The 144,179-nt window shown below is 43.1% G+C and overlaps 1 protein-coding gene across 2 annotated transcripts; it reads left to right on the forward strand.

Annotated features, from left to right (window-relative positions):
• Positions 1–10,035: 10,035 nt before the first annotated feature.
• nrp2a (neuropilin 2a) lies at positions 10,036–70,838 on the forward strand. 2 transcript variants are annotated; one of them, XM_085447227.1, is made up of 18 exons: positions 10,036–11,013; positions 20,080–20,257; positions 30,235–30,416; positions 36,802–37,032; positions 38,422–38,577; positions 39,118–39,287; positions 40,243–40,398; positions 46,714–46,858; positions 48,652–48,827; positions 49,187–49,366; positions 49,461–49,605; positions 55,687–55,767; positions 55,997–56,101; positions 59,232–59,497; positions 60,958–61,054; positions 62,670–62,702; positions 67,656–67,706; positions 68,365–70,838. In XM_085447227.1, the coding sequence occupies exons 1-18, from the start codon at positions 10,938–10,940 to the stop codon at positions 68,667–68,669; spliced, it is 2,733 nt and encodes a 910-aa protein (XP_085303353.1). In that variant the 5' UTR covers positions 10,036–10,937; the 3' UTR covers positions 68,670–70,838. The 2 variants fall into 2 exon arrangements, with proteins under 2 accessions (XP_085303353.1, XP_085303354.1); XM_085447228.1 differs by lacking the exons at positions 67,656–67,706; positions 68,365–70,838 and adding an exon at positions 64,637–65,489.
• The last annotated feature ends 73,341 nt before the right edge of the window (positions 70,839–144,179 follow it).

Raw genomic sequence — 144,179 nt, forward strand, 5'->3', positions numbered from 1 at the left:
TGGCTTAAATTGGACTCAAAGTACAAAGTCTGTGTAGTGTCTCATGGCACTTCTGTGAGAAAAGGTACTTGTCTGGTGAATCCACAGCAAGTGAGTGGGTATCATGTGTTCTGCCTGCATGGCTCTATTCAGGCACACTAAGCCTAAACCAAGGATTTCTAGTAGTGAGGACACACCTTAAGCAGACTATTTTCTGCTATGTTACAGTGATTGAGCTGAAAAAGGCGAGACAGAAATTTGTCAGTTTTGAACCTAATATGTGGCTCGTATTACTTCTGTTCATCAATCATCATCATCCATCACTTTTTATTTACATGATCAATGCAAACATCTGAAAGCTACTTTGCAAAATCAGGAATAACATACTGGCAAAATAACTTTAAAGGGGCGTAGTCTGCTGTTTTCTAACTGCATGTTTCCATTCTTTTACATTGCAATACTTCCATTTGAAGTAAATTATTACTTTTCTAATACTGGGTTTTTATTCTGCCCCTCACTTCCTCCTCTGTCTTTTCTCCTATCCCTGTAAGGCCAACCTGATTCTTAAGCCAACTTTCTCTCTGATTGCCTCTCACAAATCGAAGGTTTGACTAGCAAGTGGGTGGAGCTTCTGTGTCCACAGCCACAGCTGTGCGAAAGTTACCACATCAAGGCTATCTCCTCTCGTTGACATCATACAAGTCCAAAACCGAGTGTTTGTAGAGCAGTCTGAAGCCTTATAGCTTTTGGTTCACAGCGATCAGTTCAACATATGCTAACCTCATTATTTGAAACATCGGTTCTGTTTAATATCAGGATTCACTAGCATTATATGTGCTGTAGAATAAATAAAAGCATTTTAACAGATCTGTGTGGACTGAAATAGCATTATATCTATTATGACAACAGTTTATAACCAGTTTATAATCCATTGCGATCCATTAAATGAAGCTCTGGTTTCTCAGGCTCCTGCATTGGCTCGACCAGCGTGGTAATTTTCCCAAAGTGCTTGAACTTCCTGATTTTCTGTGGTTGCATTAATAACCGATTCGATCCTCCTTAATAATTTCTATAGTTATTCTTCATTCATAGTTTATCCTTCTGTGTGGTTTAACACAAGCATAAACCAATCATCACACTTTATAATTCCACTCTTAACTGTCAACTGGTGACTCATACGTGTCATGATTAGTCTTTTTTTTTTCACACCGTGTCCATTACCTAATAACATTTCAGATTTTATTTTCTTTATTTGTAACTGGTGTTGATCCAACCACATTCTTTTTTTTTGTTTTGTTAATAATGACTGATAATGTTCCACTTTGTGCTTTCACTGCATTGGCAGTGTGTTTTCAGCATTGTTATGCTGAGAGTTGAAACCAAACCATGACACGGCCTCCACCTTGTTTCACAGGTGGCTTACTAAACGCAAAGACATGGAAAAGGTCAGGTACAAGAACTGGACTGAAAATGAGTGAAAAAGCAGGAAAGGTCCACAGAAAAACTTTCAGAACACTTTAAAAATTTACAAAAAAATCTGTCTGCTTGGCAACAAACTATAAAGAAATGAGGGATGGCTCGGGACTGTGCACAGTACTATAACTTGGGCCATAAAGTGCATGCTTCCATCTTTTCATAATGGACAGCCAACCAAAAGCAATATTACAAAAGGAAAGACATTTGTAGCAAATTTTACTACACAGCAGTGAAGATCCAAAAGTTTCCAAAATGACCAGATGAGCAAAGACATTTTAAGGGTTGGATGTGCACATACGGAGGCACATTATAGACATTTAGTGAAACAGTACAGCTATAAAAAGATTGTCTGAGGGTTGATTGTTTACATGAGTATAAACTGAGAAGGACACCAACTGTGTGTTGTCTGTGAAACCGTCAACCAGTGTTGGTTGATGCTTCCTATTTACATTATAGCCACTTTAAAGGGACAAAAGAGTAAAAATGCCAGTTTTCACATGGCATGTCTTCTCTCTTTAGCCACTATTTCCCACAGCATCTAATCTCAAGGAGACAAAGCTAGAGTCCATATTGCATTTGCTGGTGAATATCAAGGTCAGTTTGTTTCCAAAGGATGCACAATGAAGCAAATGTCATTTAAAGGTTTGTGTGAGTGTGTGTCTGTGTGTGGGGCGAGGCAGGACATTCACTTACATGACTAACACAGATGTTACCTTTGTGGTCAGAAGGCTGTAAGTCAATTAGGTTTTGCTAATGGGGGCCAAGTGCTTAGCTGTGTCCAACACACACACTCACACAAACACACGCACGCACGATATTGATAAGATTACCATGGTAATGTGAATACATCAGGGTTAAACCACATTAAGGGAGACGCCTTTCTCGATGATCCTCTTTTTGTTTAGCTGCTAGCCATCTCAGCCTGAGTGCCCTCCTCTGCCTCTTCCTATGTTTGTTAATAGAACCTTTCTTCTTTCATGTCCCCCTCTTTCCTTCTGTCTTCGTGCTGTTTCTCCCACAGCAGATGCACGGTAAATCCTCCTTTGTGGCTCTTTACATCGCTAACTTCCTCTTCCCATCTGTCTCCCCAAGTAGTTTCCTCTCACTCTTTGTCTTTCTCCATTCAGCTGAGATCCTCGCATGATGGGGTTTTTTCTACAGAAATAAATACAAAATCCTTTATCTTTCAGATTTTCTTTTGTATTTACGCTCTTTATAACATTTGTTTTTATCGACGAAGCAAAGGAGAAAGTCATGAATAAAATGAGGTTGATTGATGAATAAACAGCTTGTTATTGGCATAAAAAGGTGGCATTATTTCAACAACTGATTAAAAAAATAAGGGTCATTGTCATGAAGAGAATCCATTCATTCATTCATTCTTTTTTTTGCCATTTATCCAGGTTCGGGTGATGCTGGCAGTACACTAAGCAGACAAACCTAGACTTCCCTCTCTCCGGCCGCCTCTTCCAGCCCTCCGAGGCGACATTCCCAAGCCAGCCGAGAGATATAACCCCTTCAGTGTTCCTGGGTCTGCCCTGGAGCTTCCTCCTGGTAGGACATGCCCAAAACACCTCTCCCAGGAAGCGTCCAGGAGGCACCCTAGTCAGCCAAACCACTCTTAACGGTTCCTTTCGATGTGGAGGAGAGGCAGCTCTACTCTGAGAATAAAAGCAATACAAATCATACTAATGCTGTATATGTAGCCAAACATGATATTTCCTTTATGCCAAAATACTTCATTGTTATCTAAAATCTGGTAAATAACTGAACCACACTCTTAAATTGTTTGATGAGTTTCTTCAAAGTGGACATCAGAGACATCAAACACTGCATTTTATTGTATCCCTACATACACTGTTCTCCTAATATACATCTTCAGTAATAATCAGTTTGGCTCTGACCACTCAGTAACCTTTGGGGATTAAAAAACAGAAGTGCCAAAAGCTGCAGTTCTTCTAATGGCCACTTGAGGCAGGCTCCAAAAGCGAGTCAGGTGCCATAGACTCCCATGTTAAAAAATCCAACCTTAGAGCAGAAAATAAACTTGTTTATAGCCCGGTACAAAAAATACAAAAACAGTTTCCTCCTCTACAAAAAATGTACAATGTATATATTTAATTAAAACTCCCTTATTTTAATTTTGCTAAGCTTTAAAATTAGGGCATCCGGACACAGGCAGTGTCAGCAGTGGAGAGCTGCATGTTATTTTGCAATCTATTTACATCTAGCAGCACGTTCATGGACAGAGCCCGGTAAATGCCCTGCATATGACTTATTTAGCCAGTTACAAATACAGTACAGATTACAGGTTTTAATAATGTTTACATACAGCGCCACCATCTAGGTGATAAGTTGGGGTTGGTAGAGCTGCTCCGACTTTCTAAATTGGAAGTCCGACTTGAGGGGGCTTTGGTATTGGAACTCCAGACTACAAACTTCAAACCATCAGGCATCATCTCCACTATTCCAGTCAGTGAACTGAATCTCATAAACTGTTTGTGTTGTTGCTACCTTTTAGAGCATTTTAATGCAACTATCTCACTTTTAATGTGACCTATTGTGGGCTACAGAGCATCCAAAAAGTTTCTCCCTTAGTTTTGTCGAGTGAAATTCTAATGCTTTATTCATTTTTGAATAGCACTAATTAGCAAATATGTGCATCTGCATGCTTCACTTTTGCTACTAAATTAGCTCCGTACCCTCTCAATTAAACACGCTCACTTCTGGCTCCAAAAAACCAAAATAACAAAACAGCACGATGACCCAAAATGCTGAAACCAGAAACCAACAGTTGTTCTAATGATTTCTATACATCCAACTTTTACATAAAGTCTGCACATCCAGCTGAATGCTACAATAAGCATGAGGAAAATTAGAAAGTACCCCTGCAGGCTAATGCTTATTTAGTTTGTGCTCTAACCCTGCGTTAAATGTGTTAACACTGAGGAAAATATGGATTAATGCCAATTTTAATCCTTTGAGGAAAACGAGCCATGCAGGGAAAGCAGCGCGTTGACTTTATCCACGGTATTAATGCACGCTATATAATCGATTGCCCGTGGATGATGTAATAACATAGTGTGTCTTCAGTCACAGTTAGAGCATGCATACATAATGACACAATCCTTCTCGTTCTGTTGTGCGTTGTGGTGGTACATAAAACTGCAGTTCCTTGCCGTGCAACACTTTTATCTCCCTCCCATGGAAAAAGAAACATCACGCTCTCTCTCATTAGGATGCACTTGTCCTCCAGTGTTTTCTCTCCCCAGTTTGTCGAGTGCTGTTCTTTCTCTCAGAGGCCAAGTGATAAAGGCCCCACAGAGTAAACAAGGCATGGAGAATGGCCTCTTGTCTTTTTTATTATTATGCACTAATGCAGCGCTCATTCCTGCTGTGATGAAGCAGCGTTGGAGCCCACCTTGCGAGGGGCGGGGAAGCTGTCATACACCGTCTCATACAGACTCGAGCTGTACGCAGGAAAGACAAACACTTAAACATGCCAATTTACATGCACACGGGAGTCCCCAATGTTTAATATCAGCCATCAGAGAACACGCCCAAAAGGATTAGCCACAACATCTGCAGTAGCATTTTTTAAGTAGCTGGATTCCAGTTGTAATTTAAAAAAAAAATCACCCCACATGTCAGGTATTGTCTTGCAGCCTGGAAAATATGTGTAGTAACCCCCCTCTTTATGTGTGTCTCTTTTTTTTTTTGGTCTCCAGACTAAAAAAGAGGGGTGGGGGGCTTTTTGGAGGGAACGGGGTGGCGAAGGTCACTTTGATGTGACTATAAAGACACACAGCAGGCCAGTGGAAAGAGATGAAAGGGACGGAGCAGAAGTAAAATAGATCCTGGTGGAAAAGCAAAGGAGTAGGAGATGCATTTCTCTCTCCCTATCTCTGTGTCTGTTTTTTTTCTTTCTCTGCAAAATACAAAGGATAATGATGCTGTTTCATAAACAAGAGGTGACCAGGGAATAGTGCAGGCATCTTGCAATTAAAGCGAGCAAACAACAGTTTTTTGAACCAAGCTGACAGCAGCTATGAGGCAGGTGCTTCTGAGCAGTGGAGCCATCTTGCACACGAAGGAAGCGAAGCTCATATCTGAATAAAAAAAAAAAACCCAAAAAAACATGCAACTTATTAAGCAGGTTGATACATTACCATTCATCAAAATAGGGCATTTGGCAACTGCTGATCAGCCACTGATTTATTTAGTGAGTGATTAATAAATTCTGCTTTATTTAAACAGACTGCGCTCAGAGATGCTTTTTGGATATGCCATAATTAAGCAATTGCTGTCATATGTGCAGGTTTTCTGCGTGGTGATCTTAATATCTTAATCATTTTAATGTATGCATAATCTAACGTCGAGTTTGTTTATATTTACAGCGTGTTCCTAAAGATTGCTTGGAGCTTGGATTCCTCACCCTCCTGGCTTCATGCAGTTGCCTGCCCCCATTAGGCTCAGATGTGTACTGCAAATGAATCATCCTGTACAGAGACGAGGTTTGGCTGGATATCAGCCCAGACTGCAGTCAGTGTTTTATTATTATTATTTCTCCTTTCTGAATGGGTGACAGACTGAGCTCAGAAATCACAAAATGCCAGATTAAGTTTATTACAGCTTAAATCAACGCCGGACAGAAACACCACCCAACCGAAGATCGTTAAAGCTGGTGCCTCTGGGGTTGTTTCCTTAAACTGAAAACGTTGCATTCCAGTGTAAAGTTATTTAGCCGTTCCCTCTGTCCGTCTGTCTGTCTGCAGAAGCTGTTTGTGACTGCAGCTGAAAGTGTTTTGATGATTGAGCTGTTTCTGGTATTGAAGGTAGCACAGAAGCTCACATACACAGAGAGAGAGAGTGAGGGAGGAGGAGTGGTAAGACAGCAGACAGACACCAGATGTTTCCATGAAAAAATTCAACCAGTCAGCAAGCACAGCAGAGGCAATATCTGCAGTACAGTAGCTCGAAGCATGTGTGTTATTACCTTAGCCGGGGCATGCCCGTACCTTGGGTGGCCCGACAGTGAGTCTAGTGCCTCCTGGTGAAACACGGGGACACCCAGAAATCAGGTCGGGAATATGTTTCATGGGTTAGATTAGGATGTCTGTGTGTGTGTGCAAAGATGAACTTTTTAGATAAAAATCAGCGACATTTTTAATGATCCCGGGGGAAATTGGGTCACTGTAGCAGCAAAGAATATCATGAAGATAAAAATCCAGAATATGTAGATGATCAAAGAGAACCGATTCTGTTTCTCTCCCTGTTTTCTGTCACCCATGCAGTGCTATAATGGTAGATGCTCATATCAGACAAAGTTTCCAATAAATAGGCCAGCACGTGTGCAAATAATCTCAGACTTCTTACTGCTCCAAACACTCTGTTTCAGACAGGTTTTTTTCTGCTCTGCATCTGCGTGATGTCATTTGCCCCGCCCATGTGCTGGTGAAACCTTCTGTTTGCGAGTGGCAGCAAAACAGAAGAAAGCTGGCTTAAAGGGCCGAGACGGCAGATGAGTCGAGGAACTGCACCAAGACAAGCGTGGGATAAAATGATCTTGACGAGTCTAAAAATATGCATCTGTTAATGGGTTGCATCCCCTTTGAAGCTGCAGCAGCCATCGGTTTACTCCAGAATCCTGTGTGTGGCTTTGTTTACATGTGTGCCTGTGAGTGCTCTTATCATTTAAACCTCTTTGCGGTCCCCCAAAGAAATGCCGGACATCTCTGAAGCATCATCCCCGTGACGACCAAAAGGAGGTCGCGAAAGTCCCTGTCGACCCTCTGCTCTTGATGTGCCTGTAACCCCGCCCACACACACGCGGACGCTCACACTAAAGATGCTGATAGGGTCAAGTCGGGGCTATCTCTGGCTTATCTCCCACCGTCAGATCTAAAGCTGTCTGTCAGTGATGAAGAGAAGAAAGCTGAAGGCCTCAACCGGGATCACTCAGCCTCTCAAAGACTGCCCGACTTTCGCAAAGCTTCCTCCTTGAATCCACAGCCAGCTGACTACGGCGAAAAACACTGATGGGAGCGAGAGAGTGTAGGAGAGGTGTTGCAAGAGAAAGAGAAGAGGTAGAGAGGTGTGTGTTTGTGTGTGATGGAGATGTGTGTGTGTGAGTGTATTTGGGGGGGGGGGGGGGGGGTTAGAAAAAAATGAGGGAGAGTTATCAGTCATGCCGTCAGTCTCCGGGGCGGGTTGTGATAAGAGAGGCAGCGGTTGGTATCTCTCTTTCTCTCTCACTCCCACATACACACATTATGTGAGAGAGAAAGGCCCTGTTGTGTTCCCCTCTACCGCCCATGAGTGAACACAGCGCAGGTGTGCTGGGGTGAGGGCTCAGACTGTATGGCAGCCATTTGTCGACTGCATTTTGGGGCAGAGAGACGAGAGAGGGAATACAGATGGTGAGACCTTGGGAGGGGGTTCTGTAGAAAAACGGGGTTCCCATATTGCAGCGGCAGGTTAAGTGTTTTGTTGCAAGGCCTCTTTCACTGAGAGACGTGACCTGTGGCTTTTTTTAAACAGGCTTCCAGCGCGTATCGCTTTAGTCATTTTCAGCATTTCCTAAACGGTGTCTTCTTATAAATGTCTTCTTCGCTCTTCTCCACTGCATCTCCTTTTCTATATAAACAGAAGATTTAGCCATGACGTAATGTTTCACCTACACAGGAACTCACAAGTCATCAAGACCGTAGTTTGATTGACAGGTGTGCTTGCAAGTGCTGTGCAGCATTAGCTTGTTGCCAGGAGTACCAATGCATATGCAACCAAGAATCTGAGACTTCACAGTATCTCGTGTATTCCCTTGCGGGTTAAATCCAAACACGTTGCATCCACAACATTCCCACTGTACTTCTCCCACAGTTCAGCTTCCATTAGCCATGTGCTGACCCGATATTTTGGGGGGGGGGGGGCAAGGGCAATGGTGGGAGGAGAGATGTTGACAAATGTTGGAGGGGGAGTATCAAATGACCCCTGGGGACGGAAGGGAGGGGCGGAGCAGAAAGTGACCCAGTGTTGCTTGAAGGTTTGGAAGCGCCTGTCTTCTCTCTCTTCCTTGTTATCTCTCTGAAAGGGTGATAGCGGAGGTTAAGCAAAGATCACTTCTGCTCTTTAAAGACTTCAGTCAGTGCTTTTGCCTCAGATAACGCAAACAACACGCATATAATCAAGTCCTCGATACACTGAAGGCGTTCGGCAGTAGAGGTGGGCGGATCAATCCATTTGGTATCAGATCGATATTAGCACGGCTGGATTGATACTTCTTTTTCTAAGTTCTGTATATAGCCCACTGAATTGTGCTGTGTAATTTTTTTTTAATTTTGGGGAAATTAAAAAATATGTGTCAGGCATGCACTATGAAAAATGAAGGTATCGGTATCAGTAATACTGGCTTTGTATTTTCTTGCCATCGATACCAAAATGTGCAATAACAAAAGTTCATGTGGGCACAGACCCCCCCCCTCCCCCCCCCCCAACTCGAAGCTCAGATTAGCCAATCACAGTGACATCTGACAGCCATTGTATCCTCAGGGCCAGAGGTGGGTTTTAAAATGACTGACAGGCAGTAAGAAAACCGCAAGTCGATGGCGTCTTCTAAACCTGGGGGTGTGTAGCGGCGGGGGATTGACAGTTGACTGAGGTGACACACAGACAGTGACACACAGACTTGTCATACAACCTTCTGTCAAGGGCATGGGGGGGGGGGGGGGGGGGAGTCTTCTCTTGACATTGTAGTAAATGTCAAGAGAAGACACAACTATTCTCCACACAACTTTCAGGTTGTGTGGAGAATAAAAAAAGAAGACGATGCTTAACGTTATAAAAGTGCACACTCAGAGGTAAAAGCTCCTACAGAGAAGCAGTACAGTATCTTACATTGCCTCAGAGAGTTTGCTGTGACCTTTAGGAATGCACATTTCCAAAGAAAGATGCCAGCAAGGCTACATACTGTACCTCATTACACAGCCAGGCCTCAACCAGTCCATTACATTACACGGTAATACAAGCCATAGGCAGGGCACATGGGCTGGACGCTGGAGAGGCCTTTCTCAGCAGATTATTTTGGGCTCGGTACTGTGTCATTACACGGCCTCCCGCTCTGTATTTAGCCCTGTTGATTGCAGGGCTGAAATTGGGCAGGGCTGAGGTGGGTTCTCCCTCCACTCAGTCGAGGGCTTTGACATATATTATCGGTCGTTCTTGTGCGTGTGTGTATTTTGTGGCAAAAGTCGGCTGTGCAGCCACCCGCCTCACTAATCAGACACTCCCTTCTTTCTCACTCTCTGTGATATATTTTTGATCTTCATCTGCACCCCCGCCTATTTTTTAAACAGCCCCAGGAGAAGCTGTGATCCCCTGGTTTACCATGAGAATGTTTTGTTTTGTTTTGTTTTTTAATCTCGGTCTCATCTGTGGAAGAGTTAATATCTGTGGTGTCTTTTGAAATAGGATGCATCTGTTTATGTGTGTGTGAGTGAGCGAGTGAGGGAGAGCGTGCCCCCCCCCCCCCACACACACACACACACACACATCCTATAACCGGCGATCGACGGGAGGGGGCGGAGCCGAGGCGCCGTGACTGTAACGCGATAGCTGCTCAGCTCAAAAGCGCGATCACTCACACACACAGTGCACACACCTCACAGGCTGGACCCACGCTGCTGTCGGGGCAGAGCGCAGGCTTCACGGAGCCGTTACCAGAGAGAGGAGCGAAGACAGCAGAGAGGAGAGGTGCTGCAGGAGGAGGCACGGCATGTTCGTTGTTTCTGAGGATCCAGAGCGCGCTGCTTTTCATTTATTTCATTACTTTTGTGCCTCGCTGGGAAGCAGCTTCGGACTGGGGTTTACGTGGCTTTGAGAGCTGTTACCGTTGGACTTTTTTTTTTCTTCGGGTTTCTTATAACGCTCCTACCGGAGAACCAGCCAAACCCTCGTGTGCGTAAAATCCGCGAGCGGGAGGACGCAGAGTTATAGGGAGATACCGGGACAGGGAGAGTCCCCCTCATCGGTCAGACGTTGGCGCACCCCGGAGCCTGCTGTCCTGTCCGGACTCTGCGAGGCGCAGATATCCCCTGAAGCCTCCCAGCTGCGGAGCGCACGCAGCACTGATCAAGGAGTTTGTTGATTCACTGTGGGTTTTTTCTTCTTCTTCTTCTTTTGGATGCGGTTTGGTGGCATCGCTCCGCTAAATGGACAGAGTCAAAAGGACAGCGCTTACAAAATATTCAGATTTTTCTCAGTGACAAGTAGTTGGCACACACTTTTCTCCACCAATGGTTTAATAAACACCGTGGGCTTTTTACTACAGCGGTTTAGTTTTCACTGCTGGTCCCAAACGGCTGTGGATTTTTCTTTTTTTTTTTTTTGGAGGAACGGAAGCATTTCAATCCTGCGAGGTGGAAACATTAGATACTTGAAACTATCTACAAGTTTTTTTTGGTTTTTGGTTTTGTGTGTGATTCAACATGGATTTTGTGTTCTCGTTGGTTGGATTCTTAATGGCAGTGTGCCATGTGTCGTTAAGAGTCAGAGGACAAAACGGTGAGTTTTTTTGGTTACTTCTTGATTTTGACGCACTCGTGATCTGAGTCAGCCAAAACAGCCTAATTGACACTAAACGTTGCTCTAAATCACGGGAACGTGTTTTTACTATAAGCACCACATTTAAGTATCATCTTCTCTTGGTCATTGTAATTGCTTTTATCCTTCAAATTCATTTCCAGGTCTCCAAGTCATATGTTTCAAATTATTTCAACACACAAACGCTCCCATGATAAAGCTGTTGATGTTTTATTCCTGCTAAATATGGCAAATACAGCAGCCTGCGGAGGAAAGGCTCTTTATTTGTTTTGTTTTTAAATGTTTAGATCTTATGCACTTGTTTCATCAAAATCATACTAAACATTAAAAACTGAAAGACATGGATGCGTTCATTAAATATTTAGAAAAACGGAAAGTGGAAATTGTTACGCTTAGAATAGTTTGCCGTGAAGCGTGAATGTTAAATTTAAACACGATGTTTATCCAACCCGTTCTCATCAGTTGTTTTCCTTTGATTAATCATCTCTGGATATAAACTAACCCCACGCCTGATTAAAATGCTTTTGCGCACATCGTGATGAAAACGGCTAAAGCTGGGTGAAGAGCCTGCGTCTCACAGAGCCCGTGCGTAAAAGCGTACGAGCTTCAGTTGTGTTGACTAATAGGATCACTATCTTCATCAGCCACCACGAGTCTCTCCTTCAGTATCTCCTCGTGCTCCTCCGGGTTGTCTGGGCAGGGTGAAGCCAAGGCTGAGAGCTCCAGGCGGCGTAGTGGCACACCGCCACCTCTGCGCTCTTAGCCGTCTAAAAGAAAAGAAAAAACCGCAACTAGGAAGATAAGGAGCAGCATAATAGGAGCCAGTTGGTATGGATTTAGAGCCTTGTTTTAAGATACTTAAGTAGTTTACTGTTCAAACAGAAACGGCACTGTGGTATAGCTTAACCACATGAGTCCTTTGTATTCTTCAAAAAAAAAAAAAAAAAAGGGGGGGGGGGGGATAAATTTCAGGTTTCACCATGTGGCATAAAAATCAGGGTGATCGCGATGCGTTCGATCGCCGGCAAATAAATGAGTGGATTACAAATTCACGCGTGCCGTTTCTTTACGCGGACAGAAATTGTGACAGATTTGAAGCTGCTGCCGGTGGTTGTTGTTGGTGGTGAGCAAGGCTTGTCTTACCATACAGAGAAGTGACGCCACTGGTGGGATGACACATGGCCTCACGCTCGGCTCACTCGTTCCTGTCTCGGATTGTTGACGCATTTACGGTGGCACACTTTTTCATATTTATGTGCGCTTTTCTTCGCCGCTGTGGTGATCAGGTGGCATTTCGCAACCCAAAACTGCTTTATGTCTTTCTTTCGCGTGTCTGTGATTCTCAGTGCTGGCTTTTTACTTCTTAATCATCATGCGCTGTAGTAAGATGTACATTTTATGCGATCTGCATAAGTAGTCTACTGGGAGTAGGCGGGCTGGGGAGCTGTCCGTGAGCTCATCATGACTGCTCAGCCTTTACAATACCACCCGCTGGCGTGCCTCAAAACAAAGCCAAGCTCTCTCTTCACTTCATTTGCACCCATCTTCTTTTTTTTTTTTTTTTAAAGCTACTTGTTTTAAATAGGACAGCTATCTCAGACATCCCTCTGAATGTGTGTGTGTTTTTCACTGGCTGCGCATGTACCCGTTGATCAGAGACAGATGTGGGCCTCTTGGCAGTCATCAGGCAGGCAAGAAGCTGGATCCCCCCCTATTCTCTCTCTCCCCTGCCAAGACACTGCACCACATCTCCCTGCCTCTGTACTCCCCTCAAGAGCCACATTACACACAGATGCCAGAGGAAAGAGAGACTGACAGATAACAGAACAGAGACAGAACAGGGAGAAAGCGAGAGCAGCATAAACAGAGAGACAGGGGGAGTGGGAGAAAGACGGTGACTCCAGAGTTTAAGAAAGCACAGAAGAGTGACCGAGCCATAGCACGAAGGCAACAAAGAGGAGGAACGCTCAGAAACCAGATCAGCTGAGTGGATTCTGCATCAAGCGGCATGGTGGAGGAAAAGGACGACATCAAAGTGTGCAGGGGTCAAGAGTCAGATCGCATCCAGGGTTCATGAAGGGACAGCGTCACGTAAAGTGGGATAAAGCCCCAGCCACAGGGGTGAAAATACTATCGCAGAGATCCTCTTGTGAATGTTAAGCACACAGAGTCACGTTAAAGTGTTTCATTTTCTAAAGAGTTGCTGTTTTGTGATGACAGAGTCCATCTGTGCTTCGGCAACTTGATACATTTGCAGCAGCAAAAGGTTTCCCCTAAAATGTAATGTTATGGAACGAGCAGATGCACGCCTGAGGCATCCCAGCCAGGAAACTCTTTTAAGTGTAGAAATCCTACGAGGTGCCAGGGTAAATGATCCACTAAAGATGTTCAGCGCTTGGACAGGTCATGCTGTGGACTTCTGTTTTTTTTTTGTTTTTGTTTTTTGTTTTTGTTTTTTGCTGGTGGCACCTTCACCCTCATTACAAAGCACCATTTTTTGTGTGTGGTTCTTCCTCATGCAGTTTTCTGCTGCAATATTTCTGCACGAAGAAGAGTCACTTCCATTCCACTTGTCCTATAATCACAATAGTTTGACTCGCTGACATGTGCATTAATTACTCCTTACCACAAGCATTAATATTCAAGCCATTAAGCAGCTCATTTGCATGTTTATTGAGCGGGCGGCTGTGCATCCTCTCCATTCATGGTATTGACTTCTTTAGAAGTTGGATTTCTATTATTTAATAATATCAGCTCCAGGGTGAAAAGAACTTAGTAAATTTTATGTTTATGTTATTCATGTTTTTTTCTTTTCTCCCCCTTCACCCCTTTGCCTCTTGTCTTCTCCTCTCGTCTAGGATCCTTTGCATTTCTCTGTACTTTAATCTGAAAAAAGCAAGGTCACCTCTCTTAGCATTCATAGCCAAAGACAAACCCAGCGGCCCGTTCAATACCAGTCAGGTATGAGAGTCACAGGCTCGCACAAAGCCCTTGAACAGCTCACCACACTCAGGGTGAAATTAAATACAAGACCCCCATAAATAAAACAGAGCTGGGTCTTTTCAGTCTGTCGCATTAGCTGCACATGGGGGGGATCTTAGCGGGCGCTCGGGGACTGGGTTTTTAGGTAGGGAGCCATAGGGGGTCAGCTTTGTCAAGAGGCAGGGTGTTTTAGAATCTACTGCAATTCAAACCGCGGGTTCTGAAAAGAAGGAAGCAGTTCAGGAGTGTAAATTTAAAGAGAAGAAACTGCCTTTTTTGTAAGAAGTGTAATTCACCCAAAAAGAGGTTACTTTTTTTTTTTCTTCCTTTTTTTTAAGCAGTCAGTTCCACTGCAAGGTAACACTCTGCAAGGTGGGGGGTAGAGGGTGCTAACAAATCACCAAGACTCCTGCAGCAAAGCTCAATTCTTCACAGCTTTCCCTTGCTGATGTAGGCTCGCTCCACCTTAGACGGGGAAAATCTTTTGTGAAAAGTGCTTCGGTGGTGCAGGTTTGACACTGGCGCGCAGAGCCGAGGGGGTGCACCGGTGGGGGGAGAAGGAGACGTGATACAGTAGCCAGGTAGCGTTTAGGATTAGGCCCACACCATTACCCCCCCCCCCCCCCCTCCACCCACCTCCTGCTGAAGGCACCAGTGACCATCTGTTTACTCGATTGATCCATTGATCCATTGATCGGAATGGCCAGCGCTGTGCATTTAGCTGATTAACGTGGGGCACTTATCCTGTTAGGGAGGGAGGAGTAGAGAAGGAGAAAGAAAAGGGAGGCAAAGAGGATTTGGGGATATTATCTGCTTTTGATGTGGCTTTTGTTAGTTCTTAAAAGAAATAATCCCCCTTTAAACACAGTTAACAGTGTTTAACAAAAAAGCCATTGTCAGCAACTGTTGCGTTTCTTGGAGCCGACTGTTATTTGCTTTTGGTCAGGTTTCACAAGCTCAAATCCACCTAAGCATCAATGCATGCTAGTGACCACTGAAATCAGGCTCAGCTTTCAGCGGAACGCCGTCGTTTAGCTACAGCGTATTTGATTTTAGATGTAAATTTGACGCAGCGTTGTGTAAGTGAGGGGAGAGATTTCTATGCTTGTTTTATGTTCACAAGCACAGACACAGCCCCCCCTGACAGGAACAAGAAAATGTTATGGGCGTCCAATCAGAATGCAGGGAATGAATAAAGGCGTTAAACTGTAATCCTCAGGTTTATTTCTACAGACTCCTCAATCTGAAAGGAAACGACGACAAGAACAGAGCACAAAAAAAGTGAAATGAGTCTCAAATGTCTTTCTGAAATAAAGTTATTGGTTAATTAAACTAATATGAACGTGGAATAAGAAATAAAGAACCAGCTGGATGATAGAAGTGCAACAGTTCTTGTCTCATTATTTTTATATTTCTGGTCTATTAACAATCTTGCTGTTTCCTTGCATGCATACACCTGTACACTTTACCTGCATCACATCCATGGCCAATTTGGACTCACCGATTAGCCTAACATGTGTCTTTTGACTGAGGGGGGGAAGTCGGAGTACCTGGCGAGAGAAAGCATGAGTCTCTCTCTCTTAACGCTTTTATTTTGAATACGGCAACAAGAAACATTTGAAACCAGCATATTGACTAAACTCAACCATCTATGACTGGGTGGGCCACGCTCCCTGCTGCTGAGGCGCACACTGGTTTGACCTAAAAGGTCTTAAAGCAGGTCCCCACCTCTTCATCTCCCTCCCTCCTTTGGCCCAGCCTAGTGTCGAATGGGTGAGATTAAAAGCAGTCAGAGAGACAACCCCATGCTCTTCTCTGAATGTCTGAATGCATGAGTGCTGCCCACTCACTCCCCTCGTATTCCCTCACTCTGGGTGATAGCACTTTTTAATTAAGGTGGGGAAGCGGGGAGGGAGCAGGCGCAAGGGACGGGACGAGAGACACTAGGAATGATGGAGGGATTTATCAGCGCCTCTCCTCGCACTCGCGGCTTATCCCAGAGCGTGACGCCGTGCCTCCCCGATAAGGCAGCTAATAGAAATAAGAGCGGCGGGACGTGCAGCCGAACTCACACATGCTGCAGAAACCTGAGCTAAGACATGCAGACGTATGCACATTTTCTCAGATAATGAAGATAAAGGCAATCGCATTGGGTGCGAAGACGTCTCAGGAGCGACTAAAAAAGAAATGCGCGCTCACACTCACACAAAAGTCATTAATTTCATTGATACAGTCTGCGCTGTGCTTTATGTCTTTTGGATTTCAGTTCCATCCACTCAAAACGCAGCTCTGCAAACATACTCTTAAGACTCACACATGCATAAAAGTGGCATTGTTCATTGTAATAGGGCCTTGGTCCATGCATGGTAGGGACATATGCAGCACTTTGTGTGTGAGTGTTTGTGTGCAGACAGATGGGCTGCTCTAGTAGAAGAGACAGTGTAATTCGTGGAGCTCGCTGGCAGCTCCTGAGTGCTTCCCCTCTGTTACTCATCCAGCACCACAAGTTCTGTTCACACCCAAACATTCTGCTTTAAAGTGAAACACACACACATTTGTACCATATAAGCATCCTCATAATGGCGAGCTATTCAAAAAATTAGAAGAGAATACACACACATCTGTCACTTTCCTTCTTCTATTTAATTTTTTTCTCATCAGCCGCAAACAAACACCCACCAAACTGCACACACGCATGTTTGCCAGTGCATGTGTGTGTGTGTGTGTGTGAGAGACAGAGGTTTCCCCCTGGGGGTCGGGATCTGCAGGACAGCACCGGATAGCAGGCATGTCTTAATGAGGCTCGTCAGGCTCTTTTGCGCTGCACACACGCACCCGCTCCTTTCTCCATCTTTTCTCTCTCCTCCTCGGCTGCCTGTATTTTTTTCCCCTTCCTCATCACCTTTTGTCGCCTCCTCCCTCTCCCCGCGCCTGTCACTCCTCTCCCTCGCTCTTCCCACCTATGTGCTCACCACCGCCCATCATGAATCAACCCAGCCTGCCGCCTTCACCCCCCCTCCGATCAATCTTTCCCCTTCTTTCTCAATCCGTGTTTTATCCATCGCCTCGCCATCAATCCTTCACCCTTCCTCACAACCCTCTGCTCTTCTTCATCCTCTTTCTTCACCCTCATCCTCTCTGTCACATCTCCCATTTTCCTTTCCTACTGTAATCCTTTCACCCCCCCTTCTCTTCCCACTCATTCTGTCATTTCTCCTGCATCCCTCCTCTTCATCCTCCTTTGGAGGCCACTGAATGGGCAGCTCAGAGGAAAAAAAGTGTTGAGGCTGCAGGATTCTCCCCAAACAACTTAATCTGCCGAGGCTCTGCGCGCTGATAGCCTCTTGCACACCGTCCCCTCCATAGGCTTCCCAACAATGACTGTCTGTCTGCACAGCCGCGGCAGATAAAGAGATGTCTGTGCATGTGTGTGTCTATGTGTGTGTGTGTGTGTGTCTCGGTCTTTCTGTCTGTCTTTGTCATTCTTTCCTATCCCTGCTATCTTTTTGAAAAATTTCAGTTAGTGATTTTTTTCCTCCCTCCTGTGATTGACAGGCCCTCTGCGTGTTTTTGGAAGTGAGTTTGTGTGTGTGTGTGGGTGGTCCTTTGAACATTGTGCAGTGGCTCTCTGTGTTTCCGTGTATTTATACGTGCACCTAAACGCGTGGGCGTGCGTTAAAGCATGTATTCCTGTGTGCACTTATGGCTAAAATTGCGTGTGTGTATATTTGTGCAGTAGTTTGTATCTGTGCGTACGCAATGTGGGCGGCTGGAGTCATGCGCTCCCATGAAATCACCGGCAGCTCTGTGTGTGTGCGTGTGCCTGATGTGAGCGTGGGCGTTGCTCCTCTCCAGTAACAAAGTAAGGAAGCCATCGCAGCTCTATCAAATGTCAGAGAATCTAAGTGTGCCTTTTAAGCACAATAGGCGGTGGAAATGTCAACACTTGAAGGGTCTATTACACTTCAAGCCTTTGGTGCTGTTTTTTTCCCCCTTATCTTTCCTTCTGTTTCCTTTATTGGTGCTTTCACAGAAATGTGAAAGAAACAGGCAAAAATATCAACCCATTTATGTCAATAATGGATTCATTCCAGTAGCTGAGTGGTTAAGGCCAACGTTTAGTGACACATTGTTAATGCCATATGATTCATGTTCCTGTCTCAGCTCCTTTCCTTCCTCATATGTATTCCTATGAACGTCCGCTACTGTAGTGAAACAGGATTTGTCTGTTGTTGCGTTCAAAATCGTGTTGGTTATTAAAGATCTCACTGGAGGATCAGCAAACATAAGCTGAACAAGGGATTGCCAAACAGGGATACAGTTAGCCCAGAGTGTACTTCAGGTCCTTCTAGAAGAATTATCTAAATTAACTTTCACCAGGACAAAAAGAACTGAATGGAAAGAATCAGTCAAATCTTAAAGAAACGCTTAACAAGTCATGACTTTTCCCTAAAATACATTTTTAAAGAGTCTATCCTAGTCTATTTTTTTTCTATCCCTTGGAAGATATACTTCTGCGGTTCTTCCATAGATTTCAATTTAGGATTCTTTGTCTCTTTTCACTATCTGAACGTCTCTCTTTGATTATGTCTTTGGTGCTTCTCTCCATAACCAGCAGGCACATGAAAAGATTAGCTCAACTAATAAGAAAATCCAAAAAGAGTAAGAATTGAACCGACCCGAGCAGTAACTTCTTAAAGTAATGGGTAACCGGTAAAAATCAACACAGAAAATAGATAAGTAAATATGAAAGATTATCGTTAGAAGTAAAAGCAAACATGAAATTAAATAAAAGTAAAATGTATGTACAAAGTGTTACAATAGGAAGTTAAAACAATGGATAAAAACGTTAGCTAAAAGTATGGTGAAAAGCTAAAGTTGTTAGCTAGCACTATGCTATCCAAACAGAATTTTAAAAGATTTAACAGGTAAAATTGATCAGTAATCATAAAATAAAACATTAGAACCATTGTGGATGAAAGCAGTTTGGATTAATCTTAGAGCTGTGGTGGTACATCAAATGAAAAAGGTTGGGACCATCTGAGCTAAGCTAGCTCCTGCTGTTGTCGTGGTGCCCCTGTTTTTTTTTTTTTTTCTCTAAAATTGATAATATCTCAAATCTGTTGCAGAGTAAGATTAATAAAGAACCAATATGCACAAGGCTGCCGGGCTTTGTGCGTGGATGTGTGCAGAATACTCATATATGTTTCTTTTGTATGTGCATGTGAGTTTATGTGTTTAGCATGTTTGTGGGAGATAACGGAGAGAGCGAGAGCCGCCGTGGCTCACGGGGCGAAATCAGAGAATGGGGTCTTTTGTTAGCGCGTTAGCTTTTCATTACAGAGTAGGGGTGAACCCCAGAACCTAGCTAGACAGGCCGTCTGCGTGTCACTTCCTGTCTAAGCCTGCAGAGCTACGCTATTGGCAAGCTATTGTTCCTGGGAGAGCGTGATAGGATCAGGGAATGTGTCCTAATGTTTGCAGATTGGCTTGCAGGAGCAACAATTACACTTGGAGAACGCTCCCTATGGGGGAGTAGGGAGATAAGAGCCTGGGTGTGGAAGAGGGTGAAAAAGGCTCGGTGTGTTTCTCTGTGTGTGTGTGTGCGCGCTTTCACCAAATGCAACAGTAATGATCTTTTATTGTTTTAATAGCTTACCCATGTGGCGCTGCTTGCATTGAGAATCCACAATGGAGAAGTTTTTCCAATTTCCTCCTAACTGACAGCCTAAATTGCTTTCTTTTGTTTTACTGTTCATTTGTTGCTCATCACATCTTCATATAGAGAAGCAAGGTAAATGAAGGAGTGCCCACTGAGATGCTGCACTAGGGGAGCGCATCATTTCCTCAATCTTTTTTATTATTTATTTATTATTTTTCAGTGCTTTAAATGAGTCTGCCCCTGCAAATGACGCTGTGAAGAAATGCATCAAATTATGTTTAAAATAAAAACATGCATAAAACATTTTTAACCGCTCCTCTTCGCCTGCTTTATAGTCAGTACCTCCCAGCACCTTCTAACTCACCTTTCTGTCTCTTACACAGCGCCGGAGTGCGGAGGTTTGCTAGATGCCAGCGAGGCCGGTTATATCACCTCCCCTGGCTATCCTCTGGAGTACCCCCCACACCAGAACTGCCACTGGATCATCACGGCGCCAGAGCCCTCGCAGCGCATCGTCCTCAACTTCAACCCCCACTTTGAGATCGAGAGGCTCGACTGCAAGTAAGACGGGAAGGCCGGGGAGGGGGGAAGGAGCTGGATTCGGGTCATATTGGTGCAGTCCATAAAACCCACTCTTTTCTGTCAGGGGAAAATTGGCTTCACCAGTAAGATGGTGTGCTATTATTGTGGCTGAATGATGATTCATGTTGACACGTTCATTAGTATGCTGCGAAAGCATCCGTATCTCAAACAAGTAATTTCCAGTTGAGGCGCACAGATTTTTACATACTGTTATAATTCAGTGCCGGGTGGTTTGGCCCAATTCCAGGCTGCTGAAACGTAATCCACATTTTGACCACAACAGGTCAATCGCAAAGGAAATTTTAATTGCAGATTGCAGGCTTCCTGTGAATAGCAGACCATTAGGTAGACTGTGGTTTTCTTTTTATATTTTCTGACATAATTATTTATTCAGAAAATGGAAAGCACATAAGCTCCATGTAGAAGCACATAACCATTAAACTCATTTTGTCCTGGATGCTAGTCGCCTTCTCCCAGGCAGTTATGGGGGTTAAATTCCTTGCTCAAGGGCACATCAGCTGCAATATCAACCCTCTGTGTTTTAGAGGACAGGAAATGCTGCTCATTTCCACATCCCAAGGTTTTCTGCTTCTTTCACACACTCTTGAATACAGACGAGGAAAAACAGGTCGCAATAAAACAATAAAACCCAAATGGAAAGAATGATTCAGATAGTTTAATAATAAGTTCCTGTGTTATTTCCGCTGGTTAAGCTTTAAAAAACAAGCGTTGTCAGCCAGGATGTATTGGTGTTTTATCCTGCTAAGAACCATATAAGGTGAGGTTTTTAACCTTCTGAAGAACAGCAGACTACTCGGGAAGATTTTTGACAGATGTAAAAATTTGAAATTTACTTTTGAAGGCATCAGCCAGCATTACCCAGACTATAAAGCTCTAATCCCCCCTCCATCTGATAATCAAATGCCAAGCAATATTTGGAAGTCGGCGTCTGCTTTTGGGCAGTAAAGACAGAATGATAAGATAGGATGTAAGAAAATGAATCATGATGTATTTTGAAGTCAGAGATTGGAGGGTGGGCCGAGAGAGAATAAACAGGGGAGGCTTTAAGAAGTAATAGAAGGGAATGAGACCCAGCTGTTTATCTCGATATGAGCGAGTTGGTCAGTTTCCTTTCTCAGAGACATAAATAATCCAAATCATATGGTCTTCTATTGTCTATGACCTCAGAGGAAGACAGTAGCGGGAGGGTGGAAAAAGCTCCCAGTCTCTACTGTTTAATTCAGTTTTATATACAACCAATTTTGGTCAAACGATGAGTCCATTTGGTCAGTTTATCAGTGCACTTTCTCTCTCTTCTCCACTCGGTAAATTGAAGAATTAATAATGGGGTTTTTTTGCATTTATTTTATTTATTTTTTGCATTGTTCGTCTACAAAGTGCTTTGTCTGGCTGGGAGAAGGGAAGAAAAACCAAACCAAAATAAAAAAAACCGTTGCTTTCATGAGCGCATGAATGGCCGCTTTGGTTGGAAAATGTTTTGTAATATTTGACGGGTTCTTTTCGCACGGTAGCGCCGCAACGGCATTGAACTTGAAATGTTATTTTGATGTCGCCGCCTTTGAAACTCCAGGTTTCCGTCGTGTTTTGCACTAAAGCGCCTCTCCGCTTTGACACCAGCATCGCTGTGTCGGCAATGCGGCGTGCCCGCACTTCCTGCTGGACTGGTAGAGAGGGAGGGAGGGATGCCTCAGCTGTTGATAAGCAGTGTGTCAGGCAGTTTCTCACAGCCCAAGGCATGCAGGGCAGGAGGAGGCTGAGGGAGGAGGAAGAGAAACTGAAATACCCCCTTCTTCTACTTCTTCTTTTTTTTCCCTTCGGTACAGACAATCTTATTAGGATGGGGTTTTTTTTAACTTTTTTTTTTAACACACGCCTGAAGGGGACAAGGCCTCGGCGTGCCCTCTAACACACACTCCCACTCAGTCTCCCTTCATCCTGTATGTATGAGTGTGTGAGTGTGAGTGGGCGTTTATGAGTGAGTAACTGTGCAAGCACGTTTTGCAAGTTTGCACGGTTAGCATCCCTCTCTATCCATCACACCTCTGGTGACCCCCACCCCCCAGTTTGGAAAGAAATAGGGAATATTGCCAACATGTTTTTATGCATCACCTTGAACACCAGTGTGCCCTTCTGTGTTTTGTAGAGAACCCTTTAAGGCACAGAAAACAGCAAAATAGGGCTTGATAATCCTCCTCTCTCCATCCCGTGTTATGCTTTTCTTTTTTTTTTCTTTTTTACACGGATTGATCCAGGCCCTGTAGCGCTGTTACGGGTTGCTTCCTTTTCTTGCCTGTATGATTAGGCATGGCGGTGTGAGAGAGTGAGCAGAGAGGAGATTTTTGCATGTTTTCACGGTCCTCTCTGCGAGGTTAGGGCAAGGGGAGCCAGAGGGCTTTCCAGGAGGAGGGAAGGGCTCGGTATCTCGGCCGGGGCTGAAAATCTGCGTGACAGGTGGGATTACAGAGATGGCAGAGCAGAAAACCGAAGCGGTGTTACCTGAAAGACGCAGGGCTGTGGTGTCTGGACTGCTGATCATGGAAGCACGCAGGAAACGGGGGGAAAATGGTCACATGAAAGGCTGAACATATGTTTTTGGATATGCTTATAAAGCACGCATGCACGTGCGCTATTAAGCATGCAACCTGTCGGTGTAAAAGTGCTCATCAGTCATCACCTCACCACCGCCACCCCCACCCCATACCAAGGCACTTTAGGCCTTTATAAAACTGAGAAAAGTGCTTGGTCAGCTCAGGCAAGGCTTCTGAACGCTAATATCCCCTGCCAGCTGGTGATTTTCCCTCGGCGGGTTCAAACAGTCAGTACTCGTGCGATGTAACGAAGCCAAACACCGGCTCGACTGCAGCAATCAAATCGTGAGCCTTATGCAGGCGCTCCATGTCTGAGGTGGCACTTTAATTCAGGATTTCATTTCAGGGGGAGTCCGGCCATGTGCCAAATAGCTCTTACCTCCAGGCTGCCAGCCGATTGATGCGAACTAAATGTAATAAAGGCTAGATGAAATATCAGGCCCATATCTCTAATGCAATCTGCCATCACCAAGCCCCAGGATGCTACCTAGTGATATACCAGGAGTCGAGGAAGGGGAGAGAGAGAGTTTCTCTCCAGCTCTCTTTCTCGACGTCTCCCTCCTCCGATTTTTTCCTTCCCTCCATCTCTCCCTTTGTTCTTCCTCTCTCCCTCTCGCTCCCGCTCAAGGAGGTGTTTTATTTTTATGCACTTGAATTAAACATTGAAACGGGTGGGTGCACGCGCACACACAGACACACACACAGACACAAAAACAGTCATTCAAGAAGATCCATTTCTTGCACTTTTTCCCGGTTTTTATTTTCTCACTTTTATTTGGTTATTTGTTATTGAATGCAGTCTGCCTGAGGTGGAAAGATTTTATTATATAACTTTATAACTCTTCAGACACACAGCTAGACACCCCCCACACCCATCCCCACCCCCCGGGGCTTGTGACATGTCTGGCCACAGCGAGAAGTGCCACCAACACACGTACCAGCTCTGTGTTTCTATGCATGATATCGCCTTTTTGCTAGAGCTCGAGGGAGGGGTGGGATCAATGTCTGTATTCCGCTTGTAATGGGAAATCTATAAATGATCAGCAATACCAGAGGGGAAGGAAAGTAAAGAAGGCGCAAAAAGGGAAAGGGAAGGATGATGGCTGAGGATGAAAGGAAGGACAGACGAGCTCCCAGAGGTCATGGCTAAAGGAGGGAGTTGTTCCAGGATCACATCTGTCAACATCTGGCATTTGGCCTACAGTTAGGACACAATCATGGTCATCAGCGTCCAGCAGTCAACACAGCTGCCGGGATTTAATGATGATATAATGGCTAACTGGTACAATTAACCGTAAAAACCCAGCATGTGATTAGGATAGCCCGGTGCAGCTGCAGCACTGTTGTCTCTGTATTCATCTGTCACAAATGTAATCAGAGTTGATGAACTACGCCGCGGCGCGAGGAAAGCACAACGTTCAACATGCTTCGATAGAGGTGAAACGCGTCCAGCGAGAGTCAGCAGGGTCACGGCTTCAGTGCAGACAGCGTTTATAGTTTGATGCTTCCGATCGATGCTGCACTAGAAGGTCTGGGGCTGAGCCTAGACGGTCTGTGGTCAGTGGTTTGGCCCGAGTCATCTGTAAGCATGAACTCGTGATGGACAGCAAGGGGGAGGGCGGCGAGGCATGAGGAGATGAGAAGGAGAAGTGCTGTTTGTTTTTTGGAGGGGGCTAGATTGAAGATGGCAGGCCCCCGCGGATCTGCTGGGATTTCGCTCGCAGCATCTAGTTAATATTTCAGAGGCACTTATGGCTTATTAGAGTCCCCTTTGCGGGTGGGAGGGAGTGTGTGTTCAGATATGTGAATATCTGGGTGTGTGTGCCTTTGCTTAATTTCTGCCTCTGCTTGTGTAAATCGCGGCGAGGTGGACGAAAGAAAGCCAAAGACAGCGCCTCATTGTTTACTGGATGGGGGTCTTGAGGTTTCTGTGAGCTCTGAGAAGTAGAAAAAACGGGTGGAGAAACACAGGCAACAGGAAGGGGGGAAATCATTTCAGCCGACGGCCCCGAGTGTCTGAGGGTACGGCCAAGTTTGATTTCCTGATGCTCGAGAACAGCTGTTCCCCTTTTACCAGCATAAACAAAATAAATCAAGGAGACAGTGACGCACCCGTGGCAAATTACGTGTTGATCTCTTACATAGTGCTGAAGTTCCCAGAGAATGCTTTGTGTAGGCACTGAGAATAAACTAAATGAAACACATACACAAAGCTAGCTCTTTTACAGAAGGGTGGTTAGATGAGAACTCATGTGCTGATTTCACAAAAGATGCAGGAGGACGGTACCAGCAAGGACTGTAAATGTATATAGCAGATCCCTAAAGGGGAATGACAGGACTGACTGCACATTATTGCATAGTGACCACTAGCAGGGTTAGTAAGGCCACAGAGGCATAAAAGGCCTATAAATATATAAGCAAGCAGTGCTCTGCAAAAAGACTTAACACCTAACAAAGGCTTGCAACCTCATATCTCTCCACAAGCTCCTGCTTAGAAGATCTGCCTAAATGAACACATCAAGATTAATGTTGGCTTTGAGAAGTTCCCAGATTTCACAGTAACACCTGCTAAATGATGGGCGATGATAGCGAATACGGCGGACCGTCGACTCTTCGCGAGGTAGGTTGTTAAATCTGCCCCTTCACATAAATAGTGCTCATTCTACTACTCTCCTCTAGTAAGGCCAAAAGGTGCCATACAAGCACAGCTCGCATTGTTTAATGGGACTGATTATTGTCAAATATGTGACAATAAATAAATCTTTGCTACGTAAACCTCATAAAGGATGTAATTTAGATAAAGTGTCATCATGTATAGTAATCTTCCAGAGCAGCTTCATTGTTTACGATACCGTCAGCACCCAATTTGGCATCTCTTAAAAGAAACCAGTACTGCTCGTACCAGTTTCGTCTTTAGTGGTTTCTCGATTTTTTTGTAGCCTATTTTTACAGTTTCTGCTGTGTGTGGTGTGTATGTATACTCGCTTTGGGCCTGCGTTTGGTTGTACTGAGGCACTGCTGCCTGCAGGAAATGTCCCCGGTCCCCAGCAAACAGCAAAATGTGTGAAAGGCACAGGGGTGTCGTGATATATGAGATCAGAGGAAGAGAAGACGTGTCTGGGCTGGTGCAGAATTACTGGCCTTTAAGGGTTTTTAGTTTCTTTAACCTTCTCCCTCTGTTCCAGCTATATTCTATAGGGGAAATGAGGGAGGTCGAAACTGCTGCCCCCCATAATGGTTCCCTAACACAGGGCTGGTCGTGCAGACCTAGACAGACCACCAGACAGACGGAAAGTTGAGGATGGATGGTGTCAGACAGAAAGGCGGAGTTTGAATCAAAACAATTCCTAGAGGAATCTGGATCTGGATGGGGGCTTTCTGCTTCCGTGTGTGTGTGAGAGAGCGGGATGCGGCGCTAATGCGTACCTTCATGGGCGCAGATGTGCGAGTGCGCATGTGCAAATGATTTATGTGTGTGTCTGCGCAGTGTCCTGGAATGCAATCAAGTGTGTTCTTGGGAGAGACAGACAGTGGGCTCTCACACGTCAGGTCCTCATGCAAGTATTCATCAGAGCCTGGGGAGAGGCTGAGCGAACAGGTCAATAATCACATCTGAGGAACACTCACTCACTGACGCTAATCCACGACAGGAGAGAGGGAGAGGGGAGGGAAGGATAGAGACCCACTCCAAAATCAATTAAAACCTAATTAGGCTCTCAGCTCCTTCGCGGGCCTTTTATCCTCGGCGTTGGTGATGCAGCATCGACTGTGTACGCGCACGCATGTGCTTGTCTATGCGGCATGTGTCTGTGTACGCGTCTGTCTTTGTGTGTTTGTTGGCACATGTTTTGAGTGTGTGTTTTCCCTAAAGCATGTGTCAGTAACAGCCCTAAGCAGGCGTACTTAAGGGTTGGCCGCGGCTCTCACAGACTCACAGTTGGAGCCTGCCACTAAAGCCTCTACGATCGCCTCTGTAATGCAGGATTACAACCAAGACACGTATAAGAGTATTGGACAACAGCTTCTTTACTTACTAGGAGGAGAGCTCTTCAGGCCTTCTTTTGTGCAGATTGGCTTGAGCCCCAGTCGTCATCACAAGCTTAGACTGGAGGAGCGTGCAGGAAGACTGAAACATGTCGCAGTGCACCTTTGAAACTTTAAGATTTATGAATTTTTAAAAAAATAACAATAAAAATTGGTAAGAGAGAGGCAGAGAGAGTGAAACTGTTGAAACCGGTTCAGGAGGTGTAGCAATATCAGGCTATCATGCTATTTAGCCTAAGGCTGCTTTCACACCAGCCGTGTTTGGTTGGTTTAAATTAGACTCTGGTTCACCTGTGCAGAAGTGGACACAGTAATTCCACTCAAGTTCAGACCAAAACCGAGACCCTTTGGAGGAGGTGGTCTTGGTGGGGTTCTAAATTAACTCCAGAGCAGTTTGTTCGTGGCATGAATGTGATCGCACCTCAATCCAACCAAGCTAACAGGTGTGTCAGTACAGTTTTAGCTAAACACCTTCCTGTAGGTAACATAGCTGTGTGAAAAGTTCTGCGGAAGCCAACAACTAGCCTTGAAATGAACATAATGAAAAAGCTGCAAGTCCACAAACCCATCAACTGGCTGCGACCAGAGTAAACGGATCAGGCTTCAGAAACTGTGTCTTGCAGTTTCCCCCTAATCCAACTCTGGCACTGTTTTCGTTAAACCCTCCTTTGCCTCATATATAAACCTTCTTACCTTCATCTCGGCTTTAAAATATTCTCTGAAACCATGACCTGAAAATCTTCCCAAGGCCAAATCAAACCTGAGATTCCTTTATTTCCCAAAGTGCATGTCCTTTGTACTCTTTTTTTTTTTTTTTTTGGTTTAATTAACTCGCCTCGTCCTGTACGTTCTTTTTGTTGGTCAGATGCTTTCATGTGGCGATATTGCAGGCTCATTGCAGCATTTTCACACTTCGAGCCTCACCTGTGCATGTACCACTCTGACCTAGATTAATATGGTTGGGATTATCCCTCCATCAGCAGTCTTAGCTTGAATGCTCTGTATAGGAATCAATACACTGCAGGAATGCGATAGCCAAAAAAGAGGCTTAGTGACTCTACTTAATCCAGGTTTTATTCCAAGCAGGCAGCACAAAAGCAGTCTTAGTGCTGAGATTCCACAAAGAAACACAGCCTTGAGCTGATTGGTTTGTCTCATCTCTTCTGAACGCTTTTCATTGTAGAGAAGTCGCGGGGGGTAAAGCGCTTACCTGTTCGGGACATTGGCGAGATGCTGGGTTTGAAGGCGGCTCCAAAACCCGGAGTCATCTGCGACGATTTTTTAACATCAAACAACCCGTCACGCTAATTAGCGAGACAACAGCAGCCCTGTTGTTTTGTGACAGCTTTGTTACACAAACTAATTGAAGCAAGTGCGTTTTGCATGCCTGTATGTTTGAAGGGTGTAGCTGCAGGACGCCTGCAGCAATGCAGTCAGCTACATTGGGAAACCCAGTGTTTTGTGTTTAGTGTGTGTGTGTGGTAAAGACACTTGTAGAGAGAAACACGATTGAGTATCATGATAGATTATAAAATTACAAGGAAATTATTCACAGTTGCAACAACTTGCAATGCAATAACAACACAAATCTTGTACTCATACAGCAGCAAAACAAGCTCATGCTTAAGAGAATATAAGAGATAGAAAAGTGCAGATTCCTCTCAGACACTATTTGGATGAAAATGATTGAAACTTGCTTTAAAACAGTAATCCAGCACTGAGTTAGAAACAAGCAAAAATCACGGAGATTTCCACACCTTCCAGTATTCACACAACCCAAAATTACTATCCTGAAACCTGGTGATTCACTTTCAGCTCCAAAACATGAACTAGCTCCATCTTTATCATATCAGCAGAGCTATGATATAATTTAATGATGGCTGTCCAAGGCAGGGCTGTGTTTTCATACACTGCGTAGTATTCGCTAGCCGTTAAGGGAGCTAAGGAGACCAAATTAGTCTACCATTCATAGACTTTTTTTGCCTACATGAATATCAATGAAAAATCTTTACATCCATATTTTATGTGTGTTATCTCTTACAGGCTACATAGCTGCATTAAACTTTGTGTCCTTGTGGAAAACAAGTGCAAAAGTGGAAATTTGGAAAACTTTGATGCTGTAAAATCCATCCATGTAGTATTTTCCTTAAAGGGAAACAGATACTAAATATCAGCCTGCAGCTGTGGTGCATCTGCAAGCCACTTTGCAACCCACCTCCAAGCCGGCTTCTTCTTTCATCCTATACCCCACATGATCATCGCGGTGGGTCTTGTTGCTCCCAGGACAGACGGATGGAAATAACAATCTTCTTTTGACTGAACTCTGTGACTCTGTGTCGCCGCTTATGTCTAATAATGGCACAGGAGTGACACTCGGGGTTAATTTTGGATCAATCGGTTGGGCTGCCTCTTTGTGTGTGTTTTTCACACACACACACACACACACACACACACACACACACACACACACACACACACACACACACACACACACACACACACACACACACACACGCGTAGTAGCCTGCCAGTTGAGAATTTGCTTTTATCATTCAGGGTCAGTTAGCTAGTCAAAGGTCAAAATGAGCCAAGAGCTCAAGCATGTGTAAGCTAATAAGCAAGGTGCCTGTGCATTTCTTTGGACCAATTTTACTCTCTGCTCCTTCACCTTAATGTCATCATCCCCCCCAGCCTTCACTGTTTTACTATTTCATGAGCTCCTGCCTATTTTTGCGCCTCTTATTAACAAATCCATCCATTTGCCCCAGTCTTCACCCTCAGATTGCAGCCACTTGTTCAATTACGTTCTGCTCAAACGCAGCCCTCTCTTCATTTTCTTTCCTGTTATCCAAGATTTGGTAAAATGGCGGGAGCTAACCTCGAGCTGATGTCAGAGGGATCTGAGCTTGTTGTCTCAAGCAGAACTGGGTCATAAGAGCTAAATTTATTGAATACAGCTGAGGGGAAGCAGCACATATGAGGTGTGGCAGAGATGTTTATTTGTGTCTTGAAGTTGTGTTGTGCTATTTCGCTCTGTGTATTCTGTCCTGAGGCTGAACTCTGACGGTAAATAGATCCACACCTGTCTGTTTTTTATTAGCTGTGCCGATTGCATAACCCCATAACTATCTACATTTATCTCCCCTCTACATTTCTCCTTTTATCTCTTTACCTTTCTTAATCCCTTCCTGATGCATTAAACTCTGAGTATGCTGCATCCTAGGATTTTTTTAAGGAATGCTTTTAAGAGAACATTTTAACATAACAGGAAAGAATCTAATTCATTTCTCTTATTCTTTTCAGATACGACTTCATAGAGATCCGCGATGGAACTTCAGAGACGGCCGATGTTTTGGGGCGGCACTGCAGCAACATCGCCCCAGGGCCAATTATCTCATCTGGGCCATCCCTCCAAATCAGATTTGTCTCTGACTACGCCCATCAGGGAGCCGGCTTCTCTTTGCGCTACGAGATATTCAAAACAGGTAAGGAAGCATTAACGGGTTGTGTCAACAACGCCACACAGTTCATCGTGTTTTTTCTTAATTTTCTTGTTTTTCTGCAGATATTTTTGGGCAATTCAAGCAATATTTTATATTACATGAAAAGCAAAACAAACAACAACAAAAAACAAAACAAAACAGTGTGCATCATTTTGTTACAGTTTATGTGTGGGACATGTTTCATCAAACGTAAGGCTCCCCTTTTCAAAAACACTCAAGTTAATGGTTTTTTGTCATCATGCGCCTCCTTCGCCTTCATGTTAGCGGCCCAAAACCCGCAATCACTCATCCCATCACTTTCCCAGTAATTTACTTCAGCAGAGGGGACCGGGAATGCAGGCAAAACTTACAGAGCGAGGAAAAAACAACAACTTTTAAGTTGCCTCAAAGCACGTGAGGAATGCGTTCTTATATGAAGCAAGAATACACTTCCTCCGGGGCCGTTAGGAAGACTGGGGTGTGGGAAGGGTTATTGTGGGATGATGGAAAATGGAAAGAGCTCTGAGGCTACTTGGGAGTTTGACTTAAGGTCAAAGGTTTATGAGCGGAGGCAGAGGCGAGGAGAGTGATGGGGACGAGCGTGTGGCGAAATGGAATTTTCTCAAAAGTCGTCAAAGTGCACGAGGTGAAGTGCGCTTTGCGGGCAAGGTTGAAGTATTGTTTTAGTGGCACTTGTGTGTTTGTGTGTGTGAGTTATAGTGGGAGGAGGTGAGGTGAATTGGTCAGGTGGCCTCGGGGGGAACAAGATTTATGTACGAGTTGCCAGCGTATTGTCTCTGCAGCAGTTAAAGGTAACTCCTGATTTGGGTCTGGAAATGCTTTTCAATTTAACACCGCGAAAACAGAAAGAATTCGTTAATTCACCTCCCACCTTTGAAGAAATGTCCCTGGCTTTGTGTCAAATGAGTGTGACCCAAATTTGATGTTACCGAGGACACCGAGCTCAGACCCTGGCGGTATAACTGACTGCATCTGTCTCACGCATAGATGGATCGAAGGCTGGTGGATTGTGGTGGAGGGGGGATGCGGTTGCCGTGCATTTAACAAGATCCTGGTATAAATACAGGGGTGTAAGAGCTGGTGTCACTGTGCGAGCACATGTAGGTGTCTGCTGGCTGCATGTGTGGGTGGTTCCACTCAGCTTGTTGTGCGAGATTCTGTCTGGCTCTATGTATGTTTGTATGTGGAGGCGGGAAGAGAGACCCGTATGTTTGTGTGTGTGTGAGACAGAGAGGTAGAGAGAGAGGGACAAACTGAGAGGGAAAATGATTGGGGTTAAGGGAGACAAACTGACAAAGAAGGAGTGAGTCAGAGAGTGGAAATGAATTCAGGATGCGTGATTGAGGCCATGTGTTAATTACGGCGTTCCCAGCGCCTGCACGCTCTCTCATCATGGCTGTTTGTCTTACCGTGGCAGGCCCGGGCCCTCTAAACAGCTTACAACTTCTGACGGGTACACAGAGATCCGAGGCTGAGATGTGTTTACTTACTAGAGGAGAAGTGGCAATTGTGCAAGTGTTATTTTTAATATTCTTAACGGATTTAGGCGTTGTGCATTTTTGCGCGCTTTTATTTTTGGGAGGTGATGGAGAAATGAATTTTAGTCCAGTCTGTTTTAATGTAGCTGCACAAAACTCAGTTTGTGTGTACAGTGTCGAGGTTGGGAGGTTGTGTTTATGGGTCTGTGTGTGTTTTTAAAGGGTGTGTCCTGACAGATAGAAATCTGTGCAAACAGCTGGGAGACGTGTGTGTTTGTGTGCGTGTCTTCAGCTTCCTCCCCATCTTAAACAGACAGCTGAGGCTGACCCCACCACACTGTGGTCTGGAAGTCAGACAATGCAGGTCTGGTTTTGACTCTGTCCGTGTGTGTGTGTGTGTGTGTGTGTGTGTGTGTTTGAGATATCCTGCCCTGCTTTCTCTGCATTGGACTAATGATACTGTGGCTTGTTTTTGTTTTGTTCATTCAACCTTATTACATAAGCAGTGACTGTAGCTACTCCAGGGGTTTTTTGAATTGGACAAGCAATCTGTTTGTGCCACTGTGTGTGTTTGTGTGTGGTTTATGTGTGTGTAAGTGGCGTGGTACAGCACAGTTAGAGCTAATCACTTTCAGCGTTGAGGATCACAAGTCGACCTTTGGCTCTACATCCGTCCCAAATAACCCTTCACCCTTCGGTTCACGTCCTAAGAAGAGCCAGGGTCTTCCATCTATCCCTCAGTCCACTATACTCATGCACACACGCACGCACACATACAGTGCACAAACGCCTTAATCCTACTGTACAGTGAAAGTGCACAGCCCCCCTCCCTTCCCCCTTATTGTTGTGGCCTACTTTGGTCCTACTCATGCGTGCTTAACCCTTTATACAGCCCTGACTACCACCCCACACAAAGTCACGTGCTGCTGATGCTGTTACCACGGCTACAAGGGGAAGACTTATGATGGAAGCCCCCATTTCACCCTTCCCCAAAGCCCACCAGTAGCTCAGTGGGGGCAGAAAAACAGTGGCAGCCAATCCAGTGTTAAGATGGGAGCATAGAGAACCTTGGGGCATTGGGTCTCCTCCATGACCGCTGCTGACCGCTTCTGTGGCATCTGGGGGTTTGGGTGGTGGTGGAAGAGGGCGCAGCCTACGGCAGGGACCCCCGCCCAAGTACCAGACATAACACACTGGCCTTGCGTGTCTCTCTGATGCTATCATGCTGATTGGACGCGTCAGTGATGGCTGTTACGGCTGATTGCAACTTGTTTATTCCTGAAAAACCCATGAGCCCCATCCCACTGCCGAAATCACGCTCACGTAATTAACCGGCAAAAGGTGAATTAAAGTCATGAATAAATAAATCGAGCACAAAAAAAAAACAAGAGCGCTTAAGACTGATCGGCGATGAGGAAAAACGCGTACCCGGAATGAAATAACGAGACATTATCAGCAACCGCGTGAACGGCTTTGATCACAAACAGCAGGAGGGCTTTTTTTGGCATCTGCATTTTTTTGTATGTGTGTGTGTGCTGAAGATGAAAAACAATTGATAATGGTAATTCATTTAACAACAACAACACAACAGAGGCATCAGTCTAAGGAGAAACATTCCTCTCGAATTGTCTCTCCGGATATATAAAAGTGTCAAACCACAGCATGCCAAGAATGCTGTTTCTCCTTTTCTTGGGTCTTCCAGTTGTTCACAGTGTTGTTGTTGTTGTTTTTGTTTTTGTTGTTGTGGGTTTTCAACCCTTCCCCCCACACCCTTGTGTAGCGTGCCCCTTCCGCTACACATCTACACAGGCATGCACGTACACCGCCCTTCCCCAGATGCCTCGGGAGAGATTTTCTTCAATGGAAACCGTGAGCCGAACTCAAGCGTGGGGAGGTTACACGAGAGATCTGCTCGCGACTGTATACGAGGAGTGAGCTGTATGTCAGGCGGAGACAGGCAGGTGAGAGAGAGGAGGGTGAGGCAGGTTTTGATGTGCGGCAGACGCAGAGGTGAGCCCTCAGCTAGAGTTGTATGTCGACGCCAGGCGAGACAGAGGATTGAAAGAGTGAATGAACACAGGCCCGGCGCGTCGCTGGGTGGAGGAGGAGAGGAAAGGGGTTGCCCTGACACAACGTGTGGAGCTGCCGCTACTACATCAGGCACTCATGTGCAAGAATCGAGTGGTTTCTACCCAGCAACTCGCCCTCTTACCCCCACCCCACCTCCAATCACACTGACACACACTCTCACTCACTCACACTATGACCTCCCGCTCCTTGCCAGAAGACAGCTCTCGCCAAATGGCAGCTCATGGTGCGATGCAAGCACCAGACAGGCACGTGTGTGTGCGCAGGCATGTGTGTGTGTTTTTAAGACATGAGGGGGTGACAGAGGGAGGTAGAAAGGGGCGAGGGGGACTTGTTTTTGGCGTGTTCATACACTGTGAGCTAATGAGCAGTGACGCAAAGAGAAGGTGCATATGCGCACACTCGGCAGAGCATCGGCACGTGACGTCGCGCGAGGGCGACAGCTCCTCGAGTAACAGACAAGGCGTGTTTGGATGGGCGGTGGAGTCAAGCTGCGCTCAGATTGAAGATTTCACCAGCAGGACTCCGCAGACTTGCTTTGCACTGTGACCCAGTGAGAAACAAGGCCAGTGTGTTACTGGGTCTCACACATGCAGACACACACCTTCAAGCACGCACACACTGAGGGAAAACAGGCAGCAAGAAACGGGTCGTGTGAGCAAAAACGTACATGCAAAGAGGAGCATTCGCAGGAGATGTGACTCATGCGTACTGCGCAGTTCATTTGCTGTCGTTATGATCGCATTACAGACACATGGAGATTGATGCTGCTTACTCCTACATTATAACTGTACACTTAACACACAGAGCTGAGGTCAGTGGTTGAAGGGATGGGGAGATCTTGGCTGTAAATTACCCTCACATTTCAGCATCCCTACTTCTGTGTGTGTGTTTGTGTGTGCGTACAGGCAGCCAGGCAACTGATCCACGGGTGTTTTGATGTAACGGTGTGTGTGGGAGTCGACACAAGGGGTTGAATGCCTGCTTTTAACGCGTGGGGGGGAAGATTCATACATTTTTTTTTGTCAACATCTCAACTGTCAACTGTGACATGAATGTATTGGTGCCAGGTAAATCAATAGGAAGATATATGCATCATTGCACTCAGCTATATATGTAAGCACTTTTTTTTTTTAAATGTGAGGCTTTGGCAGGAAATGAGAGAAAACGGGGTATAAAGAATCTCTCACAAAATGGGGAATACAAATAGAGATATGGTATACGTCTCCTGGGTTTTCCTCCCTCTGTCTCTATGCTGATTAGGGTCAGCTCTCTGCCATTACCAAGTGTAGACACCGGGAGGGGGGGGGTCAGAGCAGCACAGTCGACCCCTCAGCTTTTCATAGGGCCGCCTGATAATAAGAACCGGTGCCTCCGAGGAATGCTGCCGAAGGAATGTTCCACTAACGCGTCTGTGCTCCTAAACGCCGCCTCTACGAATATGAATCTGGTTATCAAACGCAGCCCTGGCAGCTCCCTGAGACAGTGCAGTGCTTGCCTGGATGCGGCGCCGCTTTCCCAGGTTTGAAATCCACCAGATGCCTCCTCCCGTGAGCCTCTTCAACCTGACCTCCCAGCTTTCCAGTGGAGTCAACGATGGGAAAAATGCTTCTAGCTTAGGCTTGTTTTTCCTTGCTGGTAGTGACCGACCAGGCGCATTTGTCTGGGAAAGGAAACTGAAGTTAAATGCGTCTTTAAATGAATTTACCTTCAACGAGTCATTTCAGCAGGAGAGAAGTAGCAAAAAGAAAAAAAACACACAATGTCCAGTTTAAGTGCGCTTTAGTTCTAGAGGAAGAGCTGCGATTTGTCCCACGTATCTTTGCAGCGTTGCCACATGAGGATGTGTGTGTGTCCGGTGAGCATGAAAATAGAAATGCATAAAGATGTACGACTGAACGGAGCCTGCATTGTAAAGATAGAACTATTTAAAGGGTGAGCGAACTCAGGCTCGGAAAATAAACACAGCTTATGAATGAGGCAGCGCGTGTGACATTTGTGTGAAGACCTGTCTATTTGCCGTGTGTGTGTGTGCTGGATTGTCAGCTCTCTCCCGCCTCATTGATGTGCCGGTCCATAAACACTCGGCCGTGACTCAGGCTGCCCAGTGGACCGCGGAGCAGTGGCTGATGGGTAGATGATCTGAGCCACACAGCTGCTGCCGCTCAAGGTGAGCCGCCCAGGGCGCATAAATCTGCATAGCTAATGAGGAGCCGCCGCAAAGGGCCCACTTAGAACCATTACACAACTTTTGTGGTATGCATGAGCGAGGTGTGCGAGAGAAAGTGAAAGACACGCGCACACACAGAGTGCAAATGAGACCCAAAAAAGGGTAAAATTTTAAATATATGCTCTAAAGCAGGGTTCCGTCTTTAAAGGTGGAATTTTTTAAGGGCTCAGGTAAAGGCTGGGTTTTGCAGTGCACTGTCATTGTTTGAGAGCACAGAGGTGGTATGAATTTAAGGGGAGCGTGCACAAAAAAAGAGCTCTAAGCCTGCTTGCGTTGCATGATGCAAAATTAGAAATGCCCAGTTGAGCATTTGCTCGCTCTGTTGGGTTTTTTCCCTCCTCCATCTACAGCCACGAGTCGTGCACGTTCGTGTCCTTTCACCACCGCAGCTACTGTAAAATCCCAGCGGGGCTGTCAGTGACGAATGAGTTTCTGAAACACCTTCTGCAAGTCAGATGAGATACCGCCACGTGATCGATTGCTCCTGCTCGTAACGCAACCATTATGGGTTTTTGTTTTTGTTTTTCACTCCCGACTCTAAATATCCTCTTATCCTTGTGTGTCTGCTTAGGCTCGGAATTCTGCTTCCGCAATTTCACCAGCCCTACCGGCATGATCGAGTCCCCGGGGTTCCCGGATAAATACCCTCACAATCTGGAATGCTCCTACATGATCATTGCCCCGCCCCACATGGACATCACGCTCACCTTCCTGACCTTCGATCTCGAGAACGACCCCCTGCTGGTCGGAGAGGGTGACTGCAAGTACGACTGGCTGGACGTGTGGGACGGTCTGCCACAAGGTGAGCGCACAGACACACACAGACACACACAAACAGATGTCGGAATATCTCAGCGTGAGCGTAGACACACTGGAAAGACACCCTGTCCTCACCTTTTAACGTGCGTGGACAGCCACATTTCCACATGCACATTCCTACACTGAAATCTGCATAGCAGCCTTCAATTTCCTGTGCAGGCATCCCTCTCTTTGATGTAAGCTCTTACCGTACAGTCCATCCCATTACATGGGAGGGGGGGGACTGGACACCCCTGAGGACCAATCTGTTCCCATGGTTCTCTTCCCTCTCCATAATAACAACCCGTTCCTAACCCCCCTCGTACTTTCCTCCCTGTCCTCCATCCTTATCACCTAGCACTTCCTTCCTCCCCAGGGTGAGCGAGAGTGACGGCCACGATGAGTATCTGCTTGTATGCAAAGAGCCGAGATCAGAAAGTGGGAATGGGAGGGGTTTGGGGGAGAAAAACATTTGAGGATGTTATCAAGGGGCTTTGATAGTGACCGCCATAGGGTAATGCTAGTTGCTCTGTAGCTGATGAAAGCCACATTAGTAGTGGTGAGTGGTTCATTTCTCACCTCTCGCTTTGCCGAGTTCCTTTTCTTCTCTCTTTTTTTCCTTTTCTTTTTGAAAATATGAAGCAGGGTGGGGGGGGGGGGGGAACCAAGGATTTGCTCTAATTATTCCATTTTCAGTCGCTAAGAAGGGATCCAAGTGGATTTAAAATTCCAATTATAGCCTTGAATTTAGGAGCTTTGATAGCTGAAAACAATTTATACCATTCAAAGTTGAGAATTAGGAGCAAATTAAAGTGTAACCCAGTTCCAGTGAGCCTGAGTTTCCTTGGGCGTGAAAGAGGGACGGGAGACGAGGCGGAAGGGTGAAGAATTTTTGTGTCTGGAGACCGTTGTAATCCTTAATGTTTGTGAGTGCGTGCGCGCATGTGTGTGTCTATGCGTGTGTGAGTGCTTGTCTGCAGCTGATCCCAGTGCAGCTTGCATTAAAGCAAGGGATTCCATTCCCTCTCCTGCTGGGTTCTGGCTGAGACACACACATGGCAGATGGAGGGATGGACAGGAGAGTTAAGGGAGAGAGGAATGAATGGAGGAAGGGGAGATGGAGGAGAGGCATGCTGTGAGTCATTAGACAACACTTACCGAAGCAGCATGACCACTGGAAACCTGTCTTTGCAGTGCTGGATTTCCTTTTTTTTAATCTTATAGGAATTATCACATGTGCGTGCTTTTTCTGATTTTTCTTCCTTCCTTGAATGTAGCATCATACAGAAAAAGCAGTAAATGTTGAGTTTTTCAAAATAACAGCACGAATGTTTCTTTTAAAATCATTTCTTTGCAATATGACTGTATAAACATGAATTTCGTGTGTGTGCAGTGGCTCCTCTGATTGGCCGGTACTGCGGGACAAAGATCCCCCCAGAGATCCAATCGTCCTCCGGCCTGCTGTCCCTCTCCTTCCACACCGACATGGCTGTCGCCAAAGACGGCTTCTCCGCCCGCTACAACATGACACAAAAAGAAGTCTCCGACTGTGAGTGCACCATCACTTTAAGAGCGCACGTGTGCGTGCATTTGTGTGTACAGAGTGTAGGTTTGCTTACCTGCTTTTATTCCCAACTCGATTTTCTCTCTTTCACCGCTTTCGTCTCTGTCATCTCTGCTGACACTCGTCTTTCTCTCTTCATCTTTTTTCTTTTTCCTCCTCTCCTCTTACCCTCTCGATCTCTTCAGCCGTGCCTGCTTTAATGCTATTTCAATCTCGGAGCGCTCCCTCGCCCCTCTCAGCCTATTTTGCGCTCTCCTAAGAGAGCATGATTTCTCAGAAGCGGGCTCATACTATTTTCTTTTAGAATATAAATTAACTCAACCTCAATTTAACTTCACTCACCTGTTGGGCTGCTTTCTGCCTCTCATTGTCTTTTCTCTTTGTGTCTGCCTGAGTTTAACTTCACGCCTCTTGTTTTTTCGAGCTCTGTGCCCCTCATGCCTTTTCTTTCATGTCTGCTAAACCGTTATATTCAGTTATATTCAATGCAAACATAGCTGACGTTGCTCCCTCTTCTCCCGTCAGCATTTCACTGCAGCATGGCGCTGGGCATGGAGTCGGGGAAGATCAGCGACGACCAAATCACGGCCTCGACGTCCTTTTACGACAATCGCTGGCTGCCGCGCCAGGCTCGCCTCAACAACGACGACAACGCTTGGACGCCGGCAGAGGACAGCAACAAGGAATACATACAGGTATCACTCCGCGAGGTTCAAGCAGGCCTACGCTGTCGAGATCAGTCGATGTCAGCGGCAGCTCGCAGCAGCTGACGGATCAGCTGGTACCCTTTCATGCATTCAGTCGGCAAATGTCAACTATTTAAGTCGCTTTAGCCCACCTGCAGTTGTTTCGTACCCCAGAAAGAAGTCGTGCTGCTTCTTTCTTTGCCTTAAGCTTTCCATGAATGTACGTGGAAGGGGCAGAGAGGTTCCAGAACAGAGCCGTGCCACCAAATATAAATAACCGCGCATTTGAGCTGTCTCGAGGGCCCGGGTGTTTAAGAAACTTTTAAATGCAGTTGGTTTGCTCTGGTAGAAATCTGAAGGCGAATATTTGATTTAAGGCACAAAGTCTAGAGCGGGTCGACACTGATATCTGAATCAGCGACGCGTTAACTCGCTGGTGACAGTAAATTTGTCTCGGTGATACTTGCGGAAGAAGGCTCGGCGAAGAAGGCTCTCACGTACAGTGGGGGACACACAGAGGTGCTCACACATAAAGGGAATGGAGGAACTGTGAACCGATGATAAGGAAGTGCTTCCACACTCTCAATCTTTCCTGTCTCAAACGCGTGCATAGGCAGAGCGCGGAGGAGAGCGGCAAGAAGGCCGTGATTGATGAAGGTGCTCTTCAGGAATGCATCCGAACACTGCGCCATTGATCTTTGCCTCCAACCATTCCTCCCCTTACACACATCACAATGTACAGACACACACACACACACACACTCATAGATACCACCTAGGCTTCTTCAGTAGAAGGCCACAATCTGCTGCTGCTGCTGTGTGAGCAATAGACTTGCAGCTGCTCGGCTATCTGCATCAGCCCGGAGCACATCCATCCTGCAGTCTACGGAGCTTTCTCTGCCGCTATTCTATTTTATTTCAGTTCATGAAAACAAGTTTTATACATTTTCCCCCTTTTTTCCAGGTGGATCTTCATTTCCTCAAGGTTTTGACCGGTATTGCCACACAGGGCGCCATATCCAAGGAAACGCAGAAGTCCTACTACGTCACAACCTTCAAGCTGGAGGTCAGCACCAACGGAGAGGACTGGATGGTGTACCGCCATGGCAAGAACCACAAGGTAGAGCATTAAACGTGTTTATAAGTAAAAACGAAGCCTGAAATGGTCCAACGGGCAAGCTCGCTTTAAAGTGAAGCCGAGCATCCACGCTGAACGCCGCATTTACACCTCCGAGATGTTCTCAAACAACTAAGGTTGTTGTGTTCGCTCGAGAGCCATATCAATGGCATCAGCGGACGCTAAATTCCTGAAGGAGTCTTTCCCCTTCTAAGACTGTTTATGAACCCGAGTCATGACCTCAGTCATGAGTTGGAGAGAAAGGGAACGGGAGGGAGGAAGAGATAGAGAGAGGAGGGGAACCTGACAAACAAGAACAATGGAGTCCTCTGTGTGCCCTTATCTGGAACCGCTATTTATCATCTTTCTCAGCCTAACTCACACACACACACACCTGGGGGTTGTGAAACCCTCTGGAGGCCGGCCAGGTGTGGACTGAGCAAATTTGCGCCTTGAGAGATTCGCAGCATTACTCTCCAAAATCGCTCCCATTTAGTGCTTCGATCGAGCCTCGTTAAATCTGCATTTGATTGCCTGCTCGTTGTTACTTATATACACACAATGGCAGGTTGTTGCCATGCCGTGACCTGCAGACAGCCTGTTTCCAGGGCATTTAAACCTTGTCCCTCACATCTGGTTTAAGGTCACTGTGGATTTCAAACAAAAAAATAGAGACTGGCAAGAGTGGGCGTGTGTGTAAAGAGGGGTTAATCCACACTACCCGCACAGACTGGGATTCCCCACCCCCCCTCATCCTTCTGTGTGTGCCAGTGATTGGTTTGGGTGGGGCCAGTGGGGGGTATTTGATGTAGAGATTATTAAACAAAATGTGGATTTGACACAAAAGTCAACATCTGTCCAATTTATTAGAACCCCCGGAAAAACACACACACACAATTGAGAGGACCCCCTCCCTTTCTTTAAATAACCTCTGGCTGATCTCCCTGTCTGGAGATCTGTGCGTGTGAGCGCATACGTATATGATGTGTGCCTGTCTGCGGCGTGTAATCTGAGTCCGGTAATCCGTCTGAGCAAAAACTGCTCGGACACTTTGAGACACGGAATCAGACAGATGCTTAGGCATGCATTTTGCATTCGGGAGAGAGATATTAGTGGCGCTACGCTGCTTTGAAAACAGCGTTTTGTTAGCTTTTAGAAAACCGTAAAGGCGGTAGGAGGATTGAAGATCTGTGAAAGATAGAACAAAATCTGAAAAATGTATGTTTTCTAAAGAAAATGGTGAAAACCCGACAAACAAAAGTCTGAGGAAGCAAAGTCAGGGAATAATGCCTGCTGCTTTTTCTAATTGGACACTACTTAATCTACATAAAATGCAGAATTGATTAAGCATACCATCTGCTTCTGATGATAAAGAAATACGACAGCTACAGCATTTACTGCATGCATGATAGGGCTCTAAATTCAAACTCTACAAGGATTTATTGCACACTCTCCCTCCTCTTATGTATAATAAAGAGGCATCTCAGATTGCGTTACATAAAACCTGCTCTTTGTGTATTTGCCGACCACAGAGAGAGCCGTCTAGGAGAGTTTGCAGCCACGGTTTTTACCTCGGACTTCGTGATGGTGAAGCCAAAGAATTCGCTTTACTCTTCGTGACCCTCGTCAGACAGGTTCCCTTCTGTTCTCCAAAGGCTGCAGTTGAATCTTTCCGTGACTGCTAATCCACCACTGGTGTTTTACAAACTCCCGGTTAGCCTGTCCTAAGCCCCCCAAAGAGCCCTTAAGTGGTTGAAGCTCAGTTCTCGTCAGGGGTCCTGTAATGACTGGGATTTGGTTCTTCTAATTGTCATTTAGCAGTGAGCTTGAAGCTCGTGCAGCTTTGGACAGGAGCGTGTAGACGTGTCATTAGTGTGTGTGCGTGTGCGTAAGGTTGAGGCACGAGTGTGCCTGTGCATCACGTATGAATCACCCGTGAAAGAAAGGGCCAGCTTGGTGGTTCTTACCTCCCCGTGTTTGCTAATGGAAGACAGCTCTCTGACACGATGCGTCGCTTTTTTGATGTGTTAACAAAGGATGAAGGGCTGAATGCTCCTAAGAAGAAAAGGGAAAGTAATGTGGGAAATTAGAGTGATGCAGAAAGGTGTAAAACACACCAGCGCTGCACATTAATCACCTCAATCACACCACCAGGTGTGGGCGTTTCTGTCAATTTTATAAATTTTTTTCCCAAATATTCTGCATGCCATCGCATTTTCAATTCGACACCCATGTGACTTGTTAATTCTAAGTCACATTTCTCACATATGCGCCTCATTACTTGATGAGATGCGAAGACACTCAGGAATTGCATATTTCGCACACTTACACGTAGACGCGAGCTTCGCAACGACTTTTTTCTTCTGTTTTGTTTTGTTTAAATAGACGCGCACGCTCCCGCGCCCAAACTAATTAACATTTAAAACACACGCTGTCACCTGTCTGTGAAGAAAATCCCAGGCGTCCCAGTGCTAAGCAAGCTTTGTGCTGCTGAAAGGCACTGTATGTGCTAAATCAGTCTAACACTGACACACACATAGTAACATGGAGGAGAGGGGGTGAAAAGTCAGCCTTCAGCTTTTCTTCCTGCACCTCCATCACACTGTAGAGTAGAAGAGAATAGAATAGCCTTTTATTACCTTTGTAGCTCTCAGGCTAGCGGTGGACATATCGATCGATCAGGTGGTATCGCTAATACTGGCCCTGTATTCACTTGGTATGCGATCAATGCCCACATTTGTAGTATCCCACAGCACTAGCTCGGGCACAAACACACAGGCTTTGTTTTCCGCTTATTCTACATGCTGATGCGTATTAAAAACAGCGTGTGCGTGCGCCGACACACAGCGAGACACAATCGGTTACATCGGCACCAAGCAGGAGGCTTTGACCAGAGGTGGTGTTAGGGTCACGACGTCAACCTTTGCACGCGCGCACACACTCGCCTCAGCCTCTCTTAGAGCTAGTTGTAGAGAGCGGCCAGCTGGAACCAGTTTCTACTGTCAACATCTTCATAGTGAGAAACAGGGGAAGAGAGCCAGGGGGGATGAAAAGTGTAATGGACGGAGAAAGAGGCTTGGATCAGGAGAACAACATGGGAGTGAAGAAAGAAAAAAAATGGCTGGAAAACAAATAATGGCTTGTGCAGAGAGCTTGCCACATCTCCCCCTGGTGCCATCATGTTGCAGAAAAACACTGACAGAGGAAGGAGATGTGTGCCAAAACAGCGCAGAATGGATGGTAAATGAATCAAGCTATGATGTGTACATCCATCCGCACCTCACTTTCCAGGAACAAGCGCTCTAACAAGATCCAGCAAACCTCTGCCTGCTTTAAGATTGCACATTACATTTCCGTGCTCTGTTTGCTTAGAAATGTCAGGAGGATGTTTACTATAATACAAACACGCCCATCGCGGTGACCTGGTTCTCTGCAAAAGTCATCAATAGTTAAACACCCGTGGTGCCTGGGTTCTGCCGATGTCCGCGAAAAAGAGGCCTGACCGTCACATGTTGCTATGCGAGCGCGTAATGGGGTCTTCGTTATATTTTAATGACTCTCGGCTCACTTGGAGACACAACATGACAGCATCAATTATTCAGCCCACCTCGAAAGCACGCTCACGTGAGGGGAGGGACCCGTATAGACACACACATTAAAAAATAAAACCCCAAAATTCCAGTTGTTAGGCAGATTGGAGGTGGCCCAGACACCAACCACACTGATCGCCCTTCCTGTTGCTACAACTTCCTTTATTTCAAGTTGGCGAAAAAGTAACCAGGTTACCAACGAGTTAGTCAATGAACAACCATCTGCTTCCCATGGCCGTTGACCTTTAACCTTAGAAGTAATGGGTGAGGAGTGGGAGACCACTCAGGTATCCTGACAATAGAGTGGAGGAAGTCGTGAGAACCGAGGACACTAAAGACCAAACCGGCAACTCTTCACTGCCCTTGTCTTTCTGTGCTGTCTTTCTTCTAAGTTTGCTCTCTCTCCACTCACATCCATAATAATTTGCTTTTTAAAAGGAAAATAAAAAGAGCCTCTGGAGATGATTCGTACTGAGAAGATTATTCTTTTTGTGTCAGTAATGTTGGCCACATTCCCAGGTTTTATCCAAAGATGAGTAGGAAAGAAAAGCAGCTGGCAGTGTTGCAGTGCATTGACTGATGGCCTTTTAGCAACGTTGGGCATTTTGAAACATTTCTGGGAAGCTGAAGCCCACAGATATTTTACAGTCATTCCTCAGTCTACCCACTTCTATTGACCGAAACGCACTGCTGTTTTATTTACGTGGCATTTATTAAAGTAAACTTTGTGCCAAAGTTGGAACTTTACACAAAAAATAGTGTTCGTTAGGTTTTTTTGTGTTTTTTTTTTTTGCTTGTTTTTGCATTTCCAGCTTCTTCCCAAATGAGGAAATTCCACTGAATTTTCTCATTTTGGCTTATTATGTGATAAATGCTTGGATGGAGTATTTCCTGTTACAGTCGATCTGCTCGTTGTTCTTTTCCTCCCTGCTCGTCACCACTCCCTTCATATTCCTAAGTTATGTCCTCTGCCCTCCATTCAACCTTTTTCTGTCTGCCGCTCCCTTCTCCCGCACACCCTCGCTTTTTCTGTCATTAACCATCCTTCTGAGGACGCGCTTCCTTTCCCCCGCAGTCATTTTCGTTTTTACTGCCTCACGTGCTGCTCTTTGTCTCACATACCCGGCATCTGGGAGTGGGAATGATGGGGCGGTTGTATTGCAAGGCCTGCCTTCCATCATGGACGCGCACTGGTGTTTACATAACCCCCATAACCACATCCCCTGTTTTGCCTCTTAGGTAAACATAACAGCTGTCTATCCTCGATCCAGCAGCAGATAGAGCAGCGATAGGCCCGCTTATCTGTTCAAACACTCACAGCGCTTTGTATTATCAGTGTGAGCTCCACTTGATTTAATCAGGCCATGCCCAAAATCAAATAAAACCCCCCGAGAAGGATTTTAGAAATGATATCACTCGTATTCCCATCGGTTATGGAATTTCTGGAATATCATTTTTTAGAGTTAGGGGAATTTTGTAAATGGGTCAAACAGAAAGCAGACTTTAATGATTTAAAAAAAATATATTAAAAAAATCAAATTTTTAAGGCTGTGGTAGAGTGCTGAGGTTTGATCTCAATTAAAGTAAAAGAAAACTCGTGTAGGGACCTTTTTTTTAGGCATGATGCCTTTTAATCTTTAATTCAGCCGCTTGTAGCAGTTGTCTTCCCATCTCTCCATTGTGTGCGGCAGCTGTGATGCGGCGTTCCTATCAGCTGGCACGGTCAACCGCAAACAGAGAGTGAGTGACACTTAACAGTCACTCAGTTAAAAGACGCTCACCCTGCTTATCTGGGTGCGTGGGATGTGACCGTGTTTGTGTGGGCTCCTGTGGTTTCCTGCGTCTGGGTGTGCGGTTACAGTGAGTAGCCGCCAGCAAGAGGAAGAAAGGCATGCGGGAGGTGTGAGGAGACATCAACAGCGCGGTCTGGACGAGGAGATTTATGTAGAAAATGGAGGTTTTTGAGATGAAGGGATTCAGAGCGATGTGGGCTCGAGAGTGGAGGGAAGAGGATGCGGGGAAGGAAAGAGGAGGAAGTCACAATTGAGTGTTCCCATCCGATTCTCTCGAGCATCACAGGCGATTGCACACTTTTCTGCCCACAACAGGAAGTAACTTGACCACCGCGGTTACATTTGCCCTCTGACCCCTCCACCCTCACTGCCCCACCCCGCTGCCTTACGGGAGGAAAGGAGCGGTTCAGGGAGAAGTGAATGTTGATGCTGTGGAAGCGTCAGGAAGTGAATTTCACTCGCATCCTGCCCACCTGGATAGACTTCCTGTCTCCGGCGGCTAATCATGTTCTGTCGTGTCAGGTCAACTCTCCCACAGCTTCCTATGACCACCAGTGCAGAGGTGTGTGGAAGTCGATAGATGTCGATAGGGTGTGTGTGTGTGTTTGAGGAAATCTCATCCTTCGATGGGCTTTCCCAGCCTCCCGGTGCTGAACCTTCGACCCTAAAACACATCGACAGCTGGGCTGGTGACACTGGATCCGTGTTTGGGTTGTCTCTGCTTTGTCCGGCCTGCCACTGTGTGTGTGTGTGTGTGTGTGTGTGTGTGTGTGAAGCCAAGCGAAACTGTGCACTGTGGGTGGGTGTTCAAACAAGAGTGTGTGTGTGTCTAACTGAGAAAGAGAAATAAGACAGCACAGCTAAGTTACAGCACATCTCCTCCTGATGGTAACCAACCCTTTTTTGCTTGTCCTCTGTTTGCCTTTGCTGTCCAGATTTTCCACGCTAACACAGATCCGGCCGAAGTGGTTCTCAACCGCGTCCCGCAGCCGGTCTTGGCCCGGTTCGTTCGGATCCGACCACAGACCTGGAAGAACGGCATCGCCCTTCGTTTCGAGCTCTACGGATGCCAGATTACAGGTGCGTTCGTGGGCGTGTGTGCGTGTCATGAAGCAGTCAAGTTGCCAGAATCATCCCGCTTTGCATTCATGGCTTGAACAGAACTTTTCGTGGGTTTAAATCAGTAATCATGCACCAGCTCTATCCTCTCGGTTCAACCAACACAAAGCACTGTTTTAAAATCTAACTTGTTCTAAAAAAAAGAAAAGAAAGAAAAACCCATCAGCTTTAACGACATTTAACTTCCTAAACCTTAAAGGGCCGGATCAAACACACACACGCATTCAGACATAAATGTGTATTTATACTCTCTCCCACAATCCCTCTTGCTGTGGTTTAAACATGGCAACCCTCGGGCTAATTAAAGAAAGCTTCTGCTTCTGTTCTTTCTTCCAGAGGCACCACCAGTGTCATTTTCCTCTTTCAGTGCTCTCCCACTTCTTTTTCCCCTCTGCTCGCTTTTCTGTCTCTGACTCCCTCAACGCTGCCACCCCCCACCACCACCACATCCCATTTTTCCTCTCATGGTTTTGGAGACTTTTTTTTTTTTGATGTGCCGTCTTTGCTCCGTGAGCTCCTCTAGATTGAGAAACGAGTACCGATCAATCATTCATGGCTCCCCGTTCACTCTTACATCAGAAACTGTGATTCGCCTCAGCCTCAACAGCTGCTGCTATTGGAATAACTATTAGCTCTTACAGTACAGGTGCTTCAGCACACAGGCGCTTTCTAAATATAGCGCGTGACCTCAAAAAAAAGCAGGCACACCTCTTGGAATATACACAGACCCTTCCCACACGTACGCACAGTCACACGTTTTCCGTCTCCTGCGCTTTTTATTCATTATTTACATCTCCTGCATTTGCGGTGACATAACAGCATGAAACTTTGATCTGTGTTCTCTTAAACCGTCAGCACTACTAACATCTCCCCACATCTCTTCCCCTCCGTCTCTCTCGACGCCCTCCGCGCTCATCCAGCGCCGCTCGTCTCTCACTCCGCCTACCTCCGTCCTTCCCCCTCTCCCACTGTTTGTCTCTGCAGGCGACTCATCTCTGCGTTTCTCTCTCCTTTTCCCAGCCTCCCCAAGCCGTCATCTCCCGCTCCAAGTCTCCTTCTCTGCTTTTATTTTCACCCCCGTCACCACTCTTTCTTTCCACTCTCTACTTCTCTGTCTCCCCGCTCCTTGTATCATACCTTATTTTTATCCCCTTAATCCTCATTTCTCTCTCACACATACTCCCTCAGCAAGTTTTATATTATTTTATTTTCACTTCTACTCACCCATCCGTATCGGAATGAGTTTCATTTCCGAGCACTTTGACGTGTACATAAAACTTTCTCTCAGTCGGCGAATGTACATAAAATGTGTGCCGCATAATGAGCAGACGAGCTATTGTACAGAATATAAAGAAACAATGCTCCGAACAGCATTATATGGCGCTCGGGGTATTTTTTTGTTAGATGTGAGATGTGAGAAGCGTGCATGCAAAGCAGACAAGTGTGCCCATTCAGCAGCAGACTTAACATATGCTTTTATCTCACTAATGGCAGCCTAATTGCATATTGAACATGAAGCGGTAGCGCTTTGTTACACATCTTTTTTTTCTCTTCCCTCCATTCTCTTGTCTCTCACCTCATCTTTTCCTGTTTGTTCCAGTCTAAACTCTTAATGCTCAGTGGCCAGCAGTGTGATCCTGCGGCAAAGCCTAACAGCTCCCCGGTGGGAAAATGTGTACCAGCACAGCGTTAGGTGGTCTCTTCTTCCAAGGAAACTAAAGAAGTCTCTAACCCTCTCTGCCTTTCCCCTCCAGATGCTCCGTGTTCAGACCTGCAGGGGCTGATGTCCGGCCTGCTCCCCGATGCCCAGATCTCAACCTCATCCAGCAGGGACGTGGTGTGGAATCCCGGGAGCACCCGTCTCGTGGCCAGCCGCTCCGGCTGGTTCCCTGCTCCTGCGCAGCCACTGGCTGGAGAGGAGTGGCTGCAGGTAGACTTTGCATTTATTGTGCATTACTTTAAAGCAATGATGTTAGCATACACCTTTACCTTCTAGTTAAGTTAAAACGCAGTCACAGAGCACAGCTGCCATAAAAACATAACTATTGTTCTTATGCATGAGTCCCCCCCCCCCCCCCCCCCAAAAAAAAAAAAAAAAAAAAGGCTGCCCAGAGTTTTTCCTTTCCATTGTTGCCAAGTGCTTTCTCATAGTGTGATTGTTGGGTTTTCTTTCTATAACTGTCTTTATCGCACAATATAAAACACATTGAGGTGTCTGTTGTTGTGATTTGGTACTATATGAATAAAACTGAATTGAATTGAATTAAATTATAAATCTAAACTCCACAGGTGGACCTGGGTTTAGCCAAGACAGTGCGCGGAGTCATCACCCAGGGAGCGAGGGGAGGAGACGCAGGAAGTGGAGCGGCCACAGATAACCGGGCATTTGTCAGGAAGTACAAAGTGGCACACAGCCTGAATGGGAAAGATTGGAATTTCATCATGGACAGCAAGACTAGCTTACCAAAGGTGGGTCAGGGGAGGCGGGCAGATGAAGAGCGATGCTCTTGTGTGTTTTTTTTACCAGTTCAGTAACCACTGCAGTGTTGGTTTTTTTGTGCAGATCTTTGAGGGGAACACACACTATGACACCCCAGAGCTCCGGCATTTCGAGGAGACAGTGGCCCAGTATATCCGACTCTATCCAGAGCGGTGGTCTCCGGCAGGCATTGGGATGAGAGTGGAGATTCTGGGCTGTGACCTTCCAGGTAGGACGCTCAGCCGTGATCTGTTTGACACAGGATCATTTTATATACATATATGATAATTTGCTGCCTACAGTATTCCAGGCTGAATTATTTGCCCTGCGCTGTAATGAACTCTAACCAGAAGTGAATGGACCTTGAGGAAGGTGGCTCACTAGAAAAGCGAGCCTCACATTAGATATGCATGAGAGTCATTAGAGGATGCCAGAGGTGAAAAGAGACACCCCGTGTGAGCTGAGAAAGGGAAACTGATAGCACCCTTGAAAAGTAATTATTTCTGATTTATTTCTGATATTATTACACCGGGCTTTGTGTTAAGTTGTCTTTAAGTATCCACAAGCACCGTGAGCGGCAGGCAGTGGACAGAGCTTGGTTTAAATGAATGCATCCCCAGAGAGAGAGAGTATTTATCAGTTCACTCTCCAGCGTGGTCTGTTATCCAGATGTGAAAGTGCTGTCGGATCATACGCGCTATCATCAGCACTCACGCACATATGGACCTTCACTGTTTACCACTCCCTCTGTGCCTCAAAAGGACGACTGGGCAGTATAGCTCAACATTTACAACAGCGCTTAAACATGAGTACATATGCATGTTTTGACACACGTTTACCCCACGCGCCACAGGAAACGAGCAAAGTGTTCATGCATGTTCTCTAGACACGTACTTTATTACACAAGCATGTCAAGCTACGCTTTCATTAGGACGATTTATGTGCTTTTGTGCGCTCCCACAAGACCTGATGAAGAGCACAGTTGAAGAGCGATTGTCATTATCACCTCTACTGCACGTCCAGCTAACAAAGTAACCACAGAGTCTACAATATAAATGTAAATGTGCACAGGTCTGTTTGCATGTGCCTCGTTGTGCAAAGATGCAGCACCCATATTTTCAATCCATCATTATGTACAGTTTTTAAAAAAAAATGAACAGAGGGAAGTTCCATGCAGTTTATGATTGCTGCTTAAAGCTTGCTGCTCTAAACACCTGGTCCCTGGTCATTTTATCCTCCCCTGGAGCTCCTCCAGAGCACAGGAAACAATGTGTTTTACATTAGCTGCTGCCTGATGATTGACATGTGGAAAGCAGAGCACAGAAACCAATGAACACTAAACACCAACTTAAAAAATGGGAACAAAATGAAAAAGTATTTTAGGCTTTACCGCTTGACAGAGTTGACTTTCTGAAGATGGAGTGGAGAGTTCGGGGGAAACGTGACACACAGTACTATTGTTAAGAGTCACACATTGTTCACAGACCACCAGAACTCAGCAGGGATGATGGACTACCGCTGACATCCCGTAAATCATTCGCTTCTCCGTCCCCTCTGATTTTTCAGTCGTTCTCTCCAGTCTTCAGCGATGTTCTCGGTTTACTTTTCACCTTATTGTGATTTAAAGTAAGAGGATGAAATTTATCCCCAAATCAACCCCAGCGCACTAAAGCACAATAAGAGCTCTCTCTCCTTATTCCTCCACATGGTTGCAGTTGTTTCGTTCCCACCCCGAGGCCCAGTGCGTGGGTCTAAAAATGTTTTTGTTCTTTTTTTTTTTCTTCGTTTCCATGCCTCCTCTCTTTTCGTCTCCTCCCCTCTGTTACTCATCACTCGCACCTCTTTTCCACGCTCGCTGCTGTTGGTCCTGACTCCTTCAGTTTCCTGCTCTCCCCCCCCCCCCCCCCCCCCACTGTTGCCACACAACTGACTTGCACACAGATCCTCTACAGTGACTTTTTTTTTTTTAGTGTACGTACTCCCAGAATGAAAAATTTATGAGCTCAGGGATGAAATTTTAGAGGGGAAAAAAATCCAGGTAGGCTCATTTCAGTCTTGGGAGCACTGAAAAGTAGAGCTCGCACATGCTCACGCACACACACCTCAAGCTGTCTGTCCTCCCTCCATAATTTGAGTAAACACAGTAGAGCTAGCTTTCAAATGATGATCGCTCTGAACCATTTTTCTCAGTTCGGTCCTATATCATTCCGCCTTTGGAGTAAGCGCATTATCCCAGTGTTTTCACAGCATCCCAGCCTCTGGAATTTTGGCTTCTTTGTTGTTTGTGCTCTTGCATTATTCATGTCATAAGGGAACCCGCCTCCCGTTTGGGGGAGAAAAAAGCAATAACCCTTAACTTAAATGATTAAGTTTTTAAGGTGAAGGCTTGATTTAGCATTAGAGTCCCGCAAGTAGCGATTAGGGCAACTCTCCAGGAAATTAATGCAATCTTTGAAGTGATGGTGCGTCTGTGTGTGTGAGGATGATCCCTGATCTGAGCACTTAACCCCACCCGGCAAAATATCAAATAATGGCTACTTGTCTACCCCATTGTGTTCTTTTGGGGTGTATGTATATCTGCGTGCATGCATCCATCACTCTGTGTGTGTTTGAGTGTATGTGTGTGTGTGCGCGCGTGTGTGTGCACTCAGTACTGCCAGGGAAAGATTTACAGAAAAGCTTTCTACATAATTGAAGATTTTTTTCCTCTTCTCTGACATATTGCTGAGTCAGACTCTTTGGAAGTGAGCAATGTCTTTTTTTACAGGGTGGGTTGGCCCTCACGACCGTGTGTGTGTGTGTGTTTGGCGACTGCGTGTGCACTGAAAAGCAAGCCCGCAGAAGAATTTGTCTGTGAGCATGTGCATTCGCATATGTGAGCGTGCATCTCGATTATCTATGTCAGCACTGCCCCACCCCCTTCCAGCCGCCTAGGGCCCCCGGTTCTAAGTGTTGGTATCTCATCCCGTGCATGATGATGACTTGCATCATCACCTGCAGCAGCAGACACATTATGTAAGACAACACTCTGCTGCAGAGGGACTGTTCCTGCATTTCAAGGCTCCCTCTCTGCTGTGCAACAAACCCAGCTCTCGCGACACCGTCCTCGCACGCATCAAGGACAGGACTCGGGGCATGGTAGGCAGGTCACATACGTTAACACACATTACCTCCCCCTCGCCTCGCACAAACATACACACCCTGCAAACAGCGCGCAAGTCAGTGCCATTCCCATCGCCCCCCAAAACACTCCTGTCACACCCTGGAAAGGTCAGCACATTTACACTGTGACAAGGCCTGACCTTTGAAAGCATAGAGTACTCAGGAGCTGGGCAGAATCTTAATGGACTCGACTGCGCGCTCTCTGCTTGTGTGTGTTTAGCTGTGGCGCGCGCTCAGGTAATGTGTAGATGGTTTATTTTAACGCCCGCTCCTGAGACTTAACTAGAGGACCCAAAAGGTCAGAATGGAATAAAAAGGCAAACACACACACACAAAAAGCAAAAGACGGCGAGAAGAGCGAACACAAGAGGAGGAATAAAGAGGAGACGCTGAACAAGACGTGGTGGCCCATTTGAAAGTCGGATGGGTGGAAGAGAGGTAGAAGGGTAGAGTTGCTTTCCATGCTTTTGCTTCCCAGTGGACCGGCAGCGATAAGAGTCTCATTAGGTAGTTAATAGCTGGCATAAAGGACGTGACATTAACGCTGGGTTAATGTCAGAAGCAGTCGCCAGCTGTGGCCAGCCTTTTCATCTCTGCCATTTCTCCAGCTGTGGCGCCGCTGCGCTCGTTTCCGCGGGAAGTTCTTTTAAGCAGATCAATTGCGTATCACAGTGTGTTTGTTGCCCTCATTGCTTTTTTCGCAGCCTTTAAATGATAATGGTAGCCTCACAGAAGGAGGAACCTTAACAGCAGGAGGCCTCTAGTACTGCCACTAACAGGCGTTAGACATGCTTAATCCATGTCACGCTTTTTCCTTCTTAGATACTCGTGTGTGTCTGTTCAACCTCCCGTCTCACACACGATCATCAAGCATCCAAGTCTTGGAGTTGTTTAGATGGACTAAATAAGAAAAAGGCAGAGGAAAATGAAATATAATGCGTTTGAGAGTGCACTTAGCCTTTTTTTTTAGGAGTCACCGTCGTCAAATGTCTGAATCTATTTGAAGAAAAGAGACAAACAGAAAGAAAAACAAGTTGGCTGACTAAATGTAAATGTGGGAAAACACCTGCATTTTTATTTTTTTATTATACATCTGGATCTTTGGCTGACCCAAACTCCTGCGTAAATTCCCACAGCTCACCAGGGTCAGCCCATCTGCTCTTAATAACTACGCTTTTATTTTTTCTTCCTACCACTTCACATTCTAGCTGCAGCCTGCTCAACATGTGTGTGTGTGTTTGTGCATTTGACATCTTTTAATGAGCAAACTGCTGGATTATTTATGCCTCTGTGTGTTGTTTGTCTTTCTTTTTGATATATGCGAGATTTAGTTGACGTTAATGGAGGACCGAAAATCATACATTTCACTTTGTGTTTGTTCTCCCTCCTTCCAAGCGCGCTTGAGTTATGGAGTGAAGAAGGCCCTCGAATGCACACAGACAAACACGCACAACAGTTCACACAGACAGCAGAGTGGGTGATGGAGTGTGTGTGTTTGTGTGTGCGCGCTTTTAGACCCTTCTTGACAGCGAGAGAGTGGTCCCAGAGTGCGATCATCCCGTCCGAGGTCGAGGGGAGTTTGTTAGACAGAGCCATCCATCAGCCTTAGCGCCAGCCTGTTTTGTGTGTGTGTATTAACATGTGGACATGTGTGCCTGTTCATTTGTGCGTCTGCATATCCGAGCCAGTATGTATCTACCATACATACTGACGCCTGAGCTCCCAGACACAACATGACAAGGGCTCTCTTGGGTTTTCTGTGCCTTCCTCTGACAGGAGACATGAATTAGTACAGTGAGGCGGTTTCAGTACCACGTACGATTTGTAGGCACGTTCTTTGTGCTGAGTTATGATAAAATAACGATAAGGTCATTAACTCAAGCAGCAGCGTTACTGCATTGTCCTGCATAAAGGTGCATGCTAACGGAGACATTAGCTGTTTTAGCGTAACAAAAATCAACATTCATAAAACAAGAAGTCAAATTTTCCTGCTTCATCTGAGCGACTCTTTTTTGTTTGCTTGGATCAAACAAACTTGTTATTTTGTGTTTCTAATGAGCCAAGTTCACTGTTTCTGTTCTTTGTGCTAATAACTGTCGCTAGCTTACTTTGCTTTCGCCCATTTTTGAAGCCTTTGAGCAATTTTTTCATCACCCTAGCTACGAAACACACTAAATTAAAAAGAAAAAAACCTTACTTACTTTCTTAGTTACTGCGACGACCCAAACTACGTCTTCTTATCCCGCATTCTTGTTGTCTGCTCTTCTGTGCTGTTTTCTAGACTTTTTATAGCAGCTTATATCAAGAACTCGCTCGGCTGCACCGGTAAAAAGCATAATGAACATCCACAAACTAAATAAACATAATATAGGCACAAGTAATGTCAACAAACATGCGCACATTGATTGCAGATTGAACTTTGAATTGTGACATTTGAATAAAGTATTTGTATAAACCACATAGGTGCCGGCACTCTCAGTGGCATGTCAAAGTTTTATCAAGATTTTTCCGTTCGTCTAGGAGGAAATAGGAATCATACATACATATGCTACTATCATTATATATGATGATGTAAGGGGTGGTTCTGATAGCTACCCCATAAAAGATGCTCTTCTTTATTGTGTATTTTACTCTTAAATAAGACCATGATTTGCAAAATGAGCATCATGTTCTAATGAAGAAGATATAAAAGTAGTGAATGAGGGCAAAAACTCCTCTCTGCTGTATTAAATCAAGTGAGAAGAGGGGTCATTTTCCCATAGCCGTCTATATAATCTCACTCCTTCTGACCCCCTGCTGATTGTCAAGAAGACTCCATGACCTGAATGGCTTTCACTTTTTACACCCGGAGACTACCTTTATCTTTTGCATAGTCTATGATCTATGGAGGCACAATGGAGAGTTATTATTAAAGACTTCATTTCCGTCTTGTTGTTTTTTTTGCCTTTGTGAGTTTATCATTTCCTCTTTCCCGTTTGTATTTCCTGGCCCTCCCTAATGTGCAGCTCCCAAAGGACATATCGCCACATAAATAATGTCTTTAACAAACATCAGTTCATTTTGCTGCCCTCTTTACAGTAATACATTGTCTGAAGTTGGCTTTAAGGGGCCACCTTTGACCCAAGTTTCATTATGTTTGTTCCTGCAGAAACCTCAACCCCAGCAGGCACCACCACACCCACGCTGCCAGCTGACGTCGAAACCACCACGGTCCCTGTCACGACTACAGGTGAGACAGGTGTTTAATATGAAAGAGCCAAAGAAATGCTGGATTAATAGCGTCATTAGGAAGCTGTAATAAGAAAGATGAAAGGCCTGAGAAAGCGCTGCATGACATTATGTAGATCAGCTGCAAATGCTCCTGTATCTGAAATGACTTTGATTTCTCATGCCTATCTGCCCTTTGGCTCTCGCTCTTACGCTGCCTTTTTCTCCCTGGCTGCTCTCCACCTCTACAGCGGCCACCTCTCCCCCATCAGACGCCGTGTGTGAGTTCGACCACGGCCTGTGTGGGTGGACACACGACCCCAACGCCCCGCTGCTCTGGTCCCTGCACAGCAACGGTGAGTCTCCTTAACAGAAATGTGAATATTTGGTCCGACTCCCTCAGTGTTTTTCCTCTGCACAGCATGCATTTAATAGATCTGAAGTTATGTCCGGATGGATTTACAGAACAGTGCAGTTAGCAGCTCAGGTTCACTACGGGAACCCCATTTTCTTTTCTTTTTTCCTTTTTTTTTTTATTGTGGGGTATCAGCTTTTATGTATGCAGCTGCAAGCAGACTTCTACTTGGGTGCAGAAATTGCACAAGCATGCCGTTTATTCCATCAACTTCCTCGGGTCTAGACAAGACTGCATTTTCTATAATTAAATGGAGTCATTCTCCTTCTGAATCTTCATTGAGTCCCCCCTTTTTCAATTTGATTAAAATAATTCCTTAAATTGAAACCAGTCTAATTTGTCAGCGACGCCGTGCGCCAGCCACGCCGCTCTTTCCGAGTGAATGAGAATGAAAATGAACTGAGGGAATCAGAGGGAGAACAGCCTCCACGGAAAGCGCACACAGCCTCGCATGTGACATGCAGAGGCTCACCTCTGCGTGTCAGAATGAAGTGTCGGCAGGAAGGGGTTAAGACCGAGCGGCTCCAATTAAGTTCAGAGCAGGAGATTCCAAAGACGAGTGGTTATCCCCAGTCGTCCTTTACTGCCCCGCAATTACCTCAGGCACGTCCCACATGATGCTGTGTAGACTTCCATTTACTTAGGCATTCCTTGAAGAAATAATTATTCATTTTCCTCTTACGCATACCCACAGATCAAAAGTCCAGCATTTGGCAGGTTGTTAAAAGGTACAGAAGAGGTTTCCTGCTGGGTTTCTTTTTTTTGCACTATTTATAATTTTTCAGGGTAAGGGATCGTTATCCCAAGATTGTTTTAAAATTCATTGGTCTCGAGCAAGTCTCCATGAAAGATTTAGCATTTCTGCAGCTGGAGAAAATTAAACAAGAGGTCCAGTCTCCCTCCCCCTACACACACACACACACACACACACACACACCCAACCTGCTTCAGTGATGTCACCTCGGTCATGTTCAGGAGGACAGCAGATCTCGTGGCAAAAAGGAGGAAATGTTCTTGAAGCGTGACCTCTTCAGGTCATAAAAAATCTATGACGGGGGGGGCTTCAAAGCGGCTTCTTTCATTAGACAGGCCGTGGTGGCTTTCATGCCTGAAGTATCATTTCCAGCCATTTTGACACGCCGCCCGAGCCTTTGATTTTCCCACGGGGGTCAAAGGTCACGATATCCCAGCCAGCCTGCAGGATCTTTATTTCGCCCCTATCAAATCACTGTTGTAATCCTCTACAGAATTCCCTCACCTCTCCCAGAAACCACAAACTCATCACCTCTTGACCTCACACCTGACACCAGTCATAGTAACAGTAATAACACACAATCCTAGAAATAGCCACCATCTACTCTAATACTAAATCAGACTTCCTAGTTTATCATGCTAGTACCAGTGTGATAAACTGGGCTTTGTAGACTGAATCATTGTTTTCCTCATGCCAGCAGCAGACCTCTGTGAAATAGATTAATAATGCTCTCTTTTTGCTGTGTCCGGCGTGGCAGCCTCGATTATGAGGCGTCTGCTGAACAAGAGGCACAACAATGGACGGGGGGGCAACAGACTCCACTTCAATGCGAGGCGATGAGAATGGAGGAAGCTTTGGTGCGCACATTGAAATAAGTCATAAAACGCCTCATGGAGACCTGATTTCACATCCTCTCCAGTTGTATGCATATATATATATATATATATATTTCCTACAGTGACACATACACATTCATTCAAAGCTGCAGAGGGCCAAGGGACACACTGTCACACGCTGTCTTAGGTGTCACACACAGGCGACTGCGACACATGGCGGGCAGAGGGGAGCTGTCAACTAGGAAGAAGATTTATCCCCCCCAGATACTTCCAGTGTGATCTGCTGGACACACGGAGCAAAAAAAGGCTCACTCACTTAGTCACTCAGCGAACCTGAGTGCGGTGGCAGTGGATGCTACTGCACGCCGATTGAAACTTCTTACTCTTGTGGTAGTTTTTCTCTCGCCTATAAAACAGAAAGGCGCTTAATTGCTGGAACACATATACACACAGGCACCAACACACACAGACACACACACAGTTGTTCTTGATAAATCAGGTGATTTAATCTGCAGATTGTTGATATTGGACTCTTTCCCACCGGGCCCACTTAAGAAATTCCTCAGCAGACACCTCACCGAGCCGCTCTCTCACACGTACGCGGGCATGCACAATGCAATCTGTGCTTCTCGTTCACACAGGCAGTCACTCATACATGCGGTCTCTCACAATGGAATTCGTGTCGCTTTCCAATTTGCAAACTAAACATCCTCTGGTGTAAACAAGTGGAGGGGGATGCATTTCTGTTGGACTTTTCCGTTGGTTAAGTCATTTACCTGAAAGGGAATGAAGAAAAAAACGCCTCAAGGGTCTTGGCTGGAGTTCTGCTAGCACTCGGTGTATGAACGACGCTCTCAGTGGACCTATTCTTCTCTGTGTTTATATTTGTCACATCCCTATTGTTTGGTATGACTATTGTGCTGTGGTGATCCCATTCCTGTTAGCAACTGGTGATTAGTGTCTCGGGTTTTTTTTTTTTTTGAACAGTCATGTTGGAAATGTCTAACCGTGTGAAAAGCCATTATGTACATGTGTGCATGTCTATATATGTGTCTAAGTCATGATTAACGACGATAATTCTCTCACTGTACGCACACACGATTCCCTTGTGTATGTGCTCCGTGTTTGCCGCACAGACTAACTGCAGCAGCATCCATTTACAGTGAATATCAAAAGTCTACACAACCATTCATTTTCTATTTTTATTGCCTCGAGGCCTGAATGAAAATCCATTAAATCAGACTTCTGTTTATTTATTTTTTTCATTTTCATTTGACTGCAGTAACCAGCGAACTCAAGGTTAAAACAAAACCCTGCTCACTTTCGGTAATGTGGAGAGAATGCAGAAAGGGCTCAGTTTCACATTTTTGCTGTGAAATTGCTGTGAACAGGAATGTGCATGTGGCAACTTTTATATCCCATTTTGGTCCGAGTTAGAAAAATTCATGCTCTATCTTTTCTCATATCTCTTTCCCTTCCAGAGCTCAACAGCTATCTGTACATAGACGCAAGCCTAAAGACTGAGCAGCAGCGAGCTCGGCTCTTGAGCCCCGTGTTGACCGCCGACACTGGGCCCCTGTGTCTAGTCTTCTCTTACCAGATATCGGGGGAGGCCCAGGGCCACCTTAGGGTCCTGGTACAGGACGCCCACTTTGAAGAGACGGTCCTGTGGACACTAACAGACGATCAGGGCCCCGTCTGGAAGGAGGGTCGGACCATACTACCTCGATCTCCTAAAAGCGTCCAGGTAGTGGTTAAACTCTGTGTGCTCATAAAATAAATACTTAAAAAGAAGGCAAATGGGAGATGAAAGAATCAAGCTTCTTACCAGTATTATTGAGTTATATACGAATCAGGCTTTGTAATCTTGAGTTAGACATTTTAATTACATGCTACCCAGGAAGGGAAAACATTTCTGTTGTAGTTTTATTAGAGTAGGCTGTTAATATTTTCAATCTTAAACACCCCCAAAGCTACATTATATGCGCTCACCACCACCTACATGTCAAAATCTGTTAACTTGAACTTATTTTAAACTTTCAGGCAGGCTCTTAGCCATTTCATTCAGCCATGTTAAGACTTCAGCTTCAGCTGTTTACCCAAGATTTTTAGCTTAAGTGTTCAAACATTTATCCACAACTTTTATCTGCTACTCTAGTTACAGTTCCCCATCATACTTAATCATCATGTTTAGCTAACAGTAACTTTGCTAGCTATTTCAGCTCTATTGCAGGTGTTTTAGCTAACAAGTTTTAGCTAAGGTTTTCACAAACCGTTTCAACAGATTAGCCATAACTTAGACAACAATTTCTACTGTACTTAATATTTTTAGCTAGCATACAATTTAAAAAAAATTTTTCGACCGTTAGCGATCGCACCCATTTCTTTTGGTGGTAGGTTTTTTTGTACTGCTTAGCTGCTAATTGTTGTTTTACTGTTAAGAGTTTTTCCTAAATCTAAATAAAGTTTACTTACTTGGGTACTGACTTAGCTTACCAGGTTTAGCATGTGACCCATGTGCTCTAAAGCTATTCCAGAGTTTTAAGTCTGTCTTGAGGACGGTTCAGTTCCCAGTATACCCGGCCTGTTGGCCACATCATGCATTGCTATTATTTTTTATCACACAGCTGCTTCCATTCATGCTCGCCATGGTAGCCGCTGCAGTATTGTTCTCAGCTACAGGTGTACACGCCAGTAGCACAACACTCCAAGTATAAAAGGGCCATGACTGTGTGTCTTCCCCTTGCTTCTTGTAGTTCAGCTGCCCATGTGACGCTTCTTCTAAAGCTAAAGTACGCACTTGTACTTGTAGCAGAGCATATGACAGTATCAGTTTTAAGCTCTGTGTCACTTTAGGCCACATTTGAAATAAAGTACGCTGTAGTGTCCCTCTGGCTGTGGGACTGTTTGGAAGTTGGCTGTGCATTTGTCAGAGACATCACAAGCAGTTAATGTTCTCATAAAAAAGTAAGTGGGAGATGGTTGCAGAGCAGGGAGGATGATTGCAAGTGTTGAGTGCAACTTTGAAATCGCAGGCACCGTATTAAGTTTTTATCCTATTTCTCCTCCTCCTGCTGCTGTCCCCATTTTCAATGTGCCTCCACCCCCCATCCTGTCATCCGTCTTCCTCTTCCTCTCACTTCTTTTTCCTTCAACTTTTCCCTCCTCCTCTTCCTCTTCATCCTTCCTTTTTTTCGGCTGTGGTAGGTTGTGATGGAGGGTTACTTTGTGCACGGCACCAGAGGGCACATCTGGATAGACAACATCCACATCAGCTCGAGCACCCCACTGACGGAGTGTACACGTAAGTCGCACATATGCTTTGTTTCTTTATTTTTGCTTCTTCTTGCCAAAAATCTTTACAGATAAACACACACACACTCATGACACATTATCTCACCCTCCTATCAGTCTACTGCTCCCTACTACCACCTCGACTTTCAGTCGTAAGGTCCTTGAGCAGTGACACACATGAAGTGAGAAACACCAGCACCACCACACACCAATCCTTCACTCGCCCTCCCATCCCAGTTTCAGAGACAGCCTCTCCTCCAAAGAGCCCACCGAACACAGAGATGAAAGCAGGAAGAAGAGGGAGGGACAGCGTTTACTCCTCCACGAAAAAAGAAAGAAAGAAAAGAAACGAAGAATAGGAAAACTAGGCCATAAACGCCCCGTGGGCCCCGGCGATGCTAATCTATGTTTCATTAGATTTCTCTTCTCTTTCTCCCTCTATCTCTCCTGCGCTCCCTCCTCTGTCGTATTTGTAAACAGAGATTTTCCCGAGCCATCAAAGGGAATTACTAGACAGGCTGTTTCCCAAGTAAGTTTCTGGGTGCCTCGCACGAGCCGAGCTCCAGTGTAGCCTCCCTAATCTAGCCTGAGCAGGGGCTTCGGAGAGGGTGTTAAACAGATCAGAGACCAAGCCGGCGGTTCGGAGCCAAAAACCTGCCGTCATCACTTCTGACTGACGTCCAGTGTGCTTTGGAGCCGGACCACAGTGGGAACATGGCGGCGGGGGTGGGGTGGCAGAGTGTAACAGAGGGAAAGTGTGTGTGTCTATGTGTATGGCCAGTGTTTTTCTGTGTGTTTGTGTTGAGTCATTTTTATATGTCTGTGTGTGTCATGCGAGTCCTGAGAGAGTCTAAGCAGCACAGCAGCTTGGAAGGCAAAGATGATAGCCCAGCCCCCCTCCTGCTTCCCTGCTGCTGTGTTTCCTCCTTCCTCCCTTCCCTCTCCTCCTTTGCCACTCCCAGAGCATGCTGGGATGTTGCTTATCACCAAACACAGTTGAGTTTTTCACAGTACGTCGGCGTTCCCGCCAAAAGGCGCCAGTTCCCAAGTCGGACCCCCTGCTCCTTTACTCCCATTCTCTCTTTCTCAACCCCCAGTCACACACACACACACACACACACACACACACACACACACACACACACACACACACACACACACACACCATGTACCACACACTGAGACACACACACACACACATCATTTCTCTGTGTTTGCATTCCAGGCAATCAAAGTGAAGGTTCTGCTCTGTGCATTCACAGCCCGCTCCAGTTTTACTGGACGCTGCAGATAAACAACTTGAAATGTGTGAACTTTGCAAATGCAGACACACACATACGCCCATAGCCTATACACTATACACTCCCGTCTCAAATTCCTGGCAACCACAATATACTCTGTTTGAAACAGCGTTCTAGCAGAGAATCACTGTAAATGCCATAATTCATGTGCGTTATCTGAGGAATTAACTTAAAATTTCCTCAGGAGGAGTTTGATAGTCTTGTGACATTTGCGTGACATTTGGCTGACTTTTTCTCTTATATTTAAAGTTATCTAACAGCTGTCTCGCTCTCTCCCCCCTCTCTCTCTGCTCCTGTCTCCCGCCCGCCTCTCTATCCTCACAGAACCCTTCGCGGCTTTTCCTCCCGAAAATCCAGGTGAGTCTGACTTTGGTGTGAAGTCACTTCTCCTGTGGTCTTGCTTCCTGCCCGTCGGTATGCACTAGCCTGGGTTTCTTTTTTTGCTTGGTCTGAACCACTAAAAGAAAAACCAATTAGTCTAAATCACTCTTTTACACTGACAGCACAGAAGCCGAGTCTGCCACAGCTTTGTGATTCCAGACTTTTTAAAGCTGATTCGCCACGTCACCGGCAGCATGTAGACATCTCAAAATGAGTACTAATGGCAAATATTCACCAAACACCAAATTAATTTTGATCAAATTTTAGTGAAGTTACAGGATAGATCGCTTCAGTAGCTCATTGTTTTACCTTGTCAGTTTTAGCAGAAACAAAGGATTGGTCTCAAAAGGAAAGACTGTACGTGCGAAGGAAGCCGAATCCGGCACGGCATAAGGAGTCATATTTGAAAAGGGCTACATATTCTCTGTTCTAGGCTTCCTGACACAGCCTGAAGGGTTTTAAATAACTGTCTGCCTCATGAAAAATATTTAGAGCATCCTAGGAGACCCTATGAGATTGATGTTAGTGTTTTGGCATCTCATAATGTCTTCCAATAAGATAAGAGCTAGGAGGCTTCAGTGCGAATGTGATGTGTGTGCATTTCTTCGGCTTTTCTACTCCTCTGACTTCACACACGCGCACACATATAGCACACGGTGTCTAACCCTTGACAAACACACACATTAATATCATCACACACACAACAGCGTCCCCAGTGGAAAGCAATCAGATAGAGTGACTGAGCAGCATCGAGCATGGGTGTCTCTGTCTCCTCTCCCTAAGTCAGCTCTGCCTAATGAGTGGGTGCAGTGTGAAGTAGCAGGAGCACGCACCATTTCCCCCTGTAATTATGTGACACGGTCCAAAAATCAGGATGTATTCAGCCCCGCTTCATTTTCCCTTTAGTTCAGTGTGACATCCTACATACAGCTTCTCCACATCAGCTTTGGAAAGAGCATGTGGGCTTCTTCTTCTTTTTTTTTTTAAGTTTTTCCACTCTGTCTACAAGGGTTTGTTTTAGTAGACTTGGATAGAGGAGTAGAGGCCTCTTGGAAGCCGGTTAGCTGGTTCTTACCAAAAATTTGAGAATTGGGTGGGGGAGGGGGAACTCAATCCAGGAGCAGCAGAAGAGTAGAGGATCTGTGGAGATGGTCTCCGAGGAGACAGCTCTTTGGCTTGAGAAGGAGAGGACTGGCCAGGATGCTGATGCATGACAGACAAAAAACACACAAAAAAGGAAAATGAAAAACCAAGAACAGAGAACAGGATAAATTATGTACTCAAAACAAAATCTGACAACTCGAGCCAGCTAAATAACAAATCCCGGTCCAATATGAGCTCAGAGAGTGAGAGAGAGAGTGCGAGCTCTGGAACGCTGGATACCCGTGTGATGTTCCCGCTGATCCTTGCATGGTTCTGAGATGATATCAAGGAGCTGTTTGTGACTTCCTGTGCCAGTGTGAAACAGGAAGAGGAAGCTCCTTAAGTCAATGTGTGTGCGTGCTTTTATGACTAATTATTTTGGCTTTCGTTTCACACCAAGAAATCTCACTGGAGCTTTGTTTAAAAAAAATAAATAAAGAAATAAAAGAAATAAATCGCTTGCATTGCACTTGATTGGATCCAACTATTGGAGCGATTTCAAACCAAATCTCTTGACGATCTTGGTGTGAAAACTTGTCCTCCAATTGCAACCCAAGCTACGTGACAGAGATGGATGCATTTCTTTCTTTCTTTTCTGGCCTTGGAGATGTCTTTCTTTCTTTCTTTTTGCAACTGGCATGCTTGTGCATGCTCACACGAGGTGCACGAACAGGGATAGAATCAGACGAATTCAGTGTTAAAAAGTGAAAAACAAGTGCCACTCCTCTCTTTTCCCGCTGGCCAATTATTCTGTATCTCTCCACCAGGGGGAGGCGTTCCTGTGCCTCCCTTGCCCATCCACTGGTATTACATTATGGCTGCCGGGGGTGCCCTCCTTCTCCTGGCAGCGGCCATCTTGGTCAGAGCACTCTGTTGCTGTCGACAACACCTGGCCACCAAGAAGAGCCAACTGTCTGTGGCCTATCACAGCTCTTCGCAGTGCTTCCAGTACTCTAACTGGTCCTCCAGTATGGCCACCCCCGGGGTGGAGCCGGTCCTGACGGTGAGGTTGGACAGCCGGGACCGACACCGTACCCTCTGCTAAAAGCGAAGCGCTTATAAGCTGCACTGTATTCGTCAGAGGACGACGCCGACCGGCGATGGCAGTGAGAGTCGTGGCGCAGCAAGATCGACGAACCCTCACTTGCTTTAGTTTACAGCCCCCAGCGGTGATGATGACGACAAAGACATTGTCCTAAATTGCTGAGTGATATTTTTTTTTTTTTTTTTGGCAAAGGAAACACTGTGGCCTCTCTCTCTCACACATGCACGCTCTCTAATGGATGTAGCTTCGGTTGCTGTTTTTCCTTCCCTGTTCCATTAAGGAGTTTTGCTGTTGACATTTCACACTATGCTGCTCCTGATGAGAGAACTGAAGACTGAGTAAGTTATTTGTCTGAACAGCTTGATTCGGACCATTGAGTACCGTCTGGCTCCTCATAACCCCAACGGTCCTTCTGGAATGACCCCAACGTGGACACACACACAGGCATGCGAGGGGGAAGAGGACGGGGAGGGGATTTTGAGCTGGTTCCGCTGCAAGGAGCCAGCCAGAGCTGCCAAACCACGAGGCTAAAACAAGACCCCAGAGACACGAGGAACCCTGCAGTGCTGAGAGAGGGAGAGACGGGGGGAGGGAGGGGGGGGGGGGGGGGGAGAAAACTGTGCTAGCTGTGGAAATGATCTGGCAAGGCCCAGAAAATGAAGCTCTTGGTATCTCTGTAATAACACAACCACAGGATAGTTGCAATATGAGTTGTGCCAATAGCGAGGGTGTTTGTAAAAGAACAGAAATGGGATGTGTGGAGGGGGGGGGGGGTCCATTGTCCTTTTCAACAAAGCATGTGCACATTTACAAAAAAAAACCTCACAAAAATACAAAACAAAGGAATGCAAATCCATCATACTTAAAAAGTCCTGCATCGCAAACGGAGTTAACCAGCTCCGTTTGATTGAACGTCTCATCTTTCTCTCGATAAAGGCATCAGTCAGTGATGGATGCGGCTGTCTTCAGTGTTTCAGTGTTTCATCTTGAATCTCTTGTGTAATAAAGCACGTTGTACCACTCCCATTCATGCTTCATACCACCCACTCCAGTTGTTCTCCGTGTCTTTGAGCCGCCCAGATGAAAGCCGTGCCTGAGCCGAGCCTTGTCGTGTTTTCCAGTGTGAATATGTGCTTGTTGTTTTTAGGGTTGTAAATAGACACATCTGTCTGCCATCGCCGCTTCGATCCTTGATTTACGCTCCTACAAATCCCACAATGCCGCCGGACCAGCTGGAAGCCATAAGCGAAGTGTTTTTGCCTTATGTGTTCATCCTTGAGAGGAATCCGAGATATTACAAAAACCAGAGCAGAGAGTTTCAGCCATTCAGGGTTGGGTTTTTTTTTTCCCTTTTTAGTGCCATTATTGGCCGGTGACATAAAATAAGACACAGCTAATGCACTTCTCGCTAATATTTAACACATATGGGCTCTAAAAACCCATTTTTATCGTGTAATTGTCACCGAGATAGACACACTAGCGGCAATTTCTCTCTCATCAGTTGGTACAGAGGTGATGAGATCTGACACGAGCTCAATTTAACACCCTGGATTGAATGAAATTGAGGTCTTCACTCTGTAGCTTAACGGGGCGTGCTTTCCCTGGTTTGTCACTGCTGCAAAAATCCATCACCTACAAGCCCGCAGCTCAGCAGAAATGCACCTCAATTTGTTGTCACAATTTAGAAGCTGCACTTTTTTCTGGCACACTTTGCCCATGTGCTTTTAAATCAACTTGGGGGGAGGAGGGACCGGACACCCTACTCGAGCCATCTCAACACCATTATGCTTCCAAGCCTCTAATAGTCGTAATTAGTTAATGGACAGATAGCATTTATTAGGTCTGCGGTAAGCACTTTTCCCTCCCATCAACCGCACCTCGATCGCCCAATCCCCTGCCAACTACCAGTTGCCCTGGAAACAGTATTAATAATGCCGGTGGCCATCAGAGACCAGCAGATCTAGACGTGTGCCTTGCCAAGCAGCTACTCCCACTCCTGACTGCTCGCCAAGAGCAAGCGAGCCCAAACACACACTCACATGTGCGGACACAAATGTGCACAAAGTTAAAAGAAAACCCACCTAAAGTAGAAGTACTCTCAGGCTATTGGGCTCGAATAAAGTGCTGGGAGGGAGGGCTTGCCACAATTCAGACACTCACATCCACGTCAATTTTCAGTTCACACCACCTGGCAGACCTGTTACTTTCACACAAAGCACTGTCACGAGCAACTGCTGACATTTTGTCTCCATTATTTTTCTCTTCTTTGATGATCTAATGCACCGGTCGAACAGTAATGATGATTTCAGCAGCGATAATGACGGGAATTGTTAATGATTTGATGACATGTTTGCATTGTTATTCACACTGAATGAGCAGTCTTACACCATCGATATACCATGTGATGACTGTGTGTTTGACAGGAATGTATCTTAATGATCTTTATTATTAATAAAGTCGTATTTTTCTATTTATAAGTGTGTGTATGAGTATAAATGTGTAATATCAAAATTAGCAGCAAATATAAAGCAGTTAACGGTATGCAAAGGGTTGCTGTTATTTCTGGTGATTGTGTAAAAAGACACTGAACTCGAGTTAGGCACTTGGCGAGCATTTAAAGGAAACCTTGCAGAGGCAAATGCAGAGGCATGTTTTTGTTTATTTGTTGTAATTACAGCTAGAATTATGCGTAAATCGGATTGGTGTTTAAAGTCGGTGTGTCCTGTGCTTCTGTCTGATAGTTAAGGGACCAGGTGGCGATGGACGAATTTACGGTGGCCCGCTAGGTGGAGGTAAGACACCGGAGCTCACACCAGTACCTTTTTGTCATTTCTATAAAGTACTTTTATAAATTATAAAGAACATTTCTGTAAGTTATCTCCCTTGTGGCAGATGGCTATACCTGGTTCTGATGGAGGTTTCTTCCTGTTAAAAGGGAGTTTTTCCTTCCCACTGTTGCCAATTGCTTGCTCATAGGGGGTCGTCCAATTCTAGAGGTTTTCTCTGAATTTTTGTAGGGTCCATACCTTACAATATAACGTGCCTTGAGGCAACTGTTGTTTTGATATTAAATGGCACTACATAAATGAAAATTGAATTGAATTACCTCTGTTCGGACTTTAGTTTCTGTTTGTAAACGAGTCTTCTACTCACAACAATTCATGACTTTAGTGATGTTTGATACAATCTTTTCTCTTTAGTAAGTCAAAAACATCGCAAAAGATCAGGTAGGGTCAGGAAGTCAAGTTTACCTGCACTCCTGACAGATCACTTGATCTCATTAACAGCAGTTTACCTGTAATTGTAAAATCTCGCATTTACGTTGATTTTTCCAAGCCACTTTGCAACCCACCTCCCCATGTCATGTATATCATCATTAACTGTAGCAATAACAGGTTTATACAACCACTCCTTGCCTGTCATCATACTAACCTCCCGTTTTTGTCACAGGTTTACAGTTCCCAGAGAGGAACACGCCATCACCGTCATCCGAGCCTCCAGTCACGCGTGTCTCAGAAAAGGACAACTCGTGGCTGTACACCCTTGACCCCATACTGGTCACAATCATCGTCATGAGCTCTCTGGGCGTCCTGCTCGGAGCGGTGTGCGCCGGCCTCCTGCTGTACTGCACCTGCTCCTACAGCGGCCTGTCGTCCCGCTCCTCCACCACCCTGGAGAACTACAACTTCGAACTCTACGACGGCCTCAAGCACAAGGTCAAACTCAACCAACAGCGCTGCTGCACCGAGGCGTGAGAAAGAAAAGGCGATTCGAAAAGGAAAAGGAAGATGGAAAGAAAGAGAGGGATGACAGTCACCCTGTGAAAACCTCCCGCTATCTTCTTCATTTTGCTTCAGTTCACTTTATTCCTCAGCAGCGCAGATCCCAGGATGCACAGGCAACAAGAAAGCCACTTTCGAGCTCAAACGAGAACTTGTTTTCCTGTTTCGGAAAGCATTGCACAGTCCAGTATTGGTAGTTCTATGGCAAAATGAACCACTGAGTAAAAAACTGATGGACTGTTCCGTTCTGGGCCTAAAAAGTAAATATCTACACATATCAAGTACAGATTCTTGGTCCACCAACAGAGAAACGTTTATAGATGCATCATAGATTTGTATGAGGTCTAGTTTTGAAAGTGGATACTGTAAACTACACAAACAGCGAGGCAGACACATCGTGTTGGAAAGGTGGTAGGTTAGGAACGTGCTTAGAAAGCGTCTTTTTTTCTTTTGTTTTTTGGATCACGTGTGAACACAGTGGCCTAGAAGTTAGCTCCTTGGTGTGGACCGTTGGCTCCTTTGTTCTCTACGTATCAGCCTCAGTTATCCTCTTAGTTCCTGACAGTCTGTGGTCTATTTAGTCACCGACGCCCCTCGAGTTTGTCTCACTGCTCAATCACTTTCTGTTTTAATGTTTTAGTTCTGGCCTGTTACCCAGTCTGGCAGATATGTTTTGTTTTTTGTTTTTTTAATGAAGCAAAGGAAGTGTGTGTGTGTGTGTGTGTGTGTGTGTGTGTGTGTGTGTGTGTGTGTGTGTGTGTGTGTGTGTGTGTGTGTGTGGGGGGAGGGGGGAGGGGGGCTTTTTAACACATTATTTTACTGGCAGAGATGTTCTTGTTAGATTTAGTTGTCGGAGACTGTTGTTGCCGGTTCCTGTCAAAGAGAAGGTCACGTTTACATTGCGGTTAATGGTAAAAGGTCAAGGAGCTTTGGTTGGTGCAACCTATGGATTGCTGGTAAGAGTGTGAAGCACTGTAGAAAGAGAAGGAAAGAGAGACTATAAGAGACTATGACTGACAGCGCACTAAAAAAAAAATCCCCTGCCTCTCCCTCGTAGGGGCGATGTTCTCTCTTTCACGAGTACAAGACAAAAAAAAAGCAAATGGGATCAAAAACAAATGCAGTCAGACACAGCTCTTCTCAATCGACTGACTGACTGTGTGCCCGGACACACAACAACGCCTTAAAAGCAAACTGTTGGTGGAAATGTTGAAAAAAGGAACGTTGAGGAGACATCGAGACCAGAGAGGAGGATCTCTCTCGCTCTCTTTTACACGTGGACCTCAAAAGCCATGATTTAAAGGACCTATCCCCTCTTTTTTCCCGCCACCCACCTCCCCCACCGACACACACCAACACCGGAACCCCCGTCCCACCTCAACTTACTGGCTAGTCGTGGCCTATTTTGTGATTAATTTTTTTGTGCGTGTGTTAATTTTTACTGTTGCAGCATTTTTTTTTTAAACAGTTTAAAAAGGTCTTGTCGCACATGCTTGGATTGGACTTGTAAGCCATGAGAAGAAGGGAGTGAAGGCCTTTAAAATTCCCCGTCCACGGACACAAACATCCACGCACTTCCCTTGTATATACGGATGTATATACAGAACACAAATACACGTCTTTCCTCTCTGAAAAACTCGAGAAACTTTGGACATGCGCGCACACCGAGAGTATGGCAGAATCTAGAAATTAAAGGGAACGATGGCTTCTCACACTTTCGCACTCAGCATCACATCCCATCCACCCTTACTCGCTGTCTCTTTCTCTCTCTCCTCTGAGGCCCACATCTCTGGACCCCCACTGACTCTTTTCAAAGTGCCTTGGAGCCTCGGGGATCCAGCTTGCCTTTGGAGCCAGTATCGGATACAGTAAGTTGAGACTGCCAGCGACAGTCACAGCGCCCCCTTCAGCCCGGGGGGACCAAATGAAACACACAGAAAGACAGGACCCCCCCCCGACAAACACACACACAAACACATACACCCCTAACCCTTCGCACTGCTAGGACTGCTGTTGTTGTTGTTTTAAAGGGGTCTTTGTACAGAAATGCTCTTTTTATGATTGTTATTATAATTATTGTTATGATTATTTAATAAAGGATTTATACCATAACGAATAAACTGATGATTTCTTTAACTCTGACGCGTTTTTACATTTTTTTGTCGAAATCTTGGCATGAGCACCGGAATGCTCGTGGCCACAACTTGATGCTTCCTGTCCAATTACTTCCTGCAAACTCCCTCTCAGACTTGGAGCCAAAACTTTCACTTTTAATTGCAAAAGGAGTACACGCAAGGAGCAACACACACAAACTCGTGTTCTTGCTCTCTATTTCTGCCACACACAAACACACACACATAATACTGTGTTGTCAGCCTGCTACACTTGGCCTCTAATCTCCCCATGATGTCCCATTAGTCTGGACCTCTGGTGGCCCTCATTTAGGAGCTCCAACATCAAAGCTTTGAAGTGCCCGGTGTCTCAGCCACACACGCGCGCGCGCGCACACACACACAGACTCATACAGTACACATGCAATTACTTTGTTTCTCTTTTATACAGCTTGCTGAGGCTCCCACACACGGTTCCATTTATCTACATAAGCTTTCTTCACCTAAATGCAAGCCCTGTTAGCAAACGCAGTTTCCGATCCAGAAGGAGATATGTTTGACTTGTCTAGGCCTCGTGGGTGCGTGTGGTAAGGGAGCCAAAGTGGTCCAAATTTTATACAGGGGGCGGGGCAAACTTGGATAAATGAAAATGCTGCTCCTGAAATGTGTTTTTCCCTCATCCGAGCTCATTGCAGTCGCACCTTATTAATTACAGCCGTGCTTAATACAAGCTGGAGTTTTAAAAGAAATGCAGCCTGCAGCATGGGTAGGACATTATGAGCTGTGCTAAGCATAATGAAAGGTGTTGTTGCTGCATGGTGGCAATGGCAGCGGCTGTTAGGATGCTCCGGTCCGTGACATAGCGGGCCAATTACCATCTCTGAAAGAAAAAAAACTACGAAAAAACATCCTCACAGACAATCCCCAGTCCGCTGGAGGAGTGCGATGCCATCTGCTCACAGGTTTGATTGATCCCGGCAGAACAGTCACGACCACATCACACGAATGAATGCCGACAGGAAATTACCAAAGGAGCCAGATTGTCATTGTTCCATGCTGCCTCTTGTTTTCACTACCAAATTATTCTTAATTTTTTCCCCCCCTCTGAGTGTGTGTGTGTGTGTTACCCAAATGTTGTTCTTTTTTTCTTTCTAAGTTTTTATCAGCCTGTAACGGCACGCTGCAGGAGCCCTTTCCTTTAGCCGCCAGATCAGAGAGTTTTGTTGCCTCTGAAGCCCGAGCGGTCTTCAAAGGGAAAACGCTCTGGCGCCCTATACGTGGATAGGCCAGATTGAGAGAAGGGAGCCTATTTGAGGGTCGCGCTACAGGAAGTGACTCGAACACACAGCTAATTAATCTGGGGGATTATGCAAGAAGGGTGGAAAAGAGAAGGCAGAGTATTAGTCATCACAGTCGGGGAGGAAACTTTCTTTGGTCTTCTAACTTAATTATTGTTCTCTTTACGTTGCCTGATAAAAGATTCTCATGATGGCTCAACTTTACGAGGCCTGTTTAAATCAGCTTTTTGGGGTTTTAAATGCAGTTATCCTATTAAACAGCTTTCGATTTACTCATCCAGGATATTAAGAGAACAGAATGTACCTCACCAAAAGTAATTCACACATCAAAAAAACACACAACTCCTTCAGTGAGTGTCTGAAAAAGAACACCTGGAGACTAGACAGCATATCTCCTTCAACTGCATCCAAAGAGCTGTCACAAACTGCAGCAGCGATGCACAGACACAAACGCACAAACGTACACGAGTCAAAATTGACAACCTGCTTACATGTTTAGCTGCACTCGAACCACCACCACATGCTTAAATCCCAGTGGTCTTTCTGGGAGGGGGGCCCAGATAAATCTTCCTGAGCCTGCCAAGCAATTCAAAGCACCTATATGGGTCATTGCGGGGAGGGTGGATGAAGGCTAGGCCGAGTGGGGGTGGGGGAGTGGGGGGGTTCGGTGGCAGTGTGCCTGCCAGTGATGCCAGACCCAGTGACAACAAATGCCAAAGTCTTGTACAAACAGCAGGCAAACCATCATTTTCCTTCCTCTGTGACATCATCATCTGCCCGCCTCCAGAGGATGCTGCTTCCGAAAACAAATACATGGAGGAAATGATTGGGGTGGAAAAGGCTCCTTTCAGAGGTCCAAACTAGGCCAGCAGTCCTATCATTGTGAGGCAGAAAGGAGGAAATTAACTTGATAAAAAAAAAAGATATCGAGTGTCATTTGAGGCAGTTTTGAGGCCTCTTGACAAGGGAACGCATCACTGATGGTCTGGTTTTAGGTTTTGTTTTCGCTTGTATGTTCCTCCCACTAGACTAAAGCTAATGCCTCGAGCCGCCTTTGCTCAGCAGCAACATTTTGGTTCAGATTTGATTTCCCAGAAGTATCACAGCTCTGCTATAGCCCCCATCATCAGATCTGAGCCACTGGCACTGTATCGCACTATTAAGACACTCAGGCATTTCCACATAACTGAACTTCTGTTGTGGACTCGCAACATGACCAGCGGTCCTGTGTGGCAGGCCACCTGTCCTCTCCACTTGAGGCTGGTGTGTTTACACTCACAGTTGCCCTATATAGCCAGGGAAACTTGTTATCGGGCATGGTGGGAGGCCTCTCGCAGTCAGCCCTAACCATCTGTCTGGAGTGTTGTTGGTTGAGCTTGATTGAAGGTGTTGCACTTCAAGTGCTTGACATCAGATGCCAGTGGGATTATTCCTTGAGGAGAAATGTTATTTGCTGTTTTAACCACTGTTTTGTTTGATCAAATGCTTAAAACAAGCAGAAAGTTCCAGGGCTGAAAAATAAGACTCGCAAATGGCCACGTGAGGGTGACTCCAAAGGCAAGTTGATGCCCTATGGACTCTAATGTTACCATAACCAGCTTCACAGATGAAATACACGTTTACTGACTGGTACATGAAATACTTTGATCTCTATTCCTGATGTTCCTCTTCATAACAGCTGTAGAGAGGGTATTAACCCTTAGAGTTTTACATTATTAGCTCTTTGAGTGAGGTAGGCTACTTTGGTCACTTAGACCAAAAACCGTAACCTAGGTTTCACCTATGAACTGTAAATAAAAGATGGACCCCACACATTGATTGTGTGGATTTTGTATTAAGAAGCCTCAAAGTTGGTGTTAGCTAGCTACTTGATAACTTGCATCCTTCTTCTAATAACCAGATGGTCACAGCAGATAGCTGCTCCTCCCTGCCCCTGGTTCTGCTGGAGGTTTCTTCCTGTTAAAAGGGAGTTTTTCCTTCCCACTGTCACCAAGTGGGTGCTCACAGGAGATCGTGTGATTGTGGCCTTGAGGTGACTGTTCCTGTGATTTGGTGCTATATAAATAAATTTTAATTAAATTGGACTGAATTTAAATGTGGTCACTTCTGTGTCCAAAATAACAAGTTGGCGCCAGCTGTAAAAGTGGAGGCTACAAAATGAAGAGTTCAGAAATACCTCCATCTCTTATATACAGTGTATGGAAGATGCTTGGCCCAATTTATTAAATGAAATCAGTGGAACTTTGAGTCTGTAGACCTATTGTCTGGCTCAAATAGATTTAAATGAGTAAGTTCACTTTGCCCAAGGAGATCTTTGATATGATTGATATTATGTTGAATTAGATAAAAGTTCTATTTTTGTATTGGGGTCAGCCTTACTATCAATTCAGACCCCAGAGGTCTGGCAAATTTTCTATCAATTATAGCAACCAATAACTTACTTTAGTTGGTTGGTCCAACCAAAATGACTTTTGAATAGAAGAGTGATCACCATTGATACTCGAAAACTGCAGGATGATGATGATGGTTTAAGTTTTAACTTAGCTCTTAAAACAGTTCAAGTAAGTTCTGTGAAACCTTAATCGCTGTGAACTCTTGAACCCGAGAGGGGAAAAAAAACAGCTAAAACGTATCTGTCAGTCACAAAAAGGAAAGCAGTTAGTTGAGCAATCATCCCTGACAGGCTGTCAGGATTTGAGTGGGGTTTTTTTCTTCCTTTGGATAATCTTAAAAGCATCTGTAATAATCTGTTCAATGCTGGCACCGTAGACTGTTTCTTCACTCTGTATCTGTCAAATGATTTCAACAAAGCTGAGCAGTTAAGACTGTAATTATTTGAACAAGCGTGTCAATAATAGAATTGAAAAAAACAAAGTTGTATTTCATGAGAAGTGGTAATCAATTAACAGTGACAAAGGCATGACGCTTTAAAGAATGCAGCTGGAGCGGATTTCAGGGGGAAAAGGCAAATAAACAGCTGTGCTCATCACGATTCGCGCTCACTGTCATTAAAAGGGAAAAAAAGAAGAAAGAAAATAAAGAAATAAAGAAAACGTCAGAGTGTCTGAGTCTGTTGAGTGTGTTTGGTGCGGGGTGCTGGTATCCCAGTTTAGGCTTTCTAGAGTAATTGAAATAGCCTTCTCATAACTTTCCTTTCAAATCAGGGCTTTTCCATTACATTTTCCATTGAGCCAATTATCAAGTTCAATTGCACTTTGAGACCAATCTGTTCCAAAATAATTGACGATTTTACCCGTCGAAAAAACAACCGCCCAAGTCTCCCCGGCTCTGCACTTAAATCTCCTCACCTGAATCAAATTAGTAAGTAACGTGTGTTTACCAAGCAGCTGTGTCGGGAACACCCACCACACTTTTCCTTTGATGACGATGGTGTGATGTGGGCAGATATGCAGTAAATAAAAAGGTAAACTGTAAAAGCATCAAAGTTTTGTTCTGTAAATGCTCCCGTTTGGTATTTGCGATAAAATATTTGAAATATTTAAAACTTCCACATTTACTATAAATCTCCCAGGGGCCACATCCTACTAACATAGCCATATATAGATAATATGATCACCTCTCAGCCCCTCATATTTTGCTGCGTTGTTCAAAATAATCATTAGCAAATGTAATCATAACCGTAACAACGTGTCATTATTGTTATCACTGTTTATAGTATCACGGTGTGCTGCATGTGGTTTGTCCAAATGGTGCTCCCATACACCAGCAGAAGCTCATGCTTGACTGCTGGGGGCGGGTCTAATATTTGTCAAATGCCTTACTGCGTGTTTCATATGTTTAACAAAAAGAAGCATACAGCCACTTTATTAGGTGCGCCTTGCTGGTCATGGTTGGAGCTTTTTTTCCCATCAGAACCAAAATTATGTGTTGCATAGATTCAACAAGGAGGAAACTTTCCTCAGATTGATCCATATTTACATGACAGCATCACACAGTTGCTGCAGATTTCTCGGCTGAATATCCATCATGTGAATTTCCCGTTCCACCACATCCATAAGGAGTTCTGTTAGTTTGAGAACTGGTCACTGTGGACATATGAAGTTAAGGAAACCAGTTCGAGGGGATTTTAGGTTTTTGAAATGGGGTGTTGTTCTGTTGAAGCAGCCATCAGAAGGTGGGTGCCCTGTGGTCATAAAGGGATGAACATGGTCAGCAACAATGTGGTAAGCTGCCACATTTAAACAATGCTCAGTTGGTACTAAGGGGGCCAATGCGTGCCAAGAATGTATCCTCCACCCCGTTACATCACCAGCAGCAGTCTGAACCATTGATACAAAGCAGGATGCATGCATTCATGTTGTTTACAGCAAATTCAGGTCCTACTATCAGATTGTTGCACAGAACTCAAGACCTGAGCCAGTGTGAACTCAAGCACCAGTTTCCTGTTCTTAGCTGACAGGAGCGGCACCCGCTGTGGTCTTCTGTTGCTGTTGCCCATCTGCTTTAAGATTTGATGCACTGCGCATTTTCTGCATACCTTGGTTGTAACAGGTGGTTATTTGAGCTACTGTTACCTTTCAATCAGTTTGAAGCAGCCTGACCATTGATGTCAACTCTGCCCTCTGACATCAACACAGCAGTTTCTCCCAGAGAACTGCCGCTCACTGGCTATTTTCTCGTTTTCAGATGGTAAACTCTGGAGATGGTTGTGTGTGAAAATCCTCGCAGATCAGTTTATTTTTCCTAAATTTAGGCTCATTCAAGATTCCATATAAGTGGAAAATCTTAACTTCAGTCAAACCAGTCACAAAAAGCACAGAAAAAACAAAAAAAATTCCCAAATCTATCAGAAGCCATGATTGTTAAGTTATGTAAACCTAATTATGCTCACATGTACCCAGTAGTGCTCACATTCAACTAACTTTAATATCTTCATTATGTTTTATTTGTCAGATGTTTGCATTAATGCCTTTCCACATTCAGTCCCCCTTCAGTGATAACTCCATGGCCACAGTCATGCTGTAAATAATACACTTGGACATATAATAGATACATTTCTCTCAACAGGGAGAAAAAATCAACAAAAACACTGACCTTACAACAACTATTCCCATCCTTCATCTTATCTATCCAATACACTGATTTCCATTATGGCATGAAATTGCAGCTGTCACTCAGCGACTGTTGTTTTCCTTCTTTACGATTTCATCATAGACAGTGTAAGCTGTGAGGAAAAGCGATGTGGCAGAGAAAGATTATGTGCCAGCGAGGCCGGTGTCGATGTGAAGCCTCGAGAGGGAGAGCTCTCACTGTTTGGTTAATGTGGGATGGAGCTCTGTGCTCTGTGTATGCCCTCAATCCTCTGAGTGGGCTGCTGTTGATGGTATGGGTTATATTTTATGCCTTGTAGGAGGTGAGGAAAAAAGTGTGCGTGTGTTTGTGTGTGTGTGTGTGTGTGTGTAGGACTGTAATGTGGTGACATCCGTCTCTCTGTGATAGCTCTGTACCATAGCGCTCTAGAAAAACTGCACCCAGGAGGAGAGCAGATTTACAGCCTCATTCAACTCTGCTGAGCTCCAGTTAAACATCATTCACACCACCAAGCTTAGCTATCCCCCTCTCTCTTTCTCTTTCTCCTATCTCCCCTCACAAACACCCTCCCTCATACCAGCACGCGCGTCGCACGGGCTTTCCCCGAATGATGCCACGGCGGCAGATCCACGGGAGAGATTTAGCTCGCTGCATTCCTCTCTGCATTGTTTTTCACCTGAATTATTACATCACGGAGCGAATCTCACATTTGCACCGGCTTCAAACCGCCACGCTCCCACACAAGCTTTCGTGCTCGCAAATATTCGTGCGGTGACTTCGAGAGGGAAGAGAAAAAGCAGAAAAAAACAGTTTACACAAATGGAACAATTGTTCTGCATGTAACCAAATAAAAGAGGGAGGAAAGAGGCCGGCTCGATTTGCTTATCACTCCCCCTCAAAGTGCAGTTTGGAGCCCTTTGAGACATAACAACCATCAGGCCACTGGGAGTATCAAGTCAAGTAAACACATTGTAGTAGAATAAGCAAGCTGCACAAAAAAAGGCCTTCCTCCCATGACCAAGGCCACACACAATGAACCAGCGCTGCAGTGTTCATATATACAGAGGAAAGAACAACAAATAGCAGGCAAATCCAAACGCTGCAGAAATCAAATCAATATCCCCACTTTATTTTTGATACAGTTTGGACTTGGCGTCATCATGGGATTATTTGTAACAGTAATAACACCTTAGAGGATGGGGACTGGGGAGCATGCGCCACCTGCCTCCAATTCTAACCCACCTGGGGAAGGGATAACAACAAGAGTAGCTGGATGAGTGGGTGGGCGTGCACAACTCCACCTGCACGCGTTGCGTTTAGTTTATGTTCTTTCATTTTTTTGCATGTACAGACCTGCTTGTTGGAGCTGTGGACGCGCACACGCACAGGTTTTAGTCCCCCAGGTGTCCTCCCACCCAGGCCGAGGCCTTTCTCCCGCACCTTCGGTTGTTATGGAAACAAGAGGGGGCGTGGGGCTGTGCGGGAACAGAATTTGCATGGGTGTTGTATGTTAGCCCCAGAGAGCATGGTATGCTAAGCAGCACAAGTTCAGCAGGTCAAACTACAGTATCTCTCTCTCTCTCTCGCAGCACCTTGCCAAGAAGGAGAAGCGCCTCTGCACTTGTGTGCTTCTGTATTGAGTGGATCACCTCCAACAGAAGCGAAAATACAAAAGGTTCTGCAAATTATGCGCATATAAATTTAGCTCTGAGCTGCTTTCACAGCCATTTATGTCCAAAATATATATATTTTTTAACTTGGTATTTTCAAGTGGGAGACAAAGTGTTGCACCGTCTTGTCTACTGCTGAGTCTTGAATCTGTTGAGAAACCCCAGCTACTCATGAATATTAAATTATATGTTCTGTGTGTAAATGTATGGTATAAGCATGTGTGCAGGTCTCTTTCTGCGTTATTATAGCTATGTGTGGTGCAAGACAAAGCAGCCTCTGACACCAAATATGTTCCACCACGTTGCAATGTAACTGAAAGCAACAGTTCTTCATCAGCGGGAAGATGCTTCAAGTATTCCCACAACCCCCAGCTGAATAAATAACCTGCCCCCACTCAACACCAGTGAGAGTCCTTGTCTCCAGATGCTCTGGATCCGCATCTATCCACCAGGCCCAGCACTCCCCTCCCTCATCCACTCCTATAACCACACTACAACAGCCTAGAGGAGTGCAGCACTACCTGCATGCAGTCAGCACATGCAGATACTGTGCACACACACACACACACACACACATACACACAAAGCTGTGATGGATGGCCTTCGCCTCACGGTAATGCACCAAAGCTTTATCCGCCACCCTCCAGCCCAGAGGAACGAGACGCTCTTTTAAAATTGACATTTTCCTCCCTGGCAGCGTCCCCAGCAAACCATGTGGAAGTCAACCTGACCGCGGAGCTACTCATGCAGCAAGGTGGTTCCCCTCTCTTCCTAATCTGTCTTGGGCGTGTGAGGGCTCAGAGAAGCACTTCCAGTTCATTAAATGCCTCTCACTTCATACTCCATTATTCAAAGTTGTTAAGAATACATCACACTAAGTGTGCATTTATGTCTCATAGTGATGCATTGTACATACTAGGAGTACACTGCTGCTGCTTAGTGTAGTCTAGACCGCGGTCAGCTCCTCGACTAGATGGATGAGGTCCCGATGATACCGAGATTTTTAATTTCGATCATTTAGAGACAAAAAAACCTCCACGAGGCTTGCATATTTCTGGTTCATGCTCCAAGTCACGCACATATAAAATTATAATAAATAAGATGTAATGTTAATGGAACACCTTGAAAACCCATCAAATGTCAATGAGAAAGAAATCATGCTGGAACAAGAAGATGTCACAGCGTTAGACAGAAATGAAAATGATCATCCTACATCCCAAAAATCAAAGTAAAAAAATTACTATTAAATTTTACTTGATAACTAAATCAAAACTAATGCACGAGGACAAAAACGATGGTTGACTGCACTGACACTTTGATTAGCAAATAAAAAAACAAAAACAATCATTTTCACTTAGTTATTGGATGTGTATATGATCTGTTTTAATAAGTTATTTATTTTCATATTGTGAAATAGCCTAAAAAACAGACTAAGCATTCTAACTTTGTGCTATTCAGTCAGTCCCATACATGAACATGGACACACACTTGATCTTGTTTTATCTCATGGTTCTTCTGTTTTTTCTGTTTTTAACGTAGAGATTTGTGATGCTGTTTTCTGACCACAGTCCTGTGATGCTTCAAGTTCCTCTTGCCCGTACCTCAGTTAAACCGCGCTGCTGCTCACCGCTGTCGTATTTTTGACCCGTCCACTGCTGAGCAGTTTTTAACAGTTTTTAAGCAGAACTGTAAAATCCCAGAGCTTTTGTGCAGTCAGACTGAGGAACTGAGCTCATGGTTTTATTCCACCTACCAGATTGCTTTGGACACTGTGGCTCCGTTAAGAACCAGGCAGCCTAAAACTAAATCTGACCCCTGGCTGAAGGCTGTCAGACGCGAGTGCTGTCGAGCTGAGCGTGAATGGAAACAAGTTACAAGTGTCATTCCAGATGCTAAAGGACTGTTGGCATCAATATCAAAAACCTGTAAAAGATGCCAAAAGACAACACTTATCTGACATTGTTTCATCAAACTGTCACAACCTGCATGTTTTATTTAAAACCATTAACTCTGTTCTTAGTGCACCACATACTGACTGCAGCCTGTAAACGTTTTTTTAAACACTTTTTTATTGAGAAGGTCTCCTCCACCAGGGTTCAAATCTCTTGGTAGCCCTACTGAGACCCCCAATGTGTATTTAGATACCTTGGCACAGTACGTTAAACCAGCTGTGACAAACCTGGAGGTCAAAGTGAACTCTGACCTGAAGCTTGTCAGCCAGATTAAGGCAGTGGTAAAATCAAGCTTCTTTCAGCTCAGGCAGCTGATAAAATAAAGACATTTATTTCACAGCAGCACTTTGAGACAGTTATCCACGCCTTTGTTAGCACTCGGCTGGATTACTGTAATGCACTTTATATAGGGATCAGTGCTTCATACATTACTCGTTTACAGAGGGTGCAAAATGCTGCAGCTTGTGTTTTAACTGGCACTCGAAGGTTTGAGCACATCTCCCCTAATTTAGCTTCACTTCACTGGCTGCCCATTTCTTTTGGCATTCATTTTAAAATTCTTTTATTTGCCTTTAAAGCTCTCCATGACCTAGCTGCATCTTAACTCTCTGAGCTGCCACAGTCTTATAAACCCACCCGCTGTCTCAGATCAGCTGATCAGCTGTTCCTGAATGTTCCCAGGACTGAGCGCAAACTTAGAGGACATCGTGCTTTTGCTGTAGCATCTCTGAAACTGTGACACGATCTGCCTTTAGAGATTAGACAGGCTTCTTCTCTGCCTGTTCTTAAATCACTCCTGAAAACTCATCTCTTCACCCTGACCTTTGACACCTTGTAAGATGTTGGTTTTTAGTTTGAGTTTTTTAGTTTATTTTTGCTGTTTTATCTTGTTTTTAAATATAGGGCTGTTTAAATTTTTTTTATGTATTATGTGTTTTCTTTTCTTACTGTTAAGTTTATTCTATTGTTCTTAACTCATTTACTGTACAGCACTTTGGTCTTGTCCTGGGTTTTTTAAAGTGCTTTCTCAATAAAGATGGATTGGATTGGACTGGAAGATAAACACTTTAGTTTGCAGTACTGTGGTGAGTTCACAGTAAAGCACTGTGTTGGACTGGCGCACAGTGATTGTGGCGTTCATGGTCAGTGTTAGGTTACCTCAAGTACAGTGGATTCATTTGCATTTAAGCTGATGATGCTTAGATTAAGTCATCAAATTTCACCTTTATATCAGCTGTATAAGACAATTCTCAGGATACTGTTAGTGTAGGAAATGGAAAGACAACCAAGATATCTGTGAAACGTCTGCTTACATCTTGAATTCAGCTCCGGCGTATGTGGTAAGTTGTTAATGAGTGACTTTAATTTATTCTTTCTTCAGATGTGGCTATACACTCTACTGAGAATAAGCATACTGTCATGATATGAGTGGATCTTCAAAATAGACATCAAAATAGTTCATGGAGAAAATAAGTAGAAAAAGTAAAGATCTTCTTAGGAACAATACTGTTTGGATAATTATAACCATCATAAGCAACCGAATCATCTCAACATGTATTTGCTCAAAAATTTATTTATTACTACAAACACTTATTTAAATTTAAACACAAGGAAAATCAACAGTTTCTAGAACTCCAACAGGGGCAGGACTTGGAGGTACTGGGATTTCAGGAGGCAGCAGAATGGTATACTGGTCAGTGTCATTATTATTGACCGGTGATGGTGGATGGCCTTGGGGGGAGCTGAGAGGTAACTCAGACCTCTTATCTTCAGGACACATAAAGAAAACATACTTCTTTTCAGCAGCTGGAGACTTAGAGACATCCCAAGTCATCAGCCTCATGCGTTTAGGCTGAGGCAAAGGTTCCTCTTCATCCTCCACAGAAAAAACAGCAGAATATCTGCGCTTTCTGCCCAGACCTAACTCTGCAGTGGGTGGAGGTGTCAGAGGCAGAGGAGACATTAAAAAGGCCAAATCATCATCCAGGGATGAACAATCATATTTAAAATCTGGATGCATGATCTTGTTTGTGTCCTTTGAATGAAAGCTGGCATCAGCAGGTGGAGGAACTGAAGAAACTGGAACATCAGAACTCATCAGCCTCATGCGTTTAGGCATCAAATGTTCCTCTTCATCCTCCACAGAAAAAACAGCAGAATGTCTGCGCTTTCTGCAGAGACGTAACTCTGCAGTGGGTGGAGGTCTCGGAGGCAGAGGAACATCAGTAGGACACATGAAATACGCCACTTCATCATCCAGGGATGAACGATCATTTTTCAAATCTGGGTGAATGATCTTGTTTGTGTCCTTTGAATGAAAGCTGGCATCAGCAGGTGGAGGACTTGAAGAAAGTGGAACATCAGAACTCATCAGCCTCATGCGTTTAGGCATCAAATGTTCCTCTTCATCCTCCACAGAAAAAACAGCAGAATATCTGCGCTTTCTGCAGAGACGTAACTCTGCAGTGGGTGGAGGTCTCGGAGGCAGAGGAACATCAGCAGGACACATGAAAAACGCCACTTCATCATCCAGGGATGAACGATCACTTTTCAAATCTGGATGCATGATCTTGTTTGTGTCCTTTGAATGAAAGCTGGCATCAGCAGGTGGTGGACTTGGGAGCTCACATGCAGGTGCGCTGATAGGTCTGAACATGAAAGCGGGAACTTCATTGTCCAGAGCACAACGGTCTCCACTGGATGAGTGTGGGAGCTTCTCCTTTGCCTGTGGAGGAGGCAGACTTTGAGCCAAAGGGATCTTGTGTTGCAGAGGAACATTCAAGTCATCTGACGTTTTGCTCTGTTACATATTATTATTGTTGTTGTTGGATTTTTCTTTAAAAATTCACACGATTGAATGTTTAGAAACAGACACAGTGAAGGGTAACTTACCACAGCTCGAGCCATTTTAGGCGTCTGTCAAGGCAAAGACGCAGGATTTGGTTTCTCTGTGTAAGATTACAGGACAGTTGTCAGTTTCATTTTCAAGTCAGTTGGATAAATTCATATCAAACTTCTCAAACTGTATCATTAAAGCATTGTTTAGGTGGACAAATATGAAAGATATGAAGATAAAAACAGTAACAGCTGGCAATCAAGGGAAAACAACCTTACGAAAAAGGTCTTAATCATTATTGTTTAAAAGTAAATCTTTCAGTCCTTACTTCAGTGATTGTTTGAAGTCTCTGTGCTTGTTGTCAGTCGCAGATTTGTGTAAAATAGTTGCAGTTTGTGAATAAAGTTTGCAGGAGCTCCAAAGTTTGTCTGTTCAGTACCAAAGTAATGAGGAGACTGAGTGCAGGTTTGGAATCCTCAGTGACAGAAGAATGCAGCAATGTTTGAATTTGAATTTGTTATTGTTTTATTAACAACAACTACCAGGATCATGCCATAGCAACACAGTGATGCCCAATCAAATGTCAGGTACAAGGGATAGCCCACATACACATCCAACAGCACAGTAAAGCAATGGGCACCAATGCCACCAGTCAGGCCTTAAAAATACCTGAGTTATATAACAGCACACTGACAGTGTCTCATACAAAAATATAAAATGTATAAATACAGTTAATATCATTTTCATTTAAATTTTATTTAATTCTCTTCATACAGTGCCAAACAGATGTCTCAAGTCGTCACTGTTACAACATAGATAAACATAAACATGAAATCCATTATTTAATTCTCTTCCATTCACTCCAGTTCAATTCAATAGCTATATAGATGGATAGACAGATACTGTATTATATACTATATTGATTCCAAATGGAGAATTAATGTGTTATATCACCAGGATAATGAATTCAAGTAGTACAATCTCCAATAAACAGACAACACACTTCAAGTTCAAAGTGCAATATGTGCAGGATCCAGGCTTTATATTGTAAGATGCAAAATGTTTATATATACATAATAGATTTGAAAAAATAAAGAAAGTTAAAAATCAAAATAAGTTTATTGTCACTGTGGCTGATGTGATTGCAGTATGAACCCAAAAGCAGACAAGGGAGAGATGGAACTGAATCTTAACAAAAAGCAAATCATTTATTAGGTTGAAAAAACATGAACACAAAACAAGGCCCAGCAAACAGGGGCGACAACTAAAACTAAAACCTACACTGGGAATAACTCAGTATGACTATGACAGCTATGACAGGAAAAACATGAACATGAATCCGAGGAGGTGCATGCGAGAAACTCTGATGAAAAAACATGAACATGAACATGGACCTAAACAGAATCAGGAGATAACCTGAAACCCGGAATAACGTGAACGGAGGAAAACAGACACACCAGCACTGACCAGAGGAAGACAGCGGACTTAAATACACAGAAAATAAAAGGGGAAGTGGAAACACAGCTGACACAAATGAACCTGACACCACAGGGGAAGCAAAATGAAACACACTGAACATGGAAACACAACCCTTTCATAATAAAAGACGAAACAAGGAGAGACATAGACGTGTGATGGGCTGAGTTGAAAAAGCAGGAGGAGTCACAGGAATTATTACAAAAACATAGTTTTCATTTATCTAACCCAAAAAAGCTGTGATGGATGGCCTTCGCCTCACGGTAATGCACCAAAGCTTTTAATCCGCCACCCTCCAGCCCAGAGGACATAGTTGGACTGGCCATCGGGCATACTGGGCATTTGCCCGGTGGGCCGATGGTGATTTTTCGTTTTTATGGGCCAATGGGTTTTTTTTTCATTTTTTCCCCGTAACAGTATAAACACTGAAAGGTGGTGGATTGGCCAGATGCTGGGAGATGTGTAAAAATAACTCAATTGTTTGGTGGTGGCTATTGCGGAGCTTCCACAGATTCAGTAACATTAGCAAGTGGTGGAGGCCAGCAGATGCAACACGCTGGCAGGTGGATGACGGAAAGGCACGAGGAGCAGAGGCCGGAGGCGGTGAACTGAACTTCAGGTAAGAAGTTATGACCTGCAGTCTATCTGGGTCAGATATAAACCAAGTTTAGGTGGAGTTTATTTTCGTTGTGCTGACTTTTTACAGTCAGTTCCAATAACTCGTACTGCGTGAGCTAGCATGAAGGAGTTTCTATACAGCTGTTCGGTTGCTATGATGTTACTGATAGTGAACTTTATTTTATTCATAAGGTTAGTTAGTAGAGTTGCCAACGGCTCCTTAAAAAATGGAATGGTCCCTCATTCAGAGAAAATATTATGCGTTTTGTATTGAGCTGAGAAGAGACACAGTTTGTCCCGTACTTTAGCTAGAATGGGAAAAGACAAAAAGCTGGAGTTATTCTGTCTTTACGCTGCACAGCTGCCTCTTCTCTTATCCCCCCCCCTCCCTCCCTCTTCTGTTGCTACTTTGATCATGAAACTGATCAATGATCAGCTGATCGGCTTTTCTCTCTTGTTTATTTATCTCCCACTTTGCGCCAGAAACAGGAATCAGAATACTTTATTGATTCTGATTCCTGTTTCTGGCGCAAAGTGGGAGATAAATAAACAAGAGAGAAAAGCTGATCAGCTGATCATTGGAAACCAGCGGATGTCACGCTAAACAACAGCAGCACGTTTAAGCTTGATCAGCTGTTGTTAGAATTTATTTAATATTAATTTCTAGTATCAGCTGATGTTTGCTGGAGCCACAGCTGTAAAGCTGCTGGTCATGATATCGGTTTGTATATGTGGTGAGAGGGAAACATGAAGATGAAACCAGGAGATGTCCTTACTGAATCATCAGAGCTGAACAGTGATGGAGAAACAGGTTTACCTTTTAGGTGACATGAATGAGTTGAAGGGAAGTTATGAACTGTTTCTGAGAGACAAATAACACCAGCATCCTTTTTCTAAGTAGCTGACAGCTGGTAACTGTGCAGGGGCGGGTCTAGCAAAGTGTTGCCAGGGGCCAGGTAGGGCATTAACAGGGAGAGGGGGTCACAAAGAAATACTTTTCTTTCTTATTCTCATTTCAAATATTTAGCTTTTATTAAATAATTATCTGAATCTTGCGAACAAAGTTTTTATCTGACGTAAAATGTATAGAGATCATACATATACCAAAAAGACAGTGTACATCGCTGTCACAACAGCATTTGTTTTCATTCAAAGGCTTTATGGCTTTAATACCTGGTGGGTCGGTCTGTAGTCAAAATGCCCAATTTTTTGTCCCAGTCCAGCCCTGCAGGTTAATACTGGCAGTGTCACCATGCCAGCTGACTGTATTTCATCATCAGCCAGTGTTGTTCTTTATACATCAATATTACCAAAGTTTACCATAAGGCAGCATAGAAAGTACTTACTTGCTTTCAGGTGTTATTCAAATGTTAGTCTTTTCATTTGTTTCCACACTTTTTTCCTGTTTCAAAATCAAACACCAGTTTGTGAGAAGATTATCTTCTTTTTTTAATAGGCATTGGTTTTGCATTGGCATTGGCTAATTTGCCAATTGTATGTTAAAATGTTCGTATTTTAATATTAAAAAATGTTTTTGCCCAAAACATATGTGCACTACATGTCAGTAAAAATACTATGCAAATATTGATGTCCTTGACTGCTGAATAAACACTGACTGATTGTATCTCTTGTACTTTATCAACGCAGTATCTAAAAACTTTGCACCGTAGTGGTTAAAATCTCATTCTAATAAGAGTTAAAAGCGCATTCGCTTATTAGGTTTATAGGGTTATTGAATTATGGTTAACGGTTGGTAGAATTGTTTTTAACATTATCTGACAATTACATCTGCCACCCTTCTCCAAATCTGTGCCCCTACCTGGCCCCCCCAACAAAAGATTTCTAGACACGCCACTGCTCGTTTACGGAGGGTGCAAAATGCGGCAGCTTGTGTTTTAACTGGCACTCGAAGGTTTGAGCACATCTCCCCTATTTTAGCTTCACTTCACTGGCTGCCCATTTCTTTTGGCATTCATTTAAAAATTCTTTTATTTGCCTTTAAAGCTCTCCATGACCTAGCTGCATCTTAACTCTCTGAGCTGCCACAGTCTTATAAACCCACCCGCTGTCTCAGGTCAGCTGATCAGCTGTTCCTGAATGTTCCCAGGACTGAGCGCAAACTTAGAGGACATCGTGCTTTTGCTGTAGCATCTCTGAAACTGTGACACGATCTGCCTTTAGAGATTAGACAGGCTTCTTCTCTGCCTGTTCTTAAATCACTCCTGAAAACTCATCTCTTCACCCTGACCTTTGACACCTTGTAAGATGTTGGTTTTTAGTTTGAGTTTTTTAGTTTATTTTTGCTGTTTTATCTTGTTTTTAAATATAGGGCTGTTTAAATTTTTTATGTATTATGTGTTTTATTTTCTTACTGTTAAGTTTATTCTATTGTTCTTAACTCATTTACTGTACAGCACTTTGGTCTTGTCCTGGGTTTTTTAAAGTGCTTTCTCAATAAAGATGGATTGGATTGGACTGGAAGATAAACACTTTAGTTTGCAGTACTGTGGTGAGTTCACAGTAAAGCACTGTGTTGGACTGGCGCACAGTGATTGTGGCGTTCATGGTCAGTGTTAGGTTACCTCAAGTACAGTGGATTCATTTGCATTTAAGCTGATGATGCTTAGATTAAGTCATCAAATTTCACCTTTATATCAGCTGTATAAGACAATTCTCAGGATACTGTTAGTGTAGGAAATGGAAAGACAACCAAGATATCTGTGAAACGTCTGCTTACATCTTGAATTCAGCTCCGGCGTATGTGGTAAGTTGTTAATGAGTGACTTTAATTTATTCTTTCTTCAGATGTGGCTATACACTCTACTGAGAATAAGCATACTGTCACGATATGAGTGGATCTTCAAAATAGACATCAAAATAGTTCATGGAGAAAATAAGTAGAAAAAGTAAAGATCTTCTTAGGAACAATACTGTTTGGATAATTATAACCATCATAAGCAACCGAATCATCTCAACATGTATTTGCTCAAAAATTTATTTATTACTACAAACACTTATTTAAATTTAAACACAAGGAAAATCAACAGTTTCTAGAACTCCAACAGGGGCAGGACTTGGAGGTACTGGGATTTCAGGAGGCAGCAGAATGGTACACTGGTCAGTGTCATTATTATTGACCGGTGATGGTGGATGGCCTTGGGGGGAGCTGAGAGGTAACTCAGACCTCTTATCTTCAGGACACATAAAGAAAACATACTTCTTTTCAGCAGCTGGAGACTTAGAGACATCCCAAGTCATCAGCCTCATGCGTTTAGGCTGAGGCAAATGTTCTTCTTCATCCTCCACAGAAAAAACGCTTGAATATCTGCGCTTTCTGCCCAGACCTAACTCTGCAGTGGGTGGAGGTGTCAGAGGCAGAGGACACATTAAAAAGGCCAAATCATCATCCAGGGATGAACAATCATATTTAAAATCTGGATGCATGATCTTGTCTGTGTCCTTTGACTGAAAGCTGGCATCAGCAGGTGGAGGACTTGAAGAAACTGGAACATCAGAACTCATCAGCCTCATGCGTTTAGGCATCAAATGTTCCTCTTCATCCTCCACAGAAAAAACAGCAGAATGTCTGCGCTTTCTGCAGAGACGTAACTCTGCAGTGGGTGGAGGTCTCGGAGGCAGAGGAACATCAGCAGGACACATGAAAAACGCCACTTCATCATCCAGGGATGAACGATCATTTTTCAAATCTGGATGCATGATCTTGTCTGTGTCCTTTGAATGAAAGCTGGCATCAGCAGGTGGAGGACTTGAAGAAACTGGAACATCAGAATTCATCAGCCTCATGCGTTTAGGCATCAAATGTTCCTCTTCATCCTCCACAGAAAAAACAGCAGAATATCTGCGCTTTCTGCAGAGACGTAACTCTGCAGTGGGTGGAGGTCTCGGAGGCAGAGGAACATCAGCAGGACACATGAAAAACGCCACTTCATCATCCAGGGATGAACGATCACTTTTCAAATCTGGATGCATGATCTTGTTTGTGTCCTTTGAATGAAAGCTGGCATCAGCAGGTGGTGGACTTGGGAGCTCACATGCAGGTGCGCTGATAGGTCTGAACATGAAAGCGGGAACTTCATTGTCCAGAGCACAACGGTCTCCACTGGATGAGTGTGGGAGCTTCTCCTTTGCCTGTGGAGGAAGCAGACTTTGAGCCAAAGGGATCTTGTGTTGCAGAGGAACATTCAAGTCATCTGACGTTTTGCTCTGTTACATATTATTATTGTTGTTGTTGGATTTTTCTTTAAAAATTCACACGATTGAATGTTTAGAAACAGACACAGTGAAGGGTAACTTACCACAGCTCGAGCCATTTTAGGCGTCTGTCAAGGCAAAGACGCAGGATTTGGTTTCTCTGTGTAAGATTACAGGACAGTTGTCAGTTTCATTTTCAAGTCAGTTGGATAAATTCATATCAAACTTCTCAAACTGTATCATTAAAGCATTGTTTAGGTGGACAAATATGAAAGATATGAAGATAAAAACAGTAACAGCTGGCAATCAAGGGAAAACAACCTTACGAAAAAGGTCTTAATCATTATTGTTTAAAAGTAAATCTTTCAGTCCTTACTTCAGTGATTGTTTGAAGTCTCTGTGCTTGTTGTCAGTCGCAGATTTGTGTAAAATAGTTGCAGTTTGTGAATAAAGTTTGCAGGAGCTCCAAAGTTTGTCTGTTCAGTACCAAAGTAATGAGGAGACTGAGTGCAGGTTTGGAATCCTCAGTGACAGAAGAATGCAGCAATGTTTGAATTTGAATTTGTTATTGTTTTATTAACAACAACTACCAGGATCATGCCATAGCAACACAGTGATGCCCAGTCAAATGTCAGGTACAAGGGATAGCCCACATACACATCCAACAGCACAGTAAAGCAATGGGCACCAATGCCACCAGTCAGGCCTTAAAAATACCTGAGTTATATAACAGCACACTGACAGTGTCTCATACAAAAATATAAAATGTATAAATACAGTTAATATCATTTTCATTTAAATTTTATTTAATTCTCTTCATATAGTGCCAAACAGATGTCTCAAGTCGTCACTGTTACAACATAGATAAACATAAACATGAAATCCATTATTTAATTCTCTTCCATTCACTCCAGTTCAATTCAATAGCTATATAGATGGATAGACAGTTACTGTATTATATACTATATTGATTCCAAATGGAGAATTAATGTGTTATATCACCAGGATAATGAATTCAAGTAGTACAATCTCCAATAAACAGACAACACACTTCAAGTTCAAAGTGCAATATGTGCAGGATCCAGGCTTTATATTGTAAGATGCAAAATGTTTATATATACATAATAAATTTGAAAAAATAAAGAAAGTTAAAAATCAAAATAAGTTTATTGTCACTGTGGCTGATGTGATTGCAGTATGAACCCAAAAGCAGACAAGGGAGAGATGGAACTGAATCTTAACAAAAAGCAAATCATTTATTAGGTTGAAAAAACATGAACACAAAACAAGGCCCAGCAAACAGGGGCGACAACTAAAACTAAAACCTACACTGGGAATAACTCAGTATGACTATGACAACTATGACAGGAAAAACATGAACATGAATCCGAGGAGGTGCATGCGAGAAACTCTGATGAAAAAACATGAACATGAACATGGACCTAAACAGAATCAGGAGATAACCTGAAACCCGGAATAACGTGAACGGAGGAAAACAGACACACCAGCACTGACCAGAGGAAGACAGCGGACTTAAATACACAGAAAATAAAAGGGGAAGTGGAAACACAGCTGACACAAATGAACCTGACACCACAGGGGAAGCAAAATGAAACACACTGAACATGGAAACACAACCCTTTCATAATAAAAGACGAAACAAGGAGAGACATAGACGTGTGATGGGCTGAGTTGAAAAAGCAGGAGGAGTCACAGGAATTATTACAAAAACATAGTTTTCATTTATCTAACCCAAAAAAGCTGTGATGGATGGCCTTCGCCTCACGGTAATGCACCAAAGCTTTTAATCCGCCACCCTCCAGCCCAGAGGACATAGTTGGACTGGCCATCGGGCATACTGGGCATTTACCCGGTGGGCCGATGGTGATTTTTCGTTTTTATGGGCCAATGGGTTTTTTTTTTCATTTTTTCCCCGTAACAGTATAAACACTGAAAGGTGGTGGATTGGCCAGATGCTGGGAGATGTGTAAAAATAACTCAATTGTTTGGTGGTGGCTATTGCGGAGCTTCCACAGATTCAGTAACATTAGCAAGTGGTGGAGGCCAGCAGATGCAACACGCTGGCAGGTGGATGACGGAAAGGCACGAGGAGCAGAGGCCGGAGGCGGTGAACTGAACTTCAGGTAAGAAGTTATGACCTGCAGTCTATCTGGGTCAGATATAAACCAAGTTTAGGTGGAGTTTATTTTCGTTGTGCTGACTTTTTACAGTCAGTTACAATAACTCGTACTGCGTGAGCTAGCATGAAGGAGTTTCTATACAGCTGTTCGGTTGCTATGATGTTACTGATAGTGAACTTTATTTTATTCATAAGGTTAGTTAGTAGAGTTGCCAACGGCTCCTTAAAAAATGGAATGGTCCCTCATTCAGAGAAAATATTATGCGTTTTGTATTGAGCTGAGAAGAGACACAGTTTGTCCCGTACTTTAGCTAGAATGGGAAAAGACACAAAGCTGGAGTTATTCTGTCTTTACGCTGCACAGCTGCCTCTTCTCTTATCCCCCCCCCCCTCCCTCCCTCTTCTGTTGCTACTTTGATCATGAAACTGATCAATGATCAGCTGATCGGCTTTTCTCTCTTGTTTATTTATCTCCCACTTTGCGCCAGAAACAGGAATCAGAATACTTTATTGATTCTGATTCCTGTTTCTGGCGCAAAGTGGGAGATAAATAAACAAGAGAGAAAAGCCGATCAGCTGATCATTGGAAACCAGCGGATGTCACGCTAAACAACAGCAGCACGTTTAAGCTTGATCAGCTGTTGTTAGAATTTATTTAATATTAATTTCTAGTATCAGCTGATGTTTGCTGGAGCCACAGCTGTAAAGCTGCTGGTCATGATATCGGTTTGTATATGTGGTGAGAGGGAAACATGAAGATGAAACCAGGAGATGTCCTTACTGAATCATCAGAGCTGAACAGTGATGGAGAAACAGGTTTACCTTTTAGGTGACATGAATGAGTTGAAGGGAAGTTATGAACTGTTTCTGAGAGACAAATAACACCAGCATCCTTTTTCTAAGTAGCTGACAGCTGGTAACTGTGCAGGGACGGGTCTAGCAAAGTGTTGCCAGGGGCCAGGTAGGGCATTAACAGGGAGAGGGGGTCACAAAGAAATACTTTTCTTTCTTATTCTCATTTCAAATATTTAGCTTTTATTAAATAATTATCTGAATCTTGCGAACAAAGTTTTTATCTGACGTAAAATGTATAGAGATCATACATATACCAAAAAGACAGTGTACATCGCTGTCACAACAGCGTTTGTTTTCATTCAAAGGCTTTATGGCTTTAATACCTGGTGGGCTGGTCTGTAGTGAAAATGCCCAATTTTTTGTCCCAGTCCAGCCCTGCAGGTTAATACTGGCAGTGTCACCATGCCAGCTGACTGTATTTCATCATCAGCCAGTGTTGTTCTTTATACATCAATATTACCAAAGTTTACCATAAGGCAGCATAGAAAGTATTTACTTGCTTTCAGGTGTTATTCAAATGTTAGTCTTTTCATTTGTTTCCACACTTTTTTCCTGTTTCAAAATCAAACACCAGTTTGTGAGAAGATTATCTTCTTTTTTTAATAGGCATTGGTTTTGCATTGGCATTGGCTAATTTGCCAATTGTATGTTAAAATGTTCGTATTTTAATATTAAAAAATGTTTTTGCCCAAAACATATGTGCACTACATGTCAGTAAAAATACTATGCAAATATTGATGTCCTTGACTGCTGAATAAACACTGACTGATTGTATCTCTTGTACTTTATCAACGAAGTATCTAAAAACTTTGCACCGTAGTGGTTAAAATCTCATTCTAATAAGAGTTAAAAGCGCATTCGCTTATTAGGTTTATAGGGTTATTGAATTATGGTTAACGGTTGGTAGAATTGTTTTTAACATTATCTGACAATTACATCTGCCACCCTTCTCCAAATCTGTGCCCCTACCTGGCCCCCCCAACAAAAGATTTCTAGACACGCCACTGCTCGTTTACGGAGGGTGCAAAATGCGGCAGCTTGTGTTTTAACTGGCACTCGAAGGTTTGAGCACATCTCCCCTATTTTAGCTTCACTTCACTGGCTGCCCATTTCTTTTGGCATTCATTTAAAAATTCTTTTATTTGCCTTTAAAGCTCTCCATGACCTAGCTGCATCTTAACTCTCTGAGCTGCCACAGTCTTATAAACCCACCCGCTGTCTCAGGTCAGCTGATCAGCTGTTCCTGAATGTTCCCAGGACTGAGCGCAAACTTAGAGGACATCGTGCTTTTGCTGTAGCATCTCTGAAACTGTGACACGATCTGCCTTTAGAGATTAGACAGGCTTCTTCTCTGCCTGTTCTTAAATCACTCCTGAAAACTCATCTCTTCACCCTGACCTTTGACACCTTGTAAGATGTTGGTTTTTAGTTTGAGTTTTTTAGTTTATTTTTGCTGTTTTATCTTGTTTTTAAATATAGGGCTGTTTAAATTTTTTATGTATTATGTGTTTTATTTTCTTACTGTTAAGTTTATTCTATTGTTCTTAACTCATTTACTGTACAGCACTTTGGTCTTGTCCTGGGTTTTTTAAAGTGCTTTCTCAATAAAGATGGATTGGATTGGACTGGAAGATAAACACTTTAGTTTGCAGTACTGTGGTGAGTTCACAGTAAAGCACTGTGTTGGACTGGCGCACAGTGATTGTGGCGTTCATGGTCAGTGTTAGGTTACCTCAAGTACAGTGGATTCATTTGCATTTAAGCTGATGATGCTTAGATTAAGTCATCAAATTTCACCTTTATATCAGCTGTATAAGACAATTCTCAGGATACTGTTAGTGTAGGAAATGGAAAGACAACCAAGATATCTGTGAAACGTCTGCTTACATCTTGAATTCAGCTCTGGCGTATGTGGTAAGTTGTTAATGAGTGACTTTAATTGATTCTTTCTTCAGATGTGGCTATACACTCTACTGAGAATAAGCATACTGTCATGATATGAGTGGATCTTCAAAATAGACATCAAAATAGTTCATGGAGAAAATAAGTAGAAAAAGTAAAGATCTTCTTAGGAACAATACTGTTTGGATAATTATAACCATCATAAGCAACCGAATCATCTCAACATGTATTTGCTCAAAAATTTATTTATTACTACAAACACTTATTTAAATTTAAACACAAGGAAAATCAACAGTTTCTAGAACTCCAACAGGGGCAGGACTTGGAGGTACTGGGATTTCAGGAGGCAGCAGAATGGTACACTGGTCAGTGTCATTATTATTGACCGGTGATGGTGGATGGCCTTGGGGGGAGCTGAGAGGTAACTCAGACCTCTTATCTTCAGGACACATAAAGAAAACATACTTCTTTTCAGCAGCTGGAGACTTAGAGACATCCCAAGTCATCAGCCTCATGCGTTTAGGCTGAGGCAAAGGTTCCTCTTCATCCTCCACAGAAAAAACGCTTGAATATCTGCGCTTTCTGCCCAGACCTAACTCTGCAGTGGGTGTAGGTGTCAGAGGCAGAGGACACATTAAAAAGGCCAAATCATCATCCAGGGATGAACAATCATATTTAAAATCTGGATGCATGATCTTGTTTGTGTCCTTTGAATGAAAGCTGGCATCAGCAGGTGGAGGACTTGAAGAAAGTGGAACATCAGAACTCATCAGCCTCATGCGTTTAGGCATCAAATGTTCCTCTTCATCCTCCACAGAAAAAACAGCAGAATATCTGCGCTTTCTGCAGAGACGTAACTCTGCAGTGGGTGGAGGTCTCGGAGGCAGAGGAACATCAGCAGGACACATGAAAAACGCCACTTCATCATCCAGGGATGAACGATCACTTTTCAAATCTGGATGCATGATCTTGTTTGTGTCCTTTGAATGAAAGCTGGCATCAGCAGGTGGTGGACTTGGGAGCTCACATGCAGGTGCGCTGATAGGTCTGAACATGAAAGCGGGAACTTCATTGTCCAGAGCACAACGCTCTCCACTGGATGAGTGTGGGAGCTTCTCCTTTGCCTGTGGAGGAGGCAGACTTTGAGCCAAAGGGATCTTGTGTTGCAGAGGAACATTCAAGTCATCTGACGTTTTGCTCTGTTACATATTATTATTGTTGTTGTTGGATTTTTCTTTAAAAATTCACACGATTGAATGTTTAGAAACAGACACAGTGAAGGGTAACTTACCACAGCTCGAGCCATTTTAGGCGTCTGTCAAGGCAAAGACGCAGGATTTGGTTTCTCTGTGTAAGATTACAGGACAGTTGTCAGTTTCATTTTCAAGTCAGTTGGATAAATTCATATCAAACTTCTCAAACTGTATCATTAAAGCATTGTTTAGGTGGACAAATATGAAAGATATGAAGATAAAAACAGTAACAGCTGGCAATCAAGGGAAAACAACCTTACGAAAAAGGTCTTAATCATTATTGTTTAAAAGTAAATCTTTCAGTCCTTACTTCAGTGATTGTTTGAAGTCTCTGTGCTTGTTGTCAGTCGCAGATTTGTGTAAAATAGTTGCAGTTTGTGAATAAAGTTTGCAGGAGCTCCAAAGTTTGTCTGTTCAGTACCAAAGTAATGAGGAGACTGAGTGCAGGTTTGGAATCCTCAGTGACAGAAGAATGCAGCAATGTTTGAATTTGAATTTGTTATTGTTTATTAACAACAACTACCAGGATCATGCCATAGCAACACAGTGATGCCCAGTCAAATGTCAGGTACAAGGGATAGCCCACATACACATCCAACAGCACAGTAAAGCAATGGGCACCAATGCCACCAGTCAGGCCTTAAAAATACCTGAGTTATATAACAACACACTGACAGTGTCTCATACAAAAATATAAAATGTATAAATACAGTTAATATCATTTTCATTTAAATTTTATTTAATTCTCTTCATATAGTGCCAAACAGATGTCTCAAGTCGTCACTGTTACAACATAGATAAACATAAACATGAAATCCATTATTTAATTCTCTTCCATTCACTCCAGTTCAATTCAATAGCTATATAGATGGATAGACAGATACTGTATTATATACTATATTGATTCCAAATGGAGAATTAATGTGTTATATCACCAGGATAATGAATTCAAGTAGTACAATCTCCAATAAACAGACAACACACTTCAAGTTCAAAGTGCAATATGTGCAGGATCCAGGCTTTATATTGTAAGATGCAAAATGTTTATATATACAGAATATTGTTGAAAAAATAAAGAAAGTTAAAAATCAAAATAAGCTTATTGTCACGGTGGCTGATGTGATTGCAGTATGAACCCAAAAGCAGACAAGGGAGAGATGGAACTGAATCTTAACAAAAAGCAAACCATTTATTAGGTTGAAAAAACATGAACACAAAACAAGGCCCAGCAAACAGGGGCGACAACTAAAACTAAAACCCACACTGGGAATAACTCAGTATGACTATGACAACTATGACAGGAAAAACATGAACATGAATCCGAGGAGGTGCATGCGAGAAACTCTGATGAAAAAACATGAACATGAACATGGACCTAAACAGAATCAGGAGATAACCTGAAACCCGGAATAACGTGAACGGAGGAAAACAGACACACCAGCACTGACCAGAGGAAGACAGCGGACTTAAATACACAGAAAATAAAAGGGGAAGTGGAAACACAGCTGACACAAATGAACCTGACACCACAGGGGAAGCAAAATGAAACACACTGAACATGGAAACACAACCCTTTCATAATAAAAGACGAAACAAGGAGAGACATAGACGTGTGATGGGCTGAGTTGAAAAAGCAGGAGGAGTCACAGGAATTATTACAAAAACATAGTTTTCATTTATCTAACCCAAAAAAGCTGTGATGGATGGCCTTCGCCTCACGGTAATGCACCAAAGCTTTTAATCCGCCACCCTCCAGCCCAGAGGACATAGTTGGACTGGCCATCGGGCATACTGGGCATTTACCCGGTGGGCCGATGGTGATTTTTCGTTTTTATGGGCCAATGGGTTTTTTTTTTCATTTTTTCCCCGTAACAGTATAAACACTGAAAGGTGGTGGATTGGCCAGATGCTGGGAGATGTGTAAAAATAACTCAATTGTTTGGTGGTGGCTATTGCGGAGCTTCCACAGATTCAGTAACATTAGCAAGTGGTGGAGGCCAGCAGATGCAACACGCTGGCAGGTGGATGACGGAAAGGCACGAGGAGCAGAGGCCGGAGGCGGTGAACTGAACTTCAGGTAAGAAGTTATGACCTGCAGTCTATCTGGGTCAGATATAAACCAAGTTTAGGTGGAGTTTATTTTCGTTGTGCTGACTTTTTACAGTCAGTTACAATAACTCGTACTGCGTGAGCTAGCATGAAGGAGTTTCTATACAGCTGTTCGGTTGCTATGATGTTACTGATAGTGAACTTTATTTTATTCATAAGGTTAGTTAGTAGAGTTGCCAATGGCTCCTTAAAAAATGGAATGGTCCCTCATTCAGAGAAAATATTATGCGTTTTGTATTGAGCTGAGAAGAGACACAGTTTGTCCCGTACTTTAGCTAGAATGGGAAAAGACAAAAAGCTGGAGTTATTCTGTCTTTACGCTGCACAGCTGCCTCTTCTCTTATCCCCCCCCCCCCTCCCTCCCTCTTCTGTTGCTACTTTGATCATGAAACTGATCAATGATCAGCTGATCGGCTTTTCTCTCTTGTTTATTTATCTCCCACTTTGCGCCAGAAACAGGAATCAGAATACTTTATTGATTCTGATTCCTGTTTCTGGCGCAAAGTGGGAGATAAATAAACAAGAGAGAAAAGCCGATCAGCTGATCATTGGAAACCAGCGGATGTCACGCTAAACAACAGCAGCACGTTTAAGCTTGATCAGCTGTTGTTAGAATTTATTTAATATTAATTTCTAGTATCAGCTGATGTTTGCTGGAGCCACAGCTGTAAAGCTGCTGGTCATGATATCGGTTTGTATATGTGGTGAGAGGGAAACATGAAGATGAAACCAGGAGATGTCCTTACTGAATCATCAGAGCTGAACAGTGATGGAGAAACAGGTTTACCTTTTAGGTGACATGAATGAGTTGAAGGGAAGTTATGAACTGTTTCTGAGAGACAAATAACACCAGCATCCTTTTTCTAAGTAGCTGACAGCTGGTAACTGTGCAGGTGTGACAGGTTGAAGGACTACTGCATATAAAACTGTTCAGTTAATACTAATTCATATCTGTTGATATAAGGATGAAAATAATGTAAATATGGTAAGAAAGTGGTTAAGAGTTTATTATTTTTCATGTTATATTAATGGCTTTCATGTTACTTAAGAGAACTACAATCTATACATCAGTGATCGGCTAGTAAGCCTTTTCTGGGCTCGATTAGTAGTGTCTCTATTCTCCACTAGGGGGCTTTCGCGCGTTCTCCTCACTGCAATAAACTACTGCATGAGAGACGCAAGTCATAATCACTCTCGTGATTCTTTTCCCCCTGTTTTCAGGTAAAAGTGTTTAAAAGTTGATATATTTCCAATGTGTACACTGTTAAGATATTTAAGAGGTAACCCTTCATTGTTTTGTAAGCGTTAGAAGCATTACATTGCAGTTTTGTGCACATATACGTGGCGGTTTTGAGCTGTGTTTTGTACTGTGTAATGGCCATTGTGATAACGGCAGGAGCTAAGAACGCCGCGGTTGTCAGCCATTTTATCAGGAGGCCTGCTCAAGTATATGTATGATAAGCACTTTGGTGTTTCGGTTTATTGTTTGGTGTTTTTCTTCCACCATGTGACATTTAGCAGTACGGAATGTGAAACGTCACTGCAATAAACTACTGCATGAGAGACGCAAGTCATAATCACTCTCGTGATTCTTTTCCCCCTTTTTTCAGGGGTGTAACATTTGGAGGCACCGCTGGGATAGCTGCTTAGATGTCCGGTGTCCACAATCTGCACATCGTAGTCCAAGCCAGCTAAATCCCCCCACTACAACCCAGGCAGACTGCAGCGAGGAAAGTGTTGCTGTCGAGGCGAACTGGTAGCTGTGTTTTAGCGCATGTTTCCTGAGGCCAGCCAGAGATCATCAGGGGCTGCAAAAGCGACTCAGCTCAGCGTCACCCGTACATGCAAAATTCTTCCAGCCTACTGCCACAATGTCTTCGGTGGAAGAGCTGCGAGAAGAGGTTGTGCGTGAAATGCACACTCTGTCCAAAGACCAACTAGTGTCAATCTGCGAGTTCCTTGGCATTGCAGAGAAAATAGATGTTAGCAGAAAAACACGACTGTCACTGCTAACACACATCCAAATACACATTGAGAGAGAAGGTATAACAGTACTTGAGGATGAAGGAATGTCAGAACTGTTGTTGCTTAATGATAAGATTGCTGAAATAATGAAAGAGACAATTGTTGAGACTGAACCAAATGCAAATGAAGAGGGTGATTCAGGACACAGAGAGCAACCAAATACTGCAACCTCACTGGTAACAGAGACAGCTAATGCAGTTAACACAGCGGTTATTTCTCACTCCCAAGGTAATCGCTTTGTCCCTAACTCATCTGTGTCAAGTACCCCCCAACGACCAAGCCCTTACTGGCAGAAAGATTTCAAAATATCAGGCCAGATTGGCGAACCAGGTCAAAAAGACAAACTGACATTTTCCAGTCTTGCTCACCAGATCGAAAATGGACTGAGCAGAGGTTACTCAGAGCTTGACATTGTAGATGCTGTCATCAGAGCTATCTTGCCAGGTCTACAACTACGCAGCTATTTGGAGGGAAAAGCTCAACTCACCCTTCCGACTCTACGCCGCATACTGCGCTCCCATTTCCAGGAGAAGAGCGCCACCGAACTGTATAAACAACTTGCCTCTGAGGTACAGACCCCAAAAGAGACTGCTCAAAGCTTCCTGATGAGAGTTTTAGATCTAAAGCAGAAAGTCTTATTTGCTTCCCAAGAATCTGAGTCAGGACTCAAATACGACCCAGCTTTAGTTCAGCGTATGTGTTTGCACACCATACTCACAGGCTTCCAGAGTGACAGTGTCAGGATAGATATGCAGCCACTCCTGTTAGACTCTAAGACACCTGATGAACTCCTGTTAGAGAGGTTAAATATGGCTTGTGCCAATGAGGCAGAAAGGAAAAACAAGAAGAGATGTTTAGCATCACAGACTGCTACAAGTGTGAGTGCAGTGCAGTCAGATGATGTGTCACCAGCTAAGAACCCTGTGAAAGAAGTTAAAGCTAAGATACCACCCGAGCTTTTAACTGAGTTAGCGGAGCTTAAGACAGGTGTAGCCTCCCTGAAAGGTCTCAGTGCAGAGATAGCTCAGATTAAAGAGACTCTACAACAGCCGGTGGCTGGTCCTCAGTCATATGCCCCACCACCAGTTATGCAGTATGATAGGGACCAGCAGTATTATAGCTTCCAGGGCCCCCGTCAAAGGCCACCACCCCCTCAGTATCCTGTACAGCACTACACAGGTAGTCCAGCCCGCCGTGAGAGGAGGTGCCACATCTGCCAGCAGAATGGAGTCAACGAGCGCTGCACCCACTGCTTCCTCTGTGGGAGTAGAGAACACTTTCAGGCTGGATGTAGAAGCAGAGGTATGAGACCATATAAAGAGAAACATTTAAACCAGCAATGGTTACCACCGAGGGACGAGTGTTAACCATGCCCATCATCCACAAGTCCCAACATTGCTCCAACTGTAAACAAGAAAAGTCAGGCATGAGACAGTGTTCAGCATGTAAAAACGCACTTTATTGTTCAAGAACATGCCAGAAACAACACTGGAGACAACATAAGAGACAATGCACTGGCTTAAAGACTAAGAAAGAAAATGAGACTGTCCAGGTACCACTGTCGCCAGCTTATGTAAATTCCCCTCACAAAGTCACATCTCTGGTGGGCAGGCAATGTCTGGTTGAGTGTTTTCTGGACGGCCACAGGCTTCAAGCTCTATGGGACTCAGGCTCACAGGTATCAATCATCGATGAGAAGTGGAAAAAGGACTATCTGCCACACACAGAGCTGAGAGATGTAGCAGATATTATGGACACATCTGAACTCACCCTGACCGCAGCAAATGGGACCAACATGCCATATCTTGGGTGGGTTGAGACAACCTTCCAACTTGTTTCCGGAACTGAACAAACTGAGAAATTGACCATCCCCATGTTGGTAATGAAAGGCTTTCAGCTCACATGCCCTATTATAGGCTACAATGTAATTGAATACATTGTGAATAAGACTGACCAAGCTAAACTGTACAGCACAGTGAGAAAAGCATTTCCCAGCCTCAAAAGACACAAGGTGAAAGCTTTTATACAGGCTGTTAGTGCAGATGCAGTTGACGAGTACAAAGTGATGACAAAGAAAGACTGTATTACTGTACCAAAAAAAAGCCACATGCATGTTGAGGGTCGTATAGCAGCAGGGCCATTTAAACAAGATATGGTCATGATATTTGAGCCAGACTTAAACCCCCAGTGGCCAGACAATCTTGAGTTTTTTGACACTTTGGTTAAAGTTAAGAAGGGTACTTTACCTGTCATAACACTAGGTGTCTCTAACCCAACTGACCATGAAATTGTCATTCCAGGCCGTACATTAGTTGGCTCGGTTCAGACTATTACAGCTGTTTTACCTGCCCAGGTGTTTGAAAAAGCCACATCTGTAGCTACTGTTAACCAGACAAATACACAAGCCCAGTGTAGCGCTAGCGAAGAGTGGGACCCACCTGTAGATCTTAGCCACCTGGGTGAAGAGCAGAGAGTATTAGCAAAACAGATGCTCAGAGAGGAATGCCAGTCTTTCTCTAAAACAGACAATGATATAGGCTGTATTGAAAAACTGAAAATGACCATATCACTCAAAGACAACGAACCAGTCAAACGAACATACCTGTCTGTGCCACGGCCGCTCTACCAAGAGATGAAAAGTTACCTGCATGATTTAATAGCACAAGGCTGGGTCAGGAAGTCAGACTCGTCATACTCCTCACCAGTTGTTTGTGTTAGAAAAAAAGATGGTACTTTAAGACTGTGCATAGACTACAGAGACCTGAATCGGAAAACCCATCCTGATCGCCAGCCCATCCCACGCGTCCAGGACATTATGGACAGTTTGGGTGGAAACTCCTGGTTTTCGCTTTTAGATCAGGGGAAAGCGTACCACCAGGGGTTCATGTCAGAAGAAAGTCGTCCACTCACTGCTTTTGTGACCCCCTGGGGATTATATGAGTGGATTCGCATCCCCTTTGGACTTATGAATGCCCCTGCAGCATTTCAGCGCTGTATGGAAGAGTGCCTGGACGGGCTGCGCGACAACATCTGCATCCCCTATCTGGATGACACATTAGTTTACAGCAAAACGTTCAAAGGTCACTTGGAGGACGTGAGAAAAGTGCTCCAGAGATTGAGAGGCTTTGGTATAAAGCTTAAGCCAAGTAAGTGCGACATGTTTAAGTCTGAGGTGCGCTATTTGGGCAGAATAGTGTCTGCAGAAGGCAGTAAAGTGGATCCTGCAGACTTTGAAGCAGTCAAAGCACTCAAAGGTATAAAACCACAAAATGTTGGTCAGCTCAGAAAAATGTTAGGCCTTCTCTCCTACTACAGACAATACATAAAAGACTTCTCCAGAAAAGCAGGTTGTTTGTATGAACTGTTAAAAGCTGACAAAATCACAGAGAACTCAGACACCACAAAAGGGCCAAGGGCAAGACCAAAGAGAGCCAGTCAAGTTGTGCCCTCCTCAAAACAAATCGTGTGGACTGGCCAGCATCAAGGTGCGCTTGAAGAACTAATAGACTGTTTGCTCCACCCACCAGTGCTGGGGTTCCCAGATTTCACACAGCCGTTCATCGTACACACAGACGCCTCACACAAAGGGCTAGGCGCAGTGTTGTACCAGAGACAAGATGGTAAGCTGCGAGTTATTGCTTATGGCTCCCGTACTCTAACAGCGGCTGAAAAAAACTACCACTTCCATGCAGGAAAACTAGAATTTTTAGCATTGAAGCGGGCTATCACTGACAAATTCAGAGACTATTTGTACTATGCCCCAACATTTACTGTCTACAGCGATAACAACCCGCTAACGTACATTCTGTCAACAGCCAAACTGAATGCCACCACATCAAGATGGGTTGCTGAGCTCGCTGATTTTCACTTCACCATTAAGTACAAACCAGGGAAGGAAAACAGTGATGCAGATGCTTTATCAAGAATGCCACTTGATGTAGAAACCTTAATGAGAGACTGCTCTGAGGAAGTGCCACCGGACACTATCGCAGCTGCTATCCAGGCCATTGAGGTACAGAAAGACACACCTGCCGCATGGACACTCTCAGCTGCAGCAATGTCAGTCACAGCAGAAGGTGAGCCAGCAGAAGCAATATTCACACCCATACCAAAAGAACAGCTTAATGAAGCGCAAAAGTCTGATCCTGTTATAAGCCCTGTATTACAGTGTAAACAGACAGATTCAAAACCACTGCCCAAAGAGCTAAGAACATTTGACCCTAAGACAAAATGTTTGTTCAGAGAGTGGGGCAAGTTAAGACTAGATAACAATGGCATCTTGTACAGACTCACTTCTGCCCGGAAACAGCTAGTCCTGCCAGATCAGTTCAAAAAGACTGTACTTGAAGAGCTGCACAATAATATGGGCCATCAAGGTGTTGATCGCACAGTGTCTTTGATACGTGAACGCTTCTTTTGGCCACACATGCAGGCAGACATCGAGCATTATGTGACCAACGTTTGTTCCTGTGTAAAGCAGAAAAAGCCCAGCCATGAAACAAGAGCTCCTTTAACAAACATTGTAACTACGCAGCCCTTTGAGCTGGTGTGTATAGACTTTCTCCATCTTGAAAAATGCAAAGGCGGTTATGAATATATACTAGTGATAACTGACCACTTCACACGTTTTGCCCAAGCCTATGCCACCACCTCCAAGTCAGGCAAAACTGCTGCAAACCTGATATTCAATGACTATGCCCTAAAGTTTGGCTTCCCCTGTCGCATTCACCATGACCAAGGAGGTGAATTTGAAAATCAGCTATTCAGTCAGCTCAAGAAACTGTGTGCCATGGCCGGTTCTAGGACAACACCCTATCACCCAATGGGGAACGGTCAAGTTGAACGTATGAACAGGACATTGTTGCAAATGCTTAGAACGCTAACTGAAACACAAAAGTCAAACTGGAAGGAATCTATCAATAAGCTAATGTATGCATATAATTGCACACGTTGTGAAGTCACTGGCTACTCCCCATTTTACCTACTGTTTGGACGGTCACCCAGGCTACCAGTAGATATGCTCTTTGGACTGTACTCAGAAACAGATTTTAGTGACCACAGAGACTATGTTGAAAAATGGAGAAAGAGCATGGAACAAGCCTACTCTATAGCAAATGAGAATGCAAAGAAAGCTGCTGAAAAGGGCAAAAGACACTACGACACAAAAGTAAGGAGTTCTGTGTTACAACCTGGCGAGAGAGTTCTGGTCAAAAACCTGACACCTAGAGGAGGCCCAGGGAAACTGAGAGACTATTGGGAGGACACTGTTCACACAGTAGTCAGACAAATGGGGCCTGACCTCCCTATCTATGAGGTAAGACCGGAGAGAGGCAGAGGGCGCTCTAGAGTGCTTCACAGAAACTTGCTTATGTCATGTGACCACTTACCTTTTGAAAAAGTGCCTGAAAAGGATAATCGTACAAGACATGAACAGAAAAAGACTGATAAACCCGTCGCTGTTGTGCCAGACTCTGATGATGAGGGCAGTGTTGATGAATACCGCTGTCATTACGCACCACCTCAACCTGTGTCCCAGCCATCAGAACAAGAACTTCTCACAGCAACTTCTCAGCCCGCAGCTTCAGTCCCTGCTCTTGCACCAACACCAGAGCCTCTTGCTGGAGACCATCTGGAGGCGCCTGACCCAGCTGCCGTGGAGACAACTTGTGAGGAGGCAGAGCCCACTGCAGGTGACATACCTGCCCCTCCTCCACCTGTTGTACTTGAGGAGGAGACACCTCAGCGGCCACAGCGAGAGAGACACCCGCCAAGACGGATGACGTATGACCAACTGGGCACCCCATCTTGCTACAGTGTTCAGCCAGCACCGCAACTGCTTCCTGTGTACCCGGGCCTGGTTCCATGGTTTCCAGCTGTGCAGTCATACTGCACCCAGCCCATTGGTTTGTATGGACTCCAGCAAATGTAAGTTGACACTTTTTCACTGATGACTTGAGAACTGTACTTACAGACTGTCATCAAGAAAAAGACATGAACTTTTCCCCATCTGTGGATTATAACCATAGACAATAGACTTTGTGAAGACTCACATATGGACTGGTTATAGACTTTGTCTTCAGTCACCAGTGATGGACTGTGGTGAAACAGGTGTTAAACCTACAGAATTGAGGACATTGGTTCACTCTACTGTTGATGTCCTGACTACAAGAGAATATAGACTGAAAAGCATCTTGTCGGTATAATGTCGGGACGACATTTTTTTAGTGGGGGAGAGTGTGACAGGTTGAAGGACTACTGCATATAAAACTGTTCAGTTAATACTAATTCATATCTGTTGATATAAGGATGAAAATAATGTAAATATGGTAAGAAAGTGGTTAAGAGTTTATTATTTTTCATGTTATATTAATGGCTTTCATGTTACTTAAGAGAACTACAATCTATACATCAGTGATCGGCTAGTAAGCCTTTTCTGGGCTCGATTAGTAGTGTCTCTATTCTCCACTAGGGGGCTTTCGCGCGTTCTCCTCACTGCAATAAACTACTGCATGAGAGACGCAAGTCATAATCACTCTCGTGATTCTTTTCCCCCTGTTTTCAGGTAAAAGTGTTTAAAAGTTGATATATTTCCAATGTGTACACTGTTAAGATATTTAAGAGGTAACCCTTCATTGTTTTGTAAGCGTTAGAAGCATTACATTGCAGTTTTGTGCACATATACGTGGCGGTTTTGAGCTGTGTTTTGTACTGTGTAATGGCCATTGTGATAACGGCAGGAGCTAAGAACGCCGCGGTTGTCAGCCATTTTATCAGGAGGCCTGCTCAAGTATATGTATGATAAGCACTTTGGTGTTTCGGTTTATTGTTTGGTGTTTTTCTTCCACCATGTGACATTTAGCAGTACGGAATGTGAAACGTCACTGCAATAAACTACTGCATGAGAGACGCAAGTCATAATCACTCTCGTGATTCTTTTCCCCCTGTTTTCAGGGGTGTAACATAGGGACGGGTCTAGCAAAGTGTTGCCAGGGGCCAGGTAGGGCATTAACAGGGAAAGGGGGTCACAAAGAAATACTTTTCTTTCTTATTCTCATTTCAAATATTTAGCTTTTATTAAATAATTATCTGAATCTTGCGAACAAAGTTTTTATCTGACGTAAAATGTATAGAGATCATACATATACCAAAAAGACAATGTACATCGCTGTCACAACAGCGTTTGTTTTCATTCAAAGGCTTTATGGCTTTAATACCTGGTGGGCTGGTCTGTAGTGAAAATGCCCAATTTTTTGTCCCAGTCCAGCCCTGCAGGTTAATACTGGCAGTGTCACCATGCCAGCTGACTGTATTTCATCATCAGCCAGTGTTGTTCTTTATACATCAATATTACCAAAGTTTACCATAAGGCAGCATAGAAAGTATTTACTTGCTTTCAGGTGTTATTCAAATGTTAGTCTTTTCATTTGTTTCCACACTTTTTTCCTGTTTCAAAATCAAACACCAGTTTGTGAGAAGATTATCTTCTTTTTTTAATAGGCATTGGTTTTGCATTGGCATTGGCTAATTTGCCAATTGTATGTTAAAATGTTCGTATTTTAATATTAAAAAATGTTTTTGCCCAAAACATATGTGCACTACATGTCAGTAAAAATACTATGCAAATATTGATGTCCTTGACTGCTGAATAAACACTGACTGATTGTATCTCTTGTACTTTATCAACGCAGTATCTAAAAACTTTGCACCGTAGTGGTTAAAATCTCATTCTAATAAGAGTTAAAAGCGCATTCGCTTATTAGGTTTATAGGGTTATTGAATTATGGTTAACGGTTGGTAGAATTGTTTTTAACATTATCTGACAATTACATCTGCCACCCTTCTCCAAATCTGTGCCCCTACCTGGCCCCCCCAACAAAAGATTTCTAGACACGCCACTGCTCGTTTACGGAGGGTGCAAAATGCGGCAGCTTGTGTTTTAACTGGCACTCGAAGGTTTGAGCACATCTCCCCTATTTTAGCTTCACTTCACTGGCTGCCCATTTCTTTTGGCATTCATTTAAAAATTCTTTTATTTGCCTTTAAAGCTCTCCATGACCTAGCTGCATCTTAACTCTCTGAGCTGCCACAGTCTTATAAACCCACCCGCTGTCTCAGGTCAGCTGATCAGCTGTTCCTGAATGTTCCCAGGACTGAGCGCAAACTTAGAGGACATCGTGCTTTTGCTGTAGCATCTCTGAAACTGTGACACGATCTGCCTTTAGAGATTAGACAGGCTTCTTCTCTGCCTGTTCTTAAATCACTCCTGAAAACTCATCTCTTCACCCTGACCTTTGACACCTTGTAAGATGTTGGTTTTTAGTTTGAGTTTTTTAGTTTATTTTTGCTGTTTTATCTTGTTTTTAAATATAGGGCTGTTTAAATTTTTTATGTATTATGTGTTTTATTTTCTTACTGTTAAGTTTTATTCTATTGTTCTTAACTCATTTACTGTACAGCACTTTGGTTTTGTCCTGGGTATTTTAAAGTGCTTTCTCAATAAAGATGGATTGGATTGGACTGGAAGATAAACACTTTAGTTTGCAGTACTGTGGTGAGTTCACAGTAAAGCACTGTGTTGGACTGGCGCACAGTGATTGTGGCGTTCATGGTCAGTGTTAGGTTACCTCAAGTACAGTGGATTCATTTGCATTTAAGCTGATGATGCTTCGATTAAGTCATCAAATTTCACCTTTATATCAGCTGTATAAGACAATTCTCAGGATACTGTTAGTGTAGGAAATGGAAAGACAACCAAGATATCTGTGAAACGTCTGCTTACATCTTGAATTCAGCTCCGGCGTATGTGGTAAGTTGTTAATGAGTGACTTTGATTTATTCTTTCTTCAGATGTGGCTATACACTCTACTGAGAATAAGCATACTGTCATGATATGAGTGGATCTTCAAAATAGACATCAAAATAGTTCATGGAGAAAATAAGTAGAAAAAGTAAAGATCTTCTTAGGAACAATACTGTTTGGATAATTATAACCATCATAAGCAACCGAATCATCTCAACATGTATTTGCTCAAAAATTTATTTATTACTACAAACACTTATTTAAATTTAAACACAAGGAAAATCAACAGTTTCTAGAACTCCAACAGGGGCAGGACTTGGAGGTACTGGGATTTCAGGAGGCAGCAGAATGGTATACTGGTCAGTGTCATTATTATTGACCGGTGATGGTGGATGGCCTTGGGGGGAGCTGAGAGGTAACTCAGACCTCTTATCTTCAGGACACATAAAGAAAACATACTTCTTTTCAGCAGCTGGAGACTTAGAGACATCCCAAGTCATCAGCCTCATGCGTTTAGGCTGAGGCAAAGGTTCCTCTTCATCCTCCACAGAAAAAACGCTTGAATATCTGCGCTTTCTGCCCAGACCTAACTCTGCAGTGGGTGGAGGTGTCAGAGGCAGAGGACACATTAAAAAGGCCAAATCATCATCCAGGGATGAACAATCATATTTAAAATCTGGATGCATGATCTTCTCTGTGTCCTTTGACTGAAAGCTGGCATCAGCAGGTGGAGGACTTGAAGAAACTGGAACATCAGAACTCATCAGCCTCATGCGTTTAGGCATCAAATGTTCCTCTTCATCCTCCACAGAAAAAACAGCAGAATGTCTGCGCTTTCTGCAGAGACGTAACTCTGCAGTGGGTGGAGGTGTCGGAGGCAGAGGAACATCAGTAGGACACATGAAATACGCCACTTCATCATCCAGGGATGAACGATCATTTTTCAAATCTGGGTGAATGATCTTGTCTGTGTCCTTTGAATGAAAGCTGGCATCAGCAGGTGGAGGACTTGAAGAAACTGGAACATCAGAACTCATCAGCCTCATGCGTTTAGGCATCAAATGTTCCTCTTCATCCTCCACAGAAAAAACAGCAGAATGTCTGCGCTTTCTGCAGAGACGTAACTCTGCAGTGGGTGGAGGTCTCGGAGGCAGAGGAACATCAGCAGGACACATGAAAAACGCCACTTCATCATCCAGGGATGAACGATCACTTTTCAAATCTGGATGCATGATCTTGTTTGTGTCCTTTGAATGAAAGCTGGCATCAGCAGGTGGTGGACTTGGGAGCTCACATGCAGGTGCGCTGATAGGTCTGAACATGAAAGCGGGAACTTCATTGTCCAGAGCACAACGGTCTCCACTGGATGAGTGTGGGAGCTTCTCCTTTGCCTGTGGAGGAGGCAGACTTTGAGCCAAAGGGATCTTGTGTTGCAGAGGAACATTCAAGTCATCTGACGTTTTGCTCTGTTACATATTATTGTTGTTGTTGTTGGATTTTTCTTTAAAAATTCACACGATTGAATGTTTAGAAACAGACACAGTGAAGGGTAACTTACCACAGCTCGAGCCATTTTAGGCGTCTGTCAAGGCAAAGACGCAGGATTTGGTTTCTCTGTGTAAGATTACAGGACAGTTGTCAGTTTCATTTTCAAGTCAGTTGGATAAATTCATATCAAACTTCTCAAACTGTATCATTAAAGCATTGTTTAGGTGGACAAATATGAAAGATATGAAGATAAAAACAGTAACAGCTGGCAATCAAGGGAAAACAACCTTATGAAAAAGGTCTTAATCATTATTGTTTAAAAGTAAATCTTTCAGTCCTTACTTCAGTGATTGTTTGAAGTCTCTGTGCTTGTTGTCAGTCGCAGATTTGTGTAAAATAGTTGCAGTTTGTGAATAAAGTTTGCAGGAGCTCCAAGGTTTGTCTGTTCAGTACCAAAGTAATGAGGAGACTGAGTGCAGGTTTGGAATCCTCAGTGACAGAAGAATGCAGCAATGTTTGAATTTGAATTTGTTATTGTTTTATTAACAACAACTACCAGGATCATGCCATAGCAACACAGTGATGCCCAGTCAAATGTCAGGTACAAGGGATAGCCCACATACACATCCAACAGCACAGTAAAGCAATGGGCACCAATGCCACCAGTCAGGCCTTAACAGTGGCGTGTCTAGAAAATTTTTGTTAGGGGGCCAGGTAGGGGCACAGATTTGGAGAAGGGTGCCAGATGTAATTGGCAGATAATGTTTAAAAAAAATTCTACCAACCGTTGACCATAATTCAATAATCCTATAAACCTAATAACCAAATGCGCTTTTAACTCTTATTAGAATGAGATTTTAACCACTACGGTGCAAAGTTTTTAGATACTGCGTTGATAAAGTACAAGAGATACAATCAGTCAGTGTTTATTCAGCAGTCAAGGACATCAATATTTGCATAGTATTTTTACTCACATGTAGTGCACATATGTTTTGGGCAAAAACATTTTTGAATATTAAAATACGAACATTTGTAACAAACAATTGACAAATTAGCCAATGCAAAACCAATGCCTATTAAAACAAGAAGATAATCTTCTCACAAACTGAAGTTTGATTTTGAAACAGGAAAAAAGTGTGGAAACAAATGAAAAGACTAACATTTGAATAACACCTGAAAGCAAGTAAATACTTTCTATGCTGCCTTATGGTAAACTTTGGTAATATTGATGTATAAAGAACAACACTGGCTGATGATGAAATACAGTCAGCTGGCATGGTGACACTGCCAGTATTAACCTGCAGGGCTGGACTGGGACAGAAAATTGGGCATTTTGACTACAGACCAGCCCACCAGGTATTAAAGCCATAAAGCCTTTGAATGAAAACAAATGCTGTTGTGACAGTCCCATATGGAAAAGAAATAGTAAAAACTTATATGATTTACTCATGAAAGTGGCCACTTTCTCATTACTTTCATATATTGTTTTAGTAAGTATCCAAAATATACAAGATTCATTATATAATCTTTCAAGGGATCTTATATCTGTTTTTACTCTTGTATGCTTTTCATACAAGTTTCACACAAGACATTTACAAACTTTATAAAATTTATATATATCTTTTCCATATGTACACTGTCTTGTTGGTATATGTATGGTTTCTATACATTTATGTCAGATAAAAACTTTGGTTGTAAGATTTAGATAATTATTTAATAAAAGCTAAATATTTGAAATGAGAATAAGAAAGAAAAGTATTTCTTTGTGCCCCCCTCTCCCTGTTAATACCCTACCTGCCCCCGTGGCAAAACTTTCCTAGACCCGTCCCTGCACAGTTACCAGCTGTCAGCTACATAAAAAAGGATGCTGGTGTTATTTGTCTCTCAGAAACAGTTCATAACTTCCCTTCAACTCATTCCTGTCACCTAAAAGGTAAACCTGTTTCTCCATCACTGTTCAGCTCTGATGATTCAGTAAGGACATCTCCTGGTTTCATCTTCATGTTTCCCTCTCACCACATAACCAAACCGACATCATGACCAGCAGCTTTACAGCTGTGGCTCCAGCAAACATCAGCTGATACTAGAAATTAATATTAAATAAATTCTAACAACAGCTGATCAAGCTTAAACGTGCTGCTGTTGTTTAGCGCGACATCCGCTGGTTTCCTGTTTCTGGCGCAAAGTGGGCAATAAATAAACAAGAGAGACGATCAGCTGATCATTGATCAGTTTCATGATTAAAGTAGCAACAGAAGAGGGAGGGAGGGAGGGGGGGATAAGAGAAGAGGCAGCTGTGCAGCATAAAGACAGAATAACTCCAGCTTTGTGTCTTTTTCCATTCTAGCTAAAGTACGGGACAAACTGCGTCTCTTCTCAGCTCAATACGAAACCCGTAATATTTTCTCTGAATGAGGGACCATTCCATTTTTTAAGGAGCCGTTGGCAACTCTACTAACTAACCTTATGAATAAAATAAAGTTCACTATCAGTAACATCATAGCAACCGAACAGCTGTATAGAAACTCCGTCAAGCTGGCTAGAACGCAGTACGAGTTATTGCAACTGACGGTAAAAAGTCAGCATAACGAAAATAAACTCCACCTAAACTTGGTTTATATCTGACCCAGATAGACTGCAGGTCATAACTTCTTACCTGAAGTTCAGTTCACCTGACACTCGGACTGGTGGCTGCCTCGGGTCTCTTCTCCTGCCTCCCCTTCCCTCATCCACCTGCTGGCCTCTGTGGAAGCCCCGCCATAGCCACCACCAAACAACTGAGTTATTTTTACACATCGACCTGCATCTGGCCAATCCACCACCTCTCATTGTTCATGCCCTTACAAAAAAAATAAAGTCACCAGGCATATGCCCGGTATGCCCGATGGCCAGTCCAGGTTAACCTGCAACCAAATCTGCAGCTCCATACAGCAATGTTACGACTTAGATTATATCTTATAACTCATAACTCTTATGTTAGCTCCCCTCAGTAGCATACTGCCTGAAATATTCGACGGCTGCAATAATAAGTGTTATTTTTTCCTTGGTATTCTAATTTCACCGAAGTTTACTAAACTCAACAAACTTAATATTACTTACCGAGACATTTATTCTGTCCTCATTTTCTTTCACCGAAAAATTGTTTCCTGCGGTGCCGTCTTTCGTGCTTGGCTCTCCTACCTTTGCTAACGTGATGCACATAGCGCAGAAGCCGATGCTGCATTCACTTACACTCGGATATCTGAACTTCACCGTGAAAACATAATCGGACATTTGATATTTGATTGAATTTTATTGTTTTGCCTTTGGGGTGGCACCTGGGGTGGCCAGTCTGGTTGGGGGGGTGGCCTGGGGGGGCACAGGCCACCCCGCTGGACACGCCACTGGGCCTTAAAAATACCTGACTTATATAACAGCACACTGACAGTGTCTCATCCAAAAATATAAAATGTATAAATACAGTTAATATCATTTTTATTTAAATTTTATTTAATTCTCTTCATATAGTGCCAAACAGATGTCTCAAGTCGTCACTGTTACAACATAGATAAACATAAACATGAAATCCATTATTTAATTCTCTTCCATTCACTCCAGTTCAATTCAATAGCTATATAGATGGATAGACAGATACTGTATTATATACTATATTGATTCCAAATGGAGAATTAATGTGTTATATCACCAGGATAATGAATTCAAGTAGTACAATCTCCAATAAACAGACAACACACTTCAAGTTCAAAGTGCAATATGTGCAGGATCCAGGCTTTATATTGTAAGATGCAAAACGTTTATATATACATAATATTGTTGAAAAAATAAAGAAAGTTAAAAATCAAAATAAGCTTATTGTCACGGTGGCTGATGTGATTGCAATATGAACCCGAAAGCAGACAAGGGAGAGATGGAACTGAATCTTAACAAAAAGCAAACCATTTATTAGGTTGAAAAAACATGAACACAAAACAAGGCCCAGCAAACAGGGGCGACAACTAAAACTAAAACCTACACTGGGAATAACTCAGTATGACTATGACAACTATGACAGGAAAAACATGAACATGAATCCGAGGAGGTGAATGCGAGAAACTCTGATGAAAAAACATGAACATGAACATGAACATGGACCTAAACAGAATCAGGAGATAACCTGAAACCCGGAATAACGTGAACGGAGGAAAACAGACACACCAGCACTGACCAGAGGAAGACAGCGGACTTAAATACACAGAAAATAAAAGGGGAAGTGGAAACACAGCTGACACAAATGAACCTGACACCACAGGGGAAGCAAAATGAAACACACTGAACATGGAAACACAACCCTTTCATAATAAAAGACGAAACAAGGAGAGACATAGACGTGTGATGGGCTGAGTTGAAAAAGCAGGAGGAGTCACAGGAATTATTACAAAAACATAGTTTTCATTTATCTAACCCAAAAAAGCTGTGATGGATGGCCTTCGCCTCACGGTAATGCACCAAAGCTTTTAATCCGCCACCCTCCAGCCCAGAGGACATAGTTGGACTGGCCATCGGGCATACTGGGCATTTGCCCGGTGGGCCGATGGTGATTTTTCGTTTTTATGGGCCAATGGGTTTTTTTTTTCATTTTTTCCCCGTAACAGTATAAACACTGAAAGGTGGTGGATTGGCCAGATGCTGGGAGATGTGTAAAAATAACTCAATTGTTTGGTGGTGGCTATTGCGGAGCTTCCACAGATTCAGTAACATTAGCAAGTGGTGGAGGCCAGCAGATGCAACACGCTGGCAGGTGGATGACGGAAAGGCACGAGGAGCAGAGGCCGGAGGCGGTGAACTGAACTTCAGGTAAGAAGTTATGACCTGCAGTCTATCTGGGTCAGATATAAACCAAGTTTAGGTGGAGTTTATTTTCGTTGTGCTGACTTTTTACAGTCAGTTACAATAACTCGTACTGCGTGAGCTAGCATGAAGGAGTTTCTATACAGCTGTTCGGTTGCTATGATGTTACTGATAGTGAACTTTATTTTATTCATAAGGTTAGTTAGTAGAGTTGCCAACGGCTCCTTAAAAAATGGAATGGTCCCTCATTCAGAGAAAATATTATGCGTTTTGTATTGAGCTGAGAAGAGACACAGTTTGTCCCGTACTTTAGCTAGAATGGGAAAAGACACAAAGCTGGAGTTATTCTGTCTTTACGCTGCACACCTGCCTCTTCTCTTATCCCCCCCCCCCTCCCTCCCTCTTCTGTTGCTACTTTGATCATGAAACTGATCAATGATCAGCTGATCGGCTTTTCTCTCTTGTTTATTTATCTCCCACTTTGCGCCAGAAACAGGAATCAGAATACTTTATTGATTCTGATTCCTGTTTCTGGCGCAAAGTGGGAGATAAATAAACAAGAGAGAAAAGCCGATCAGCTGATCATTGGAAACCAGCGGATGTCACGCTAAACAACAGCAGCACGTTTAAGCTTGATCAGCTGTTGTTAGAATTTATTTAATATTAATTTCTAGTATCAGCTGATGTTTGCTGGAGCCACAGCTGTAAAGCTGCTGGTCATGATATCGGTTTGTATATGTGGTGAGAGGGAAACATGAAGATGAAACCAGGAGATGTCCTTACTGAATCATCAGAGCTGAACAGTGATGGAGAAACAGGTTTACCTTTTAGGTGACATGAATGAGTTGAAGGGAAGTTATGAACTGTTTCTGAGAGATAAATAACACCAGCATCCTTTTTCTAAGTAGCTGACAGCTGGTAACTGTGCAGGGACGGGTCTAGCAAAGTGTTGCCAGGGGGCCAGGTAGGGCATTAACAGGGAGAGGGGGTCACAAAGAAATACTTTTCTTTCTTATTCTCATTTCAAATATTTAGCTTTTATTAAATAATTATCTGAATCTTGCGAACAAAGTTTTTATCTGACGTAAAATGTATAGAGATCATACATATACCAAAAAGACAGTGTACATCGCTGTCACAACAGCGTTTGTTTTCATTCAAAGGCTTTATGGCTTTAATACCTGGTGGGCTGGTCTGTAGTGAAAATGCCCAATTTTTTGTCCCAGTCCAGCCCTGCAGGTTATACTGGCAGTGTCACCATGCCAGCTGACTGTATTTCATCATCAGCCAGTGTTGTTCTTTATACATCAATATTACCAAAGTTTACCATAAGGCAGCATAGAAAGTATTTACTTGCTTTCAGGTGTTATTCAAATGTTAGTCTTTTCAGTTGTTTCCACACTTTTTCCTGTTTCAAAATCAAACACCAGTTTGTGAGAAGATTATCTTCTTTTTTTAATAGGCATTGGTTTTGCATTGGCATTGGCTAATTTGCCAATTGTATGTTAAAATGTTCGTATTTTAATATTAAAAAATGTTTTTGCCCAAAACATATGTGCACTACATGTGAGTAAAAATACTATGCAAATATTGATGTCCTTGACTGCTGAATAAACACTGACTGATTGTATCTCTTGTACTTTATCAACGCAGTATCTAAAAACTTTGCACCGTAGTGGTTAAAATCTCATTCTAATAAGAGTTAAAAGCGCATTCGCTTATTAGGTTTATAGGGTTATTGAATTATGGTTAACGGTTGGTAGAATTGTTTTTAACATTATCTGACAATTACATCTGCCACCCTTCTCCAAATCTGTGCCCCTACCTGGCCCCCCCAACAAAAGATTTCTAGACACGCCACTGCTCGTTTACGGAGGGTGCAAAATGCGGCAGCTTGTGTTTTAACTGGCACTCGAAGGTTTGAGCACATCTCCCCTAATTTAGCTTCACTTCACTGGCTGCCCATTTCTTTTGGCATTCATTTAAAAATTCTTTTATTTGCCTTTAAAGCTCTCCATGACCTAGCTGCATCTTAACTCTCTGAGCTGCCACAGTCTTATAAACCCACCCGCTGTCTCAGGTCAGCTGATCAGCTGTTCCTGAATGTTCCCAGGACTGAGCGCAAACTTAGAGGACATCGTGCTTTTGCTGTAGCATCTCTGAAACTGTGACACGATCTGCCTTTAGAGATTAGACAGGCTTCTTCTCTGCCTGTTCTTAAATCACTCCTGAAAACTCATCTCTTCACCCTGACCTTTGACACCTTGTAAGATGTTGGTTTTTAGTTTGAGTTTTTTAGTTTATTTTTGCTGTTTTATCTTGTTTTTAAATATAGGGCTGTTTAAATTTTTTTTATGTATTATGTGTTTTCTTTTCTTAAGTTTATTCTATTGTTCTTAACTCATTTACTGTACAGCACTTTGGTTTTGTCCTGGGTTTTTTAAAGTGCTTTCTCAATAAAGATGGATTGGACTGGAAGATAAACACTTTAGTTTGCAGTACTGTGGTGAGTTCACAGTAAAGCACTGTGTTGGACTGGCGCACAGTGATTGTGGTGTTCATGGTCAGTGTTAGGTTACCTCAAGTACAGTGGATTCATTTGCATTTAAGCTGATGATGCTTAGATTAAGTCATCAAATTTCACCTTTATATCAGCTGTATAAGACAATTCTCAGGATACTGTTAGTGTAGGAAATGGAAAGACAACCAAGATATCTGTGAAACGTCTGCTTACATCTTGAACTCAGCTCCGGCGTATGTGGTAAGTTGTTAATGAGTGACTTTAATTTATTCTTTCTTCAGATGTGGCTATACACTCTACTGAGAATAAGCATACTGTCATGATATGAGTGGATCTTCAAAATAGACATCAAAATAGTTCATGGAGAAAATAAGTAGAAAAAGTAAAGATCTTCTTAGGAACAATACTGTTTGGATAATTATAACCATCATAAGCAACCGAATCATCTCAACATGTATTTGCTCAAAAATTTATTTATTACTACAAACACTTATTTAAATTTAAATACAAGGAAAGTCAACAGTTTCTAGAACTCCAACAGGGGCAGGACTTGGAGGTACTGGGATTTCAGGAGGCAGCAGAATGGTACACTGGTCAGTGTCATTATTATTGACCGGTGATGGTGGATGGCCTTGGGGGGAGCTGAGAGGTAACTCAGACCTCTTATCTTCAGGACACGTAAAGAAAACATACTTCTTTTCAGCAGCTGGAGACTTAGAGACATCCCAAGTCATCAGCCTCATGCGTTTAGGCTGAGGCAAAGGTTCCTCTTCATCCTCCACAGAAAAAACGCTTGAATATCTGCGCTTTCTGCCCAGACCTAACTCTGCAGTGGGTGGAGGTGTCAGAGGCAGAGGACACATTAAAAAGGCCAAATCATCATCCAGGGATGAACAATCATATTTAAAATCTGGATGCATGATCTTGTCTGTGTCCTTTGAATGAAAGCTGGCATCAGCAGGTGGAGGACTTGAAGAAAGTGGAACATCAGAACTCATCAGCCTCATGCGTTTAGGCATCAAATGTTCCTCTTCATCCTCCACAGAAAAAACAGCAGAATATCTGCGCTTTCTGCAGAGACGTAACTCTGCAGTGGGTGGAGGTCTCGGAGGCAGAGGAACATCAGTAGGACACATGAAAAACGCCACTTCATCATCCAGGGATGAACGATCATTTTTCAAATCTGGGTGAATGATCTTGTTTGTGTCCTTTGAATGAAAGCTGGCATCAGCAGGTGGAGGACTTGAAGAAACTGGAACATCAGAACTCATCAGCCTCATGCGTTTAGGCATCAAATGTTCCTCTTCATCCTCCACAGAAAAAACAGCAGAATATCTGCGCTTTCTGCAGAGACGTAACTCTGCAGTGGGTGGAGGTCTCGGAGGCAGAGGAACATCAGCAGGACACATGAAAAACGCCACTTCATCATCCAGGGATGAACGATCATTTTTCAAATCTGGGTGAATGATCTTGTTTGTGTCCTTTGAATGAAAGCTGGCATCAGCAGGTGGTGGACTTGGGAGCTCACATGCAGGTGCACTGATAGGTCTGAACATGAAAGCGGGAACTTCATTGTCCAGAGCACAACGGTCTCCACTGGATGAGTGTGGGAGCTTCTCCTTTGCCTGTGGAGGAGGCAGACTTTGAGCCAAAGGGATCTTGTGTTGCAGAGGAACATTCAAGTCATCTGACGTTTTGCTCTGTTACATATTATTATTGTTGTTGTTGGATTTTTCTTTAAAAATTCACACGATTGAATGTTTAGAAACAGACACAGTGAAGGGTAACTTACCACAGCTCGAGCCATTTTAGGCGTCTGTCAAGGCAAAGACGCAGGATTTGGTTTCTCTGTGTAAGATTACAGGACAGTTCTCAGTTTCATTTTCAAGTCAGTTGGATAAATTCATATCAAACTTCTCAAACTGTATCATTAAAGCATTGTTTAGGTGGACAAATATGAAAGATATGAAGATAAAAACAGTAACAGCTGGCAATCAAGGGAAAACAACCTTACGAAAAAGGTCTTAATCATTATTGTTTAAAAGTAAATCTTTCAGTCCTTACTTCAGTGATTGTTTGAAGTCTCTGTGCTTGTTGTCAGTCGCAGATTTGTGTAAAATAGTTGCAGTTTGTGAATAAAGTTTGCAGGAGCTCCAAAGTTTGTCTGTTCAGTACCAAAGTAATGAGGAGACTGAGTGCAGGTTTGGAATCCTCAGTGACAGAAGAATGCAGCAATGTTTGAATTTGAATTTGTTATTGTTTTATTAACAACAACTACCAGGATCATGCCATAGCAACACAGTGATGCCCAGTCAAATGTCAGGTACAAGGGATAGCCCACATACACATCCAACAGCACAGTAAAGCAATGGGCACCAATGCCACCAGTCAGGCCTTAAAAATACCTGAGTTATATAACAGCACACTGACAGTGTCTCATACAAAAATATAAAATGTATAAATACAGTTAATATCATTTTCATTTAAATTTTATTTAATTCTCTTCATATAGTGCCAAACAGATGTCTCAAGTCGTCACTGTTACAACATAGATAAACATAAACATGAAATCCATTATTTAATTCTCTTCCATTCACTCCAGTTCAATTCAATAGCTATATAGATGGATAGACAGATACTGTATTATATACTATATTGATTCCAAATGGAGAATTAATGTGTTATATTACCAGGATAATGAATTCAAGTAGTACAATCTCCAATAAACAGACAACACACTTCAAGTTCAAAGTGCAATATGTGCAGGATCCAGGCTTTATATTGTAAGATGCAAAATGTTTATATATACATAATAAATTTGAAAAAATAAAGAAAGTTAAAAATCAAAATAAGTTTATTGTCACTGTGGCTGATGTGATTGCAGTATGAACCCAAAAGCAGACAAGGGAGAGATGGAACTGAATCTTAACAAAAAGCAAACCATTTATTAGGTTGAAAAAACATGAACACAAAACAAGGCCCAGCAAACAGGGGCGACAACTAAAACTAAAACCTACACTGGGAATAACTCGGTATGACTATGACAACTATGACAGGAAAAACATGAACATGAATCCGAGGAGGTGCATGCGAGAAACTCTGATGAAAAAACATGAACATGAACATGGACCTAAACAGAATCAGGAGATAACCTGAAACCGGGAATAACGTGAACAGAGGAAAACAGACGCACCAGCACTGACCAGAGGAAGACAGCAGACTTAAATACACAGAAAATAAAAGGGGAAGTGGAAACACACTGACACAATCATCCTACATCCCAAAAATCAAAGTAAAAAAATTACTATTAAATTTTACTTGATAACTAAATCAAAACTAATGCACGAGGACAAAAACGATGGTTGACTGCACTGACACTTTGATTAGCAAATAAAAAAACAAAAACAATCATTTTCACTTAGTTATTGGATGTGTATATGATCTGTTTTAATAAGTTATTTATTTTCATATTGTGAAAGTCCTGTGATGCTTCAAGTTCCTCTTGCCCGTACCTCAGTTAAACCGCGCTGCTGCTCGCCGCTGTCGTATTTTTGACCCGTCCACTGCTGAGCAGTTTTTAACAGTTTTTAACCAGAACTGTAAAATCCCGGAGTTTTTGTGCAGCCAGACTGAGGAACTGAGCTCATGGTTTTATTCCACCTACCAGATTGCTTTGGACACTGTGGCTCCGTTAAGAACCAGGCAGCCTAAAACTAAATCTGACCCCTGGCTGAAGGCTGTCAGACGCGAGTGCTGTCGAGCTGAGCGTGAATGGAAACAAGCTACAAGTGTCATTCCAGATGCTAAAGGACTGTTGGCATCAATATCAAAAACTGTAAAAGATACCAAAAGACAACACTTATCTGACATTGTTTCATCAAACTGTCACAACCTGCATGTTTTATTTAAAACCATTAACTCTGTTCTTAGTGCACCACATACTGACTGCAGCCTGTAAACGTTTTTTTAAACACTTTTTTATTGAGAAGGTCTCCTCCACCAGGGTTCAAATCTCTTGGCATCCCTACTGAGACCCCCAATGTGTATTTAGATACCTTGGCACAGTACGTTAAACCAGCTGTGACAAACCTGGAGGTCAAAGTGAACTCTGACCTGAAGCTTGTCAGCCAGATTAAGGCAGTGGTAAAATCAAGCTTCTTTCAGCTCAGGCAGCTGATAAAATAAAGACATTTATTTCACAGCAGCACTTTGAGACAGTTATCCACGCCTTTGTTAGCACTCGGCTGGATTACTGTAATGCACTTTATATAGGGATCAGTGCTTCATACGTTACTCGTTTACAGTGGGTGCAAAATGCTGCAGCTTGTGTTTTAACTGGCACTCGAAGGTTTGAGCACATCTCCCCTAATTTAGCTTCACTTCACTGGCTGCCCATTTCTTTTGGCATTCATTTTAAAATTATTTTATTTGCCTTTAAAGCTCTCCATGACCTAGCTGCATCTTAACTCTCTGAGCTGCCACAGTCTTATAAACCCACCCGCTGTCTCAGGTCAGCTGTTCCTGAATGTTCCCAGGACTGAGCGCAAACTTAGAGGACATCGTGCTTTTGCTGTAGCATCTCTGAAACTGTGACACGATCTGCCTTTAGAGATTAGACAGGCTTCTTCTCTGCCTGTTCTTAAATCACTCCTGAAAACTCATCTCTTCACCCTGACCTTTGACACCTTGTAAGATGTTGGTTTTTAGTTTGAGTTTTTTAGTTTATTTTTGCTGTTTTATCTTGTTTTTAAATATAGGGCTGTTTAAATTTTTTATGTATTATGTGTTTTATTTTCTTACTGTTAAGTTTTATTCTATTGTTGGGTATTTTAAAGTGCTTTCTCAATAAAGATGGATTGGATTGGACTGGAAGATAAACACTTTAGTTTGCAGTACTGTGGTGAGTTCACAGTAAAGCACTGTGTTGGACTGGCGCACAGTGATTGTGGCGTTCATGGTCAGTGTTAGGTTACCTCAAGTACAGTGGATTCATTTGCATTTAAGCTGATGATGCTTAGATTAAGTCATCAAATTTCACCTTTATATCAGCTGTATAAGACAATTCTCAGGATACTGTTAGTGTAGGAAATGGAAAGACAACCAAGATATCTGTGAAACGTCTGCTTACATCTTGAACTCAGCTCCGGCGTATGTGGTAAGTTGTTAATGAGTGACTTTAATTTATTCTTTCTTCAGATGTGGCTATACACTCTACTGAGAATAAGCATACTGTCATGATATGAGTGGATCTTCAAAATAGACATCAAAATAGTTCATGGAGAAAATAAGTAGAAAAAGTAAAGATCTTCTTAGGAACAATACTGTTTGGATAATTATAACCATCATAAGCAACCGAATCATCTCAACATGTATTTGCTCAAAAATTTATTTATTACTACAAACACTTATTTAAATTTAAACACAAGGAAAATCAACAGTTTCTAGAACTCCAACAGGGGCAGGACTTGGAGGTACTGGGATTTCAGGAGGCAGCAGAATGGTATACTGGTCAGTGTCATTATTATTGACCGGTGATGGTGGATGGCCTTGGGGGGAGCTGAGAGGTAACTCAGACCTCTTATCTTCAGGACACATAAAGAAAACATACTTCTTTTCAGCAGCTGGAGACTTAGAGACATCCCAAGTCATCAGCCTCATGCGTTTAGGCTGAGGCAAAGGTTCCTCTTCATCCTCCACAGAAAAAACGCTTGAATATCTGCGCTTTCTGCCCAGACCTAACTCTGCAGTGGGTGGAGGTGTCAGAGGCAGAGGACACATTAAAAAGGCCAAATCATCATCCAGGGATGAACAATCATATTTAAAATCTGGATGCATGATCTTGTTTGTGTCCTTTGAATGAAAGCTGGCATCAGCAGGTGGAGGACTTGAAGAAAGTGGAACATCAGAACTCATCAGCCTCATGCGTTTAGGCATCAAATGTTCCTCTTCATCCTCCACAGAAAAAACAGCAGAATATCTGCGCTTTCTGCAGAGACGTAACTCTGCAGTGGGTGGAGGTCTCGGAGGCAGAGGAACATCAGCAGGACACATGAAAAACGCCACTTCATCATCCAGGGATGAACGATCACTTTTCAAATCTGGATGCATGATCTTGTTTGTGTCCTTTGAATGAAAGCTGGCATCAGCAGGTGGTGGACTTGGGAGCTCACATGCAGGTGCGCTGATAGGTCTGAACATGAAAGCGGGAACTTCATTGTCCAGAGCACAACGGTCTCCACTGGATGAGTGTGGGAGCTTCTCCTTTGCCTGTGGAGGAGGCAGACTTTGAGCCAAAGGGATCTTGTGTTGCAGAGGAACATTCAAGTCATCTGACGTTTTGCTCTGTTACATATTATTATTGTTGTTGTTGGATTTTTCTTTAAAAATTCACACGATTAAATGTCTAGAAACAGACACAGTGAAGGGTAACTTACCACAGCTCGAGCCATTTTAGGCGTCTGTCAAGGCAAAGACGCAGGATTTGGTTTCTCTGTGTAAGATTACAGGACAGTTGTCAGTTTCATTTTCAAGTCAGTTGGATAAATTCATATCAAACTTCTCAAACTGTATCATTAAAGCATTGTTTAGGTGGACAAATATGAAAGATATGAAGATAAAAACAGTAACAGCTGGCAATCAAGGGAAAACAACCTTACGAAAAAGGTCTTAATCATTATTGTTTAAAAGTAAATCTTTCAGTCCTTACTTCAGTGATTGTTTGAAGTCTCTGTGCTTGTTGTCAGTCGCAGATTTGTGTAAAATAGTTGCAGTTTGTGAATAAAGTTTGCAGGAGCTCCAAAGTTTGTCTGTTCAGTACCAAAGTAATGAGGAGACTGAGTGCAGGTTTGGAATCCTCAGTGACAGAAGAATGCAGCAATGTTTGAATTTGAATTTGTTATTGTTTTATTAACAACAACTACCAGGATCATGCCATAGCAACACAGTGATGCCCAGTCAAATGTCAGGTACAAGGGATAGCCCACATACACATCCAACAGCACAGTAAAGCAATGGGCACCAATGCCACCAGTCAGGCCTTAAAAATACCTGAGTTATATAACAGCACACTGACAGTGTCTCATACAAAAATATAAAATGTATAAATACAGTTAATATCATTTTTATTTAAATTTTATTTAATTCTCTTCATATAGTGCCAAACAGATGTCTCAAGTCGTCACTGTTACAACATAGATAAACATAAACATGAAATCCATTATTTAATTCTCTTCCATTCACTCCAGTTCAATTCAATAGCTATATAGATGGATAGACAGATACTGTATTATATACTATATTGATTCCAAATGGAGAATTAATGTGTTATATCACCAGGATAATGAATTCAAGTAGTACAATCTCCAATAAACAGACAACACACTTCAAGTTCAAAGTGCAATATGTGCAGGATCCAGGCTTTATATTGTAAGATGCAAAATGTTTATATATACATAATAAATTTGAAAAAATAAAGAAAGTTAAAAATCAAAATAAGTTTATTGTCACTGTGGCTGATGTGATTGCAATATGAACCCAAAAGCAGACAAGGGAGAGATGGAACTGAATCTTAACAAAAAGCAAACCATTTATTAGGTTGAAAAAACATGAACACAAAACAAGGCCCAGCAAACAGGGGCGACAACTAAAACTAAAACCTACACTGGGAATAACTCAGTATGACTATGACAACTATGACAGGAAAAACATGAACATGAATCCGAGGAGGTGCATGCGAGAAACTCTGATGAAAAAACATGAACATGAACATGGACCTAAACAGAATCAGGAGATAACCTGAAACCGGGAATAACGTGAACAGAGGAAAACAGACGCACCAGCACTGACCAGAGGAAGACAGCGGACTTAAATACACAGAAAATAAAAGGGGAAGTGGAAACACACTGACACAATCATCCTACATCCCAAAAATCAAAGTAAAAAAATTACTATTAAATTTTACTTGATAACTAAATCAAAACTAATGCACGAGGACAAAAACGATGGTTGACTGCACTGACACTTTGATTAGCAAATAAAAAAACAAAAACAATCATTTTCACTTAGTTATTGGATGTGTATATGATCTGTTTTAATAAGTTATTTATTTTCATATTGTGAAAGTCCTGTGATGCTTCAAGTTCCTCTTGCCCGTACCTCAGTTAAACCGCGCTGCTGCTCGCCGCTGTCGTATTTTTGACCCGTCCACTGCTGAGCAGTTTTTAACAGTTTTTAAGCAGAACTGTAAAATCCCGGAGTTTTTGTGCAGCCAGACTGAGGAACTGAGCTCATGGTTTTATTCCACCTACCAGATTGCTTTGGACACTGTGGCTCCGTTAAGAACCAGGCAGCCTAAAACTAAATCTGACCCCTGGCTGAAGGCTGTCAGACGCAAGTGCTGTCGAGCTGAGCGTGAATGGAAACAAGCTACAAGTGTCATTCCAGATGCTAAAGGACTGTTGGCATCAATATCAAAAACCTGTAAAAGATACCAAAAGACAACACTTATCTGACATTGTTTCGTCAAACTGTCGCAACCTGCATGTTTTATTTAAAACCATTAACTCTGTTCTTAGTGCACCACATACTGACTGCAGCCTGTAAACGTTTTTTTAAACACTTTTTTATTGAGAAGGTCTCCTCCACCAGGGTTCAAATCTCTTGGCATCCCTACTGAGACCCCCAATGTGTATTTAGATACCTTGGCACAGTACGTTAAACCAGCTGTGACAAACCTGGAGGTCAAAGTGAACTCTGACCTGAAGCTTGACAGTCAGATTAAGGCAGTGGTAAAATCAAGCTTCTTTCAGCTCAGGCAGCTGATAAAATAAAGACATTTATTTCACAGCAGCACTTTGAGACAGTTATCCACGCCTTTGTTAGCACTCGGCTGGATTACTGTAATGCACTTTATATAGGGATCAGTGCTTCATACATTACTCGTTTACAGAGGGTGCAAAATGCTGCAGCTTGTGTTTTAACTGGCACTCGAAGGTTTGAGCACATCTCCCCTAATTTAGCTTCACTTCACTGGCTGCCCATTTCTTTTGGCATTCATTTTAAAATTCTTTTATTTGCCTTTAAAGCTCTCCATGACCTAGCTGCATCTTAACTCTCTGAGCTGCCACAGTCTTATAAACCCACCCGCTGTCTCAGGTCAGCTGATCAGCTGTTCCTGAATGTTCCCAGGACTGAGCGCAAACTTAGAGGACATCGTGCTTTTGCTGTAGCATCTCTGAAACTGTGACACGATCTGCCTTTAGAGATTAGACAGGCTTCTTCTCTGCCTGTTCTTAAATCACTCCTGAAAACTCATCTCTTCACCCTGACCTTTGACACCTTGTAAGATGTTGGTTTTTAGTTTGAGTTTTTTAGTTTATTTTTGCTGTTTTATCTTGTTTTTAAATATAGGGCTGTTTAAAATTTTTATGTATTATGTGTTTTATTTTCTTACTGTTATGTTTTATTCTATTGTTCTTAACTCATTTACTGTACAGCACTTTGGTCTTGTCCTGGGTTTTTTAAAGTGCTTTCTCAATAAAGATGGATTGGATTGGAAGATAAACACTTTAGTTTGCAGTACTGTGGTGAGTTCACAGTAAAGCACTGTGTTGGACTGGCGCACAGTGATTGTGGCGTTCATGGTCAGTGTTAGGTTACCTCAAGTACAGTGGATTCATTTGCATTTAAGCTGATGATGCTTCGATTAAGTCATCAAATTTCACCTTTATATCAGCTGTATAAGACAATTCTCAGGATACTGTTAGTGTAGGAAATGGAAAGACAACCAAGATATCTGTGAAACGTCTGCTTACATCTTGAATTCAGCTCCGGCGTATGTGGTAAGTTGTTAATGAGTGACTTTAATTTATTCTTTCTTCAGATGTGGCTATACACTCTACTGAGAATAAGCATACTGTCATGATATGAGTGGATCTTCAAAATAGACATCAAAATAGTTCATGGAGAAAATAAGTAGAAAAAGTAAAGATCTTCTTAGGAACAATACTGTTTGGATAATTATAACCATCATAAGCAACCGAATCATCTCAACATGTATTTGCTCAAAAATTTATTTATTACTACAAACACTTATTTAAATTTAAACACAAGGAAAGTCAACAGTTTCTAGAACTCCAACAGGGGCAGGACTTGGAGGTACTGGGATTTCAGGAGGCAGCAGAATGGTACACTGGTCAGTGTCATTATTATTGACCGGTGATGGTGGATGGCCTTGGGGGGAGCTGAGAGGTAACTCAGACCTCTTATCTTCAGGACACGGAAAGCAAACATACTTCTTTTCAGCAGCTGGAGACTTAGAGACATCCCAAGTCATCAGCCTCATGCGTTTAGGCTGAGGCAAAGGTTCCTCTTCATCCTCCACAGAAAAAATGCTTGAATATCTGCGCTTTCTGCCCAGACCTAACTCTGCAGTGGGTGGAGGTGTCAGAGGCAGAGGACACATTAAAAAGGCCAAATCATCATCCAGGGATGAACAATCATATTTAAAATCTGGATGCATGATCTTGTCTGTGTCCTTTGAATGAAAGCTGGCATCAGCAGGTGGAGGACTTGAAGAAAGTGGAACATCAGAACTCATCAGCCTCATGCGTTTAGGCATCAAATGTTCCTCTTCATCCTCCACAGAAAAAACAGCAGAATGTCTGCGCTTTCTGCAGAGACGTAACTCTGCAGTGGGTGGAGGTCTCGGAGGCAGAGGAACATCAGTAGGACACATGAAATACGCCACTTCATCATCCAGGGATGAACGATCACTTTTCAAATCTGGATGAATGATCTTGTTTGTGTCCTTTGAATGAAAGCTGGCATCAGCAGGTGGAGGACTTGAAGAAACTGGAACATCAGAACTCATCAGCCTCATGCGTTTAGGCATCAAATGTTCCTCTTCATCCTCCACAGAAAAAACAGCAGAATATCTGCGCTTTCTGCAGAGACGTAACTCTGCAGTGGGTGGAGGTCTCGGAGGCAGAGGAACATCAGCAGGACACATGAAAAACGCCACTTCATCATCCAGGGATGAACGATCATTTTTCAAATCTGGATGAATGATCTTGTCTGTGTCCTTTGAATGAAAGCTGGTATCAGCAGGTGGTGGACTTGGGAGCTCACATGCAGGTGCGCTGATAGGTCTGAACATGAAAGCGGGAACTTCATTGTCCAGAGCACAACGGTCTCCACTGGATGAGTGTGGGAGCTTCTCCTTTGCCTGTGGAGGAGGCAGACTTTGAGCCAAAGGGATCTTGTGTTGCAGAGGAACATTCAAGTCATCTGACGTTTTGCTCTGTTACATATTATTATTGTTGTTGTTGGATTTTTCTTTAAAAATTCACACGATTGAATGTTTAGAAACAGACACAGTGAAGGGTAACTTACCACAGCTCGAGCCATTTTAGGCGTCTGTCAAGGCAAAGACGCAGGATTTGGTTTCTCTGTGTAAGATTACAGGACAGTTGTCAGTTTCATTTTCAAGTCAGTTGGATAAATTCATATCAAACTTCTCAAACTGTATCATTAAAGCATTGTTTAGGTGGACAAATATGAAAGATATGAAGATAAAAACAGTAACAGCTGGCAATCAAGGGAAAACAACCTTACGAAAAAGGTCTTAATCATTATTGTTTAAAAGTAAATCTTTCAGTCCTTACTTCAGTGATTGTTTGAAGTCTCTGTGCTTGTTGTCAGTCGCAGATTTGTGTAAAATAGTTGCAGTTTGTGAATAAAGTTTGCAGGAGCTCCAAAGTTTGTCTGTTCAGTACCAAAGTAATGAGGAGACTGAGTGCAGGTTTGGAATCCTCAGTGACAGAAGAATGCAGCAATGTTTGAATTTGAATTTGTTATTGTTTTATTAACAACAACTACCAGGATCATGCCATAGCAACACAGTGATGCCCAGTCAAATGTCAGGTACAAGGGATAGCCCACATACACATCCAACAGCACAGTAAAGCAATGGGCACCAATGCCACCAGTCAGGCCTTAAAAATCCCTGAGTTATATAACAGCACACTGACAGTGTCTCATACAAAAATATAAAATGTATAAATACAGTTAATATCATTTTCATTTAAATTTTATTTAATTCTCTTCATATAGTGCCAAACAGATGTCTCAAGTCGTCACTGTTACAACATAGATAAACATAAACATGAAATCCATTATTTAATTCTCTTCCATTCACTCCAGTTCAATTCAATAGCTATATAGATGGATAGACAGATACTGTATTATATACTATATTGATTCCAAATGGAGAATTAATGTGTTATATCACCAGGATAATGAATTCAAGTAGTACAATCTCCAATAAACAGACAACACACTTCAAGTTCAAAGTGCAATATGTGCATGATCCAGGCTTTATATTGTAAGATGCAAAATGTTTATATATAGATAATAAATTTGAAAAAATAAAGAAAGTTAAAAATCAAAATAAGTTTATTGTCACGGTGGCTGATGTGATTGCAGTATGAACCCAAAAGCAGACAAGGGAGAGATGGAACTGAATCTTAACAAAAAGCAAATCATTTATTAGGTTGAAAAAACATGAACACAAAACAAGGCCCAGCAAACAGGGGCGACAACTAAAACTAAAACCTACACTGGGAATAACTCGGTATGACTATGACAACTATGACAGGAAAAACATGAACATGAATCCGAGGAGGTGCATGCGAGAAACTCTGATGAAAAAACATGAACATGAACATGGACCTAAACAGAATCAGGAGATAACCTGAAACCCGGAATAACGTGAACGGAGGAAAACAGACACACCAGCACTGACCAGAGGAAGACAGCGGACTTAAATACACAGAAAATAAAAGGGGAAGTGGAAACACAGCTGACACAAATGAACCTGACACCACAGGGGAAGCAAAATGAAACACACTGAACATGGAAACACAACCCTTTCATAATAAAAGACGAAACAAGGAGAGACATAGACGTGTGATGGGCTGAGTTGAAAAAGCAGGAGGAGTCACAGGAATTATTACAAAAACATAGTTTTCATTTATCTAACCCAAAAAAGCTGTGATGGATGGCCTTCGCCTCACGGTAATGCACCAAAGCTTTTAATCCGCCACCCTCCAGCCCAGAGGACATAGTTGGACTGGCCATCGGGCATACTGGGCATTTGCCCGGTGGGCCGATGGTGATTTTTCGTTTTTATGGGCCAATGGGTTTTTTTTTTCATTTTTTCCCCGTAACAGTATAAACACTGAAAGGTGGTGGATTGGCCAGATGCTGGGAGATGTGTAAAAATAACTCAATTGTTTGGTGGTGGCTATTGCGGAGCTTCCACAGATTCAGTAACATTAGCAAGTGGTGGAGGCCAGCAGATGCAACACGCTGGCAGGTGGATGACGGAAAGGCACGAGGAGCAGAGGCCGGAGGCGGTGAACTGAACTTCAGGTAAGAAGTTATGACCTGCAGTCTATCTGGGTCAGATATAAACCAAGTTTAGGTGGAGTTTATTTTCGTTGTGCTGACTTTTTACAGTCAGTTACAATAACTCGTACTGCGTGAGCTAGCATGACGGAGTTTCTATACAGCTGTTCGGTTGCTATGATGTTACTGATAGTGAACTTTATTTTATTCATAAGGTTAGTTAGTAGAGTTGCCAACGGCTCCTTAAAAAATGGAATGGTCCCTCATTCAGAGAAAATATTATGCGTTTTGTATTGAGCTGAGAAGAGACACAGTTTGTCCCGGACTTTAGCTAGAATGGGAAAAGACACAAAGCTGGAGTTATTCTGTCTTTACGCTGCACAGCTGCCTCTTCTCTTATCCCCCCCCCCCCTCCCTCCCTCTTCTGTTGCTACTTTGATCATGAAACTGATCAATGATCAGCTGATCGGCTTTTCTCTCTTGTTTATTTATCTCCCACTTTGCGCCAGAAACAGGAATCAGAATACTTTATTGATTCTGATTCCTGTTTCTGGCGCAAAGTGGGAGATAAATAAACAAGAGAGAAAAGCCGATCAGCTGATCATTGGAAACCAGCGGATGTCACGCTAAACAACAGCAGCACGTTTAAGCTTGATCAGCGGTTGTTAGAATTTATTTAATATTAATTTCTAGTATCAGCTGATGCTTGCTGGAGCCACAGCTCTAAAGCTGCTGGTCATGATATCGGTTTGTATATGTGGTGAGAGGGAAACATGAAGATGAAACCAGGAGATGTCCTTACTGAATCATCAGAGCAGAACAGTGATGGAGAAACAGGTTTACCTTTTAGGTGACAGGAATGAGTTGAAGGGAAGTTATGAACTGTTTCTGAGAGACAAATAACACCAGCATCCTTTTTCTAAGCAGCTGACAGCTGGTAACTGTGCAGGGACGGGTCTAGCAAAGTGTTGCCAGGGGCCAGGTAGGGCATTAACAGGGAGAGGGGGTCACAAAGAAATACTTTTCTTTCTTATTCTCATTTCAAATATTTAGCTTTTATTAAATAATTATCTGAATCTTGCGAACAAAGTTTTTATCTGACGTAAAATGTATAGAGATCATACATATACCAAAAAGACAGTGTACATCGCTGTCACAACAGCGTTTGTTTTCATTCAAAGGCTTTATGGCTTTAATACCTGGTGGGCTGGTCTGTAGTGAAAATGCCCAATTTTTTGTCCCAGTCCAGCCCTGCAGGTTAATACTGGCAGTGTCACCATGCCAGCTGACTGTATTTCATCATCAGCCAGTGTTGTTCTTTATACATCAATATTACCAAAGTTTACCATAAGGCAGCATAGAAAGTATTTACTTGCTTTCAGGTGTTATTCAAATGTTAGTCTTTTCATTTGTTTCCACACTTTTTTCCTGTTTCAAAATCAAACACCAGTTTGTGAGAAGATTATCTTCTTTTTTTAATAGGCATTGGTTTTACATTGGCATTGGCTAATTTGCCAATTGTATGTTAAAATGTTCGTATTTTAATATTAAAAAATGTTTTTGCCCAAAACATATGTGCACTACATGTCAGTAAAAATACTATGCAAATATTGATGTCCTTGACTGCTGAATAAACACTGACTGATTGTATCTCTTGTACTTTATCAACGCAGTATCTAAAAACTTTGCACCGTAGTGGTTAAAATCTCATTCTAATAAGAGTTAAAAGCGCATTCGCTTATTAGGTTTATAGGGTTATTGAATTATGGTTAACGGTTGGTAGAATTGTTTTTAACATTATCTGACAATTACATCTGCCACCCTTCTCCAAATCTGTGCCCCTACCTGGCCCCCCCAACAAAAGATTTCTAGAAACGCCACTGCTCGTTTACGGAGGGTGCAAAATGCGGCAGCTTGTGTTTTAACTGGCACTCGAAGGTTTGAGCACATCTCCCCTATTTTAGCTTCACTTCACTGGCTGCCCATTTCTTTTGGCATTCATTTAAAAATTCTTTTATTTGCCTTTAAAGCTCTCCATGACCTAGCTGCATCTTAACTCTCTGAGCTGCCACAGTCTTATAAACCCACCCGCTGTCTCAGGTCAGCTGATCAGCTGTTCCTGAATGTTCCCAGGACTGAGCGCAAACTTAGAGGACATCGTGCTTTTGCTGTAGCATCTCTGAAACTGTGACACGATCTGCCTTTAGAGATTAGACAGGCTTCTTCTCTGCCTGTTCTTAAATCACTCCTGAAAACTCATCTCTTCACCCTGACCTTTGACACCTTGTAAGATGTTGGTTTTTAGTTTGAGTTTTTTAGTTTATTTTTGCTGTTTTATCTTGTTTTTAAATATAGGGCTGTTTAAATTTTTTATGTATTATGTGTTTTATTTTCTTACTGTTAAGTTTATTCTATTGTTCTTAACTCATTTACTGTACAGCACTTTGGTCTTGTCCTGGGTTTTTTAAAGTGCTTTCTCAATAAAGATGGATTGGATTGGACTGGAAGATAAACACTTTAGTTTGCAGTACTGTGGTGAGTTCACAGTAAAGCACTGTGTTGGACTGGCGCACAGTGATTGTGGCGTTCATGGTCAGTGTTAGGTTACCTCAAGTACAGTGGATTCATTTGCATTTAAGCTGATGATGCTTAGATTAAGTCATCAAATTTCACCTTTATATCAGCTGTATAAGACAATTCTCAGGATACTGTTAGTGTAGGAAATGGAAAGACAACCAAGATATCTGTGAAACGTCTGCTTACATCTTGAATTCAGCTCCGGCGTATGTGGTAAGTTGTTAATGAGTGACTTTAATTTATTCTTTCTTCAGATGTGGCTATACACTCTACTGAGAATAAGCATACTGTCATGATATGAGTGGATCTTCAAAATAGACATCAAAATAGTTCATGGAGAAAATAAGTAGAAAAAGTAAAGATCTTCTTAGGAATAATACTGTTTGGATAATTATAACCATCATAAGCAACCGAATCATTTCAAGATGTATTTGCTCAAAAATTTATTTATTACTACAAACACTTATTTAAATTTAAACACAAGGAAAATCAACAGTTTCTAGAACTCCAACAGGGGCAGGACTTGGAGGTACTGGGATTTCAGGAGGCAGCAGAATGGTACACTGGTCAGTGTCATTATTATTGACCGGTGATGGTGGATGGCCTTGGGGGGAGCTGAGAGGTAACTCAGACCTCTTATCTTCAGGACACATAAAGAAAACATACTTCTTTTCAGCAGCTGGAGACTTAGAGACATCCCAAGTCATCAGCCTCATGCGTTTAGGCTGAGGCAAAGGTTCCTCTTCATCCTCCACAGAAAAAACGCTTGAATATCTGCGCTTTCTGCCCAGACCTAACTCTGCAGTGGGTGGAGGTGTCAGAGGCAGAGGAGACATTAAAAAGGCCAAATCATCATCCAGGGATGAACAATCATATTTAAAATCTGGATGCATGATCTTGTTTGTGTCCTTTGAATGAAAGCTGGCATCAGCAGGTGGAGGACTTGAAGAAAGTGGAACATCAGAACTCATCAGCCTCATGCGTTTAGGCATCAAATGTTCCTCTTCATCCTCCACAGAAAAAACAGCAGAATACCTGCGCTTTCTGCAGAGACGTAACTCTGCAGTGGGTGGAGGTCTCGGAGGCAGAGGAACATCAGTAGGACACATGAAATACGCCACTTCATCATCCAGGGATGAACGATCATTTTTCAAATCTGGATGAATGATCTTGTCTGTGTCCTTTGAATGAAAGCTGGTATCAGCAGGTGGTGGACTTGGGAGCTCACATGCAGGTGCGCTGATAGGTCTGAACATGAAAGCGGGAACTTCATTGTCCAGAGCACAACGGTCTCCACTGGATGAGTGTGGGAGCTTCTCCTTTGCCTGTGGAGGAGGCAGACTTTGAGCCAAAGGGATCTTGTGTTGCAGAGGAACATTCAAGTCATCTGACGTTTTGCTCTGTTACATATTATTATTGTTGTTGTTGGATTTTTCTTTAAAAATTCACACGATTGAATGTTTAGAAACAGACACAGTGAAGGGTAACTTACCACAGCTCGAGCCATTTTAGGCGTCTGTCAAGGCAAAGACGCAGGATTTGGTTTCTCTGTGTAAGATTACAGGACAGTTGTCAGTTTCATTTTCAAGTCAGTTGGATAAATTCATATCAAACTTCTCAAACTGTATCATTAAAGCATTGTTTAGGTGGACAAATATGAAAGATATGAAGATAAAAACAGTAACAGCTGGCAATCAAGGGAAAACAACCTTACGAAAAAGGTCTTAATCATTATTGTTTAAAAGTAAATCTTTCAGTCCTTACTTCAGTGATTGTTTGAAGTCTCTGTGCTTGTTGTCAGTCGCAGATTTGTGTAAAATAGTTGCAGTTTGTGAATAAAGTTTGCAGGAGCTCCAAAGTTTGTCTGTTCAGTACCAAAGTAATGAGGAGACTGAGTGCAGGTTTGGAATCCTCAGTGACAGAAGAATGCAGCAATGTTTGAATTTGAATTTGTTATTGTTTTATTAACAACAACTACCAGGATCATGCCATAGCAACACAGTGATGCCCAGTCAAATGTCAGGTACAAGGGATAGCCCACATACACATCCAACAGCACAGTAAAGCAATGGGCACCAATGCCACCAGTCAGGCCTTAAAAATCCCTGAGTTATATAACAGCACACTGACAGTGTCTCATACAAAAATATAAAATGTATAAATACAGTTAATATCATTTTCATTTAAATTTTATTTAATTCTCTTCATATAGTGCCAAACAGATGTCTCAAGTCGTCACTGTTACAACATAGATAAACATAAACATGAAATCCATTATTTAATTCTCTTCCATTCACTCCAGTTCAATTCAATAGCTATATAGATGGATAGACAGATACTGTATTATATACTATATTGATTCCAAATGGAGAATTAATGTGTTATATCACCAGGATAATGAATTCAAGTAGTACAATCTCCAATAAACAGACAACACACTTCAAGTTCAAAGTGCAATATGTGCATGATCCAGGCTTTATATTGTAAGATGCAAAATGTTTATATATAGATAATAAATTTGAAAAAATAAAGAAAGTTAAAAATCAAAATAAGTTTATTGTCACTGTGGCTGATGTGATTGCAGTATGAACCCAAAAGCAGACAAGGGAGAGATGGAACTGAATCTTAACAAAAAGCAAACCATTTATTAGGTTGAAAAAACATGAACACAAAACAAGGCCCAGCAAACAGGGGCGACAACTAAAACTAAAACCCACACTGGGAATAACTCGGTATGACTATGACAACTATGACAGGAAAAACATGAACATGAATCCGAGGAGGTGCATGCGAGAAACTCTGATGAAAAAACATGAACATGAACATGGACCTAAACAGAATCAGGAGATAACCTGAAACCCGGAATAACGTGAACGGAGGAAAACAGACACACCAGCACTGACCAGAGGAAGACAGCGGACTTAAATACACAGAAAATAAAAGGGGAAGTGGAAACACAGCTGACACAAATGAACCTGACACCACAGGGGAAGCAAAATGAAACACACTGAACATGGAAACACAACCCTTTCATAATAAAAGACGAAACAAGGAGAGACATAGACGTGTGATGGGCTGAGTTGAAAAAGCAGGAGGAGTCACAGGAATTATTACAAAAACATAGTTTTCATTTATCTAACCCAAAAAAGCTGTGATGGATGGCCTTCGCCTCACGGTAATGCACCAAAGCTTTTAATCCGCCACCCTCCAGCCCAGAGGACATAGTTGGACTGGCCATCGGGCATACTGGGCATTTGCCCGGTGGGCCGATGGTGATTTTTCGTTTTTATGGGCCAATGGGTTTTTTTTTCATTTTTTCCCCGTAACAGTATAAACACTGAAAGGTGGTGGATTGGCCAGATGCTGGGAGATGTGTAAAAATAACTCAATTGTTTGGTGGTGGCTATTGCGGAGCTTCCACAGATTCAGTAACATTAGCAAGTGGTGGAGGCCAGCAGATGCAACACGCTGGCAGGTGGATGACGGAAAGGCACGAGGAGCAGAGGCCGGAGGCGGTGAACTGAACTTCAGGTAAGAAGTTATGACCTGCAGTCTATCTGGGTCAGATATAAACCAAGTTTAGGTGGAGTTTATTTTCGTTGTGCTGACTTTTTACAGTCAGTTACAATAACTCGTACTGCGTGAGCTAGCATGACGGAGTTTCTATACAGCTGTTCGGTTGCTATGATGTTACTGATAGTGAACTTTATTTTATTCATAAGGTTAGTTAGTAGAGTTGCCAACGGCTCCTTAAAAAATGGAATGGTCCCTCATTCAGAGAAAATATTATGTGTTTTGTATTGAGCTGAGAAGAGACACAGTTTGTCCCGGACTTTAGCTAGAATGGGAAAAGACACAAAGCTGGAGTTATTCTGTCTTTACGCTGCACAGCTGCCTCTTCTCTTATCCCCCCCCCCCTCCCTCCCTCTTCTGTTGCTACTTTGATCATGAAACTGATCAATGATCAGCTGATCGGCTTTTCTCTCTTGTTTATTTATCTCCCACTTTGCGCCAGAAACAGGAATCAGAATACTTTATTGATTCTGATTCCTGTTTCTGGCGCAAAGTGGGAGATAAATAAACAAGAGAGAAAAGCCGATCAGCTGATCATTGGAAACCAGCGGATGTCACGCTAAACAACAGCAGCACGTTTAAGCTTGATCAGCGGTTGTTAGAATTTATTTAATATTAATTTCTAGTATCAGCTGATGTTTGCTGGAGCCACAGCTGTAAAGCTGCTGGTCATGATATCGGTTTGTATATGTGGTGAGAGGGAAACATGAAGATGAAACCAGGAGATGTCCTTACTGAATCATCAGAGCTGAACAGTGATGGAGAAACAGGTTTACCTTTTAGGTGACAGGAATGAGTTGAAGGGAAGTTATGAACTGTTTCTGAGAGACAAATAACACCAGCATCCTTTTTCTAAGCAGCTGACAGCTGGTAACTGTGCAGGGACGGGTCTAGCAAAGTGTTGCCAGGGGCCAGGTAGGGCATTAACAGGGAGAGGGGGTCACAAAGAAATACTTTTCTTTCTTATTCTCATTTCAAATATTTAGCTTTTATTAAATAATTATCTGAATCTTGCGAACAAAGTTTTTATCTGACGTAAAATGTATAGAGATCATACATATACCAAAAAGACAGTGTACATCGCTGTCACAACAGCGTTTGTTTTCATTCAAAGGCTTTATGGCTTTAATACCTGGTGGGCTGGTCTGTAGTCAAAATGCCCAATTTTTTGTCCCAGTCCAGCCCTGCAGGTTAATACTGGCAGTGTCACCATGCCAGCTGACTGTATTTCATCATCAGCCAGTGTTGTTCTTTATACATCAATATTACCAAAGTTTACCATAAGGCAGCATAGAAAGTATTTACTTGCTTTCAGGTGTTATTCAAATGTTAGTCTTTTCATTTGTTTCCACACTTTTTTCCTGTTTCAAAATCAAACACCAGTTTGTGAGAAGATTATCTTCTTTTTTTAATAGGCATTGGTTTTACATTGGCATTGGCTAATTTGCCAATTGTATGTTAAAATGTTCGTATTTTAATATTAAAAAATGTTTTTGCCCAAAACATATGTGCACTACATGTCAGTAAAAATACTATGCAAATATTGATGTCCTTGACTGCTGAATAAACACTGACTGATTGTATCTCTTGTACTTTATCAACGCAGTATCTAAAAACTTTGCACCGTAGTGGTTAAAATCTCATTCTAATAAGAGTTAAAAGCGCATTCGCTTATTAGGTTTATAGGGTTATTGAATTATGGTTAACGGTTGGTAGAATTGTTTTTAACATTATCTGACAATTACATCTGCCACCCTTCTCCAAATCTGTGCCCCTACCTGGCCCCCCCAACAAAAGATTTCTAGAAACGCCACTGCTCGTTTACGGAGGGTGCAAAATGCGGCAGCTTGTGTTTTAACTGGCACTCGAAGGTTTGAGCACATCTCCCCTATTTTAGCTTCACTTCACTGGCTGCCCATTTCTTTTGGCATTCATTTAAAAATTCTTTTATTTGCCTTTAAAGCTCTCCATGACCTAGCTGCATCTTAACTCTCTGAGCTGCCACAGTCTTATAAACCCACCCGCTGTCTCAGGTCAGCTGATCAGCTGTTCCTGAATGTTCCCAGGACTGAGCGCAAACTTAGAGGACATCGTGCTTTTGCTGTAGCATCTCTGAAACTGTGACACGATCTGCCTTTAGAGATTAGACAGGCTTCTTCTCTGCCTGTTCTTAAATCACTCCTGAAAACTCATCTCTTCACCCTGACCTTTGACACCTTGTAAGATGTTGGTTTTTAGTTTGAGTTTTTTAGTTTATTTTTGCTGTTTTATCTTGTTTTTAAATATAGGGCTGTTTAAATTTTTTATGTATTATGTGTTTTATTTTCTTACTGTTAAGTTTTATTCTATTGTTGGGTATTTTAAAGTGCTTTCTCAGTAAAGATGGATTGGATTGGACTGGAAGATAAACACTTTAGTTTGCAGTACTGTGGTGAGTTCACAGTAAAGCACTGTGTTGGACTGGCGCACAGTGATTGTGGCGTTCATGGTCAGTGTTAGGTTACCTCAAGTACAGTGGATTCATTTGCATTTAAGCTGATGATGCTTAGATTAAGTCATCAAATTTCACCTTTATATCAGCTGTATAAGACAATTCTCAGGATACTGTTAGTGTAGGAAATGGAAAGACAACCAAGATATCTGTGAAACGTCTGCTTACATCTTGAACTCAGCTCCGGCGTATGTGGTAAGTTGTTAATGAGTGACTTTAATTGATTCTTTCTTCAGATGTGGCTATACACTCTACTGAGAATAAGCATACTGTCATGATATGAGTGGATCTTCCAAATAGACATCAAAATAGTTCATGGAGAAAATAAGTAGAAAAAGTAAAGATCTTCTTAGGAATAATACTGTTTGGATAATTATAACCATCATAAGCAACCGAATCATCTCAACATGTATTTGCTCAAAAATTTATTTATTACTACAAACACTTATTTAAATTTAAACACAAGGAAAATCAACAGTTTCTAGAACTCCAACAGGGGCAGGACTTGGAGGTACTGGGATTTCAGGAGGCAGCAGAATGGTACACTGGTCAGTGTCATTATTATTGACCGGTGATGGTGGATGGCCTTGGGGGGAGCTGAGAGGTAACTCAGACCTCTTATCTTCAGGACACGGAAAGCAAACATACTTCTTTTCAGCAGCTGGAGACTTAGAGACATCCCAAGTCATCAGCCTCATGCGTTTAGGCTGAGGCAAAGGTTCCTCTTCATCCTCCACAGAAAAAACGCTTGAATATCTGCGCTTTCTGCCCAGACCTAACTCTGCAGTGGGTGGAGGTGTCAGAGGCAGAGGACACATTAAAAAGGCCAAATCATCATCCAGGGATGAACAATCATATTTAAAATCTGGATGCATGATCTTGTCTGTGTCCTTTGACAGAAAGCTGGCATCAGCAGGTGGAGGACTTGAAGAAAGTGGAACATCAGAACTCATCAGCCTCATGCGTTTAGGCATCAAATGTTCCTCTTCATCCTCCACAGAAAAAACAGCAGAATGTCTGCGCTTTCTGCAGAGACGTAACTCTGCAGTGGGTGGAGGTCTCGGAGGCAGAGGAACATCAGCAGGACACATGAAAAACGCCACTTCATCATCCAGGGATGAACGATCATTTTTCAAATCTGGATGCATGATCTTGTTTGTGTCCTTTGAATGAAAGCTGGCATCAGCAGGTGGAGGACTTGAAGAAAGTGGAACATCAGAACTCATCAGCCTCATGCGTTTAGGCATCAAATGTTCCTCTTCATCCTCCACAGAAAAAACAGCAGAATATCTGCGCTTTCTGCAGAGACGTAACTCTGCAGTGGGTGGAGGTCTCGGAGGCAGAGGAACATCAGTAGGACACATGAAAAACGCCACTTCATCATCCAGGGATGAACGATCACTTTTCAAATCTGGATGCATGATCTTGTTTGTGTCCTTTGAATGAAAGCTGGCATCAGCAGGTGGTGGACTTGGGAGCTCACATGCAGGTGCGCTGATAGGTCTGAACATGAAAGCGGGAACTTCATTGTCCAGAGCACAACGGTCTCCACTGGATGAGTGTGGGAGCTTCTCCTTTGCCTGTGGAGGAGGCAGACTTTGAGCCAAAGGGATCTTGTGTTGCAGAGGAACATTCAAGTCATCTGACGTTTTGCTCTGTTACATATTATTATTGTTGTTGTTGGATTTTTCTTTAAAAATTCACACGATTGAATGTTTAGAAACAGACACAGTGAAGGGTAACTTACCACAGCTCGAGCCATTTTAGGCGTCTGTCAAGGCAAAGACGCAGGATTTGGTTTCTCTGTGTAAGATTACAGGACAGTTGTCAGTTTCATTTTCAAGTCAGTTGGATAAATTCATATCAAACTTCTCAAACTGTATCATTAAAGCATTGTTTAGGTGGACAAATATGAAAGATATGAAGATAAAAACAGTAACAGCTGGCAATCAAGGGAAAACAACCTTATGAAAAAGGTCTTAATCATTATTGTTTTAAAGTAAATCTTTCAGTCCTTACTTCAGTGATTGTTTGAAGTCTCTGTGCTTGTTGTCAGTCGCAGATTTGTGTAAAATAGTTGCAGTTTGTGAATAAAGTTTGCAGGAGCTCCAAAGTTTGTCTGTTCAGTACCAAAGTAATGAGGAGACTGAGTGCAGGTTTGGAATCCTCAGTGACAGAAGAATGCAGCAATGTTTGAATTTGAATTTGTTATTGTTTTATTAACAACAACTACCAGGATCATACCATAGCAACACAGTGATGCCCAGTCAAATGTCAGGTACAAGGGATAGCCCACATACACATCCAACAGCACAGTAAAGCAATGGGCACCAATGCCACCAGTCAGGCCTTAAAAATACCTGAGTTATATAACAGCACACTGACAGTGTCTCATACAAAAATATAAAATGTATAAATACAGTTAATATCATTTTCACTTAAATTTTATTTAATTCTCTTCATATAGTGCCAAACAGATGTCTCAAGTCGTCACTGTTACAACATAGATAAACATAAACATGAAATCCATTATTTAATTCTCTTCCATTCACTCCAGTTCAATTCAATAGCTATATAGATGGATAGACAGATACTGTATTATATACTATATTGATTCCAAATGGAGAATTAATGTGTTATATCACCAGGATAATGAATTCAAGTAGTACAATCTCCAATAAACAGACAACACACTTCAAGTTCAAAGTGCAATATGTGCAGGATCCAGGCTTTATATTGTAAGATGCAAAATGTTTATATATAGATAATATTGTTGAAAAAATAAAGAAAGTTAAAAATCAAAATAAGTTTATTGTCACTGTGGCTGATGTGATTGCAGTATGAACCCAAAAGCAGACAAGGGAGAGATGGAACTGAATCTTAACAAAAAGCAAATCATTTATTAGGTTGAAAAAACATGAACACAAAACAAGGCCCAGCAAACAGGGGCGACAACTAAAACTAAAACCTACACTGGGAATAACTCGGTATGACTATGACAACTATGACAGGAAAAACATGAACATGAATCCGAGGAGGTGCATGCGAGAAACTCTGATGAAAAAACATGAACATGAACATGGACCTAAACAGAATCAGGAGATAACCTGAAACCCGGAATAACGTGAACAGAGGAAAACAGACGCACCAGCACTGACCAGAGGAAGACAGCAGACTTAAATACACAGAAAATAAAAGGGGAAGTGGAAACACAGCTGACACAAATGAACCTGACACCACAGGGGAAGCAAAATGAAACACACTGAACATGGAAACACAACCCTTTCATAATAAAAGATGAAACAAGGAGAGACATAGACGTGTGATGGGCTGAGTTGAAAAAGCAGGAGGAGTCACAGGAATTATTACAAAAACATAGTTTTCATTTATCTAACCCAAAAAAGCTGTGATGGATGGCCTTCGCCTCACGGTAATGCACCAAAGCTTTTAATCCGCCACCCTCCAGCCCAGAGGACATAGTTGGACTGGCCATCGGGCATACTGGGCATTTGCCCGGTGGGCCGATGGTGATTTTTCGTTTTTATGGGCCAATGGGTTTTTTTTCATTTTTTCCCCGTAACAGTATAAACACTGAAAGGTGGTGGATTGGCCAGATGCTGGGAGATGTGTAAAAATAACTCAATTGTTTGGTGGTGGCTATTGCAGAGCTTCCACAGATTCAGTAACATTAGCAAGTGGTGGAGGCCAGCAGATGCAACACGCTGGCAGGTGGATGACGGAAAGGCACGAGGAGCAGAGGCCGGAGGCGGTGAACTGAACTTCAGGTAAGAAGTTATGACCTGCAGTCTATCTGGGTCAGATATAAACCAAGTTTAGGTGGAGTTTATTTTCGTTGTGCTGACTTTTTACAGTCAGTTACAATAACTCGTACTGCGTGAGCTAGCATGAAGGAGTTTCTATACAGCTGTTCGGTTGCTATGATGTTACTGATAGTGAACTTTATTTTATTCATAAGGTTAGTTAGTAGAGTTGCCAACGGCTCCTTAAAAAATGGAATGGTCCCTCATTCAGAGAAAATATTATGCGTTTTGTATTGAGCTGAGAAGAGACACAGTTTGTCCCGTACTTTAGCTAGAATGGGAAAAGACAAAAAGCTGGAGTTATTCTGTCTTTACGCTGCACAGCTGCCTCTTCTCTTATCCCCCCCCCCCTCCCTCCCTCTTCTGTTGCTACTTTGATCATGAAACTGATCAATGATCAGCTGATCGGCTTTTCTCTCTTGTTTATTTATCTCCCACTTTGCGCCAGAAACAGGAATCAGAATACTTT

This window comes from Copadichromis virginalis, linkage group LG23 (assembly GCF_057382275.1).
Source record: "Copadichromis virginalis isolate Kocher_CV1m ecotype Utaka linkage group LG23, C_Virginalis_male_GT1.1, whole genome shotgun sequence".
Lineage (NCBI taxonomy): Eukaryota > Metazoa > Chordata > Actinopteri > Cichliformes > Cichlidae > Copadichromis > Copadichromis virginalis.

What these genes read in the sequence shown, in the direction of transcription:
- nrp2a (XM_085447227.1), top strand. Translation starts at nt 10,938, where the DNA reads ATGGATTTTGTGTTCTCGTTGGTTGGATTCTTAATGGCAGTGTGCCAT. An exon ending in TCTGGGCTGTGACCTTCCAG is followed by an intron (nt 49,606 to 55,686) that starts GTAGGACGCTCA and finishes TTGTTCCTGCAG; the next exon opens with AAACCTCAACCCCAGCAGGC. An exon ending in CGGTGGCCCGCTAGGTGGAG is followed by an intron (nt 67,707 to 68,364) that starts GTAAGACACCGG and finishes TTTTTGTCACAG; the next exon opens with GTTTACAGTTCCCAGAGAGG.